General features: G+C 35.5%; 9 protein-coding genes, 1 non-coding gene and 1 pseudogene across 12 annotated transcripts; 7 read left to right on the top strand and 4 right to left on the bottom strand.

Annotated features, from left to right (window-relative positions):
• The first annotated feature begins 27,456 nt into the window (after positions 1-27,456).
• LOC109191187 (transcription factor MYB1R1-like) lies at positions 27,457-29,513 on the top strand. 2 transcript variants are annotated; one of them, XM_019341775.1, is made up of 4 exons: positions 27,457-27,915; positions 28,166-28,374; positions 28,890-28,947; positions 28,981-29,513. In XM_019341775.1, the coding sequence occupies exons 1-4, from the start codon at positions 27,606-27,608 to the stop codon at positions 29,325-29,327; spliced, it is 924 nt and encodes a 307-aa protein (XP_019197320.1). In that variant the 5' UTR covers positions 27,457-27,605; the 3' UTR covers positions 29,328-29,513. The 2 variants fall into 2 exon arrangements, with proteins under 2 accessions (XP_019197320.1, XP_019197319.1); XM_019341774.1 differs by having other exon boundaries at positions 27,459-27,915; positions 28,890-29,513.
• An 11,412-nt stretch (positions 29,514-40,925) lies between these two features.
• Positions 40,926-56,353, bottom strand: LOC109191176 (transportin MOS14). 2 transcript variants are annotated; one of them, XM_019341760.1, is made up of 27 exons: positions 56,014-56,353; positions 54,830-54,907; positions 54,615-54,677; positions 52,812-52,859; positions 52,582-52,728; positions 51,901-52,032; positions 51,139-51,179; positions 50,473-50,564; positions 49,820-49,947; positions 48,612-48,687; positions 48,336-48,456; positions 48,152-48,251; positions 46,698-46,779; positions 46,231-46,313; positions 45,408-45,515; positions 45,228-45,279; positions 44,875-45,030; positions 44,397-44,520; positions 44,227-44,308; positions 44,059-44,147; positions 43,908-43,982; positions 43,699-43,753; positions 42,796-42,915; positions 42,612-42,704; positions 42,382-42,527; positions 41,718-41,895; positions 40,926-41,626 (listed from the first exon to the last, which is right to left on the bottom strand). In XM_019341760.1, exons 1-27 carry the CDS (start codon positions 56,134-56,136, stop codon positions 41,348-41,350), a joined length of 2,871 nt encoding a protein of 956 aa, XP_019197305.1. In that variant the 5' UTR covers positions 56,137-56,353; the 3' UTR covers positions 40,926-41,347. The 2 variants fall into 2 exon arrangements, with proteins under 2 accessions (XP_019197305.1, XP_019197306.1); XM_019341761.1 differs by having other exon boundaries at positions 52,582-52,723; positions 56,014-56,352.
• A 13,424-nt stretch (positions 56,354-69,777) lies between these two features.
• Positions 69,778-70,986, bottom strand: LOC109191107. The gene has a single exon (XM_019341675.1). The coding sequence runs from the start codon at positions 70,984-70,986 to the stop codon at positions 69,778-69,780; it is 1,209 nt and encodes a 402-aa protein (XP_019197220.1).
• Positions 70,987-80,303: 9,317 nt separating this feature from the next.
• LOC109191157 (polynucleotide 5'-hydroxyl-kinase NOL9) lies at positions 80,304-85,665 on the top strand. Its single transcript, XM_019341739.1, has 10 exons — positions 80,304-80,570; positions 81,145-81,389; positions 82,034-82,131; positions 82,264-82,297; positions 82,946-83,115; positions 83,219-83,402; positions 83,674-83,854; positions 84,074-84,164; positions 84,386-84,513; positions 85,430-85,665. The coding sequence occupies exons 2-10, from the start codon at positions 81,202-81,204 to the stop codon at positions 85,481-85,483; spliced, it is 1,128 nt and encodes a 375-aa protein (XP_019197284.1). The 5' UTR covers positions 80,304-80,570; positions 81,145-81,201; the 3' UTR covers positions 85,484-85,665.
• Positions 85,666-88,125: 2,460 nt separating this feature from the next.
• Positions 88,126-91,152, top strand: LOC109191156 (probable myosin-binding protein 6). The gene is made up of 4 exons (XM_019341738.1): positions 88,126-89,193; positions 90,001-90,093; positions 90,139-90,705; positions 90,813-91,152. The coding sequence occupies exons 1-4, from the start codon at positions 88,449-88,451 to the stop codon at positions 90,992-90,994; spliced, it is 1,587 nt and encodes a 528-aa protein (XP_019197283.1). The 5' UTR covers positions 88,126-88,448; the 3' UTR covers positions 90,995-91,152.
• A 4,551-nt stretch (positions 91,153-95,703) lies between these two features.
• On the top strand, positions 95,704-96,598 carry LOC109191159 (germin-like protein subfamily T member 1). Its single transcript, XM_019341741.1, has one exon. The coding sequence runs from the start codon at positions 95,765-95,767 to the stop codon at positions 96,452-96,454; it is 690 nt and encodes a 229-aa protein (XP_019197286.1). The 5' UTR covers positions 95,704-95,764; the 3' UTR covers positions 96,455-96,598.
• A 1,944-nt stretch (positions 96,599-98,542) lies between these two features.
• Positions 98,543-98,624, bottom strand: TRNAS-GCU. The gene has a single exon. It is a non-coding gene; the product is annotated as a tRNA-Ser (tRNA).
• Positions 98,625-99,254: 630 nt separating this feature from the next.
• LOC109191158 lies at positions 99,255-104,742 on the bottom strand. Its single transcript, XM_019341740.1, has 4 exons — positions 104,149-104,742; positions 100,735-100,848; positions 100,328-100,603; positions 99,255-99,832 (listed from the first exon to the last, which is right to left on the bottom strand). The coding sequence occupies exons 1-4, from the start codon at positions 104,620-104,622 to the stop codon at positions 99,629-99,631; spliced, it is 1,068 nt and encodes a 355-aa protein (XP_019197285.1). The 5' UTR covers positions 104,623-104,742; the 3' UTR covers positions 99,255-99,628.
• A 3,667-nt stretch (positions 104,743-108,409) lies between these two features.
• LOC109191106 lies at positions 108,410-111,890 on the top strand. Its single transcript, XM_019341674.1, has 4 exons — positions 108,410-108,465; positions 110,430-110,713; positions 111,394-111,425; positions 111,515-111,890. Exons 1-4 carry the CDS (start codon positions 108,410-108,412, stop codon positions 111,785-111,787), a joined length of 645 nt encoding a protein of 214 aa, XP_019197219.1. The 3' UTR covers positions 111,788-111,890.
• A 9,806-nt stretch (positions 111,891-121,696) lies between these two features.
• LOC109191105 lies at positions 121,697-123,272 on the top strand (annotated as a pseudogene).
• A 3,160-nt stretch (positions 123,273-126,432) lies between these two features.
• On the top strand, positions 126,433-130,707 carry LOC109191175 (hydroxyproline O-galactosyltransferase GALT6-like). The gene is made up of 7 exons (XM_019341759.1): positions 126,433-127,682; positions 128,548-128,780; positions 128,862-129,152; positions 129,243-129,371; positions 129,452-129,625; positions 129,805-129,912; positions 130,290-130,707. The coding sequence occupies exons 1-7, from the start codon at positions 126,821-126,823 to the stop codon at positions 130,497-130,499; spliced, it is 2,007 nt and encodes a 668-aa protein (XP_019197304.1). The 5' UTR covers positions 126,433-126,820; the 3' UTR covers positions 130,500-130,707.
• The last annotated feature ends 3,918 nt before the right edge of the window (positions 130,708-134,625 follow it).

Below are 134,625 nucleotides of genomic sequence, written 5' to 3'. Positions count from 1 at the left end.
GGGTGCTTAGAACCGGTAGTGCGGTAGTGGTGTCCGTATGTTTGTATTAATATTATTATTATTAATCTGAATATTATTATTATTATTATTATAATTAATATTAATATTAATTAGGCAGTATAGTTAACACTGCCCAGAAATTGTGGATTTTCTAATTGTTATTATTAATATTATAAATTATAAATATTATTAGGTTTTTTAATATTAGTGCAATTTTTATAATAGTATGTTATTATATTAATTTGTTATTATTGCGATTTGTGTCCATCAAATGTTTATAAACTCTAGACATTTAAAGTAAATCCATCCTTTACAAACTATCATTTAAGGAGTAAATTCGGAATCTGTATGAATCAAAAAAATTGTGATACCAAATATACAATATATATATAATTATATCATTGTTTTTTTTTTTTTTACAGAGAATGATAATCGAGGGGTCAGTGATGAATCGTACATGTCGTCCGTTGAATTCGGCAACAATACACACAATCGTACACCCCTACGTGGTGTTTTCCAAAGTTCGTTAAGTACGCTTTTAAGTATTGTGACAAATGGTAAGAGTGTTCTATACGATTGTGCAAGATTATAATTAATTGTTGCTAACATGTTTTTAATGTGAAATTGACAGCTTCAAGCGCAATTCGGACAACAATTCGTAATTCCCCTTTGCAAGATTCGGGTAGCAGAACACCATTAAGCAACATATCCAATAGTACGAACCTAAACACACATTTTTATTGTACCATATTTTAAAAAATGTGATAATTAACATTCTAACAAGTGTTATGTACGACTCTTATATAATTAAAGGAAATTCCGCAAGGTTTGACCATGAGCGTGAAAGAGCACCTATTACCCGGCGCCACAATCATTCATTCGACTTAAATAAAACCCCAGACTCAGAACTAGGTATAAAAATAGTATCCAATGATACCTTTTTTTGGAATTTAGGACCCTGGTGTCATTTACATGTTCTAATGATTAATAATAATCGCATCAACCACTAATGTTGTATATCATGAAGTTTTCAATAATTTGTAATTTTGTAATATATTGTTTTTATATTGACAACATCTTTGAACTATTAGTAAGACACAATTTGATTACGTGTCGAAATTGTATTTCCCAATATATAACACAAATCTTAACATAAAACACGCACAACTAAAAATACTTAAATAACATCCCGTGCATCGCACGGGTCAAATACTAGTTAGAATTGTATTGTATTGTATGTAGATGTAGATGTAGATATAGTAGAAGTGAAATAGGTTACTAATTATGCCAACTTTAATTGGGATGATGTTCGAACCTAAGACCTTTCTTATTGAAATCAACGAGTGAGTTAACGGTGAACTAACAGAAATTAACGGAAAAGATAATATTTAACGGGAAAGTTAACGGATAATCATATAATTAAGGATAAATTAGGAAATGTCAAGGAAAAATTAAAATCTGATCAATCTGGGCCATTCATTTGATTAAAAAATGTGATTGTCATTTTTCTACCCATTAGATAGGTCTAACTCTCTTTGGCTCTTATTAGTATACTAGTTTTTTACGCGCATTGCGCGATTGGGATAATGCCCAATGTTTTTTTTTTTTAAATAAGTACTTTAAAGTATATTAAGGCAAGATTATATTGAAATTGTTCATGCATAGATAATTGAAGGTTGAATTTGCGTATTTAAATATGTAATTCTTCTCCCAAAGGTTGAGTCCCCAACCCCAAGGGCCCCCCACACTCCGACCCGACAGAGCATTGTGGAAAGTTGTAAATCACGGTGACTCAATGGTTCAGCAGACATGACCAAATGCCGGTGCGAACAAGGAATCTGCCCAATTTGGACATAATTCCCGCACTGCCGCCACCGAGGTTCAAACCTTGGTCTCTTCTCCCAAATACTGCCCACTAAACCATTGAGCTAAGCCCGTGCGGGTTAAATAGGTAATTCTACGTTTACAAATGCAAGATAATATAGTCAAGATTGATTATAATTGTCAATAAAATAATTGTATAGGTATGGTTGAAACCAAATACGGGACATAAGGGAGAACAAATAAAAATTAGGGTATAAAATATTAAATATATACTAATATTGTTTGAGGAGATTTCGACATTAGGATTTGTGGTTAAGTTCTATTAAGACTTTAATATTAGAATTAGATTAATGGTGTAGTTATAATTCTATATTAGACTTTAATATTAGAATTAGACTAACGGTGAATTAACGGTATTTAACGGAAAAGTTAAATGGATAATCATATAATTAAGGATAAATTAGAAAAACTTTAAAAAAAAAATTAAAACCTGAACAATCTGTATTCATTTGATTTAATAATTTGGCGGCCAATTTTTCTACCCAATGTTAATAATTAAATAAATTCGTTGGTCAAATTCGCTAATATAATCCGCTAACTGCTGATTGTCAAACAAGGACATTGCAAAGTAGTTCTCACTTCAATTTGTTGTGTGATTTGAATACTCTCTTTGTCACAAAATCTCTCAAGTAGTTATATAGCATTATTTTGTATTATAACTTTGATATTTAATTAGAAAAATAGTGCACAAAAAAAATAATAGACAATGCAGTGAATATAATCAATTGATGAATTTGAATGTAAAAATTTTTACATTTGAAAAATATAAAGACAATATAACTAATGAAAATATTTCTCTTAATTAATTTATTGATAATAAATAATTTTTTTCACTGAATTAAGACATTGTAAGGACAATGTAGCGAATATAATCAATTAATAAATTTGAATATAAAGAATTTTTATATTGTAGAAAAATAAAGACAATATAACTAATACAATTATTTCTCTTATTTAATTTATTGATAATGAATAATTTTTTTTTGAATAAAGACATTGTGGACACATAATTCTAAATTAAAGAAATGCATATCTATAATTTTTTGTTGTAGCTACTAAATTATTATTTATATAATTTAATAAGAGTAAAATAGAGTACTAATTATGCCAACTTTGATTGGGATGAGGTTCGAACCTAAGACCTTTTTTTGTTTTTATTGAAATCAATGAGTAAGTTAACGGTGAACTAACGGCAATTCTTAAAATTTTAACGGAATTAGTAACGGTGTGTGGGTATTTTAGGAAATTTTAGTGTAAAATTTAAATCTTATCAATCTTTTAATCAATCTAAGCCATTCATTTGATTAAAATCTATGACCGCCATTTTTTCTACCCATTATAGGCCTAACTCTCTTGGGCTCTTATTAGTATAGTAGATAGTAGATAGTAGATATACTAGTTCTTTTATGCGCTTTGCGCGAATGGAATAATGCCCAATAATTATTTTTAAATAAGTATTTTAAAGTATATCAATGCAATATTATTGAAGATGTTCATGCATAGGTAAATAAATATTGAATTTGTTTATTTAAATCGGTAATTTAAAGTATATAAATGCAAGATAATATATAAGAGATTGATTATATTGTCACTAAAATAAATATTTGCAACTTTGTAATATTTATTATATTTGTATAAAATACTTTGTAAATAAATATATATAACATATTTTGTATTATAACTTTGATATTTAATTACAAGATAATGTGTAAAAAAGAAGACAATGGACAATGTAGTGAATATAATTAATTAATAAATTTGAAGGTAATGAATCTTTGAATTGTAGAAAATAAAGATAACATAACTAATGAAATTATATCTCTTTTAAATTTTTTATAATGAATATTTTTTAAAAAAATAAAGGCATTATAGACATCTAATTCTAAATTAATTAAATGCATATGTATTATTTTTTGTTGTAGCTACTAATTTATTAATTTAATAAGAGTAATAAAGTGGCGTACACACTTTTCATCAACAATAATGAAATCATTGATTTTTTAAAAAAATTTACATTCGTTGTTGAGACAAATTGATTTTAGAGTTTGTCAATGACAATTGTTACAATTCTTGTCAATAGAGGATGATAATAAATAAATAATTCAAAATATATAGTTACAATAGATATTGTTATAATGATATAGTAAAAATTAACTTACAAATTTCTTTAGAAGTTTTCATGCATTGATAAAATTCTGATGTGTAAACTTGTTCAATTGGAGCTAGTGGAATGTCAACATTGTCAATTCTTTAGAAAATGGTCCTACCATTTTAGAGTCCAGATATAATTGTATTTATGATCAACAACTTTGTATTAGGTCGCGAAGGTCTGACAATGATGTAAGAACACTTTTGTCTGATAAAAAAAATAATAGTATAATATTTGTAAAGTAATGTACAATTGTGCCTTATAAAAATACATACAAAAAATATTAATACCATAACGACCTAAAACATACCAATAATGCAAAAGTATAATTGAAATATTAAGTTTTGTTATGATCTAAATAATCAAAAGAAGATTAATTAAACGAAAAAAAAAACTAAACCTTTTTTTTTAAAATGCATAAAAATCAAATGATTTTTAAAGTTCTTGATTTATAATATTTGATGTTTAACTTTGAATGTGATGTATTTAGTCGGACTAATTATTTGACCAAAGTTTATGTTAAAATTTATATTATATATTTTTTTAATACATTTTAACATATTCGTAGTATATGTTTAAAAATTATGCCAACTCTAATTGGGATAGAGTTCGAACCTAAGACCTTTCTCATAGAAATTAATGAGTAAGTTAAAAATAATAAATAGTTAACGGAATATTCCGTTACTAAAGTTTATACTAACGGAATTTAGGTTATTTAAGATAAAAAAAAAATAATATAATAGAGGGTAAATAAGAAAAATCATTAAAAAAAATACTAAAATTAAAATAATATGAACCATTCATTTTAAGAAATAATATAACTGACATTTTTTTGTTCCAGAGGCCTAACATTATTGACTCTTATTAGAATTGTATATTGTAGATGTAGATAGATAGATGTAGAGATTGTAGATGTAGATATATAGTAGATTTTTGATGATGCGTTTGAAACGTGCTATTAAATTAATTCTGCTTTAATTTTTTATGTTTATTTTTTTTTCAGATATTAACAGCTAGTTTGATTATGAAAAAACAAAAATAAAAATGCATCGAATTTAAAATTTATGAAAAAGAAATTAATTGAAATATTGATTTGATTGTTTAGTTGGTTAGAAATAAATTGCTGAGAATAATTAGAATAAAAATCAAATACCCCTATCTACATAATAAAGATATAAGAATTCAGGCCGCACAAACTAGCTCAGTAGATAATATTTGTGAAAAAAGATTAAAGTTCGAATCTCGATAGTGGCTAGGGATCAAAATACAATTCTACACCCACCTTATGGGTTCCCCCACAATTTAGGTAATGGGTGCGAGGAAGAGGAGAATTCCGTATACGCGCGCGGGTAATGCCCAAAACGACGTCGTTTCTATAAGTTTGGGGAGTTGACGCGACGGACACTGTTCGGTGTTAAGAGTTTATGTGTATTATGTGTAAGAGTTTATGTGTATAATGTTAAGAATTTATGTGTATTATGTTAAGAGTTTATGTGTATTATGTATTATGTATTATGTTAGATTATGTGTATTATGTTAGGAGTTTATGTGTATTCTACTATACAATTATGTACATACGAAACATGAAATATTTTAGGGCGCACAATATATTGTGTGCACGATATAATGATTGGTTATATGGTATCATCCTCCAAAAAATAATGAACATTTTTAAAATATGATATCATGAGTAAGACTATTTTAAAATTTTAAAATTTCTTTTCTTAAAAAAAAAAAAAAGTGGGGGTAGGGGGTTAGTTTTTATTTTTATTTTTATTTTTATTTTTATTTTTATTTTATTTTAAGAATAATAATTAAATGAGTTTTAAGACTTTTTTTGAAAATGAAAAAATGGACCTTTGAACAAAGGAATAAAAGATTTCTAAATATACACTTGGACTTATAGACGTTGGTGCTTGTAAACATTAAGTACTGTCATTAGGTGCTCTAAACTTTGAGCAGTAGTTATGAAGTGGAAACGTGTTCATCATGCGCATAGTGAATACATGGGTAAATTCATAATTTTTATACTGTAGATTCATATTTTTTTTTTTTTTTGAAAATGTAGATTCATAATTTTGTTTTTCATTTGTTGTTAATGAGATAGATTCATAATTTCTAAGCTGTAGATTCATAATTTCTATACTGTAGATTCATAACATTTATACTGTAGATTTATAATTTCTATACTGTAAATTCATAATTTCTGTACTGTAGATTCATAATTTCTATACTGTAGATTCATAATTTCTATACTGTAGATTCATAATTTCTGTAACAACAAATGAAAAATAAAATTATGAATCTACGTTTTCAAAAAGTAAAAATAAAAAAAAAAATTATAAATCTACAATATAAAAATTATGGATCTACTCATGTGTTCACCATGCGTATGGTGAACACGTTTCCGCGGCATAATTTGCCAAACTCGAGAGTCTTAGTCAAAACCCTAACTATATGGATTCTTGATGAAATTATGAGATTTTACTTTATAGTTAAATTAAATTTTGATTATATAATCAATTAATTAATTAATTACGACAAATGCATAATACGAGGGTCAATGAGTTGTTCGGAAATGCATATATAAACAGCTGGGGTTGAATTAATTACTGAAGTAATTAAACTTTTTTCATAAAGCGGAGGAGGGGAATTCAAACCTCGTATTCATGAAACCGAGGATAGTGAAGTAATTCGCACTCGTTAATGAAACCCAGAAATATTGCACCAATGTTGCGTTACTTTAGGAGATAGCAAAAGATCACCTGTCTTAATCAAGTCAATGATATCGATCTTTTCTTAATTCTTTTTTTTTTTTTCTTGGATGAACCTTTTGAAACTTCCTATTATTTTGTTAATCAGACATTTAAAAAGAAAAAAATTTGTATGAGACCGTCTCACCGATTCTTGTTCATGAAACAGGTCGGGTGCTAGACAATAGCCCAATAGAGTGTGTAAGTATCATGATTTTAGTTATAAGTATTACAATATTTATCATTAATAATAACAATCAATTTTAATTAATTTACCCTAAATAGTATCAAAATTTCACATATAATAAGTATTACAATATATATCATAAGTAACGAATTATTTTTAATTTAAATTGGTACTAACTTTTCTATAATAAGCATTACAATTTCTTTCATAAGTAACATTTCACATATAAGTATTAGAATTACACTTTGTGAGTATCACAATTTCAGTTATAAGTATTACAATATTTATCTATCATTAGTAACAATTATTTTACGCTAAATAGTATCACAAATTCATATATAAATATTTACAATATCTATTATAAGTAACAATTTATTTATTTCATATTAAAATTTTCCTAATGAGTATTATAAATTCTACCATAAGTAACAAACAAATATCTTATATTCGACCTGTCTCATGAATTAAGATCCGTGAGACGTTCTCACACAAGTGTGACTCATTTAAAAAATTTCAATTTTATAGTGATATATGGTGCCATCTTTATATTAATATATATGCAAATATAATACTTATACATACTAGCAAATGTAATTTTAAATCAGTAATAAAATGTTTGTTACTTATAAAGGAAAACATAATACTATACTTTTGAGGACAAATGTAATACTTTTATATTTTGATGTAAAAGTATTACTTTTTTCATCAAAAATATTATATTTTTCCTTATCCTTATAAGTAATGTTGCACTTATAAAGAAAAATGTAATACTTTTACATCAAATATTACATTTTTCCATATAAGTAATAAACATTTTATTCATGATTTAATATTACGTTTGTTAGTATAAGTATTACATTTCATCTTGGTCCGACCCGACTCAGGGACAAGGATATGTGAGACGGTCTCACACAAGTTTTTGACTATCTATTATAAGTAACAATTTATTTATTTGAAATTGGTATTAAATTTTTGTAATAAGTCTTATAATTTCTATCATAAGTAACAAACAACTATTCTAGATTCGACCCATCTCACAAATTAAGATCCGTAAGACTTTCAAACACAAGCGTGACTCATTTAAAAAAAAAAATTTTAATTTTATAGTGATATATGGTGCCATCTTTATATTAAAAAAAAAAAAAAAAATCTCTTGTGAGATTGTCTCATGGGTCTCAATCTATGAGATGACCCGAATCTACTAAAAATAAGTCATATATAACAGAATTACTAATATAATCAATACTTTAAATCTTATATATAATACTTTATATCATAAATGTAGTACATTATAGCAAATTTATAATAGACAATTTGCAAAAAATGAAATAAGAACATAACATACTTCCATATATAATCAACACTTTAGGCCTTATATATAATACTTATACCATAAATATGGTACTTTATAGTAAAACACTAATAGATAATTTGCAGGAAATAAAGTAAGCTATCAAAATTGCGGATATAATCAATACTTAAACCTGATATATAATACTTTACAGAATAAATATAATACTTTACATTAAATTGTAATAGATAATTTGCATGAAATAAAGTAATAACATAACGGAATTGCACATATTATGAATATTTTAGGCCTTATATATAATACTTTAATTTATAGTATAAATACAATACCTTATATCATATATGTAATACATATTTTACTGGGAATAAAGTAATAACATAACCAATGGACTTATTAGAGCACCGTTTCATCAAAGAGTATGAGTTATTGAGGAGAGCGCATAACAATTACTAAGGAATCACGATACTTATTGAGATGAATCATTGCATATTAAGAGGTCGTTGTGCCCATTATTATAATCAATCGTTACCATTGTACAGTATAAAATGCTAAAATATTTATGTAATAACCATGAAATACTCGCTATGTTGCATCTTGTACTGGGACTTTTAACAATACAATTACAACTCTTTGCTTACCATTTATACGTAAGTATTTCCGGTACATTATTACCATCAAGAAGAACAAATGGTAAATAGTGAAACACAATCTAGTTATATATATTTAGACAAAAGAAAGGTTCTAGTCTAAGTAATAGGAAAAAAAAAAAAGAATGAATGAATAGGGAGGTGACAGATAACCCTTTCGTCAGAAGTGGATCAAGCATGCCATCTGATAAAATATTGGTAGGTGGTGGGGATTGAAAAGTACCGTTAAAATGGTTAAAGAAGCAAATAACACGTGCAAGGTATCATAAAAATATATATGAGCGCTTACGTGAGAACCACTCCATTTAAAAGTGTAAGGAACCAATCATAATCGTTCATCAAGAAAGATATAATAGATCAGAAGTAATTATAATATAAAAAAAAAGTATAATGATATTTTTGTAAATAATTCAAATATTAAAGTACAATTTAGAACAAGAAAAGCATTCATTAACTTAAATCAGAAACCAACACACTACAAATGATAGCGGAGGGTTATAGAACCATTCAAGAAATGTTGTTCTTTTCTATACTTTCTCCAACTATTATTAGCTCAAAGAGTTAATACCCCACGAGTTTAATCCTATGACATTTCCTCAAGGGAAGCCACAAAAGTGTCATCTGAGCATAAAGTGCTTGACATTCAAGAGGTGTTTAATAGAATGTATATATGTTGATAATTCCAGAAAACTAAAGTCAAAGCTAATCCATAAATTCTAAACTCCTAAATAGTAAAAAGTGAACCACTAAACATTATTCAAAAAAAAAAAATCTAAACCATAAATTTCATAATGTGAACCCTAAATGCAATTAACTTTAAGCCTTATATGTAATATTTGTAGCATAAATGTAGTACTTTATAGCAAAACTGTAATAGACAGTTTGCAAGAAAAAAATAATAATATAACAAATTTAGACCAAGACTATGTGGTCTAATGGTATCCGGGTTGGACTTCCATTTGGAAGATTGTGAGTTCTAGCCTCAGTGGAGGCGTTATTGATTCTTTGTGTTTCAGCAGGTTGAGAAAGTATATGAACACATACTACAATGTATAATGTAATAGAGCCAGTAGCATACAAATTATAGATTATATAATACTCACATTAATGTAATACACATTTGCAGGGAATAAAGTAATAATCAATACTTCAAGTCTTGTATATAATACTTTATTGCATAAATATAACACGAGTAAAAGACATTTTTGGTCCTAGACTTATAGTGGCTTGGACAATTTTAGTCCTTTATAAAAAAAATTTGCCATTTTATGGACAGAGTTATTGTGGCGAGGACATTTTTGATCCTCCGTCTATATTTCTGTTAGATAACCGTATGAGGGAGGGGCAATTACGTCAATTTAGGCTATCTCATTATTGTGAGATGGACGATTTTGGTCCCACAACCATGCCTTTACTCTGACCCTCATTTATTTGTAGTTTTGCACTACGAAATGCTTTGCCCACAACCATGCCTTTACTGCAACTTGGACTCTCCGACTCCTTCGAATTATGACCGAGAAGAAAACAAAACACACATAGATATAATAGATAGAAGGAGATAGCCTAAATTGACGTAATTACCCCTCTCTCAGACGGTTATCTAACAAAAATATAGACGGAGGACAAAAAATGTCCTTGCCACAATAACTCTGTCCATAAAATGGCAAATTTTTTTATAAAGGACTAAAATTGTCCAAGCCACTATAAGTCTAGGACCAAAAATGTCTTTTACTCATATAACACGGAGTAATAGATAGTTTGCAAGAAATAATAGTATATTACTAAATCATATATAATAAGACCCAAGTTCTCTTGACTTAATTGACCCGTCTCATGGATTGAGACCCGTGAAACGGTCTCATAGGAGAATTTGTCTAACTACTAAACGTTAAAGTGAACTTCTAAACCAAAGTTAAAAAGTTAAACCATAACACACAACACCCCCCCCCCCACCCTCCAAATAATATATATATATATATATATATATATATATATATATATATATATATATATATATATATAATAAAGTTCAAATGCGGCGGGGTCTTCCCGTGCGGCGGAATTCCATAATACACCAACAGTGTTAACAATATGCACCAACAGTGTAATAAAAACACACCACAATGAAATGCAATAAAACATCACAAAATACACAACAGACTCAAAAAAATACACCATATAACTCACCACCCCCAATGGTGTATTTCCGAACAGTGTATGGTATTTTTACTCACACTTAATGGTGTGTGTTTGGTGATGCGGGGCTCTGTTTACTCTGTTTTGTGTGGTGTATTCTCTTTACGTTGATGGTGCATATTTGTTGAACTATTGGTGTTGCCGCACCGTAAGAAATTGTCGCACCATAAGACACTGCCGCACCTGAACTCGCCTATATATATATATATATATATATATATATATATATATATATGTGTGTGTGTGTGTGTGTGTGTGTGTGTGTGTGTGTGTGTGTGTGTGTGGGGGGGGGGGGGGGAGGGGGGGGGGGAGGGGGGGGGAGGGGATGTGGAGAATGATCAAATGAGGGGGTCCTCTAACTTATAAAAAGTGATGATTGATCTCAAACGCCCATCAATGTTCATCCATGGTTTGAAGTTTTAGTAAAAAAAAACATAGAAACAATTTTATTTTTTTATTTTGAATGCTACTGACTCTATTACATTGCAGTATCTTTTCAAACATACTTTCTCAACCTATTGAAACACAAAGAGCAAAGAGTCAACAATGCCTCCACTGAGGTTCGATCTCATAACCTCCCATATGGGAGAGGTCACTACATGCTATCTGAGCGCAAAGTGCTTCGCACAGAAACAATTTTGTAATTATTGATAATTTTCCCATTATTTTTTAGCATCTCTCAATTGTTGATCTACCTACATGGAGATAATAATTTATTTTTCTAACTTTTTACTATGAAGTCATGTCGATGATGACAATAATTCTGGGCAGAATTTTATTATTTATCAATTCAATATACAAAGTACGAGAGTTGTATTTATAAGAATACAAAGGGTCATAGTCAAGTCAAGAATGATAAAAGGTAGATTTACAATAATACTCAGAGAGAGAGAGAGAGAGAGAGAGAGAGAGAGAGAGAGAGAGAGAGAGAGAGAGAGAGAGAAGAAGAAGAAGAAATTCTAGTGTAATTAGAATACAAAGTCCTAATACCCCCCATCAAGCTGAAGGTCCTCTAGAGAGAACATTGAGCTTGTCCCTTAGATCATTGAACCTTGTTGTGGTTAGTGGTTTAGTGAAGAAGTTTGCTAGTTGGTTTGACCACCGACTGAAAGGGTCAAAATAATCATCTCCTTCAACTTGATTGAATCTTTTTGGAGGAAATTTCAATTTTGGTTATATGGCTATAGATGTCTTGTTAATTTTAGTCCCTGACTTTTAAAAGTGTCAATTTAGTACCTTAACTATGTAATTTTTGTCAATTTTGGTCACTCCGACCAAATTGCCGGTCAAATTTCGCCGAAAAATTTTAATAATTAAAATAGTGAGGATATTTTGGTCGTTTCACGCCTCTTTTCTTCTTCTCCAACGAGTCCATCTCTTTCTCTCCCGTTTCCGACATTCTTTCTCCCTGTAAACCCTATCTTTAATATCATCAAGCCTCCTTTCCCCATCATCTTAGTTCATTGCATTCGCCGTAAACGGGAGAGGAAGGAATGAACTCGCTTTGGAAGAAGAAAAGAGACGTGAAATGATCAAAATACCCTCATTATTTTAACAATTAAAATTTTCCCACGGAATTTCGCCGGATTGACCAAAATTGACAAAAATTGCATAGTTAAGGTACTAAATTGACACTTTTAAAACTCAGACACTGAAATTAACAAGACCCCTATAGTCATAGGACCAAAATTGAAATTTTCTCAATCTTTTTGCAACAAGTTTGGCTTTGAATTCGAAAAGCCAACTTCCAAGTATTGTTGTGTAGGAGATCATTGAATTCTTCGTCAATTGCAGTTCACCATTCGGGACTTCGGAGTCATCTATACATGCAATTAGAGCTTTGCTACCCATGGAGTCATGAATCATGTGTCAAAGGACCATAGGAGAGAACTAAGTGCGAGATAGAAATCCTAAAGTGTCAAAGGACAATTAGAGCTTTGCTACCCATGGAGTCATGAGTCATTTGTCATGTTTCCTTGACTAGAATAAGTCTTTTTTATTCGCTTCAATTTTCACTGGTAATCAAATGCTGAAAAATCCGGACAATGACTTACGGAAGTCATTTTCGGTTTCTAAACGAAGTCTACAAGTCTTATAGACTACTTTTTGTAGGTATTTGGTCTTCAATTCAAAATTACAGAGTAATAGTTATTGCTTCAAAAGTACTTTGTATTACTTTTTAGTTGAAAAATGATGAATTTTAAGAGACATGTTTCTGAGATCAAGCTCAAACCTATTTCTGAGATGAGTAAATTTTAATTTTACTCATCGACTATTGTAGCATTAACATGTTTAATCTTATTCGTCACATTACATCTTTGACTTTCATTTGCTTACCACATTTAGTCATCCTTTAAAAATTTTGTCCTTTCACCGTTTAATAAAAATGACTTATATATAATTTTATCATTCAAGTCTATTGTCCCAACATGTAATTTTTTTTCTCTAATTTCTTGTAAAATCTTTTAATTGAATGGTGAAATTTCATGTTATCTATATTTATTATTAAATGGTGAAATAACAAAAAAAAATTAAAAAAGACTAAATGTGGCAACCAAATAAAAGCCAATGATATAATATGACCAATTTTATTTTTTTTTTTTAAAAACATAATTAAATGTGATAATGTCACAATAATCGAGAACTAAAAGTGAAATTTGCTTTTTAGGACCAATTTTACGATTTAAGATTCATAAAATGGTCTTACTCAAAATCAACTAAAACAATATGTGTATTTTAAAATAGTTTTGTATTTCGTATTCTAAAAAATAAATGAATAAATAAAAGAAGATATATGGTGGTGGGGGCACGCAGTACTGGACAAGAACCTTATCCCTACTTATCTTGTTATCCATCACCATACTAAATGCCAGCAACCACTGCGTACATAAAAGTGTGAAAAATGCCACTCCATCACTCCATCCCAAATTATGTCATGTTGGTGGATAAATTTTAATTATTTATAATTTAGTTTTTATAATATTTAAGTTAGTATTGATAAATAAAGTTTATGTAAATAGATTTTAGATTATATAAAAAGTTTATAGCAAATACCAATTTTTAGTCTCACGAGTATTAACAAAGTGACCAGTTTTGGTACACATGTTTAATTCCTACCAATTTTTATCCACGACTATTATTTTAGTATCAATTTTCATCCACGACTATTGTTCATCACACCGGTCACCCCTCACTTAAGACATGCCAGAATATGAAATTATGAAGGTTATTTTCGTCCTTTTCAACTTAAGATCTCAATTTGAAATAAATCGAACTAAGCACATCGACATCAAATAATATATATTATATATTATACATTAGGGCCTTAATTAAGTGGTGCAGGTTGACTAGGCTTATTAAGTGGTCTGGTTGGACTAAATAACTAGAAGTTGTTATTCAACCAGACTCTGTGTCTAATATAAACTTGGATCAATGGGCTTCAGGATATTCATTATATAGCACATTCAGTTACGGTACTCATACTGCTCAGTAGACACCAATACGCCGCAAATTATGCTGTGTAACCGTGTGTACCATGTATGGTGCACACGGTTGCAAAAACGACGTCGTTTTGACTAAAAACTCGCGTCCCACTTAAAAAAAAAATTCAGGTTCGATTCCCGACAATAGCATTTTTTGTGTGCATAATTTGAATTATATATCCACAATTCATAACTATATATCCACAAGTTCATAACCATATATCCACAAATTCATAACTATATATCCACAGTGAATGAATAACACAAAATCCACAATGAATGAACTAAATATCCACAATGAATGAACCAAATATCCACAATTAATGAACTAAATATCCACAAATTCATAACTATATATCCACAAATTCATAACTATATATCCACAATAATTCATAACTATCCACAATAATGCTGTTGAGGGGAATCGAAACTGAATTTTTTTTTTTAAATGAGACGCACGTTTTTAGTCAAAACGACGTCGTTTTGCAACCGTGTGCACCATGCATGGTGCACACGGTTACACAGCATAACTATTGCCAATACGTCATCTAGGGTTCTGAGTCAAGTATGGGATAAATATGGCTGACGGTCTACCGTTCAAGAGGCAACACATCAAGAACATCAACTGTGGCTGGAGATCAACACAACTATCGCTTCCGCTTATACGAGGTCAGGTATCTCGTATTATTATTCAGTATAGTTAGATTTTATATATATATATATATATATATATATATATATATATATATATATATATATATATATATATATAGAGGCGGGTTCAGGTGCGGCAGTGTCTTACGGTGCGGTTATTTCTTACGGTGCGGCAACACCAATAGTTCATCAAATATGCACCATCAACGTTAGGAAATACACCACACAAAACAGAGTAAACAGAGCCCTGCATCACCAAACACACACCATTAGGTGTGAGTAAAAACACCATACACTGTTCGGAAATACACCATTGGGGGTGGTGAGTTATATGGTGTGTTTTTTTGAGTCTGTGGTGTATTTTGTGATGTTTTATTACATTTCATTGGGGTGTGTTTTTATTACACTGTTGGTGTATTCTGGAATTTGACCGCACCGCCGCACCGTAAGACCCCGCCGCATATGAGCGCTCTTCTATATATATATATATATATATATATATATATATATATATATATATATATATATATATAAAAGGTCCGATCCATGTATTTTTTAAAGTTGGAGAATATTTCAGTGGTGCAGAATACTGCAGATAGCTCTTAAAATGACTCAATTCTATATTATGATTACTTTTCTTAAACCATTAATTAATTAGCTTTTGAGTTACATTGAAAATTTGTGATTAAAGAGTATGAGAATTAAATGGAATTCTCAATCTTGCAGAAAATTCCGACTATTGAAAAAGTAATTTTCAAAATAAGTATAGTAATACTTTATAATGTTTCTAATATACTTATAATTTAACTTTTGGAATTCACCAAAAAAAAAAATAATTTAACTTTTGGAGGCAATTAGAGGAGTATAATACAATCGTATTCAATTCTATACAACATATATTCATAGAGAGTTTAATTTCTGTGTTCACTTGATGACAACTAATTTGATCATTTATTACTTGAGTCTAATCCTTTTGAAGACTTGTCTATTGCGTTGGCATTCAGTTTTTTGTTTTTGTTTTTTTTAAAGAAAAATGATCAAATAGGCACTTCAATTTTAGCTAAAAAATTAATTAGACCCTTAAACTATACTTTCAAAAGTTGCAATTAAATCTATAAACATATTATTTTGGATCATTGTAGCGTAGAAACCAATTGGTGACTTGTAATTGCAAGTCACTAGGGTTTCGGCGACCCTCCGACCAACTCCGGTGAGTCTCAGATCAAATTCTGACTGGTTGCGTTTGGAGAAGGCTAGACTAAGGTTTGCCTTCTCCAAACGCGATCGGAGACCATTTGACGATCGCTAGTTGCCAGTGTTTATCGTCAGAAATCAATCAGAGGCTCATCGAAATTGGTCGAAGAATCGACGGAACCCTAGTAATGACTTGCAATTACAGGACACCAACTAGTTTCTGATATTCAATGCTTCAAAATAACACGTTTATGAATTTAATTGTAACTTTGGAAAGTTTAAAGACTTAATTGACTTTTTAAGTAAAATTTAGGGACTTATTTGACATTTTTTCCTTCTTGTTTGTTTTTGTTGACATCGTTAGAGTTTTGTGGCTTAAATTTATATAGGCCCTGTTTGGTAAAATAATCAACCTATAGACCAATTTTGGCTTATTTGACCACTATATATTAGTTGTTTGACTTGGTTAAAAATTTAATATAAGTGTTTGGTTAATTAGCTTTTTGTAACTCCAAAATGCTAAAATTCAAAAAGTTGTTCAAAGCAACTTTTTCAATTAGTTTTTTTAAAAAAAAATTATACCAAACAGTTATCAGCTAACAGCTAATTTACTAAATATCTTTCTACAATCAGTTAATGTTATCAACTAGTTATACCCTCTAAGAGCAGTTTATCATATAGGGCCATAATGTGTTTCTTTTGTATATAAAAAGTTATTAAAATGAAAACGAGAGAAAGGGATAATAATTAAATAGGTGAGCGATTAGGTAGTCCCTAGCTAGAAATTAAGTAAAATATCGAATCATATAGTGATAGATCGAAAAGGAAGCAGCCCTGTTAGGAGTCCACAATAACAAGGCATCTTGCTAGCATTTGAATATTTATATATGTGTAGTTAGACAAGATTGTCAGTTAATCAATCTACTAAGCATTTCTTTTTTCACGTGATCCTCATTTCTTTACCTATCCACTTGCACCCTTAATCTAATCCTATAGTACAACCTTCAACCTAGCTTGATTGTTGTGCATACCAACCAAATCATGTTCTACTCTAATTTACTATACTTACTACCATATTATCATGTCTTATTAATCTTTAAACCTCCTATTTTAAACTACAAATGAAGAAAAGATAAATTACTCTACAAAATAATACATAAAAAATGTTATTTACATTAAAACTTGTACTATAATATTATACTTAGTAATTTATCAATGAGATGCACGCCAAAAAAATATAAATTAAAACAATTTTAAATAAAACAAAACTTTAGTATATTTTATTCTTTATATTTCAAAACACACACACGCATATATATAGTAAGGAGTAAACGATTGTGTTGTCGGCAGTTATAAGTACAACGTTTTAATGTGCCCCCTACCTGCTACATGAACTAAGTATTTGCACTAGCTAATGGGTAATTAATCCGATCTAATAAGTACAACGACTCCATATTTAATGCCCCTAATAACTACAAGGTTCTCCTAATAACTGCAGTAACTAACTTTGTGTTAAGTGCGACAATTCTCCCTACTCCCTACTCAACTGCTCTTGACGTTATTGTTTGATTATCTTAATTGTTTTGACTACTTTGAGTTAGATCAAGAGTGTTCCTGGTTAGATATGAGACCATACAATTACCCAACTATCATGTCACCGACCCCTTACTCCTGAGCTGCAAGTATATTGGAGTCAGCTTTGAAGTAATAATAGTCAAAGCCACCCCTTCCATAGTTTAATTTTGGTCTATATGCAACAACACGAAAACCTACCACAACTTGGAGCCGAGGGGGTCATGATCATGTAGCCAACTTAGACGTACGTAATCGAAGTAGCAAGGACAAACTCAATCTCGTGTTTCGCGGGGAAACCTTAGGATCCCATGGTTGATGATGGCCCCTGGACATGCGCTGCCGAATATGAACCTCGACATAGCCTCTCATGGCCGAGGATCGTCCTTAGCCATGCATGGTCGAGGGTGCTCATTGGCCATGATGGCCAAGGATGGTCCTCAGCCTTGTGTTAGTGGCTAAGGACGGACCTTAGCCATCTCATGATCAAGGATAGCCCTCGGTCATTCGTGATCGAGGATGGTCATCGACTATGTGTAGCTGAGCACGGTATTTGGTAGCCATGGTTAAGGATAGTCCTTGGCTATCCATAGCCGAGGATGGTCATATTCCTTGTGCCATGCGGAGTTGAGAATGGACATCGGCCCCAATGCTAGTTGAGGATGGTCCTCGACCACTGCCTCTACCTTCTACGTATGTTTTTTTTTTTCTCAACCCCTTTATGGTTTACGCCAATGCCAATAACAGAATTATAACTCGAATTTCCATGATTTTGAACTTGGGTACATGTGCGCCACTAATCCAACCGAGCAAACCTCTAAGTGTTTCTCAATGAAGGATCCACTACTCGTTGGACACCGGTAAAGGTCAGACCCCTCGACTCCGTTATAGTTGAGCGCAATAGTGAGCCCTTTGCCAAAACTTTAAGTATTTTTTTAGCTAAGGGACCATGCCACTACTTTCCTTTGATGGGCAATGTTTGACCTTTGACACCCTTAGGGCATGGTAGTTTTATTTTTTCAAACTTAGTCGAGGCATGACATCAACCATTTTTATTAAAACTTGAAACTTGCACTATTGGAAATTATGGAATTTCCGACCACCTGAAAGTGATCTTAAATCAAGTCGAAAGCAAAAAAGTGGTCGGAAATAGCAACAAAGATTTTTCCGGATACCAAAAGTGGTTGGAACAAGGCTTTCGACTTGATTTAAGATCACTTTCAGGTGGTCGGAAATTCCATAATTTCCAGCAGTGTTGGTTGAGGCTGGGCCTCACCTTTTTTTAGGTGAAATTTCATCCCCTCATACTTAGCCAATGCAATGATTAAAATAGAAATGTTTTATACTGGTTTTGGAAGACAAAATTAATCTGGGTAAACCATGATCAATAGTTGTGGTAATCCTATTATGGAATCTTCCCTTACTTAATGGCTAGTTGGTTTCTCACTTCCCACCATATTAGTGGATGATTTGCTTATTGCATTGTGTGGTCTCCCCCTCAAACCCCTTTTCCCCTTCCTCTATGATCTAGTCGTACTCCCTCTTTTTCATGCCAAATGTGGATGGCTCGGAGCCATCACCCTTTTGTAACACATTTTTGGGTTGGCATTGTTGTGGATGTTGTTGTTTTTGCCTTGGCAACTTCACAAATTGACTAAAATATCCCCTTTGAATGAGCTCCTTTATATGTCTCTTCAAAATGTTACACTCGTCCATATCATGGCCAACCTTTCTGTATTTAGTTTGTTCTACCTTCAGAGATACTTTCATGCATTCCTCCAAAAATTGCACTATCTCCATTTCTCCAGCTTGATCCAAGATTATGCTAACCAGAGGGGTGAGTGGGGTTAAATGGTGTAAGGGGACCAAGCGGGGATTTTATGAAAACTGGTCTCTACCTCTTCTTTGCTTGGGTCGAGTCCGACACTTGGTTGAACCAATTTTCGTCGATTTTCTTCATCCCTTGCCTTCCCTTTCTTCTTTCTTATTCTTACCGGCCTTCTTCGCTTCTACAAAATGGTTAGCCATCCTCATAAACTCATAATAAGACCAAAGGTGGCTAGTGTCCAAATGTTCGAAGTCGTACATGTTCTTTCTACTCTCGATCTTAGTGCCTGGGTGAAAATTAAAATAGTTTCCTCCACATCGAAGTCGTACATGTTGTTTACTTCTTTTTTCCATTTCCCCATGAAATCCTTTCGACTTTCACCTTTGCTCTGTCTAACCGCGCAGAAGTGAGAAAAGTATTTCTTGCACCGAATGTTGTTAGAGAAGTATGTAATAAGTTCTTTGACAATTCAACAAAATTTTGTATTAACCTATCTAGGATTGTGTTGAAATAGTATCGGGTCACCCCTCTAGCGTGGACATGAACGCCACACACATGATTGCATCATTTGTCCCGATCATCACCATAGTCGCCTTATACCTCATCATGTGCACATGCGGGTCAGATGTCCCGATGTAGGCCTTAATAGCTAAAAGCCTAAAGTATTTGGGGATGAGTGCATCTATATACTTAGAATAAATTGTGCCGCCATTTGTACTTCAGGTTTGGGTGATTGCTCCTTAGTCTCCACTATCTTCTCTAATTCTTCATCTTCTTTTGTAGCGGCTCAATCCCATTATCTTGCCTGCTCGGGGTCAGTCTCTACATGGTGGGTTTGCACAGAGCTGGCCTACCAGAGTCACCTACCATTTCTGAGTGTTGGGAATGTTCCCCTTATCTACCGCCGCTCTAGATTGGTTCTTATCCAATCCCTTGGCTTACGATCCCTTAGCCCTTAGTTGTTTCCCCAACTTCTCCTGGGCAGGCACCCATGCACCCAACCGCTCTAGGACGGATCTAGATACGGCCGGTCATCCAATCGACCAACCCTCTTGAACATCTTCCTTCCTCACCTTTGTATGGAGGCCTTAGCACCCAGTCCCTCTTACCATTGAGCGGGGTCAAGTTTCAAAGCGGTATCGCGCAGTTGGGTTTCTCCAATTGTGGCGACATCACCTCATCTTCATCTTGAGATGGTAGCGGGGAAACTAGATTTTGCACCAGTGCCCCCAAGTGGGTCTATGACAATGTTGCTTGTTGTATGACCTACAAACTTGCCTGGAGGTCAGTAGGCAGAGCTAGCATTTCGGGCCCTTGCTGCCCTCTGGCACGATTGTTATTGAGTTGGTCATGGAGATCACGTGAGTTTGTCAACTGGTTGTGTCTGCTATCGTTGTAATTGGAGTTTACATTGCGGGAACTATAGGAGTTGCTTGATCCAAATAAAGTCATTGTTCAAGCTCGTTGATGAAAAAGATGGACCTATGAGATACCCTACTTGAGAGTTAATCTCAGGCTCTCTATGAAAGCACCAATGACAGTAAGAATGTTACTGAAATGTAGTTACGAATATAGTAAGCAATGAGTACACAATATGAGACAAAATTTCTCTCTATTTTAAGAATTTAAATGCAAAAATTTCATTATCTAATCAATTTTATAGGAAAAATAATAATATTTCAAAATATCAATGAGAGTTTACAAGATGAATAATTGACATGTAACAACAATTGAGGTCTCAATCATATATACACAAGAAAACTTATGAATTAATATATTATAACTTAATTGCATAACTCTTTAATTACTATTCGACAACAACATCAGTAAGCCTATTATAATCATGTCACTTAAAAAAAAAAAAAAAAAAAAAAGTTAAGTTTTACTAACTCAGCAATATCGAATTAAGAAACTTAATTTATTTTAATATGAAAATTGTTAGGACATTATTTTTATTTTTCGATTATATATAACTATATATACATCAATATTCAATACTCATCTTTGCTACTATTTTTATTACAAGTTAAAAATACTCATTTTGATTATATTAAAAATAATTATTTTTATTTTATATTAATTATTTAATGTTCAAAATTTGTAGTAAGTATTTACTTATTTTAATTTTAGTGTTGAGTATTAATTTAATTGCGCAATGCACACAGTATAACTAGTTTATCTATATTTAACAAAAATGATACTACCATTTAAAATCCCGCCCAAATTATTTTGCCATTCACATTCACAAGGTTGTTTAGATACAAATATTTATTAATGTATTATATATTTATTGCTCAAAAAATATAATATATATGATTGTATGTATCATTATTATCATAAATTTTATATATTTAATTATAATTTTACTTAAGAAAAATGACATTTTTCATCTTAAATTATTAGAAAATAACACTTTTTCGCTTCTCAATTATACATGTTACTTTTTGTTTCTCCGTTGTATGAGAAGGTATATTTTAAACCTCATACTAACAATCTTTAGGGACAAAAGTGGTTATATATGCTGCTTTAATAGCTTCTTTCAATTTTTTTTTTTTTAACTTTCATGTATTTATGATGTATGAGTATGAGTTTATTGTCTGGTTGGTGTGATAATTTTCTTAGCATTTATGTATCAATATACATACTAATTGTTAATTTTAATTGTAACAAAAAAAAATTATAAAAATGTTTTATGCTAACATTTATTATAAAATATTATTTGAATATTACTCGAGATTAAACTAATTAAGAATTAAATATAAGTTGGGACAACTTCAACCTAGTTGGTTGGACATTTACTTTAGTAATTAAAAGGTTCTAAGTTCAAATTCATGTGAGTTTTCGTGGTTTGAACTAGCCAGATCAGCTATATGCAAACTAAGTTGATTTACCTCTCTATGGTTATTTGCTAGCTAGGATTACAAGGCATACTTCACCCTGAGTGCACCATCGAATAGTGGCTACAAATTTTCAGTACATCAAAGAATTAAACCCACGTCACTTAAAGAATAAATTTGAATTGTTCTATTTATCCTATTGGGCTAGCAGGATAGGGGGTGTTGCGCCAACGAGAGATTTCAATTCGCCTTTTGTGACAATAATTGTTTCATTTTATCAGAATACCTATTTATTATTCTTCTATTATTTTATTTAAAATTAACATTTATTGGGACAAAACTCTTTAAGCATAAAATAGGGCGTTTGGTTGGAGGGGGGAATTATGTGGGAAATGAATTGTAATTTCATGGGAGTTGAATTACTGGGAATAAAGTGGGAATTTAAATTCTAGTGTTTGGTTGACAGGAATAGAATTACTGGGAATTTCAATTCCAATGTTTGGTATACATGGGAATTGAAAGGGAATAAGTAGTATAAAGTAAAAGTTTTTGCAAAATTAAATTTTCAGTTAACAATAAATTTTTTTAATTTGAGTTAAATCCATTTTTGGTCCTACATTTATTGTGCGTTGGACACATTTAGTCCGTTATTAATTTTACCACATTTTGTCCAGACTTAATAAAAGTTGGACAATTTTAGTCTGCCGTCACAATTAACGTTAAATCCCCGTGAAATAGAAGGGCAGTTTTGTCCTTTCAAATGCTATTCTTCATCAGCTCCTATTTTCCCTTTTCCGTGCTCCCAGCCATGGCAGAGTAACAGAGTCTACATAGCCCTAGATTTTCGCCTTGCCCTATTTCCGAACTCAACTCTGGAACGATGAATTTGCTAATAAAGTCACTCCCTACCCAAATCTCACAACATCTCGGTCATCCTCATAGCCAATTTTATTGATACAAGCTCTAGCAGTCCTCCAACAAGCTTCTTTTGGTTCCTCCAGGACTGCGAGAACTGGAACCACAAAACCCAAAGAATCCTTACCCCCCACTGCATCATATGTGTTTAGCCTTGTAAAACTTACAAGAGAATCAGGTCCCGCTCCTTCTTGGCGCAGGCCTAGTGAAATTCCGTTCCAAGGTAAGACCGCAAATTTTATAAAAGTGATTGGATTTGTGCAACGCCCAGTTTAGATCTAGAACTTACCTGATGGAAAGTGTATGGCCGCCGCTGTTATTGTTCAAAATAACAGTGAATTTACTGATTCCACGTCTTATGTGTCTAGACAATTGTGGTTTTGCGGCCCAGCGCATCGGTATCGGGCGAGGATATCAAGTTTTACATCACTGATTTGTTGTCAAGGCTGAAAATCGGGCGTGCCCAGATGAAGAAAGAAGCTCTGGTGGCCTTCAATGAAGCGATTCAAGAAGATGAAAGGTATGTGGAAGCCGCCATTGAAATCAATAACTTCATAGTTGTGCTAGTGAGCCTTCTTGATTTTTAAGAAGTCGGCATTCACCAAGAGGCTGCAAAGGCGGCATCTGTAATTGCAGGTTTTCAGCCCTTCAGACTTGTTAAGTTTCTTGTGAATCTGCTGGTATTTTATACCGCCTAAGAATGAACAACTATAATATCTTGCTTGCCAGCCCAGAAAATGCATTTGCTGCACTCTTTAGTGCTGCTAGTATCATGTGGGACATGTGGCAATGGAATGCTTTACTCAGAGGGGATGACCTTACGGGAAAGAATTTTAATCATCCCCAGATGGCCATTACAAATTTACAAGGCACCTCTTGAAGACCCTTTTGCTTCTATTATGGACCACATAGCCTTTGACTGTTCTCTGGCTGCGACGAGGGAGAGGAAGAGTGTAGGACAACAGAGAGGCGAATGAGCATGATGAATTGAAGCTGCAGTCTGCAACGACAGAGCTTGGCTGATGAAGAACAACACTTGAAAGGACAAAAATGTCCTTCTATTTCACAGAGCCTTAACGTCAATTGTGACGGTGGACTAATATTGTCCAACTTTAGTTAAGTTTGGACAAAATGTGACAAAATTAATAAATGCGGACAAATTGTGTGCAACGCGCAATAAATGTAGGACCAAAAATGGATTTAACTCTTTTAATTTTCTTATAATCTTTCTACCTAAATACATAAGTATTTCCATTGCAAGAATGATGAAGGATCTTAAAAGACATTTCATTTTGAAAAAAATTATTTTTTTTGAAATACTCATATGATTATAAGGTAGTATTTGTTATATATTTTCTCAAATATTTTCAGCCCAAAGAATTTAAGCTTCACCACCGGATTTCGAACCTATGACCACCCATTTGGAATGGTAACCGGGATGTCATCGCACTACATGGTAGTTGGCTTAAAAAGATTTATATATTTTAGATCTTTTCTAAATTTCTTGTAGTTATTTCTAAAATATATTTAGAAAAAATATATTTAGAAATACTTATATGTAATTTAGTTAAGAAATATTTTAGGGATAGTTATATAAGATCGAGATATTCCATTAATTAAGAGTTTTAGGTTTATAAGAATTTTATTTTGGGGAAGGATTTTATACTTTTTGTAGTTTCTTTCTAATTAATGGCAATATTAGATAAAATAATAAAAAATAAAAAATTGATATTGTAGTAAAATTAACAAAACTCTTATTTATTATTTAAGTGACCTAGGTTTGTAAGTGTATGATATGTTGATAATGGTTTGACAAAATGCATGACCGATAATGATGTAGAAATACTATGCGATAAAAAAAAAATAATAATAATAATATGCAAATATACCTACTTTAAAATTAAAATAAGTTAAAAAGAATCATATTTTTATAAATAAAGTTTTAAAATACCTTATTTTGAAAAGTACTCACCCGATATGACACTATGTTGCACAACTACAAAAGAAAATATGACACTAAAGGTCCATAATTTCGTGAAAACCGACTTTAACCTGCGAACTGCAAACTTGTGAAGAATTGTACCGCACTTACTACATGATTGCACCGTAAGGTCCTCCAAGAATGCCTGGGAGCCGTAGCAGTGCAATCATGTAGTAGTTGCGGTGCAATCCTTCACAAATTCGCAATTCGCAAATAAAGGTTGGTTCTCACTTGATTATAAATCTGATACTAAAAGTGACCTAGAGGATTAAACATAAGTGTCTTAGTTACTTTGATTAAATTGGTGACCTAAGAAAGTTTGGACACAACATACTATATTGTAAAAAATTTCTGCTGATATATTGAACATACATTTTGATTTTAAATAAATTAGTGTTCAACTTTTTATTTTTTATTATACAAATGTTCATATTGAAATGAGTAGGAACACACTAAGAAATCCAGAAATTGACAAATCAAACAAACAAATATACCTTTTCTTTAGTAGCATCTAAAAAGTATACTTGTTTAGTTATTTCTGGATTACTCAAAAGTTTAGAAGATTAATTAGATTTTCACCTTATTGACTTGTAAAAGGTTAAATATGGAAAATTTTAAAAATAATTAGGTAAGTTTACTTTAATAGCACGTGACTAGTGGTAATAAATTAGGATAAAGCTATAAGGACAATTCTCTTTTTTTTTTTTTTTTTTTAAATACCAAGATAAAATTGGCAATAAAATTATTTTTATTTATCAGTTATTATATTATGAATTGACCAACATAATCCCGTGTTAAATAAAGAATATATATATATATATATATATATATATATATATATATATATATATATATAAAAGTGATCTTTGTTCCACGCGTGTTAGAATAATAAATATTTTGTGGTAGAATAATATACTTTCTATGTTTAGATTAATGAAATTTCTGAAATAAGATAATGTATTTTATGAGTTAGAATAATGTATAATACACTTTGGGTTAGATTAATGAAATTTCTTGGGTAAGATAAATGTATTTTATGAGTTAAAATAATATACTTTATATGTTAGAATAATATATTTTATGTGTTTTTAATTGTGATTCACACAACTATGTGAATTATGGTCCACGCGATAATGATCGAAAAACCTAACTTATTAAAAAACCAAAAAATAAAAATAAAAAATCAAATAAATGAGGTATCCTTATAACGGCCGGGTATGACCCGAAACGGCCCAAAATATGAGGTGAGATTTTCAATAAAACAGGGAAAGCTAAGGAGCAAGAAACGGATAAACCGTTGATTGAGCGCCACGTGGCATAACTGTGATGATGGTATTTTTTTTTCCTTTTTACATAGATCTCAACTTTATCGAATTAATCTTTAACCTACAAAATTCCATTTAAAATCACTACCTAGGTAAATCATTGGCTCCATTTAAAATCATTATCTAGGTAAATCATGAGTCACACTATCCTAATATTTATGTATGTATAAGAGATTCTAATCTTGCATAAGGAATCCCCTACCCAAAAAAGAATTTGTATAAGGAATCAAATCTAGACCTTCCAAAATCTTTAAGCCCGGAGGATCGTACAAGATAATATCTATTTTATACATTCTTTAATTACTACAGTTTAAAAGATTTGATCCTGATTTATACTTTCTTTAATTACTGCAGTCTAAAAGATTTGATCCTGTTTTATACTTTCTTTAATTTATACCGTCTAAAAGATTTGATCTTGTGACCTTCCTTCGAGGGAGCTGTTTCCTTGTGCTTGGCACGTGGTTCTTTTAGCCACATGGTTTCCCTGTCGCCATCATACCTGGTTCCTTCCCCCTTCTATATATATACCCCAAAACCCACGCCTCGTATGTTCGTCGACCGTCGTATCCCTACTTCGGAAAAGCGTACGTAAACGTAGTTTCAGACGATCTTATGATAATTTCAATCAATCGATTGATTGATTGATTGATCAATAAAGTGGTTGTTGATTTATCAGAGGGGAACCGCGGATGGCTGCGCTCTGCCGCTCGCAGTATGTCAGCTTGCGCACGTGCGGCGATTCGGCGGCGAATGACTCGGCCGTCGACGGCGCCGGAGGTGCCGCCGAGATCATGCTGTTCGGAGTTAGAGTGAAGGTGGACCCCATGAGGAAGAGCGTCAGTCTCAATAACTTGTCCCAGTATGAACAGCCGAACAATACCAACAAGAATAACGAGTCCGCCAAAAACTCGCCGCCGCCGCCGCCGGCTGATGAGGGATATGCCTCGGCTGACGACGCCGTCCTCCACCAGCCTAGCAGCGGCCGCGAGCGTAAGCGAGGTCGGATTTCTCTTCACTTATTTTTAACATGTGATTCATATAATTTATTTTTTCATTCATTAGTTCATTGATGATTGTTAATTTGTTATCAATATCTTCGGTTCATTTGTCTAAAATTGTTAGATTTAGCAGTTTTCTGCAACTAATTTACTGGTGAGCCAGACACAGAATCAATTTCAATGTTTGAATTAAAAAATATACATAAATCAATTGCGATTTTGATGAAGCTGTTATTTGGTGATTATTTTAGGAGTTCCATGGACGGAGGAAGAGCACAAATTGTTCCTATTAGGGTTGCAGAAGGTGGGGAAGGGAGACTGGAGGGGAATCTCCAGAAACTTTGTGAAGACTCGAACCCCTACACAAGTGGCAAGTCATGCTCAGAAATACTTCCTCCGCCGGAGCAACCTCAACCGCCGCCGCCGCCGATCTAGCCTCTTTGACATTACCACAGACTCGGTAATAAATAGTAATTCAATCACATCTGTCCTGTCCTTGATCATTCGCATTAATTGAATCCTCTTCCTTTGGTAGCATTACTAAATTCTAGGAGTAATTGCTAAGATCTTTAGTATGCATTCTTATCTTTCTTCTTAGAGCAATGGATAGAACAATATTATAGTAATTATATGCCCCATGAAACTATAATATCATTATGAGTTTAATTGAAATGGGAAAACAAGATAAAATCCAAGAATGGCATTTCTTACATACCATGTTTTGGAATCTAATAAATGAACACTACATGTTCCGGGCTTAACTCACTGGTTCAGTATTTCGGGAAGAGTCGAAAGCTCTGTTACCATGATTTACATCTTTCCAAATGCCCTGCAATGTCGGACGAGGGTGTGGGGGGCTTTGGGTTGGGATTCAACCTCTGCCAAGTGATTCTTAGAACCTGTTTCAGGGGAAATAAGCCCACAAAGTAATCATGAGAATGAGTTTCTTTAACTGTGTGTTGTTATGATAAACAGGTGACTCCAATGTCAACAGCAGCAGATGTAAAAGCTCCTCAAGAAAATTCGACTCTGGCAGCTATCTCACCACCGACGCCATTGCCTACTTCAGAACCATCCCGGATCAATCCATTTTCAGTTTCTCGTATACCGGTGACAGTTGCTCCTGTTTTGCAACCAGTCCAAGTTGAGGAGAAGAAGCCAATAGAAAATCTAGCCATTGCCCGAACAGACGAGGTCAATAATCCAATTTCCAGGTTTATCTGCCCAGTGACTACTAATCCATCAGCACGAATTGAGCTTAACTTGAATCAAGGCATGGACACCGAGCCTTCGTTTTTGTCATTGAGTCTGTCTTTGTCTGTGAATCAGAGTCCATCATCTTCTTCTAGGCACCCAATATATCCAGGGATGTCAAGCTTCAACAATGGAGATACCACCATCATAGTGTCATAAATAAGAGACTCTATATAAGTAAGAATAATATTAGAGTGGGTTGGGTTAAGGAGTTTGAGTAGATCTTAATTGTTGTTTTGTTTTGTACACACAAAATATTTGTTTGCCTGCCTACTTCTTTTATGCTTCTTAATTTCTAGTTCTGGGGAAAACTGAATCTTGAATAACAGTGGTGTGTTTGTTCAAGGTGGACCATCCACTGTTTAATGTTTGTGTGCAAGTGTGTCCGCTGGCGTCTCTGGTGGGGTCCTTTTTATAAATACTGATTTTTAGTAATTATAAAATTAATTTTTCTTTTTAAAACTAAAACTCTCAAAATGAATTGGACGGTCTACTGCAAACTTAGAAGATTAACTCATAACCAATATCCTCGATCGATAAAATTAATCAAATTCGCACTAAATTTAAAATACTACTTAATATTAACAACTCTGCAATACCAAATACTCCGTATTATTTAAACTTTTGATAGTCATGAAATGCAAAATAAATCATTTACTATATAAATTTTCAAGCACATCAGTATGTCGAGACAGAGAAAGTAAACTGAGGCAAAAAAAACGAGAGGATGAAGGAGCGACTAAAAGATCCTAAACATGAGAACCCTCAAGAGCAAATTAAGACAAATTTGAACAAACTCAATGGCTAAATTGGAGTGCCCGTGGGGCCAAGCCCATTTATCCAGGTAGCCCCTTATTAATCCCACAAATATCAATCGTTATACCGTGCACCCGGCGCACATAGGCACTATGCGCTCCGCGCCTCCCAAAACGACGCAATTTTGTTAAGTTCTTTAAAAAAAAAAAAAATTATCTGTTTCGAATCACATAAACTCATAATAGAATATACATAAACTCATAACAGAATACACATAATCTAACATTAACATAATACATAATACACATAAACTTTTAACTAAATACACATAATGTGGTTTGGTTAACATAATACACATAAACTCTTAACTGAATACACATAAACTTATAACACAATACACATAAATTTTTAACTGAATACACATAATGGGGTTTGGTTAACATAATACACATAAACTCTTAACTGAATACATATAAACTCATAACACAATACATATAAAATTTTAACTGAATACACATAATGAGGTTTGGTCTGTTCGGACGGACGGAGTGACGTCAACAAGAAACGCGCGCGTTTTGTGCCTGGGCGCACACTGCTATGTGCGCCATGGTGCACGATATAAATTGCCTACAAATACTATTAATGCCTTTGACAACACAACCAAGTGAGGTCTAGCAATGTAGTGAGATTACATCCCCAACAGTTGGAGAACCCCAGCTATTAACAATTCAAAGTATTTTCAATTTCACCGGGTGTGATACAAACACGATACTGATGAGGTTCGAAGGTTGAAAATGGAAATCGATTTCAAGATTTTTATAAATTAGGACAATGTGCTATAGAGGAACATTTCGAGGTGAGAAAGGAAAAGACATTCACCCAATCCCCTATAGCGAGGGAATTGAGAATGACGAATGGGCCTAGGGTTTGATTGACAAAAAACAAAAAGTAGTGATCAATGTAATTTTTGGTGGTCCAACAAAGAATATGGATACAAATGGGGTCTATGGGAGACCCGACCAATATGAAGAAATAGCAAATAGAGCTCATTGTGTTTACTAATAAAAAGTTACCCCCAAAAGGGATTGCCCACTAAGATGCCTTAGTTATCTCAATGGATATCAATAGTATTGTTTCCCGAAGGGTGCTGGTGTACACGGGCAGCAACGTGAATGTGATGTATCATGACATGTTTTTAAAGTTGAGGCTTTCAAAGAACCAGTCGCAACCAATTGGGACTGCATTAGTAGGGTTCACAAGCGATATCACTAAAGCAAAATGTATGATCTCTCTACCAGTTGAGTTAGGTGTGGGCCAAATGAGGACTGTGGAGTTTGTATTAAGTTAGCTAGTACACATAGCATCATCTTGGAGTGACCGGGGTTTGGCGAATCTAGGGTCTCTCATATCTATGGAAAACCTATGCATGAAATTTTGAACGGATAGGAGTAATTTGTACTTCTTCTGTCTCATTTTATGTGTATGGTTTGATTGCAGAAGGAGTAATAGATTTTGATGATACCAAATGTATTAGGAAATTAAGACCCCCCGACTTTTAATGTTTAGAACTTAGGATTTTTCGTTTGTATTCACATCCTAGAACGTCTTCTATAAAGGGTCAAACTATAGTACTCGAGGAAAGTCAATATCTGAACAGTAACATAGTACTCTAAACATTACTACCTAGAGAATATACAACCAGATAGTAAAGGACCATAAGAGTTCAAGGCTAGAAGATCTTGAAGAGTTGATTTGGCTAAATAGTAGTGGTTGTCTAAGAAGTGCAATGAGACTGAAAAGTGGATAAGGTCACAAGAAGCTCAAATCCGAGCAGTGACTTTTCACCATTTGGATTATCAAGCGACATTCCGCATAATATTAGTAAGGGACGTTGTTTGTCCTGAGGAGTTGGGTTACAAGTCTAGAGGGGAGGGGGTGAATAGACTTGTAGAAATTTAAAACTTTTTTTGAAAACTTTAAGTCCAAGAAAACTTAAAGTTATGATAGAAGTTTTGAAACAAAGTACGCAGCAAAAAATGTTAAGCCCTTTTTAATTTCTTGCACGTATTGACCATTGTACAATGGTCGCGTAATGTCTTTTACAATGGTCGCATATGTATAGTTCTGTACTAGTGAGACTTCACTTGAAATCTTCTTAATGTTTATCAAAGCCTTGAGCTTGATCTAGAAGTTTTAGCTCTTGAGTTTCTCTTTCACTAGTTAAGGGTTTGATTGGTTGTATGCTTGTGAGTTCTCTTTTAACACTTGTAAATTAACCAATACCTCATTTAGTTTTGAATGGAGGTATTTATAGACTCATTTGAATATGTTTGTTGGAAAGAACAAATTCAAATGTCTATTATCCTTCATGTATTGACCAGTGAGTAATGCGTATGTTGCTTTTGCTCAGATTTCTAGCTGTTGCCTCTACTTTTGGTGTCTGCTTTTTGTTTTCTAAACTGCACCTTTTGTATTGACTTTTCAAGAAATTTTTCTTGAAAAATGCACCTAGGGCTGTTTTTCCTTTAGTAACATTCCTTTTGCAATGTTTGACGGAAGTTTATTGTTCATTCAGAGAATGTCCAAACAGATGATTCGTAAAGTTACCATGACTTCTCGTTGGTAACTTTTTGCATCATTCCTCAGTAACCTTTTGAATTTGAATTTTTTTAGTCAATCCTTTACTTTTCGTAAGTGTTAACTATTCGCTAAGTTAACTTTCCATTTCCCAAATTTCCAGTCAAAGTTGGTCCTTCCATTATTTGACCATTTAACCTTCCGGTCTTCAATTTTCAACTTCTCAAATCTTCAGCTTTTCTGAACTTGACTTCTCGAAAATGACCTTTCGAGAGTTACTATTCTGACTTTCTGAGACTTAACTATCCTTAGGTTACTTTTCGAACTTAGTTTACTTTCCGGTTAGTAAAATTCATCCTCTAAGTGAACATTTCATATTTACATTGAAAAATTTCCTAAGTGTAGAAAATAAAAAATAATTGGGGACCTAACTTTTTAACATGTCTGGTATCATCAAAATCTATCTAACACTTGTTCCTAACAGACATAAAACATTCCCAATCGTACAATGCTAAAAAAAATGTTACCAAGGTTTCAACAATTTCTATGTGCATTTATCGAGGTGAGTTATCCATTTTTAGCTAAATCAAAAAGTAACTCAGAAAGTCGTGATTTTCACGAGCCTATGTACAGTTGAACGGGTCGAAAATCTGACGAATGACAGCCTAACATGCAAAAATCACTGATCACTACATATTGGTCAAGGCTGCTGTTTGAATTTTGTTTCCCTCCAACAAAAAAAAAAAAAAAAAATCAAAGAGTCAATAAATATTCCAATTCACAATTAATAGAAGTGTTGGTATTCTAATTCACGAAGCAAGAGATTTCAAGTGTCATCTAGTTAGCTAATTCAAGAGAGAAAATTGCAAAGACTTCAAGGCCAAGATTAAGAACATTTGACTCAAGTTGTGATCAAAGTCAACCATCTAGAAGCTAAGTTAACAGTTAGAGAACATCAACACAACATGTGTTAACCAACTAATATCTCTACTTGGAGAAATAGAAAGAAGAAGAGTAGCAAGCGTAGACTTGTAAAAACTTATTAAGACTTGTTGTTGGTTTTGTGATCAAAGCACAGACACTCACCACTTTGTATTAGGGTGAAAAACTTATTAGAACATCCTAAGTATTCTAAGAGAAGAGTGGAGTATGCAGTTATTAAACCACTAGAAAAATTCTCCCTCTCATTTTACTTTACGTACTTTTATTTCTTTCACCTACAAACCACCTTATCATTTCTAACAAGATAAAACATGTGTTTAATTCATTAAAAAGGGTAATATATTTATTACGTTGTGTACTTGTCACTTTTCGATTTTGACTAAGCTAATAATTAAGATTTCAACTTCACTTTATGGAGTAGTGTAAAGATCTTTAATTTCAGAAGGCATAAGAGAGAAATTAGGATGTCATGCATCCCATGGGAAGAATGTGGTAATGAGCATTCGAAATATCACTCAATTGCTACCTAACGTGCGCTAAAAGGGTACAAGCTACCAACACCTAAGAAAATAAAAAGGATTAAAAAAAGTGAAGGAATAAGGAAGAAAGCTAGGACACCCCACATCATGAGGAAGTGTGGGTTTAAAAATCACCCAAGTTTCTGTATGTAAGGTCTACAACCAAAGGAATATGGTAAAAAGAATACCCACTACCCGTCGCCCTAAAAATGTTTTTTTTTTTTTTAAGTGAAGACATTAGGAGGATAGCCGGCAAGGTTGGTTTTTAGATTTTTGTGGTCCCGTTCTGATAAATAAATGAGGTCTTACCAAAATCACAATCTTTAAAATCAATACAGTAATTTTTTCTAATAATAATAATAATAATAATAATAATAATAATAATAATAATAATAATAATAATGTAGTAAAATGTTGTGGTGCGCAAAGAAAAAAAATAAAAGACATATTATGAAATAAATTACAATTATAACGATAATAATAATGGTGTGAGCGCAATGCAAAGTTTCGAACCACTGACCTACAAATTAAAACACAATAAACACACATTTTTACCATTTCTTCACAAAGCCTTTTAAATATAATTGAAAACTTTTATTATTTATTTCTAAACTAGTTAGGTAAAAATTAAATATTGGATCTTTTAAAATTTGGGGGCCCTGTGCGGTAGCCCAACTTGTACAGTCCAAAATCCGACCCTGATAGTCGGGATGCCATGTGTCCTAGAGGATAGGGTGGCAACCAGGGTTCCATCGAGTGGCTACATAACAATGGGTCAAAAGGGTCCCAACTACCTGATACTTGAGCAACCAATAAAAAAAATCCACACGTCATCTCAGAGATTGAAAGAAAGAGAAAATGCTCAAAGGCTAGAGGTGTAGTTAGAAGCAAGTGACAAAATCTCAAGCTTGGAAACTAGACGATTCGCAATAGTTAGGATAGGCTTGTTTTCTCTCCAATTAAGGAGAACCCAAAGGTGAGAAAGTCTAAGGCAAAATCAATAATGCGGGTTGAGACTATGGAAGATAAAACAATAACGTCGTGAGCATATCTCAGTGCTAAGAACACAAGGTGTTCCGCCCTAGCATCCGCGCACAATGCAAACCATTTGAACCCAGCCCCTACAGCTAATGAGGTGATTAAGGACACAGGAAAGGGTGTGGTATATGTTTGATAAGGGAGGTTATGCCTCCAAGGATCTAGAAAGTGGTGTTTAAGGACAAAGCTTGAAGATGGTTGTAGAACATTAGAGAAAGTTTAGGCAGGGCCGGTTTTTAGATTTTTGTAGCTCTGTTCCAGTAAATAAATATGGCCCTACCAAAATTAAAATCTTTAAAATTAATACCGTAATTTTATTATCAAAATATATAACACAAAAAAAAAAAAAAAAATTATATGTGCATCGCACGCACATTGCACGCACACTGCACGGATAATTGGACAATTATTTGCTTGAATTCATGCAAGGATAACATTAAAAAAAAAAAAAAAAAAAAAACATAATCGATACAACCCATTTCATTAATTGCCCAATTATCCGTGCAGTGTGCGTGCAATGTGTCTTTATGATAAGGGAGCAATTAGTGACAGTGATTGAGTGGGTGTAAACATTCTTCCAAAAGGCTGAACCCCAACCCTAAGGGTGGGTGTAAACATGAGAAAGTATGTAGGAACATATATATATATATATATATATATATATATATATATATATATATATGCCCTACAAGTCCATGTCTGGGGCTTTGGTATTTATATATAATTTCATAGGAATGTGATTATTATATCATTTCCATTCCATTTGATTTCCCAATTCAATGTTTAAGTTGTAAAAGTAAAAATAGCCAGCCCTATCTCATAAGAATATTTTTGATGCATGCATTACATAGTTATATGTTGTTTACTTTTTGATAAAAAAAAAAAAAAACAAAATAGTTAACAATAATAATTATTCTTCATAACAAAAATATTCTTACAAATTTGTTCTATCCTAATCTATTACAAAACGCCAAATAAATAACATATATCCTAATACCGAAATACTAAAAAATAAAAATACTCATTCATTCAGTGCACATATTATTTTAGGAACCATGGGCACCAGCCTGAGTAACAAATAAACTACCAATATATTCAATACTACCTCCTAATCTTGCCAACTCCAATGGGTATGTGCGAGAAGTCCATCCATAAGGACCTCCTACTATGGCAAGGCACGCAATGCTAAGTGCAAGAAGAACAAGAACGACTATATTGAATGGATGCTTCAATATGTCGTTCTCAGCATTACCGACTCGTTTCAAAATTATTATCAGACCCAGCTGCAATGCACAAAATTAAATATATATATATATATATATATATATATATATATATTAATTATAGCGACACATTCTAAAATTAATTCAATATAAAGTAATATCAAATAATATTTAAAATAGTGAAATACCTGACAAAGTGACAAAGTCAGGCAAGATAGCATGATCATTCTTCTTCTTCCAAAACAGGGGATAAAATAAAAAACAGAAATTAAAGTAAAAAAGAGTGCAAGTGCCGTAATATGCCGTAAAAATAGTGGATGGCCAGAACTGAAGTAAATCTGTAAATGAGTGCAGGGCCGGTTTTTAGATTTTTATGGTCCTGTTCGAGTAAATAAATATGGTCCTACCAAAATTAAAATCTTTAAAATTAATACCGTAATTTTATTATCAAAATATATAACACAAAAAAATTTATCCGTGCATCGCACGCACACTGCACGGATAATTGGGCAATTATTTGCTCGAATTCATGCAAGGATAACATTAAAAAAAAAAAAAAAAAAAAACAAAAACAAAAACAAAATCGATACAACCCATTTCATTATTTGCCCAATTATCCGTGCAGTGTGCGTGCAATGTGTCTTTATGATAAGAGAGCAATTAGTGGCAGTGATTGGGTGGGTGTAAACATTCTTCCAAAAGGCTGAACCCCAACCCTAAGGGTGGGTGTAAACATGAGAAAGTATGTAGGAACATATATATATGCCCTACAAGTCCATGTCTGGGGCTTTGGTATTTATATATAATTTCATAGGAATGTGATTATTATATCATTTCCATTCCATTTGATTTCCCAATTCAATGTTTAAGTTGTAAAAGTAAAAATAGCCAGCCCTATCTCATAAGAATATTTTTGATGCATGCATTACATAGTTATATGTAGTTATACATATATAGTTATATGTTGTTTACTTACCAGGACTATGTTGTCTAATGGTATCCGGGTTGGACTTTCATTTGGAAGATTGTGAGTTCGAGCCTCAGTGGAGGCATTATTGGTTCTTTATGTTTCAGTAGGTTGAGAAAGTATATGAACAGATACTACAATGTAATAGAGCCAATGATACTAAAAAAAAAATGTTGTTTACTTTTTGATAAAAATAAAACAAAATAGTTAACAATAATAATTATTCTTCATAACAAAAATATTCTTACAAATTTGTTCTATCCTAATCTATTACAAAACGCCAAATAAATAACATATATCCTAATACCGAAATACTAAAAAATAAAAATACTCGTTCATTCAGTGCACATATTATTTTAGGAACCATGGGCACCAGCCTGAGTAACAAATAAACTACCAATATATTCAATACTACCTCCTAATCTTGCCAACTCCAAAGGGTATGTGCGAGAAGTCCATCCATAAGGACCTCCTACTATGGCAAGGGACGCAATGCTAAGTGCAAGAAGAACAAGAACGACTATATTGAATGGATGCTTCAATATGCCGTTCTCAGCATTACCGACTCGTTTCAAAATTATTATCAGACCCAGCTGCAATGCACAAAATTAAATATATATATTAATTATAGCGACACATTCTAAAATTAATTCAATATAAAATAATATCAAATAATATTTAAAATAGTGAAATACCTGACAAAGTGACAAAGTCAGGCAAGATAGCATGATCATTCTTCTTCTTCCAAAATGGGGGATGAAATGAAAAACAGAAATTAAAGTAAAAAAGAGTGCAAGTGCCGTAATATGCCGTAAAAATAGTGGATGGCCAGAACTGAAGTAAATCTGTAAATGAGTGCAGGGCCGATTTTTAGATTTTTGTGGTCCTGTTCGAGTAAATAAATATGGCCCTACCAAAATTAAAATCTTTAAAATTAATACCGTAATTTTATTATCAAAATATATAACACAAAAAACAAATTATCTGTGCATCGCACGCACACTGCACTGATAATTGGGCAATTATTTGCTCGAATTCATGCAAGGATAACATAAAAAAATATAATCGATACAACTCATTTCATTAATTGCACTATATAATATCCGTTGTTATAATTTAAAGATTATAACAAATCTTTTCTGTGCAATGCACAAGTAAAAATAGACATATTATGGAATAATAATAATAGTGTGCACAAGTTTTGAACCTTAACCTTAAAGTTAAAATACAATAAATACATGTTCCTACCATTTCTTTATAAAGCCTTTTAGGTTTAATTAAAAACTTTTAATTTTTATTTCTAAACTAACTAGGTAAAAATAAAATATTGAGCTTCTAAAATTTGGGGCCCCTCTAAAATGTGGGGCCCTGTGCAGTAGCTCAGCTTGCACGGTCCAAAATCCGGGCCTGAGTTTAGGCATGGATAAGTGAGTGCAAAAAACATGATGTGAGGTGGTAGGGTTTAGTCTTTACTACTTCCATTAGTTATCCAAACAACTAGAAAAATTAGGGGACTCGTAATAGAGGCATTGGCTCTAGGTCCAAAGCCGATTGGGCCTGAGGAATTGAGGCCAAAGGGTTAATGACGTTCGAAAAATGATCTTATTAGAACCCATGTGTAAGATTTTGAGAACTTATATACAAAAGAAAGAGAGTTAGGATGTGCAAATTGGACTAATGATCAAAGTTTAGGGAGTACGAGTGCAAATATCGAAGGGATAAGTATAAAGTGAATAAGGGAGGAACGTTTGGAAGTCAAATGCAACAAGACATAATGATACTGATCTTTGGGGATGAACTCGACAGTCAATTCACCAAAGAGTCCTCCGGTGGCTCGATCTTTTCCTCACCAAAACAGCAGGAACAGGAACTACGGTTTATTGGTGTTAGAGATGGAATTGGTTGATGTAGGGGCTGGATTTGAAATTGTTTTTTGTGTTTTTTTGTAAAGATATTTCCGTCACATCTTGGTCTTAGGTGATAAGGAATGGATGGCACTACAAGATTGGTATTATCTTGATAAGCCTAAAAGAACATCTCCCAAATCACATGAGAGAAAACAAAACGCCTTAGCATTTCTTTCATTCAACTTTATTCATCTATATCTCCTAAAATCTGATTGTGTTTATTAGCCTTTAAATTGGCTAATACATAACTTTCAAAGGGAAAACAAAGAGTTAAGAGTCTCCTAGCATTAAATTTAACATAAATTCATTTTAATTAACTAATATAACTACATGACTTCATTTCAATGATGACTAGGTTCAATGAGCTTTCTAGAACCTTCTTCTTCATAATTTTTGAACTGATCTTTTAAATTGTTGTAGTCATGTCTTCATCACATAAAGTATAACGTCCTAAAATGCAAGGGTAAAGTATACGGTCAAAAATGATAAGAGACATAAAACTCGAAATCATATAGTGCAAGAGTAAGAATAAGCTTGGGGATTGCTTTGCAAGAAATTGAAAAATTGGGTCAAGAACATAAAGAGATGGGGGTGGGGGGCATCATTTGACCACCCACTCGGCTAGCGCCCCCATCCCCGGACACAAGTAGCTGCGTATCAGCCTTTTTACCAAGGTGCTTTGGGGGCTAGGGGAGTATCTGACGATAAGTGGTCTAAAATTATTAGGCATCATCATTCAATCATTCTCCATTTTTTCCAAAAAAAAAACTACGAAACTTCCCTGACCCATAATTTGCAATCGTTATACCGTGCATCAGGGTGCACATAGCAATATGTGCCCGCACTTCTCAAAACGACATCATTTTGTTAAATTGTTAAAAAAAATTCTCTGTTTCGAATACACATAAATTCATAACAGAATACACATAATCTAACATAATACATAATACACATAAACTCATAACACAATACACATAAACTTTTAACTGAATACACATAATGAGTTTGGTTAACATAATACACATAAACTTTTAACTGAATATACATAAACTCATAACACAATACACATAAAATTTTAACTGAATACACAAAATGAGATTTGGTCTGTTTGGATGGACGGAGTGACATCAGCACGACATCAACATGAAACGTGCGCGCTTTGTACCTGAGCGCACATTGCTATATGCGCCGTGGGTGCACAATTCCAAAATTATTGATTAAGAAACAAAAGACCCACCAACGGCCCAACATCTAACTTTTTAATATTTACTTTTGTGATTAATTTTACACTTGACATTTGACAATCTAATTCCTGGCAAATTATTGTGTGAATCATAATCCACCTAGTGTTATGTGAGCAATAACAAATAATACATTATTAATATACTAAAAAGTATGTTATTCATGTACTGAATACACATTGTATAAAATAATATACTTTCAGTATTCAAATAATATATTTTTCTTGAATAAAATATATATTTTTTAATTTTTAATTTTTAATATATTAAAAATACATTATTTATGTATTAAATATATATTATTTAATGGTATAATTCAGATCCACACAATAATGGTTGCCTGATCTGATCCAATAAAACCATCATATAAAATCTAACATGGCATGATTTCAATCTGATAAATGAATGTCATGGATAATTAATAAACATGAAAAATATATCATTTAGTACGATATTTTATACAAAAACTCAGACAAAAATAACATTTTTGTAAGCAAAGAGTGTTATAGTCGAACTGCTGTCAACAAAAGTCACAAGTCACCCCTATTGCATAAACTTTCATATTATAAAACTAACAATCGAGGAGAAAGGGTGTCTCATCTTGAGAAGCATGTTTTTCATTCAACTGCACAAGTTTTAACATGGTTTGGACGCATATGTTCTATACACCAACCCACACAGCCCTCTCCAAACACAAACTCAATCCCACTTCAAAGTTACACCCCCCAAAACTGGAAATTCCCTCCCTCCCTCAAGACTCAAAAGTTGAAAATTGATGTGCCGATCAAATGTAAATTACTCAACTCCTGAACACTTTTCACAACCAAAAAAATAAAAATAAAAATAAAAATACAACAATGCATCCCTCAGCTCGCATCAACCTGCATTTAAATATGCAAACTATACCAATCCCCGGACAATGAAAATAAGCCCGAAAACAAACAATGGGACAACTACTTCTGGCTGCAGACGAGGGCTAGGAAAAAACAGCCCTTCTACATTGCTGTCTACTATGATACATTCACTATCTTGATTTCAAGTGGCCTCAAAGCTCCTTGAACAATCTCCTGAACTGTTCGATTACGACGGCAAACCTCTGAAATTTCTTCAATGGGAAGTATCAAACCATTCATATTTGCCCCAGATACTGCCTCCGATAAAGCTTGTAGGAATTTAGCCTTTTCCAACTCCGTAACGGCTGTTGATGGGATTAAGGAAACACACTCCTTTGTCCATTCAAGAGCTTTTATCCCATATGCTCGACTCAGGGAAAATAGTGCATAAGATACCTACAACACAAAAAGCTCAAAGCAATGATGCATATGTATGTATTTATGTATGTTTACACACATAAACAAGATGCAAGTACTTGTGTTATACCGTTTCTAACCGCGAAATAGGAAGTGCTCCAGTTAGGCAAGCAACCAAAATTCTGGTCATGCTAGCCCCTCGGGGAATAATTACATTGTCTCTAATGGATATAAAGTTCTCCCCATGATAAGAGTTTGAAAGATCGAATATATCAGATAAGAAATGCAATATTGAATTGGAAGCCTCCCTGCAAGGTAAAGTAGAAACTTGATATTCATATCGAGCCAACTAAAATAGTTATCATAAGCAAGTTGGAGATGAAAATCCCAAGCTTAAAGATTAGATTCTATGTTTGTTTTCAATGATTTGACCACTCATAATATCATTACCAGCCACAGAGCCAAATGGAACCATTACAATAGCCATCATAGTAAACTGACATGCTTGCAGAGAATGTAACATTACAGACACAGGTTTACAAAGTTTCAAATAAGACATTCCTAATTTATTCTTATCCTTTCTATAGGGTTCTGAAACTCAAACAGCTGCAGCCAGGCAGAATGCATATGATCGAACTATAGGCTATGCTGGTATTGTACTTTCAGTTCCCAATTACCAGTTTGAACAAAAGAGTATGTGCTTTCTACCAAAATTCTATTAAACAATTGACTCTAAATACCAATGACAACTTAGTTCTCTAATCATGACAGATGTGTGTGCCAGAGGGAGTTACCTGTGTTGCACTGTGACACCGACCATAGCACAGTCCACTAACGACGGAAATACAGGAGATGGGAACAATAGGTGAGGACAATAGCGTATACACCTTGATGCCAACAGAAAACAATCATCTGCTATGTCTGGTCGGGAAGTGAACTCCTAGAAGAGGGATCATACAATCAGCAAAATTTTGCATACTTTGTGAAGAAGAGGAAGCAAGACTATGCACAGCAGAAACCATACCTCGAATTTGGTAAGCAGGCATGTCGTATGACTAAAAAGAGACTCTATCAGAATCTTCAAGTAGCCAGCACATGATGGATCTGAACCAAATATCTGCAGCAAATTTTGCAAGGATTACTCAAATAATTAATTAATTATGGATACTTGGATCTCATAATGTCATCAGAGAGAATAGCAGGCATACCTTAATAACCTCACTAGAGAGATAAAGGAAACAAGGTTGATGGTGTTGTCTGTACAACACTTGTATTTCCTCCAGCATTGCTCCAATAGTAACTACCATGAACTGTTTAGACGTCCGCACCTAAGAAGACAAACCAGTGACATTTTCAAAAGTGTAACCAAAACACTGCTTCTCTGTTAAGAGCAAGAACACAACTAGTGAAGAATTTAAAATACTGAAATAGAAAACCACTGAATTCTAAATGAGTCAAACAGTTCCCAAGGTAGATCCAAGTTATCATTTTAGAATGAAACACCAATATGAAGCACATTTTCACATATGTGGGAACTTCCTAACAATCCATCAAATTGCATTAGAAAACTCACGCATGCGTGCAATCATGTTTAGATACATAATTTACTCATATGGGCACTTAACAAGAATCCACCATATTCCCTAAAACACGCTAAAAACTTAAGCATGCACCATTTCCCACCAACACGCATGCTTGATTATAAGACACTGGGGTTAGCCAGCATTTCTCTTCTTTTTTATTAATGTCAAACTTTTAAAAGGAAGGGGGTGGGGTGGGGGTGGGGGGTGGGGTGGGGGGGATCTACTTCCCAAACTGAATTTCCTCCCTTTTTGACAAATTTCAAATTATGTAATTTCTTTTAACAGATAACAGAAAATACAATTCATAAAGTTTCGCATGCCCAAAGAATAGTTAGTGCAATCATTTCACAATTCACATGCCACAGATGCCAGATAGCAGATATTTGGATAGTGCACAATTTAGCAAGGTCAATACACAAAATACAAAGAACATGTTTGCAGAGTATTTCCAGAAATATGAAAACAATCTGAATAGGCATAACTTTATTCAATCCTTGAGAGGGAGGAGAAAAATATAAGCAAACTCACAGCATTCTTGCATGCCCTACAAAGAGACTCCATTGTCCGCATATCCCATGCACGACTGTGACAACACTTTTTGAGTAAGAAGAAAAGGAAATACATGTAATATTGTAATAGGAAAGAAAAACACAATTATGGACAGGAAAAAAACAAAAACAAAAAAAAAACAAAAACAAAAAACAAAACAAAAACAAAATTATCAGCTGCTTTCGTACATGTCAAAGATGGCTTTAAAAATTGGCCAGAGTTTTTGAATTGCATCTGCAACAGCTTCTGGGTGGTTTACGTGTCTGCAAAAGACTAGAGTTAACAGAGGACAAATATAGTGGTAAAGGAAATGAAAGGCAAAACAGACCACAGGCATACCTAAAAATATTTGCAAGTCGATCAATATGAACAGTTAGCTCACGAGCAGTTTTTTGCCCCAATACAACAGGACCTTGATTGATTATCTCCTGCTAAGTAACCACATAAATAATAAATTAATTTTGTCATTTTGAATAGAGTAAATAAAACATTAGAAATTTGAGCAACCTGTAATGGAGAAACTGCAGGCAAGCATATTGCCTCAAGTGCCTTCTTAGCATTTTCAGAATTTAGTTCTGTTATAACCATACTGCAATAAAAAGAATTACAAAGACAATGAAGGTATTAATTTACATTACTCTTTAATAGGAAGATGAGCTTCAAAAAATCAAAAATACCTAAGGGCTTCAACCAGATGCAATGAGTCTTCATCAGAAACCTTGAAGGTGCCTTCCCCACTTACTGCCCTTTCATATATTTGAAAGAGGCCATCTATGTACCGACGAAGTTCTTTCTTGCAGTCTACGGACAATGTGAAGTGTCAATACTTAAATAAAATCCTGAAATAAATAATCAGACTGCCACGATTTGACAACAATGCTGTATGATCTAGCCAACATCTAAACCACCAAATTATCAAACAAAGGACTGCATGACCAACAGACTTTTCATGATTGAACACAAGAAAGTTCTTTCTGATCGGTAAGATGATTTATCTTTAGATTTTTGACTGACGTCACATCCATAATGGACTCTTTGTACAGAAAAAATACAGCATCTTACAGCATTTAAAAATAGAAATGAAGTTTGACTCTTTGTACTTGTGATCCATAAAATGACCTACATAGTAATGGACTCAACTGACAGAACATTTACCGCTGCATAAATTTCTGAATGCCAACGCGGCTGCTGCGGCAGAATCTTCACACATATTCATGCCGCTCACCAGGATATCTAATAGTGAGGGCAAGAATGAGGATCCATTTGAGGCAGCATCAAGCCATTTTGAATAAGCTCCGACTGTTAAGCAAACTAATAAATTGAAGTGACAGATGAAAGGAAGTTAGATGGACCAATAATGTTAATCAATAGTTAAACAATACAGATTTTTAACTACCAGATATGAGATGGCATTTAAAAAAAAAAAAAAAAAAAACCAACAACAACAATGCAAAGAGGTGAGAATAGGGAAGTAGACTTGGAGTAGTGAAGGCAAAGAAGTATATTACCAGTCTGAAGAAGTTGGGATTGATGAGGGAGTTTAGGAAGCAAAGACATGATCTGCACAAAAAACCAACAACAGTTATGCTAATTAAGGAAATAAAGTACAGGTCCTTTGTTTTTGTGTGTGTGCTTTTGGAGAGGCTTCTTTCTTTCTTTTGGCTGTGGGGGGTGAAACATATTCATACCTGGGGCATTACTTCAGCATCAACAACAGAAACAAAATCTGATATAGCTCGTATACAGTACAAGGCAGCCTCTGCTGGACGCCAGTCAGTTGCACAGCAACTTACAGCCTGCAAAAATCATCAAAAGAAACTTCAAGAGTGACAATATATTGGAAGATACTACAAAAGCCAGGAATGAAATTTCATACATTCTATCCACCTCAGTCAGAAAAGGGGGTGAAACTTCTAAATTAATCACCAAACATGTCATGTTCCACTGTTTAATGTCTCAAAGGCTCAAACCATTTATCTATCCTTCTCTCTCATTCTGGGTAATCACCTCCCTTTATAGCTTATTTGGCACCACTTAGTAGAACGTCTAAGAATACATCACCAGGACTAATTCAAACTACTACAAATACCATAAACTATCGCGGAAAGAAGCAAAATGAGTCGCCAACAAAACTGATGAGTGTCCTTGACACAGCAATCGTTGATATCTAAATCAGTTTTGATTTAAAAAAATATTTATATGAAACCATAAAGATAGAGAAGAAACAAAATAAAACAGGAAAAGAAATCAATTCTGCTAAACAACTAGACCAATCCAGTTGTCAATGCACCCACATAGAATCTCAAGATCTGTAACTCTTCAACTCATTGGACTCACATGTTACGTCACATTCTACATTTTCAAACTCTAAAAATATAGCAGTTCCAATAAGATATGATATCTAAATTTTAACTCCGTTGAGACATGATTTTATAAGTTTGGCAGACAATTGAAACAATCTTTTGGGAAAATCAACAGAAGTTTAACATTATCAAAGAGAACAATATTTACCTCAACCAGCTTCATGTATAGGATTTTCAACGTGGCCTCCCCTCCTAGAACCAATGCTGCATCAATTAAGGCATCTGCAACAGCTGGAAACATCACATTGTCCATCAGCATAATACACAAATGTTTATTAATTATAGCTCTTGATATAGAAAATGAATGTGGGGTACACTAAACATATTGCTCCTAGTGAGGTATTTTAGCCCCTCCTTAAAAGAGGTATTTAATCCCAGTGCTTTTAGAGATGTTATAACTTATAAATTATTGTAATTGAGAGTAGTCATCATCATTTACCATGTAACTGGATATTCATTGGTATTAGTTAGTTCTTAGTTGAGTTTTATTCATCACATGAACAAAAAAGGTTGGCAGATCAAGCAATGTCTTGCACTCACATATATATCACAAACTAGATATCCATCAAACTGGTGGAATTTGAAAGGATATAGAACTATAGAAGAAATGAATACCATATCTAGTCTGCTTGAAATCCTTCTGGTCCTCCCTAGAAAGATCTGAATAATCTTGAGGATATTGAACCCTGAAGGTGACCTGTGAATTGAATACAGTTAATCAACAATCTTATGCAAGTCCTGAAATTAGAAGTATTTTACAAATTTCAACTCCTCAAAAAAGAGATATACTTAACAATCCCAAAAATACGAAAGGATGATTCAAAGTCCAACTCTATGCCAGAAAAATATCATGTACAAACTAGAAATATGATTATGAATAAACATAAATGAAGAACCAACGGCACCAGCACAACCTCTGAACAAAGAAACATTAGAAACATTATATGGCAGATTTAGTTCATCTTTCTATTTTCTTTTTCCACAATTTGCTCAGCTTTTATTTTCCATTAGAAAAACAGAAAACATGCTCATCAGTGTCTATTTTCCATGTCATTTTCAAAGTCAGAAAATACAAAGTTATTTAAAATCCAATTATTTTCTTCATATTAACATGCAAATAGTAGTGATAATAATGAGTGATGCAAACATGTGGGTCAGGTCAGGTCAATGATATTTGAATTTTACTTTGGATATATATATATATATATATATATATATATATATATATATATATATTAAATCAAGTTATATTTTTTAGACTCAATATCTTAAACGTTTTTGGATATGTTCAGTTTGGGTGAAAAATATTTCAATTAATTATTCATTTTATATATGTGTGTATTTATATCCAGACATACCACAATTAAGAATACTGAACCAATAACATACCAAATTCACCCAAAATCAAAAGTCCAATTTGGATTTCGAGTTTTAATTCGGTGGATATGAATGTCTAACCGTAAGTGCAAGTAGGTTATGTTAGGAAAAATAGATGGGGAATGAAATAAATAAATTATGATGTGCAAAGTAAGAGCAGAAGGTAATGATATAGTTTTAGTTGTGAAAATAGATAGGAAGACATGTAAGTAGATAGAGGTGATGGTGGGGTAAATAGGTGGTGGTAGAGGCAGATAGACAGGTAGGTGATAAGAGTACATATATAGACAAAGTGGAAGTTCGTAGATAATGATAATGATGATTATAGATGAAGTTATGTGTGTTGTATCTAGAAAACAAGAAAAAAAAAAAAAAAAAGGTTCTCCGAATTACTTTGTTAAGCTGGAACAATGGAAAACTGTTTTCCAGACGAAAAAACAGTGCAAAAAGCCAAAAAACACATTTTCTGTTTTCCATTTTCTATTTTTCCAGAAAAATGGGAATTTTTCCAGTTAATAAATACACCCCATAACTTTTCCAGCTAACAAAATAAATTGCTAAACTATTTTACTCACAAATGAGAATAAGAGCCACAAGCTATAGATCAAACTGAAACTTTCCAAATAAAAATATAGCAATAAGTGATGCACATAGCAATCATTTCATAGCAAATTCCTATGTAGTGGACTCACCAATGAAACAAGTGACTCATATGATGAACGGAAGACCTGCAACCTGCGATTTCTCTCAACTTCTCTTGCTGCATCATTACCAAACTCTTGATAGGAATCCCTATAATATTAAAATTGTAGAGTTAAAATTCATTTTATAGCAGATAGTCTAAGAAAGGAACTCAATTAGCAGTCATTGATTCACCTTTCAACCAACACCAATTGAAGATTATGCCAGAAGTTGAATGTCATGGAAGCAATATCAAACTCTGGATGTGAAGCAACTTCAAGTAGTGCATGCACAATCAGCATGGATTCATCAGAGCCTGAAAACAGTACTCATTCTCTGTCATATGCTTAGATAATCATATACTCAATTCATGAACATATGCAATTATAGTATTCATTCTCTGTCGCATGCATTTTTTCCTGAACACAACATCCCAGGCAAAAGACATTTATAGCAAAAGAAAATATCTACCAGTCGCAATTAATTCAACATATGCATCACCCATATCAGCAAATAAACGAGCAATGGCTTTTATATCCTCCTCATCCTGAAAGTTGAAACAAATATGGAGTTTATAAATTTTATCCCAAAAAAAGAAACTTCATGGTCTTAAATAGAGATTCTTTCAAGTGATGCATCAGTGTCATGTCAATACAAATTTCTTTCAAGCAATCAATCTATAGCAGATAGATGATGATGATGATGAATAAGAAAAAGAAAAGAATATCTAAGACTAGAACTTCTACATCCAATAACAATAGAAGTTTTCATGCATCAGAGAAGTGATGGCATCCCTTCCATATTTACTGAATTATCAAACAAGAAACAAAATAATAATAATAATAATAATAATAATAATAATAATAATAATAATAATAACAATAATAATTAATAAATAAATAAATAATAAATTTGCAACCCTTCCAATTAGTGAACATTAAAAATAAATATAAAAAGAGCCCCCAGCAAAATGCACATGACAGTAGCTAACAATATAGGTATTGTGTGGAACTTCCACAATAAAAAGTAGAACACAAACTGTTTTATTGATTTCCAAAGTTCTTATTAGACAACTTTAAGAAGCGCTTAAAAGAATGTTACATTAATCTAGGAAAACCTTGTGAAAAAGTAACTACCAATATTGAAGAAATAGGGGGTGGACTTCAAATTTGGGTCAGGTCAATGGAAGGAACTAACTGAGAAGGTGTCCATCACAATATCACATCCCCTCAACCTATCTTATTCCCAGTAGGGTAGTTTAGCCAACCCTCTTCAATCACAGAGATCAGAAGAAAGCATATGTTGTTTAATAACAGTATTATTTGGGGAAACATTCTTTTTTCACATCTACTTAACCTAATAGACCATCCATGATCCATGAAATAATTCGCACTTTTAACACCCCACCCCCCTCCAAAAAAAAAAAAAAAAAAATAGGAATGCATAAAAGCAGAAACACCATCGCACCAGTAAACAAACTGTTGTTTTATAACACTATTACTAGGGGAAATTTGTTCTTCACAATTACTTGACCTAAAAGACCACACCCCCCCCCCCCCCGCCCAATGAAAAATATTCCGAACACATTTAATATGAAAAAAATCAACTAGCAGTTAAAAAGGCAGAACAACTCCATCTAACCAGTAAATAAACTGCAAATCCTACTAAATCATCAATACCTTGGAAGGATCTCTAAGTTGAGGTTTTAGACTCATAACTTGAGGAACAATTACTTGAATCAAAGGCATCTGCGAGGAAGCTCCACCTGAATTTCTTGCGGCAGTGTAGTGTATTAATTCAGAAACGACTGCAAAAAATACAATAAATATTGAAGGCATCTAAACTTGAATGAAATGAGCATACATATTCTGATGAAATTACAAAAGGCAAGCCTTTAAGAAACCAGAGAGAGAAAGCGCATCCATAATATTCTATTTTAAATCTAAAGAACTGTCCTAAACAGATGTAAGACACTAAGACCTGAAGCCCATGTAATAAAGGAGCCCCAAGTAATAAACTCACAAAGACTAACTCAAACTGTATCAGAATTTTAGATTCGATCTTCTTACTAAAAAAATAAAAAATAAAATCGGTTAGCTAATGTTTATCTAAAAAGTTGAGAATGAAGTCAAGAATGTAGGACATGTTCAGTGTCCCTGAACACATATCTGAAGTGGACTTGAAAACTGACACTGCGTAGCATTACATAATCTCTTAACCTTAATAGAGAACATCAATTAAAATTCAATATAAAGATTCACAGGATCAACAGAAGTTTCCTGAGATGTTTAGAAATGAAAAACTGAAAACCATCTCAAGTTATTGATATTACCATTTACGGATGCCTCTAACAGCATATCTGAATGCAAGCTAGAGAGAGCTGCAAGAACTAAAGGGTGTGAAGCAAGAGTAACTGCAGGAATCCTGAAACCAATAAAAAGTTTAAACACTTAATCAAGTTTCCGCCCAAGAGAATTTTAATTATCCAAATGCAGTCCTCCCAAGGTCCCAACTACACCAGCCCAGACCCCAAACAAGCAAATAAAAAAACATAAAGCTGCCATTGTCTTATGGTATTCTGACACAGCTTCATTACAAAGTTGTGCAAACTAACCAACAACTGTTGAACATTAAATATATAGCAACAAAATAGCATTAGCATAAGATGCACCTTGAGATAATTTCTCAGTTCCAAATACATATATAATACAACATCTCTAACATGCACCCCCAACACTTAAAACCTAAATTCATATATAAATTTGTGACTGAGAGATAGGAAACAACCACTAAAATAAAATTAACCTTGGAATCTCTTCAGCTAGAAATTCTCAATTTATTTCCAAGGGCAACAATCATAGACACAAGTCACACCACAGATTAACAAAATAAAACAGCAAAACTAGTATAAGATAATAATTCAATAGTAAATAGATAAAATTCAAGCATGGCCTAAGTTTAACACTACTGCTAGGAGATATAGAGAAGACAAGTATACCTATGCCTTAGACGCAGCCAAGAAGCAAATGCCTCAAGGACCTGTGATGAAAATAAAAATCATGATAATCAGAAGACTTCATTACCTGAAAATGTGTGGTTTTTATTTTTAATAGATTATCTGAAGAAAAATGTCAACCAAGGATCAAGAACTTATTATAAAAATGAAGTCCAATAAAGATTCTATCAATGCCTTCACATGAGTGAGGCCCCACTTTATTTAGGGTAAATCATAGTTCATTTTACTCATCAAGCTCCAGAAGATTCAAACTGCAAAGATTATTATGATAGCAGGGGGTGCAAGTCTAAATATAGGACCTAAAGGTTAAAGAACAAGTTACAAAGAAATAGAAGATATTAAACATCAGCAATCTATTATAATATAATTTATTTCACACTACCAAGCTTAAAAAGATGACAAACATCATGCATTGGTACTCTTGCAAGTTTTATTGAAATAGTCCAACTTCAAAACAATTTAGCAATTAGAAAGAATAAAGTAGGCAAGTAGCAAAGAGATGGAGGACATAAGATGATTAAAAAATAGTCATGCTTTAGGCATGACCAAAGATACTATATACTCATCGACTCATCGTAACTCAACTAAGCATAAATCCCAACCTCGCTGTGTATGCTATTTAATATACTATATACAAAACAAAGAAATCCTTTTGCTAGTCACATTCATTGAAGTTTATTGACTCAGGATTTTTCCCTCATTAAGAAAATGGTATGTAGGGTGAAGAAGAGAAGCAAAGAATACCTGCTCCTTAAGTTCATTGATATTCAAACATGCAGACAAAACAGTAAGGGCAGTATCCATTGTAGAAGCAAGTTCTTGTTCAAACTGGCGACGTCTATCAGGGCGAGCAGCTATCTTGTAGTTGAATGCTTCCTGGTCACGAAAACAAGAAGCATAGCAAATATTAAAAGGAAAAATCTAGCAGGTTAGGCAGTATTGAGCTTTAACAGTTCAGGAAGGAAAATAGGGAACTCACAGTCTAAGAAATGCTCACAGAGTTAAAGAAGATGATAACAGTACCAAGTCAAATGAAATGAGACTCTAGATATGTTCTGCTGTTACTTTATAGTTAACAAATTTTTGAAAAAGCAAAAAAGACATAATTAACCTGACTTGTAAACTAATAAACTAATTACAAATTAAAGCATTAGATTATTCCGCCAACATGTTATCATCAATTCATGTTTTATTTCATCCTTCAATTCATAGCTGCAGTTTTCACGCAACAATATTATACACTAAGATCAACATATGACAAAGGTCACATTTTCTCAACGTTACAGGACAACTTCATCTAGAATAAACAGTCTGTTCTCAACAAATAATAATAATAATAACAACAACAACAACAAGAATAATAATAATAATAATAATAATAATAATAATAATAATCTTGTTTAACTCTAGATAATTTTCAAATACCTCTGGCAAGACTCTTAGAACTTCAAGAAAACTAGGTATAAACTCAGGATGAGAATTCATCCCATCTTTCAGCCAATTTACTATGCCACCATCTCCCCAATCTTCAGCAGGTACATGAACAGCCAATGCAGCTACAGCAAGACTGATCTATATTATCAAGAAACTTTAGTATTGAACCTTAGTGATTAAAATTTTCAAATCAAGTGTTCAAAAAAAAATGTAAATGTTACCTGAGTTCTAACTTTTGGAGGGCCTTTATGAAATGTTTTTAACAAGGTCTGCATCCAATATTTCAATAAAAAAAGATATGCAAGTCAGAGAACAATTCAGTAATCCACCATATCCCTTTTTTTATATTAGTATTAATCTGTGATATCTAGTATGGCTATAATATGAAACTAAAAAGCATCGCATGGTAATATTTGACACACAAACTTTTGGACGAAATTTGTATTGATCCAGGTCTCTGAGTCAATGCAGTCCTGAGGTTTAAACAATATTCTTATTTCTAATCACCTCAGTTCTTCAATTCTTCTGCATGTGTCAGTGTGTAATATCATCCCAAACATCATACATTTGACTATTGCTATTAGAGACGGTTTAATATGGATTATATGAAATTAAAAAGGAATAGAAGCCCATACTTTCAACTTAAGAGTGTAAAAACATCGATGTGCTATCTTCATGCTTATTTTCCTTCTTTAAATGCAAATAATTAAAAATAGGGATAATGGCCAAATAAGCCCTCCAACTATTGTCAAAACAGCAAATAAGCCCTTAAACTTTAAAAAGCTCCATTTGCACCCTTGAACATAAAGAAAAGGTGCAATTGAGCCATTTTTACCACTAAACAACGATTACTGGTAAAAAAAAATAATGACATGGCAACATTTTACTTACTTGGGTAGTATTTTAGCTAAAATGTCATCCACATTCCATGGACTACATTTTCAATTTTCAATGTAATAATAATAATAATAATAATAGTAATATCATCTTCATCACCCTGCGGCCTCTACCACAACCGCTGCTGCTAATGGCAGCGCCTTCTTCTTCTAGGAAAGAGGCCTCACGCTCGTTGCCTCCTCCAAATCTGGAAGGAGGCAATGAGCTCGTCACCTCTTCCAGGTCTAGAAGGAGGCAACAGCATCGTCTCCTTTCTCTTGGAAGAGGCAACAACAAAGCTTTTCGCCTCTTCCAGATTTAGAAGGAGGCGACAGCATCTCCTCCCTCTTTCTTCTGGAAGAAGGTGACAGTTACACTAATCGCCTCCTCTAGATCTGGAAGGAGGCGATGGTGACACCTGTTGCCTCCCCCAGGAGGGCAGCGGCAATGTCAAGGTGGTGGCAAGTTAAGTTAATATCTACAATTTTGTTTTTTTCTGCATACAAAATTAAAAAAATTAAAGAAAAAAGATCAAACAAAATTTTTAAAAATATTATTAATAATTTTCATGCCAAGTAAGCCATATAAGAATTACGTGGCATTCAACCAGAAGTTAACAAGCAAAAATCAGAAAAAGTGGGCGGATTGCTTAATTTTATTGAGTTCAATGGTTTAATTGAAACTTTTGAAGTTTGAGTGTTTAATTGTTGTTTTGGCTATAGTTGGAGTGCTTATTTGACCCTTAGATCGGGAATAGAGTTAATATTTGATGCACTAGTAATGTATTGCAGAACTATTCTACACACTGTCAATGAACCACATGCTGCCACCTCATTAAAAAGTTAAGTCAAATAAGGGTTTCGCCGACTTTCTAATGATGTGGCGGCATGTAATTCACTGACCATTTATAGGATTATACAATTTTTAATGCATCAAAATTAATAACTTGAGTTATTTACAAATTTGTAACTAAAACACTCCTGAATCATAAGACAGAGTCCTAAATCCAGTCCATGGATGTAAGTCGGCATCATACAATTTTTAATTATGCAGCATCCAATTCCCCAAGAACGGTAAAAAGTTTCCTCTCTGTACTCTGTAGAGAAAGGTGATACAGATGATATCCAGCAAACAACAAAATCACTCACATTTAAAGAATCGCGAAGTGGACGAAAAGCTTCAGATGGTAGTTCTTCAAAATCCCGTTGAACCTAAATAGAATTATTATACCAAATGTTGACAAAAACTGAATACCATAACTAAACTCATTTTCAAAAGTACTATGAATTTATGTTAAAATACCCAATAATAATAATAATAATAATAATAATAATAATAATAATAATAATAATAATAAGATCACCTTGCTTCTGAGAGTTTGTGAACAGAAAATTAAAGTCTCTTGATTGCTAGAAGAATCATGAAGCAAATTATCAGCCACCTAACCAAAAAAAAAAAAAAAAAAAAAAAAAACAATAACAAAATCATTAACTAGAAGTACAATTGATATCAACACTCATGTTGCTGGTTAGTTCACCAAAAGACAGATTTTTGTCCTCTGAATATTGGGTTTTAATCTGAATATCTGGTAACTTTCTTTATTTATCTGAATGATAACTTCAGCAATAACCCTTAAGAGAAGGGTTAGGTTTGAAACAAGAAGGATCATATTGGCATCCTAGAGACCTAGCCAAAGACCATATGGTCAAAGAATGGCATAAACCTATCTCTCCAGGTTGAATATCACAGCTCGACCCCCTACTCCCTCAGATGTACCAAAAAGATATTGTCATCCTAAATTGAAAAAATGTAGATACAAAAGCAGTGAGCATTTGCCCACTGCACTAAGGCCAACCTTTTAAATGCAACTGTATAATAAAATGATAGAAAAGGAAAGGAAAATAATACATTATGCCAACAGTAAGCCAGTCACTTACTGTTTGCCCCTCATGTCGTTATCTAATTCTAATCTTACATACAGTTTAGACCCAAACTCAATCAGAATGAAAATTGACCTGCTAGACTAGCCACCAACAACTCCTCTCCACTCTCCCGCCCTCCCCCTTTTTTTCAAAAAACAGGCACAGATATAGACTCAGAAATCAAATGATTCTGTTATATTGCACTTACCCAAAAAAAAAAAAAAAAAAAAAAAAAACTTTAGCAAATTTAAGCTATAAGTTACATAAAAAATCCAATTTCAGCCAGCTTAAAATTCAATTTCCAAATTCTGTACTACTCAATACTTTCTCTAAAACAAAATTAACACTTCAAATTTATTCCTTTATACTACATTTACAGCTAAGGGAAGCTACTTTAGAAAATCTCAGCTTCAAATATGAAATAACTAAAAAAAATACGTTTATAGAGCAGATTAAGCAATAAATTTTAAATTTTCAAATTCTATACTACTCAATATTTTATCAAGTCCAAAAAAATCCTTATTTTAAAACCAATCATTTAACAGACGACACGAACAACTAAATTTTACCAAGGAAGTCCAAATGGAGAGATATTGATCCAGTAGGGGAAGTTTCGGTATCAAACCTGCCAAGCGTCGATTGTGCGTTGAAAGTCCTGAAGCCATCGATCGGCCTGCATGCGAACGGTGTCTTCCGGGTGATGGTACAGTGCATTTAGGGCTTCCTTCACAGTGTTCTGAAGCTCCATCGCGAATCGCCTCCACTCCAATTCCAAATCCTTCTACTACTTCAAATATACAGACAAATATGTATATATATACAAAATCTGAGCATATATGAATATAGTTGCTGTTTTTTGTCTATATCGAAATTTCGAAGGTAAATTCACTGAGGTTAGAATAGAATAAGCCTGTATTGGAGTTTTGGAGGGTTTTGGCGCTTCCGTTGAGGGGTTACGATCTGATCTAATTTGGGCGTCACCTATAAATAGGCAAACTAGCTAATGCACAGCCGTTGGATGGTTTTTTTTTTTCCCTTAATTTGACCACATGTTGGTTTCGAAATTGGAATAGGATTTGAATTTCACGTCTTTTTCTTTTGTTGGAAAATAATTTAATACGGAGTATTAATTTATTATTTGAAAATTTTCTGATTTAAAATTTTTACTATATTTTGAAAGAAAATATAAGAAACGATAGAACTCTCCGGAACTAAGTCGTCTAAGGGGTGTGTATGTTCATTGGAATATCAAGATCTTTTAGAAAGAAGTACCAAGAAATCTAAGCATACGGGAGAACCACCGGACAACAACATCCCTACCCCAAGGGTGGATGTGGTGCAGGAAACGCCCTTAGCAGTGATGTCAGGACCATTGCCAATTACTATTCCCTCGTTGTCGGCTACGTACAAGTAATCTTTACGTGGGGAAAGGCAGGCCAGGGCACATACATGATAAGGGACTGGATGAAGAAATTGTCTCTAATGATGAAGATATTGATGAGGAGAAAGTCGATGTTGATTGTCCATTAATCAAGATTTCAAAGGCAGAGAAAGCAAGAATTAGGCGACCTTGGCGTCGTTCCCTCATCATCAGAGTGCTATGACACTTTGTGGGCTACAACCGCTACACATACCTTCTACGTCGATTGCAAAGCTTATGGAAACCTGATGACCATTTGGAACTAATCGCGTTAGAACATGAATATTTTCTGGTCAAGTTTGAATCGCAGCTGGATTACGATTTTGCCAAGTTCAAAGGCCCTGAATGATCTTGGATCACTATCTTGTTGTTCAAAAATGGTCCTCAGACTTTGACCCTATGACTGCACGGACTAAAAAACTTCTAGTTTAGGTACGACTCTCATCTCTTCCAATGAGTACTTTGATGAGGAGTTGATCGAAACCACTGACCAGCAAAAACTAACAACACCCTCTCGATTTGCTCCTCTACAGAGTTTGAAAGACAACGCATATGGGTAGGAGGCTAACCATCACGCTGATAATTTAGTTGGGGGGCACAAATTACTACAAGACCACAAGAGCATCGAAGGCAATCGGCCATGCAAGTAAAGGCAATGCAACCCTTTGAGAAGGAAACAATTGGAATGATGATCACAGTGATTACCCCAGGAGAGGTCGAGGTTCATTCCGGGGAAGCTATAGAGGACGAGGAGGCAAAGAAGACATGCCAAGAAGAGTAGCAACCAAAGCGGACCATGTTGTGGTCCGCGGAACAGCAAAGGGAAAGCTGATAACCAGAATGGTGGTTCAACACCATGAGGATGATTCGGTGACACCACCCGCGACTAGAACCTCTAGACGATGACAATGGCTTCCTAGACATGGCTGACCCTCCTAATGATATTATGGGAGAGGATAGCAGAGATTGTGGCCTTGATTAGGGATGACAATTCTACCCGCACCTAATGGGTTCCTCGCATCCCCGCTCTTACTATACGGGTTTTAAAATACCCACACAATTTGGGTAATGCGTGTGAGTATGGGCGGAATTTTGTATACCCGCCGCACCCGCACTTATATATATTGTTATTAGTATTAACTAGTATTTTCACCCGTGCGATGCACGGAATGGATTTGTTGTAATATATTAAGAATATCTGAATAGATATATAATTATTTAGTATAGAACATCAAATATTATAGTGCAATTAAAGATATGGTTTGGATCGTTTATGTATTTTTATGTTATCATTGCTTGAATTTGTACAAATAATTGCTCAATAAATAAGTCTTTTGGTTTCTCAATACTTGTCGACATTGATGGGCAAGCAATTATGTTTGGAAGAGTAGCATCGCTCAAAGCTCCTCTTTCCAAACATTTTCGATATGGGATCAAAATGATCCCACATCATTTACAAAGGGGGGCTTGTGGTTCCGCCTTGTCTTTTAAAAAAAAAAATATTTTGATTATTATTATATTATTAATTAATATTGATATTATTATTATTATAATTTTATTTTATTATTACATTATTACATAATAATAACAATAATAATATAAATTTTGCTGTGCAACCAAAAATTAAAAAGAAAAATATTTTCTGAAAAATAACTCATTTTTCAGAAATTATTTTTTTACTTTTCAAACGAACTTTTATATTTATACAATTAATTTGTTAAATTGCATAATAATTATTAGATAATGGCATTGTTTGATTATTGACAAATTTGTCAATATTTTAACACATTCGTCATTTTAATATTTTGTCTTTAATCAAAACACAAAAAATATTATTTAATAACTCAGCAATTTTACTCCAACTAAAAACAAAAACAACACATAGACATTTTGGGTTAATCTTTCCCAAATCCCTCTAATAATAAATAATAAATAATAAAATTAAAAAAAAAAAAACTTCAATAAAAAGTCATTAAGCTAAGACTTCTTAAATAAGAATTTTTTGACTTCTTAATATTTGCTCACATTAATGGGCAAACAATTATGTTTGTAAGAGGAACATTGCTCCCCTTATAGGACCTCAAGAGCTCTTCTTTCATAACATTTTTGATGTGGGATAAAAATGATTGCACATCATTTACAAAGGGGACCCTTTGTCTTCTTTCTCCTTTTTTTTTTTTTTTTTTTTGCATGTAGTGTTGTTTGGATCATCATCACATAATTATATATAATTTTATTATACCCGAACAATATATATATATATATATATATATATATATATATATATATATATATATATTAACTTTTAAGTTTTATTCTATGTTATAATTCTTACGTTAATATTCTTATTATTATTATTATTATTGACACTTTATTACTTTTAGATATTATTATTACCCATTAATAATAATAATAATAATAATAATAATAATATTATTATTATTATTATTATTATTATTATTATTATTACTAGTAATTCACCGATGCACGGGGAAAAATTTATGTTATTATAAATATAAATAAAAATAGAAAAAATAAAAATATTTTAAATTTTTTAATATAATAATATTTTTGAGCTTCTATTGGTCAAGTATTTATTATTTTTATAGAATACAAAATTATAATTAAAATTTTGTATGATTAATATAATCTATAATTATGTACATATTCAAATAAACTTATAGAGAGAATTTACATAATTACATTGATTTATTCTTAATTGTATTTCATCTATATTATAATTTTCACAATACGAATAATAACTAAGATAATTACATTTAGAAAGCAAATTTCAAATTTTGTATGAGTAAATTTAAACTCTAATTGAACACATTTTTTTTATATGATTATATAATATATTCTTTATGCACATGGCATTCCATAAACTCAAATGTCATTTTATAAGTCCAAGACCACTTTTTGTGGAGATAATTTAAATGTATTTTTTTTCTTTTAAAAATTCTAAGTTTAGACATCCAGAAAAACATTAAAGACTCATACGATATATACATTTATATATATTTAAATTTTTATTTATGGCTTAAATGATTTTTGTTTTTTTAATTATGAAGTCCAATAATTGATCCACGGCCCGCAACATTTGCTTTCGTCATCCCTTCTCACTTCTGCCATTTCTTTGAAGCATTTGAGATGGAGAAAAATTATATGTAGAGACTTGCATTAATTGCACTGTTTCAGATATTGAACAGGCTTTCATCGAAAATTTAATTAATATTGTAATCACAAGAACCACCATAAATAACAAAAGCATATCAAATAGACTTTCATTGTAAAGCCAGAGATTTAACTAATATTGAATCATTTCATATTTTCTATTAATCGGGAATCGGAATCCTTAATCCTAATATCATAACATTTAATAACTTCATTAATTCAATAAATGTAATCCTTTGTTATGGGCGAGAAAAAAAAATAACTATTTTATTTTTCAAATGTTGTGTTTTTTTTTTTAATAGTAAAAGATGTTGTGGCTATTTTATATTTATAGCTAGTAATAATAATAATGTTGGTAATTAATTATAACATTAATTATTTCCCAACCATATAGCTTTATTATATGTAAGATTATTATTATTAAATATAATATTCTTGTATTCTATATATTCTTCAAGGATTTCTATTACCATCATTAATTATTCCCTAGTTTACCATACTAAAATAATTTGACCAGTACAATAAGTTTGGGCCGAAAAATGCTAGAGGGAGGATTTTACTTATATATATATATATTGTCCTATTGTATTACAAATAGGAATTTTAATGTAGAATTATAGTACGAATACGAAAGTAGGAAATAATATATTCTATTAGGAAATGTATTACACTATTTTATGATATTAGAATAGGAATTTTAACCTAGAATTATAGTAGGAATAGGAAAGTAGAAAACAATATTTTTTTATTAGAAAGAGAGATTTTTTTAGGAATTTGGCGGGAAGTTAAAGTTCAGGATTTTGTTTTTATATATAGTATAGAAGTATAGATTAGAATAGTAATTGTATTACACTATTTTATAATATTAGAATATGAATTTTTCTCACCAGCGGCAGTGTGGGAGCTCAAAGTGAGGGGGTTCCTTGTGCGCAGTGAGCAAAGGTCTAGCCTCTGTGGTTCATGTTTAGTTGAGTTTCCATGATTTACATCCTCCCAAATGCTATGTCGGGTCGGGGTGTGTGGGGCCCTTAGGGTTTGGGTTCAACCTTTTGGAAGAATATGAATTTTAACCTAGAATTATAGTGGATATGGCGTCCAGGAAGAAGCCCGATTTTATTTTTCTAATGAAAACGAAGGTTGGTAGGGAACATGCTGAGCGGGTGCGTGTGAGTCTGGGTTTTCAAGGCTTATTCTATGTGGATAATAGGGGATTGAGTGGTGGTTTGGCCCTATTATGGAGAACGAATAATACAGTTAATCTGCTAAGTTACTCCAGGAATCACGTTGATGTAGTAATACGAATTGATGGTTTTGCGCCTTGGAGGATGACGGGTTTTTATGGTTTCCCAGATCGTAGTAGTAGGGAGGAGTCGTGGAATCTGTTAAGATATTTGAGGTCTCGCTCTACGCTGCCTTGGATGGTCTTGGGGGATTTCAATGACTTGCTCTTTCAGTATGAGAAGAGGGGCCGATTTCGACATCCAGAACCTTTATTGAGGGGTTTTGGGGAAGCACTGGAGGATTGTGGTTTGGTGCAGATCCCTATAATTGGCTATCAGTTTACCAGGGAGAAGGGGGACCGTACGGAGGCTTGGGTGGAGGAAAAACTAGACAGGGTTGTGGCAAGTGATGAGTGGCGGGCTGTGGTGGAGGGTGCAAGGGTCTATAATATTCTCACGAGAAGATCGGACCATTCGGCTCTATTCCTGGACATTCGGGCAGGGATGGGGAACCGAGTTGGGCCTCGACGTTTTCGGTTTGAGATGGCCTGGTTGCTGGATGGGGGTTGTAGGGAGGTGGTCGAGGAGGCGTGAGGGCGTGGTGTGGAGGATTTGCAGACCCGTTTGCAGATGTGTGGTATGAAGCTCCAGAGTTGGGGTGGTGATCGTTTCCATAAGTTTGGGGAACGGATCGCTAGTCTCAAGAAACAGCAGATGAATTGCCGGGGTCGCATGAACCCACAAGCGTTAGCTGACTTCCACCGTCTGGAAGCTGAACTGGTAAGGCTTGAGAAGTAAGAGGATGTTTTCTGGAGGCAGAGAGCCAAGCAGCACTGGCTCCGTAGAGCGGATGCGAATACACGATTTTATCACAGGTATGCTTCTGCCCGTAAACATAAGAATACTATTTTACGCCTTAAAGATGATTTGGGTGGGTGGGTAGATGGTGATGCTATGAAGCCAGTTGTGATGAGTTATTTTAATGAAATTTTCACTGCTAACCCGGTTGTGAATGATGGGGCGGATTTCTTTGCCTCTGTTCCCACTCGTGTCACTCAAACTCATAATGGTTGGTTGAATCGGCCTTATGATCCAGGGGAGGTAAGGGATGCTTTGTTTTCCAGGTTTCCGAATAAGGACCCGGGGCCGGATGGAATGAATCTAGACTTTTATCAGAAATTCTGGGATATTGTTGGGGCAGATGTCACTGATTTTGTGCTGGATTGTTTGAATACGGGGTCCTTGCCAGTTGGCCTTAATGAGTCGAATGTTGTGCTTATTCCAAAGACGCAGTCCCTGAGGTGGTAACTGATCTGCGCCCGATTGCCCTGAGTAATGTTGTGTACAAGGTAATTGCAAAAGTTATTGCTAATCGTATGAAGCCTTTGTTGAGTGATGTTATTTCTGTTGCAAAGTGTTTTTATCCCTGGCAGGTTGATAATAGATAATATATTGGTTGCTGCTGAAGTGGGCCATTTTTTGAACAGAAAGCAGTTAGGCAGGGTGGGTTGGGGGCCCTGAAGTTGGATATGACGAAGGCTTATGATAGGATGGAGTGGTCATTTTTGAGAAAGATGATGTTGGCCTTGGGTTTTCAGGTGAGGTGGGTGAACCTGATTATGGAATGTGTCACTACTGTATCGTATAATATTATGATTAATGGTGTGTCTGGAGGTCAGATAATCCCGTCACGTGGGCTTCGCCAGGGGGATCCTTTATCCCCATATTTGTTCATTATTTGTGCAGAGGGGTTATCATTGTTATTGCAGCAGGCTCATGATAAGGGTGTTGTTCATGGTTTAAGGGTGGCGAGAGGGGCTCCTGCACTCTCACATCTCTTTTTTGCGGATGATAGTCTTCTATTTTTTAAGGCAAATGTTAATGAGGCGCATGCGATCAGACGGTGTCTTACATCTTATGAGGAGCTCTCTGGTCAGACCATTAACTATCATAAATCTAGCATTTGTTTTAGCAGGAACACTCAGCTGGCAGATAGAGATTCGGTGGCTGCGGCATTTGGGGTCCAGCAAGTAGTGAATTTTGGAAAGTACCTGGGCTTGCTGGCTTTTGTGGGGAGGAATAAACGTGCAGTGTTTGCGTATGTGGAGGATAAGGTCAGGCAGAGGATAGGCTCCTGGAATAAGAAGCTTTTGTCACGGGCAGGGAAGGAGATTTTACTAAAATCTGTGGCTCAGGCAATGCCAACATTTACTATGAGTGTGTTCCTGTTACCTGACTCGTTGTGTAAGAATCTGGAGCGTGTTATGAATAGGTTCTGGTGGCGCAATGGGAGGGATGGGGGAGGAATTCATTGGCTTGCTTGGGATAGGCTGAGTATACCAAAGAAATATGGTGGGATGGGTTTTAAGGACTTGAGGGCTTTTAATGTGGCAATGCTAGGCAAACAGGGGTGGAGGCTTCTGACTAGTCCCCAATCTTTGGTTGCAAGGGTATACAAAGCCAGGTATTACCCAAATTCTGATTTTTTGAGTGCCTCAGTTGGAAATAATCCAAGTTTTTGTTGGAGGAGTATTATGGCTGCTCATGGCCTGATCACTAGCAACATAAGGCGTAGGATTGGGAATGGCGAATCCACGTTGGTATGGGGTGATCCGTGGTTAATAGGGGACTCTAATCCTAAAATTGCGTCAAATAAGCCCCCTCATTTGGGGGAGGTTAAAGTTTCTAGATTAATAGATCCAACATCCTCTACCTGGGACGTCCCTTTGCTTAATGAGCTATTTTCGCCTCGGGATGTTGATCGGATTACTACAATACCAATAAGTCCTGCCTATGATGATATGTGGTATTGGCATGGAGACCTGAAGGGAGTTTATACAGTTAAAGTGCTTACCGTTATTTAATGGGGACCATTAATATACCCCCCAATGGCTTCACATCTTGGAATAAGATTTGGAATCTAAAGGCCCCCCTTAAGTGGAAGGTTTTCTTGTGGAGAGCAGTGAGGGAAATGCTTCCCACCACTACAAATTTATATAATAGGAGGGTAGAAGTTCCCTTAGCATGCCCTTTGTGTGGTCTATGTTCTGAAAATATTTTACATTTGATGTGGATAAAATCGATGTGTATTGATACGTGTAGGTTACAATAGAGTTACAGACAGACCGATCGTATATGATGACCGGGATCCTCTCTAATCTAGTAAGTCACCTAATCCAAAAGTCCTTCTCTCTAGCATTTAATGCAGTATTTATAAGGGTCCTAGGGAGCTGCGCCCGGTCCCCCGGCATGTCGGACACGTGGCGCGCATACACCGGGTGGAGGGGAGGCAGGCATGCGACCGTACACGTGGTGCGAGGCTTCTGCTGCTGTCAGGCTCATATCCCGGACGGCTATACATCCCGGTTTCCGGTCGAGAGCTCGGGGGCCTTCCGGAGGCGCCCCTGCTAAGGGACTGATCGGGCAAACGGGCAAGTGCCCGTTTGCGTACACGACCGGGCAGGACGGCCGGGTCAGAAGGTCGACCCGTATGGCCGGTGTATATTTCCCATCATATAGTCCCCCCAGCCCGGAGCCCGACGACGCCTGAAGGAGGGGTGCGGGCTGCCTTCTCCTCTTCTGGGGGCACTGGATGGACGGGTCCCACGGAGTAGGCTGAGGTGGAGACGCGCGTGGGGTGCAGCCTGCCACGTGTCGGCCATCTGATGGTCTTGGGATCTGGGTCTGGCGTGCTGCAGAAGCTTCTCTTTTCCCGCCTTTTCTTGCTTCTATAAAAAGGGGCTTAGGGGCCCATTGTGAGCTTTTTCGCTTCCTCGACGAACTCCAAAGCCTCCCGGTCGTCTCTGCTTCTGTATTCGGAACTGCAAGCGGTCACTACCCACAAGCCTTCTGATCGGTAAGCCTCTCCCTCTCTGCAGCTATACTCGTAGTTCAATAACTCCGGCCTAGGCGTAGGTTAGGACCTGAACCGGGATCCCACATTGAAACACCCCCCCTCATTTTCTCTTTAAAGGAGAAGATGTCTAGCTCGGATATTCAGAACATGTCCGGTCGGGACTACGCGGCCGGGGACGAATCTGACACAGCGACCGGCTCTTCACGAGGGACCACCAGCACGGGCGAATTCATCGATCGCTATACCGCGCCCCGTTCTCCGAGCGCCCCAACTGGTCAAGACCTCCCGAGCGGGTCCGAAGGGCGGAGCGGCTTCTTATCCGGAGGCCCCGGCGAGGATGGCGACGGGAGCGGATCCAGCGAGGTCCAAGTGTTAAGCCCTCCCGCGGCCGGGTCGTCACGCCCGGGGAAGTCGCCGCGGGTGATCTTTAGCACCGCAACCGGCTCGGGGAAGTCCCCCTGAGCAATCGTCGGAGCGCTATGCCCCGACCTATCTCCTTCTTCACGCGATCGCCTTGCCGAAAATCTCCGAGAACCGGCCCCAGCGCCAATCTCTGCCCCCGCTGCGTCCACCTCCGGTCGAAAGTTGGTTTTTCTGAACAGCGAATCCGTCCGGCGGCAAATGAGCAACCTCAGCCGGGCCGACGCGAAGGAGATCAACGCCTTAACGGGCGGGAAGGTCGTCATCAACGTCGATCGGGCGCTTGGTAACATCGCCGATCGGACCACAGGGAGGTGGCTCGGGCTCCACTTCGACTCTCTGAGGGCCCCGTTGACCTTCCCGTTCAGCCCGTTCCTGCTTATGTTCCTCAAGCACTACGGGGTCCTCCCCGGGCAGATCACCCCAAACGCCCATCGCATCATTGCGTGCTTCCCGCAGGTCTGCGCTCGGCACGGTCTCGACTGCACGATGGAGCTGTTCGACTACATCTACTCGGGACGGCCGCTGGCTCCTCGGTACGGGTCCGGGTTCCTCCAAACTCAATCGCACGGGCACCGGTGCAAGATACTCGATCTACCGGACAACAACCGCGGGTGGAAGAAAAGGTTGTTCTCTGTCAAGTACGTCTGGGACCTGCCGGTCCCGCGGGAATGGCCTAGCCATTACCTGGAGCAGGTTACTCCGAACGAGACCCCCGAGCTTGCCGGTGCCGCTGTAAAAATTTCGTCTGAGTTCTACGACTACCACACCTACAAGACTCCCGAGGCGTTTAACGCGGCCCGCCTCGAGCCCCCCCGGTACGATCTTCCGGGAAAGTACGAGCCTAGGCGGATTCAGATCACTATTGCCCGGCCGCCTCCTCATCCTTCGGCCATGCCCGGAGGTTTCGCATCTTATTTGCGCACGTTTCTTTTGCCCGGTCTCAATCGGCCGATCATCTAACCTTTTGCCTTTCTTTTTCAGATATGGGTTTCGACAAGGCTTTCATCGCCGCACCAGCACCTGCGACCGGTCCCCGGCCTAAGATTGTGCTTGGGGGCAAAAAGAATGTTGCGGTCGGTCCCTCTTCGGCGGATTCGGCGGTTCCTACCGGTCTTCCCCTCGGCGTCACCTCGACCCACCCTGTCGACTCCGAGCCGGACTTGCAAGTCATCCGGACCAGCACCCGGAAGGGAAAGGAGAGGGAGATGGACGACGATGCGGAGGACGTTCATCTTCTGAAGCGCAGCAGGCGGGCTAGCTCTTCCGCCGAGACCCCTGTCATTAATGTCCTGCTGAGCGGGGAGCATCCCGCGGCCAAGCTCAACCGACTGATCGACATTATCCCGGCTGGGGATGACGGGAAGGTGCAGACGTTAAATGAGATCGGGGAGCAGGGAGCGGCCGACGTCGTGCAGGTATGGGCCTCGATTCCCCCTTCATTTTCTCCCGCCGGCCGTTCACCAAAACTTACTAGCCTTTCCATTGCAGATGACTCGCACCCTGGTGACTCTGTTCCGTCGGGCAAAAGCGACGGAAGATGCCGAAGCCATCCAGAAGGCCGCCGAATGCCACGAGAAGGAGGCCAAGGAGGCGCGCCGGAAATTACGATCTGCCAACGATCGGCTGGCCAAGGCGGAGAACCGGGCGACGGAAGCCCAGAAACTGCTGGACAACCCGGAGGAGCTTGCTGCCAGGGTATGTCGCGACCGGGCCGAAGGCGAGGCTTTTTTCCGCCACTTTCTGAAGAACCCGGTCGGCGAAGAGCTGGCTTGGACCCTGGCCAAGTGGGCCTTTAGCTCTGGCCAGCGCCGGCTCAAAAGGAGGACCGGGACGCTCTGGCCCAGTCGCTCGAGGACGACGACCTGGCCCTGGTCTTAGGAGTTCTGCCCGCCGAGGTGCCCGATCCCGGCCCTGAGCCGTTTGACAGTCCCCCAATCGCCGGTCAGCCTTCTTCCAACGAGCCGTACTCGCAGGCTCCTCCCGAAGCCTAGACTACTAGAGCGGGAGCCCGGCCCCGCATTTGTGCCGGGCCAACTTCCAGGGAGCCCGACCCCTTTGTGTCGGGTCAACAACAACTTTTTAAACTGTTTTTCTGTTGTCTCTAGTATCCCCTTTATCCCTAGTGCTTACCACCAACTTGACGAGGCCGGGACGGACCCGGGCTCGCATTCGGGTGTAACACCGCCTTGACGAGGTCGAGACGGATCCGGGCTCGCAGCCAAACGTCGATGGCCACTTTCGAGTGTACCACCAACTCGACGAGACCGGGACGGATCCGGTCTCACTGCCAAGCGTCAATGGCCACTTTCGAGTGTACCACCAACTCGACGAGACCGGAACGGATCCGGGCTCGCGGCCAAGCGTCGACGGCCACTTTCGAGTGTACCGCCAACTCCACGAGACCGGGATGGATCCGGTCTCGCTGTCAAACGTCGACGGCCACTTTCGAGTGTACCGCCAACTCCACGAGACAGGAACGGATCCGGGCTCGCGGCCAAACGTCGACGGCCACTTTCGAGTGTACTGCCAACTCCACGAGACCGAAACGGATCCGGGCTCGCAGCCAAGCGTCAATGGCCACTTTCGAGTGTACCACCAACTCCACGAGACCGGGACGGATCCGGTCTCGCTGTCAAACGTCGACGGCCACTTTCGAGTGTACCGCCAACTCCACGAGACCGGGACGGATCCGGTCTCGCTGTCAAACGTCGACGGCCACTTTCGAGTGTACCGCCAACTCCACGAGACCGGAACGGATCCGGGCTCGCGGTCAAACGTCGACGGCCACTTTCGAGTGTACCGCCAACTCCACGAGACCGGAACGGATCCGGGCTCGCGGCCAAATGTCGACGGCCACTTTCGAGTGTACCACCAACTCGACGAGACCGGAACGGATCCGGGCTCGCGGCCAAGCGTCGATGGCCACTTTCGAGTGTACCACCAACTCGACGAGACCGGAACGAATCCGGTCGGGACGGACCCGGGCTTCGCCTACCCTCATAGGGCTTGATGGCCTAACGACCTTGCCGGGACGGACCCGGGCTTCGCCTACCCTCGTAGGGCTTGATGGCCTAACGACCTTGCCGGGACGGACCCGGGCTTCGCCTACCCTCGTAGGGCTTGATGGCCTAACGGCCTTGCCGGGACGGACCCGGGCTTTATGGACACTTTCGTTGGGCATCGTTCGACACGTACTTCTCAAAATATAAGTAAAAACGCTTCATTTCATGGAAAGGTTATCCTTCCGGTACAACGTTATCCGGCTAGGACGAGATTACATGATCTAAGGGAAAACATTACATGGCTTAGGGAAAAACATGGGAGGGTCGGGGAACTTGGCTAATGATGAAAGAGCGTGAGGTTCTCTGAATTCCACACTCTGTCCACGGTTTTCCCGGTCGTCGTCTGCAGCTTGTAGGTTCCCGGGCGAATGACCGCCGACACCACGTAAGGGCCTTCCCAGCTCTGGGACAGCTTCCCCCCCTCCATCGGGCGACTGGCTTCTCTCTTCCTTAGGACGAAGTCGCCCACTTGGAAGTATCTCGGACGGACTCGGGCATCGTGGTACGCCTTCGCCTTCTTCTGGTATTCGATTATCCTTTTTGCGACCTGTTCCCGCCTCTCGTCGACGGTGTCTAGCTCTACTGCCATCATCTCATCATTGTTATCCGGGTCGAACTCTTTCTCTCGAGCGATCGGTACCCAGGCTTCGACCGGTAACCTGGCCTCCGCGCCGTAGACCAGGGCGAAGGGGGTCTCTTTCGTTGCTTCACGGGGGGTCGTCCTGTAAGCCCAGAGTATGTATGGCAGCTCGTCCGCCCAACTTCGACCCGCTGAGTACAACTTCTTCTTAAGGCCTTCTAGGATAGTCCGGTTAGCGTTCTCGACTTGACCGTTACCTTGAGGGTAGGCGACAGATGACTTTACTGCCTTTGTTCCAATCATTGCGAGGAAGTTTGCGAAGTAACTTCCCTCGAATTGCTTTCCGTTGTCCGTGACCAGCTGCACGGGAACCCCGAAACGGGAGATCACATTGCGCCACAGGAACCTGGCGCACTGCTACGACGTGATGGTCGCCAGGGATTCTGCCTCAACCCATTTCGAGAAGTAGTCGATCGCTACAATGATGAACCTTTTCCTACCGGCCACCCGGGTGAACGGGCCGACTATGTCGACGCCCCACCTGGCGAACGGGATGGCCGTGCTGACGGGCTGGTAAAAGGTGGCCGGTCGACCTGGAACTTTGGCGAAGACTTGGCACGCCTCGCACTCCCGGGCCACCCTCTTGCAGTCGAGTTATATTGATGGCCAGTAGTACCCTATGAGCATAATCCTTCTTGCCAAAGCCTTGCCGCCCTGGTGCGCCGAGCAAATCCCCGAGTGGAGCTCGGTCATTACTAGATCGGCCTCGAATCCGTTGAGGCACCTCATCAGCGGGCCGCCGTATGATCGCCGGTAAAGGCGGCCGTCCACCACCTGGAAGCGGGGCGCTCTCAGCTTAACCTTTCTGGCTCTTTCTGTGTCGTCGGGGAGTCGGTTGTCGGTTAAGTATCGCATCAGGTCTGCGATCCAATCTTCTTCCGTCGGGGCTACCGGGGCGACTTCCAGGGCGTCAATGGCGGCATGGGTCATTTCTTCAATACGGGCTATTCTGGAAATGTGTTCGGGGGCTTCTTGAGCGAGTTTGGATAGGACGTCCGCGTCCACATTATCCGCCCGGGCGACGTGCTCGACCGTGTGGCCTTTGAACTCCGCAAGGATCGCCAACACCTGGTTCCTATACTGCACCAGCCGGTCTCCGTTTGCTTCGAAGTTTCCTAGAACTTGCCCGACCACCAAAGCGGAGTCCGTTCTAGCCCGGACGTACTGTGCCCCGAGCTTCTTGACATATCGGAGGCCGGCGATGAACGCTTCGTATTCAGCCTCGTTGTTGGTGGGGGAGAAAGAAAATATCAGGGCGTGGTACAACTTGAACCCCTCTGGGCTAGTGATGACTACACCTCCGCCCGCTCCTCTTTTGTTGCTTGAGCCGTCGATTGCCAGTTCCCACCATGCGTCGTCCGGGCTCGGCTGTATCATCGTGCTAGCTTCCCTGGCCGTACATTCCACTACGAAGTCTGCTAGCGCCTGGCCTTTGATCGCCGGTCGGGGTTTGTATTCTAGGGCGAACTGCGTTAGCATTAAGGCCCACTTGACTAGTCGGCCGGATGAGCTGGAGCTCCGGAGGACAGACCCAATGGGTTGGTCGGTGAGTACTCGGACTGTTCGGCCTTGAAAGTACGGGGTGAGCTTTTTGGCGGCCATGTACAGGGCAAACACGACCTTTTCCAACCTGGAGTACCTCGTTTCCGCCCCGTTTAGGGCGTGGCTGACATAATACACTGGTCTCTGGATGTTGTTCTCGTCAGTTCGGCAAAGGACCGCGCTGACTGCTCGGTCGGACGCCCCCAAGTAGACGTCCAGGTCTTCACCGGGCTCTGGTTTCGATAGCACGACCGGGGACATGAGATACTCCTTCAGTTGCTCGAACGCGTCCTGGCATTCTTGATCCCACTTGAAGGCGCTTATCTTCCTCAACGTTTTGAAGAAGGGCAACGCCCGCTCGGCGAGTTTAGAGAGGAAACGGCTGAGTGCGGCTAGTCTCCCGGTCAGCTGCTGTACCTCCCGGACTGTAGCGGGAGGTTGCATGTCCAGGCTCGGGTAGCTGGATCAGATTGCAACCTTGGGCATAATCGAGGACCTCCGTTACCGGGCGGGTGAGCCTGGTCAGGTCCCGGGGGGCTTGTTGACGGTCTCCGCGCTTCTGGTCGGGGCGAGTGTCTCGCCGGGTGGATCCCGTCTCTTGGCGTCGCTTTGCGGAATTTGCCTCCATTGCGTTCGCGTAGTCGGTGACTCTTCGAATGGCTTCGTCGTACGATTGTGGCGGGTGGACTATGAAGTCCTGATACAGGGTCCCCGCTCGTAGGGAGTAGTGTAGGACGTTGATGGTTGTCCTGTCGTCCATTGGCTCGACTTCGCCGATGACATTCTTCCATTTGACCAGGAAGTCGGTTAACGATTCTCCTTCTAGCTGCTTGGCGGCTTCAAGGTGCGTGAAGTGCTTCCGAACGGTCCGAGACGTTGCGAAGCGTCGGATAAATTTGGTTGATAAGTCGGCAAAGCACGTTATGGAGCCCGGTTCAAGGGACTTGAACCACTCGGCCGCTCTTCCCGAGAGCGTTGAAAAGAACGCACGGCAGATGACAGCGTCGAACACGCCCAGCATTATCATGTTTCCGTAGAAGGAGTTGACGTGCTCTTCTGGGTCCGTTTTTCCCGAATATTCCCTTACCCCCGGGACTCGGAGGTCGATCGGGTACTGCTGCTGCATGATTTCACTGGAGAACGGCGTTCGCAATAGCGCGGTGTCGAGACTCGGGACTTGTGCCGTTTGTTCCTGCTTCCAGCGGTTGAACTCCTGTCGGACCTGTTCCATGACCTCGCGCGGGACGCCGGCCGTCGTATTCAGCCGGGTGTCGCGACGGTGGTGACTCCGGGAAGAGCTCACTTCGTCCGAGTCCGCGCCGCGGCTGGATGCCGACCTGTCGAGGGACGCCCTTCTACCGCCCGGACGATTCCGCCGGGGGGAACTCGTCGGCTGCAGCCTGTCGAAGGCACTTGTTCGGGGAGCATGTTCTGCTGAACGGTCGATCAAACCGAGGCGTGAGCGGGCCGGGCGGCGCTGGGTCTGCGGGGCCTCGGGAGGGGCGTTCGGCGGTCCTTGGTGTGACTGTGCCCCGTCATGCTCGCTCGCCCCCGGGCCGAAGGCAAGGGGAACGATCCGGTAGTTGTGGACTGGGCTGTACATTTGCAGAGGGTATACCCCGGGCATCTGCGGCTGCGGGTATGCCGGGGGGTAAAAACGCGGAGCGTTGGCCCACCACTGGTACGCCGGGTCCATATTCCCCGGGAAGAATCCCGGAGCTTGATACGTAGCTTGCATCGGGATATCCCTGTAAGCGGCTTCGTTGGTCCCATGTTGACCGGCTCCGGAGGCTGGAATGCTCCTTCTGGCGGCTGGTTCAGGTCCATCCGGGCATTCAGATGGGCCCGTAGGTCAGGCTGGGTGTCGTCGGCGTCCCCGCCGGCGTTGAGGAAGTCCATGAAGGGATACATGTGAGGAGGATCGGTAGTAACGCACGGATTTTGTACCGGTCCCCACAGACGGCGCCAAATGATGTGGATAAAATCGCTGTGTATTGATACGTGTAGGTTACAATAGAGTTACAGACAGACCGATCGTATATGATGACCGGGATCCTCTTTAATCTAGTAAGTCACCTAATCCAAAAGTCCTTCTCTCTAGCATTTAATGCAGTATTTATAAGGGTCCTAGGGAGCTGTGCCCGGTCCCCCGGCATGTCGGACACTTGGCGCGCATGCACCGGGTGGAGGGGAGGCAGGCATGCGACCGTACACGTGGTGCGAGGCTTCTGCTGTTGTCAGGCTCATATCCCGGGCGGCTATACATCCCGGTTTCCGGTCGAGAGCTCGGGGGCCTTCCGGAGGCGCCCCTGCTAAGGGACTGATCGGGCAAACGGGCAAGTGCCCGTTTGCGTACACGACCGGGCAGGACGGCCGGGTCAGAAGGTCGACCCGTATGGCCGGTGTATATTCCCCATCAACATTCTTTGGTACAATGTGATTATTCTAAATGTGTATGTAGAGCTGTCAAAACGGGCCCAACCCGTCGGGTTGGGCCCGTTTACCCGTAAATTTGGACGGGTTGGGTTGGAGAAATCCCAACCCGTCCCGTTTAACCCGTGTTGGACACGGGTTAAACGGGTTGAACCCGTGGGTTACACGGGTAACCCGGCCCGTGCCCTTTAAAAAAAAAAAATTATATGTTGTCTAAGTGGAACACTGGAACCCTAAATGCCTAAACTGCTGAACATCGCGACTCATTCACTGCTAAACATCGCGACTCATTCACTGCTAAACATCGCGACTCATTCACTCATTCCCTTCAATTCTTCAATCCTTCATTCAGTTAGATAGAGAGACAGTGAGACCTCAGACCTCCGCCTCAATCCCGCTCGCCCTCCGCCAGTCCGCCTCCGCCCTCCGCCTCGACCGACGGAAGACGCCGGACGACGCGACCGCGAGCCGCGACCTTCGGACGACTGACGACAACTCCTCGGCTCCTCGCGTCGACGACTGACGACAGCTCCTCCGGTCCTTGCCGACGGCCGACCACCGGTGACCGGACCACGGACTGCTCAGTACTCAGTGCTCACAGAGTCACTGCCGAGTGCCTTCACTGCCTTGTGCCTTCACTGCTTCAAGGTATGTTTTTATTAATTAATTAATTAATATTTTATTTAATTGTTAATTTGTTATAATGTTATTGTTCATTTGTTGAATAGTTTAAAAGTTTAAAGGGGCCGTTTGGTTCACGGAATGTCAGATTACCTTAGGGAATGTTAGATTGCTGGGAATGTTAGATTACTGGGAATGTTAGATTCCTGTGTTTGGTTAAAATTAGGGTATGTAATATAGTCATGTTTGGTTTAGGGTTATCTTTTATACACACTATAATATCCTTAACATATTTTCATATATTTTAATAAATTTAAAAATTAAAATAAATAAATAAGATAACGGTATCATATATAATTACATGATTTTAAAATATTAACTCTAAAATTTTGAACTTGAGAAACAAAATTATTTTATATGCTAACATAACATAATAAAAATTAAAAAATATATAATTACAAAAATAATTATATATATATATATATATATATATATATATAATAAACTAACATAACCAAAGTTATCTTACATTACCTAAGATTTTGAAGGGAATCACATTCCCTTCAAAATCCTATGTGGAGGGAATGTGACATTCCTTGGGAATGTTACATTCCCTAAGATAATATGAACCAAACACTGTTATGTGAACTTTGGAATGTCACATTCCCTTGGTTATATTATATAACCTGAACCAAACGCCCCCTAAATGTATTGTTATTCTTGAATGTTGAATCTTGATGTAATGATGTTATTGTTCAATAGTTTAATTGTTTGATGTATTTGTTGTTGTATGTTGAGTAATTGAGTTGTTGATTTGTTAAAACTACATGTGAGTATAAAATATAAATATATAATTAATTAATAATGTTTGTAAATTGTAATTAAAATGTGAATCTTTTGCAATTTGCAGCAAAATGACTTCTCCTAGTGTGAATTATACAGCTAGTACGATTGGTAATAATGATGAATTTGATTTAGACCCCGAGATGCCTAGTTCTCAAGAGCCTACATCTCCTATCCAAGAAATTGAACAACCTAATCCTGAAGAGCCTAAGCGTAAAAAAGCTAAAGCTAAATCCACTACTTCTGATGTTTGGAAGTCATTTACTAAAAATCCTGTACTAGTTGATGGTAAAGAAAAGGCTAATTGTAATGATTGTGGAAAGGAATATACTATTGGTGGCATTAAGTATGGAACATCTTCTATGTTAAGTCATATTTCAAAATGTGTTGCTCTTCCTAAGTATCATAATATTGGGACAATGATGTTAGATGCACAAGGAAAATTGAGATCTAGGCAGCTTGATCACAAACTTTTACGGGAGACTATGGCAATGGCTATTATTGAACATAACCTTCCATATTCTTTTGTGGAATATAGAAGAGTTAGAGAGATGCTTCAAATTTGTAATCCGGATGTGAATGAGTATACAAGAAATACCGCAGTGAATGATGTATGGAATGTTTATCTTGATAAGAAAATGGAGTTAAAACAACAATTGAGTAAGTCTCCTAGAAGAATTTGTTTAACTTCTGATTGTTGGACTGCGTATACAGTTGAAGGTTATATTTGTATTACTGCTCACTTTGTGGATAGGAATTGGAAGTTAAATAGCAAGATTCTTGCTTTTTGCAAAATGGAGCCTCCACACACTGGTATACAGTTAGCCGGGGCAGTTTTGATTCTTTGAAAGAGTGGGGAATTGATAAGAAAATATTCTCTTTGACTTTGGACAATGCTTCTGCAAATGATAGCATGCAAAATATTTTAAAACAACGTTTGTGTTTGCAGAATAGTTTGTTGTGTGATGGTGAGTTCTTTCATATTCTGTGTTCTGCACATATCTTGAATTTAATTGTTCAAGAAGGGTTGAAAGCTGCAAGTACTAGTATTCAAAAAATTAGGGAAAGTATCAAATATGTAAAACAATCTGAAGCAAGAAGAATATTGTTTGCTAAGTGTGTGGAGCAAGTAGGAGGAATTGATGATAGTGTGGGCTTGAAGTTAGATGTCCCCACTAGATGGAATTCAATTTATGTCATGCTAGACAGTGTGATGAAGTATCAATGAATGTAGAATAATGAAGTATCAATGAAAATGGAATCAAGCTGCAAGTACTAGTATTCAATTTATGTTTGTTGAAGATACATGAAGATTGTGATGATTTGATACTTAAAGATATGGCATTAAGAATGAAAGTGAAGTTTGAAAAATATTGGAGTGATTACAGTGTTATTCTTTCTATTGCTGCTGTTCTTGATCCTAGGTTGAAGTTTGATTTGATCAATTTTTGTTATGAAAAGTCTGATTCCCTTGGTTGAGAAAACAAGGTGAATGTTGTTAAGAGAAAGATGTATCAGTTATTTAAGGAATATGATAATGGGATAAGTTTGGTTTCAACTTCAACTTCTTGTTCACAAGTTCAAGCATATTCTTCTCATGCACTAGAAATCAATTACTTTGGAGTAAGTGTTTAAACTTAATAAATTTATTTCAAATTCTATTTAATATGTTTTCAAGTTTTAATTAATTAATTAATTGTGATTTGTGCAATTGTGTTATTTGTGTAGGAGTTTACAGATTTTTCTAGTGAAAATAGTGTTGTTATCAAAAAATCTGAGCTAGATACATATCTCGAAGAGGGGAAGCTAGATCCTAAGTCTAACATGAAAATGGATGTTCTACAATATTGGAAAGAGCATCAAGCTAGATTTTCATGTCTATCCAAAATGGCTTGTGATATATTGAGCATTCCAATCACTACAGTTGCTAGTGAAAGTGCTTTTAGCATTGGCTCAAGAGTCTTGACAAAGTATAGATGTTCCCTTGACTCAGAAAATGTTCAAGCGCTCATTTGTACTCGCAATTGGTTGCTAGGATTTAATTCTGAAGGTATTAATGCATTATTATTATTATTATTTAATCGCTATTTAATAGTTAATACTTATTATATATACTTATAATTTCTAATGATTTATTGATTGATTTTATAAATTTATGTAGATGGTGGAGATCCTAGTATGGGTGAACTAATTATCAATTGAGAAGGGCAAAAGGCTTCTAATGTTCTTGGTGGATAAAGGTACTTTAGGAGTTTAGACTTTAGAGTTTAATTTTTTAAGATTTGTATATTTATTTATTGATTTATTATAATACTATTTTTTTTATTATTATTTTTTTTACAGTTATGAACTTATGAGTAAATGAGTTATGATGATTGATGATGCTATTGGGAAGGCTTGTAATGGATTTATCATTTATGGACTTTTGAATTTAAATTATGTTTGAATGCTTGAATATTTTGGACTTTTGATCATGTGTGTCTTGCGATAGTGCGAAACTTGAACACTTTAAATGTTTCATTGAAATTGTGTTGAAAACTTGTAAGATTTGAATGTGGAATAATGGACAATTGGACATGAATGTTGTCATTGTTGTGTTGAAATTAGGAAGTATGTCATTCTAGATTTCTAGAGTTAAATTGTAATTTATTTATTATAAGGTATATCAAATTAACAATAAAATAAATAGATTGAATAATTTGAAATAAGTGCAAATATTAAAAAAAAAAAAATCGTACGGGCTGACGGGCTGGCCCGTTTAGCCCGTCAGCCCGTAACCAACGGGCTGGGTTGGGATTTTCCCAGCCCGTATGAAAACGGGCTGGCCCGTCCCGTCCAGTATGTTCTCAACCCGTGACGGGCCAGCCCGTATGGGACGGGCTGACCCGTTTTGACAGCTCTATGTGTATGGAATGTTTCGGGTTTAATGGTGCAGTGTACGGTCGGAGATGGGTTTGGTGCATGGCTTGAGTATTTGTTGCGGAAAGTTGATGAGAATCATTTTACTACTATGGTGGCCATTATGTACCATATTTGGTTGCAACGGGACTCGGCGGTATGGGAATTTAAGGTGGGAAGGCCCCGACAAGTGCATGTGATGGCTATGGCTTCCCTCGACGCATGGCGTGCGGCTGTGGTTGCGCCGGTTCTGCAGCAGGCTTCGGAGGCAGCAACTGCCGCTGCTGGGCAGTCCGATGATGCGCTGCGGTGTTCCTCCGATGCAGCCTACGCGGCTGCGACTGGGAATAGGGCGTATAGCCTGGTTTTACAAGATGCAGGAGGCGGTTTCATTGCAGCCAAAAACGGTCCTCTACCGTTATGTCAGGGACCCTTTATGGCGGAGGCTTATGCGTGTAAGGAGGCTTTATCCTGGCTTAGGGATCGTGGGATTACGGAAGTCGTGCTTCGGTCAGACTGTTCGAACCTGTGTCACGCTCTTAATGATTCAGCGACAGAGATTCGCTCTTATGATGGTGTAGCTGTTTCAGCATGTCAAGACTTGATGAGTTTATTAGTTTCTTGTTCTGTTGTTTACATTCCCCATAATTTAAATGTTATAGCTCATTCCTTAGCTCAGATAGCCTCTTGGCAGGCAAACTCTATGGTGTGGGAGGACATTCCTCCTGCTTTTGTTTCGGCTTTGGTTGATTAATATATGCAGCAGTTTACTTTCAAAAAAAAAAAACCTAGAATTATAGTACGAATAGGAAAGTAGAAAACAATATATTTTATTAGAAATAGAGATTTTATAGGAATTGTGCGGGAAGTTAAAGTTCAAGATTTTGTTTTTATATATACTATAGACTATAGATATAGATTAAAATAGTAATTGTATTACACTATTTTATAATATTAGAATATGAATTTTAACCTAGAATTATAGTACGCATATGAAAGTATAAAACAATATATTTTATTAGAAAGAGATATTTGTTAGGAATTAGGCTGGAAGTTAAAGTTCAGGATTTTGTTTTTATAAATATAGTATAGATATAGTATAGAATATTATAGATTAGAATATGAATTGTATTGGACTTTTTTTATAATACTAGAATATGAATTTAAACCTAGAATTATAGTACAAATAGGAATGTAGAAAACGATATATTTTTATTAGAAATAGATATTTTTTAGGATTTTGTTTTTATATATGGTATATATTAGAACATGAATTGTTTTACACTATTTTATAATATTAGAATATAATTTTAACCTAGAATTATAGTACGAATAGGAAAATACAAAATAATATATTTTTATTAGAAAGAGAGAATTTTTAGGAATTGGGCAGAAAGTTAAAGTTAGGATTTTGTTTTTATATATAGAATATATTATAATACGAATTGTATTACACTATTTTATAATATTAGAATATAAATTTTAACCTAGAATTATAGTACGAATATGAAAATAGAAAACAATGTATTTTTATTAGACAGAGAGATTTTCTAGGAATTGGGCGGGAATTTAAAGTTCAGGATTTTGTTATTATATATAGTATAGTATATATAGAGTATAGATTTATAATATTAGAATATAAATTTTAACCTAGAATTATAGTACGAATAAGAAAATAGAAAACAATTTATTTTTATTAGACAGAGAGATTTTATAGGAATTGGGCGGGAATTTAAAGTTCAGGATTTTGTTATTATATATAGTATATAGAACAGAATAGGAATTATATTACACTATTTTATAATATTAGAATATAAATTTTAACATAGAAATTATAACTATAAATCCAGAATCGCATAACTATACATCCATAAATTTATAACTATACATTCAGAAATTATGCACAACATAATGTTGTTGACGGGAATCAAAACTGATTTTTTTTTTTTTTTAAGTTGGACGTGCATTTTTAGACAAAACGACATCGTTTTTGCATCCGAGTGCACCATGCATAGTGTACATGGATGCACAACATAATTTTCCTTTTTTTTTTTCAATTTCATAAATAAATTTAAAAAAGAATATGGAAATTAAGTCTAATGCATTTTTTTATTTAATCAATCCATCAAATGCATTTGTCAATTTATTGAGCAAATACCAATTTTGGTTCTACGAGTATTAGCAAAAAATTTTAGTCCACATGTTTAATTCCTACCAATTTTAATACACAATTATTGTTTTAGTACCAATTTTGGTCTACAACTACTGTTTTAGTGTCAAAATTTATCACGCTGATCACCCCTTTCGTTGAGACATGTTGAAATATGAAATTATGAAGGGTATTTTCGCATTTTTCAAATTAAGAGCCCAATTTAAGCATAAATAAAGGAATTTAAACTCTAAATTGATCATAATTCGCAGTGTTCCTCCTCAAATTAAGGTATGATGAGGAGGAGAATTGCGAATTGAGATCAATCTTAGGGCTTAAATCTCTTTATTTATGCTCAAATTTGGATCTTAAGTTAAAACTGACGAAAATACCCTTTAAAATTTTAGATTTCGGTATGTCTTAAAAGGAAGAGTGACCGTGGTGATGAATTTTGATACCAAAACAATAATTGTGGATGAAAATTGGTATTAAAATAATAGTCAAAGATGAAAATTGGTACAAATTAAATATGTGGACCAAAACTGTCATTTTGCTAATACTCGTGGGACTAAAATTGGTATTTGCTCATTTATTTTTTAAAAAATTACTCAATCTTTTAAATGTATAGAACAGTGGAGCCGAGCTCGAGCCACTTGAGCCCGTCCGCTCAGCTCGTTCGCAACCCTACTCCCAAGTATCACACTATCAATGTGCCCTCTGTTCAGTAAACACTCATGCATGTCGCGTTGTTCTGACTTCTTAGTGCAAATGCATTGAGGGGAGAGATAGTAGAACTCGCTGAAACCCTCTCACACCCAGTAACCCGTCCCCTCCAGCGACATCTCTCTACATATCAGCACCTTTCTAAAGTCTCTATAGATTAGCGTCTGAGCAAACCAAGGTATGGGTTGATTTTTCACAAAAAACGCGGTAGTAGGAAATTATGTGCTTCAAATTGGTTTAGGGTTTAATAATGATTCTCTAGCTTCTTCTATGCCCTTCAAATTTCTGCATTCTGTGTGACTCTTGATAAATTGTTTGTTACTTTTTTCCTTTAAATTTTGAGCAGGCTTTGTATTTATCAGACATTATTTAGGCCACCATTAGAGGTAGGATGAGAAAACATTTAAAACTTGAAAGTGGCATTTGAATATTTAAAAACCTTTTCTGGAGATACTAAATACTCGTGTTAAATTAACACTCAAAAATTGCTACTGCTAAATTTCAAATGCAGTTTTGGAAATAAATTTTTAAAAGTATAGATTATTTGATTTCAAATTTGCTTTTATAAAGTATTCTTCTCTTCACATGATATCAAACCATGTTGCTTGCAGTCTATCACAACTTGTTGATGTTTAGTTTGATTAGTTTTGTATACTTTCTCCAAACCTCATTGCAGTACTAGAATGTAGTTAGCGATACTTCCTTTCGTCTGTAAAGTTTGATTTGTAGTGATTGCTGAGTTATTTTTGTAGATTTTGATTTTGTCTCTGAGGGCACATGCATTGAGGAGAGAGATAATAGAGAGAGGGATGGCTTCAGCTTTGGAAAATGAGATTCCATCACCGGATATTATCATACCCAACGAATGGTCCGATACTGCCGACACCATAGCCTATGATTCTGTTACTTCACCCCCACCGGTTTCCTTGATCTGCGGCCCCAAAAATTGTGGCAAGACTACGTTTTCCCGCCACCTCCTTCATGTTCTTCTCAAAAGGTCCCCCCCCTTTTTTTTTTATTTTTTTTTATTTTTTTATTTTTTACTCCACTAGTCATTACATTAAAATATGAATCGTGTTTTACCTTCTAATGCATTGTGTATAAGTGAAGTAAAATAGATTGAAATTTACTCCGTATATACTTATTGCCACTATTGTATGAATTGGACATTTAATTTAAGCATAAACATTTTATTAAGCTTTATTGAATATTTGATGTAATCAATTCAGTGAAAGGATACTAATGGCCTATGCTATACATAATCAGGAAATTGTTAAGCTTGCATGTGAAACATCAAATATGAATACAAATATCTATAAATAGGGTGCTCTTCCATTTGATTAACACAGTTGCTATTTGGCATTGAACTGAGTTCCTTGCATATATTTTAAACAGTTAAGTTGTCTAACCAAAAGGATTTTACTTTTTGGAAGCAGAGGCTGGGATTGAAATAGGCAAAATTTTTGCTAAAAAATATTTGGAATTTTATTTCTTCCCATTTTCCTTTGAAAGAACTCTTCACAATTTATTTTTTACTCTGTAATTTTTACGGGTAATAATTGTCAAATTGTGATAGGTTTGGTAGGATTTTAGCTTTTATTCTATAAACATTGATATTGATTTATTTTTTTGGAGTTTCAGGTATAGAAAAGTGGCTTATTTGGATACCGATGTTGGGCAGACAGAGTTTACTCCACCTGGTTTCCTATCACTCACAATAATTGACAAAATACCTGCTGGTATGCAAATAAATGGCCTTTGGCAATTGGCATCTGAACTGAAGCTTCTTTATTTGCTTTCTCTGAATAAAATCTGTTTGTCATTTTATGACATGATGTGTTAATAAATTTTTTTTTTTCTTTCTTTATCAGATTTGACAATTCCATGCCTTAAAACACCAGAGAGGTATGCACCCTCAGCTTTGTTATCAAGTAAATCTTACACTACCTTGTTAACCTGTGATAGTATTCTTTGTTGCAAATTACAAAAGATTGTTAAATCCAAAAGGGGAAGGGGAATAAGGTAAAAAATGACACTTTAATGAAGTATTTGCAGATAAAGCATCCTTGCAAGTTGTGAAATCAAGTTGATTTAATGGCTACATTAGAGTTCATGTTTGCCTGATGTCTTCCCAGTCTAGCTGTAGAAACTTGCACCAAATTCTGTGGTCTGCTATAATAACATATACTCAATGTCTAAGGAGGAAAAGTAATTTACTTTTTTTTTTTTTTTTTTTTTTTTTTTTTTTTTTGCTTTCTTTTCATTTGAGGTGGCATTTCCAAATATCACACAGTGTCATACATAATTTTTGTAACTAGATGCCAATGCTCTTCATGCAGTTTGAATATCTGATTTTAATGGTGTGTGAAGAAAACATTATTTTCATCTGAATTTTGTATTCATATGGCATAAAGTTGAATGATGCATGTGGTTTATGTCTTGCACATCAAGTTGTGTTTCCAACTGTTAGTGCAAATTGAAACAAATGATCTTCTATTCTTCTAGTATATTTGTAAAATTCCCTACTAATTTTTCCTTAAAATTTTCTTTCAGATGCTTTTTCTTTGGCGATATTTCATCAAAAAGGGACCCAAAACTCTACTTAACATATGCATGTGCCTTGTATGATCATTATAAGAAAAAGTACTACATGCTTAATAATAGTGAAAAGCCTGCTAATGCAGAAATGCCCATTGTGATTAATACCCCTGGCTGGGTAAAAGGTTTGTTTGTTTGTTTTAAAGAAAATTTTATTTTCAGTTCATTATTTTTGCTTGATATACAATTGAAATATTCAAGTATCATTTTGTTTTCCTTGCATGTTAGGCATTGGCTATGAAATACTTGTGGATATCTTGAAATATATTTCTCCTAGTCATGTTGTCAAGATTCGCATATCTGCTGAGAGCAAGAATCTACCACCGGGGGCATTTTGGCTAGATGAAGGGGAAGCTCCAGTGACAAACCTAATTGAAATCAATTCAGCCCGTCAGGACTCTTCACGAAGATCGTATGTGCTACTTTTAGTCTCAAATTAATACGTTAGTACCACTTTGACTTGCAAACTGTAATGTTCTGTTTAGAAAGCTGCCTCTCTACTTTAACCAGAAAATGCATATTCTCTAAATTTTAGGGAACTTTTTGTTGCTGATTGTTTTAGTATTTTTATGCTCTTTCACATTAATATGCTATTATTTCTACAAACAACCCAAACTTAGTTTGCAGGAGAGCTATAGCTTCATCAAGTATCTGCTTTCCTCATGTTTTTACGCTACTTTTAGGATTCTGGTGCAGAAGGATGCACGACTTCTGAGGGACCTTCGTATCATAGCTTATTTTAGACAATGTTTTCCAAATGATGCTAATATCACTACATCCAAGGAACTAGCTCATGCATTAGCTGCACATCCTCCATATGAGATATCTATATCAAGTGTCAAAATTAAGCACCTTCACTGCCAGGTTGGTTCTGCTACTAATAAACATGTTATTTTGCTATGACTGATCAAGAAACTGACCTGGAAGTATGCTGAACTCTCTTTCAGTTCAATGGATTTTTCGTATCTTTTTCGCATTATCTTTGATCATTTGATGAACAAGTTTGCATAATTCATAAGAGAGTTATTAAGAGAGATAAGTGAGGATAAAAACTTCTCTGATGACACAAAATATTGTTGCTAGGTACCCAAGGATGAGGTTTTCTACAGCTTGAATGCAACAATTGTTGGCTTGGCCGTTAGCCCTGAAGATATGCCTCACTGTGTTGGTTTAGGTGTGTTACTGCAAAACTTATCTTGCTTTAGGGAGTTAGCCAATTTTCTTATATGCAGTGGAAAGAGTAAATTACTGATATTGATCCTTGACCCATTTAAATTCTGGGATCAACTGTTTACTATATCTACTTCTAAGTGACTGTTGCATTTCAATCTTAATTCTTGGTCCTGATAAATTTAATATGAAATTGGTTTTTCCTCTTTGTTAATAATGAATTAGGAATTGTGAGAGGCATTGACACCACCAGGCAGGTCATCTATTTAATTACTCCTGTGCCATTGGACAGTCTGGAAAAGGTTGATCTTTTGCTGCAGGGTTTTATTGAAATTCCTACTTCTTTATTGCAAGTGAGTTTTCCTTCCTATTATGAATATCGGTTTCTAGCTGGTCTTGTAGATCTTTTGATTTCATTTCTAGCCTTTTGCACTTTGCCTGAGAAAATATGACTAGAGTTCCTACCCAAAAATTGAAAATAAAGAGGAGATATAAGACGACATTGGGTAATTGTTAGGCACACAAAATATGGAAAGACCTTTTGGTGGAATTGGAATTTTCAATCCACCGAGTTTGTGTTGGATGGAAATTTCTTTAATGCCTCCGTCTACATGGATGTTTGTGATGCACAACAACCTAACCTAGCATGGCTTTTTAACAGGGCGTTTAGTTGAAAGGAAGGAATTAGGGGGGAAAGGAATTGTAATTCGGTGGGAAAAGAATAAGGTGGGAATAAAGTAGGAATTCTAATTACATTGTTTGGTAGGGGGGCATAGAATTATTGGGAATGAGAAAGGAAGTAGTATAAAGACTAAAAAATGTCCTTGTGTAATAATAATACTACTAATAATAAAGGGTAAAAAAGGCTTTTTCTTCCTTTTTCCCTTTCCTTTCCCCATTGAATTGCAATTCATATTGGGGAGGATATGAATTGCAATTCAACAAAATGAGGGAATTGCAATTCGGTGGAATTGTTATTCCCTCCAACCAAACACTGTAATTCGGATGGCCAAAGAATTATGCTGTAATGACAAAACTATTAACTAGAAAAGAGATGGTCTAGTTGCTTTAGTTTTATATATTAGGTCAAAGATAAATAGATAACTTGAACTCTTCTCTCTGCCTTCTCCATCCAGAAAGGTTCATTATATTCATAGAAGTAAACCCCTTCTTGATGCTCTAAAAAATTATACAAGTTTCTAGTTTCCATGCTAAGCATTTATATTTTCAACTTTTTAGACTCTAATTCAATTATTGGGTTTTCTTCAGGTTCAAGGCTGCATTTCACCTTACATGTCTGCCAATGTATTGCCTGCATATTAGGAGACCAATAGTGGTGCTTGTTAGAATTAGATTATTAGTTAAGTAGTAGTTTGCAAAATTAAATTACTGAGGTTAGATATCCTCTTAATAGGAATTCTAATATATCGAACAACAAATGTACTGTCAGACGATTGAAGTTGTTTGGATTGAACATCTCATGTTTCATCTTTCTTTAGTCTGTTTTTTAATGCTTTCCGCTCTGCAGCAATTTTTTCTTATAGAATCGGGAGTTGTTATTCTAGGGACCAAGGTTTATATTGCAAGGTGGACCATGGTGGTCCTAAACGATATCTAAAGGAATCAAATATGTTATCCAACCGCATACAATAATGCAATTAGGTCACTGACTTAAAAAAATAACAATTGAGTCTCTAAACTAATCAATTTTATGCAATTAGTCTAATTTATAGGTTTTGTAGGTTAGTAATAAGTAATCCTAAATTTAAAATATTTTTTTAAAAAATTATATTTAAAAATAATTATTTAAAAAAAAAAACACATCTCTGTCAGAGACGAAGAAACTTTCTTCGTGACGAAGATCGGCCGTGGAGACGAAGAGACTCTTCGTCTATGATCATGGAGACGAAGCTTCTTGCCAGAGATGTCTCCGGGGCCAGAGCTGGAGATGTGTGTGTGTGTGTGTTTTTTTTTTTTTTTTTTTTTTTTTTTTTTTTTTTTTTTTTTTTAAATTTTAAATTTGGGGTCCTTGTTACTAACTTGCAAAACTTGTAAATTGGATTAATGACGTGAGATTGGTTAGTTTAGGGACCCAATTTTGGGTTCAGTAGCATGAAATTGGTTAGTTTAGGGACCTAATTGTTGTTTTTTGTAGGTTCAGTGGCCTAATTGGATTATTGTGTGCAGTTCGATGACCTATTTGACTTTTATTGTGTATTTTTATTATTGAAATTGTGAACTTCTAGAATATAAATTATGTTTATAAGTCAAAACACATCACAACGGTAGAAGAGAATTTTTGAATACAATGCATGGTCATTAAATCCTAATATGTTAATATTGTGTGATTGCAGTATTTAAAAAGAATCTGTGAATACAAAACAAAGTAATCAATTACATATATGTTAACATTGTGTGTTCGTAGTGTACAAATTGTGAACATTAAGGTGGACTTGAATCGGTGTTTTTTTTTTTTTTTTTTTTTTGTTTTGTTTTGTTTTTGTTTTTTGTTTTTTTGTTTTTTTATTTTTTTTTGCTTTTGTTTTTGTTTTTTTTTTTCTTTTCTGTTTTGTTTTGTTTTGTTTTAATAGTACTGTATTACAATTTTTAGTTTTTATTTAAGGCAAAAACTTGTGTGAGACCATTTCACGGGTCTCAATCTGTAAGACCGGTTGGATATTTGATTAATGATGTCAAAGATCCGACCAATTAATCAAAGATTTGTCCCATTAATCAAATATTCGACCCTTTCACGGATTGAGACTCGTGAGACGGGGTCACACAAGTGTTACCCTTTTTTTTTGCTGTATTATCTATTAATCCATCCACCCAAGTGCATAAAGAGCAATCGTTATGCTGTGGAACCGTGTCCACCTTGTAAGGTGGACACGATTCTATGTTCATAATTACTGAACTATATATTTATAATTATAAAACTATATATTCATAATTATTGAAGTCTATATTCACAATCACAGAACTCTATGTTCATAATTACTGAACTATATGTTCACAATTATTGAATCTCTATATTCATAATTACAAAATTATATATATTCATAATTATGTTCACAACTCTATGTTCATAAATTTTAAAAAATATATTTATAATTAGAGAAAATGACACTTTTTCCCTATGAGTTATATACTTATAGCACTTTTCCCCCTGAATTATTCAAGTGGCTGTTTTCCCCCCTGAAATGTTAAATGGACATATTTACCCTTAAAATAAATATTTCATTTATTTTTCTTCTCCAACAAATTATGACCACAATTTGGTTCAAACCAAACAGGCACTATAGCAACCAAACCGAAATATTCTAATTACATTTTAGAATCGAAACCCGATATTTAGAGTTTATTAAAATCGCAAACTGGGACAGTCGATTCATGTTTCGAACTGAAAAAAATAAAATAAAATACATTTATTGTTGAATTTAGATTATTTTAAAATAAAAAATAAAATAAAATTTTAAAATAATGACAGTTCAAAATTGCGAACCGGATCCGAAACCCCTGGTTCACGGTTCAAGATCCAATTTTTTCGATTCATAATTTTAATAAACTAAAATCCAAATATTGGGTTCTGTATCTGAATCATAACCGGAAACTTTTAATTCGATTGCTATAGTGTCCGGTTCAATTCGAATCGAACCGTGGTCATCCCTACGTATACGCAATAATTTGTTGGAGAAAAAAAAATATAAAATGTTTACTTTAAGGGTAAAAATGTCAATTTAATATATCAGGGGAAAAATCGTCACTTTTAAAATAATTGAGGGGGCTAATGTGCTTACATGAATAATTCAGGAAAAAAAAATGCTATATTTATATAACTCAGGGAAAAAAAATATCATTTTTCCTTATAATTATGAACAAATTTTGAAACCGTGTCCACCTGGATTCCACGGCCTAATTTGCCATATATAATGTCCGCCATGCAATTGTGAAACTTTCATATATGCTGGAGATATCTCCATTTCACACGTACCTGTTCCTTTTGGCTTGAATTGGCATCCCCTAAGCTTTAATTTGGATTGGAACATCTATCTTAATTATTACTATTATTATTAAGATGGATCAGATCACACTGAACTCATCATCTTCACAGCGCGAACCCTAAACACACGATCGACACGACGATGATCTGGGATTCTGGGCTTCATTATTACTCTCCAACCGCCAACATCATCACCATCATGATCTGGGCTCATCTCGGTTTCGATCTGTTGTGTATTGATGTTTTCTCCCAGTCCCCGACGACGACCACACAATATTCATTATCAGAATGAAAACGCTGCCGTTCAAGTGCTTCGTGGAGCAGAATCTGGGGAGACAAGGGCTCGCATTCATTTACGCCATTCTGGAATTTGTGATGGTGTTGTTGCTTCTCGTTGATGGGATACTAGGGTTCTTCTCTGCGGAATTCGCCAGGTTTTTCGAATTGGAAGCCCCCTGCTTTGTGTGCACCAGGATAATGGATCCCGCATTCGCATTCTCTTCCTCGAATTGCTGCCATGGTTGTGTGTGCGAAGCCCACAAGAAGGACATCTCCTCCCTCGCGTATTGCCATGCCCACCGGATTCTCTCCGATATCAGAAGCATGTGCGAGGAGTGTATTCTCTCCTTTGCGGCCCACACAGACGGGGATTGTGAAAGGTACAAGTCTCTGCTGGGGGTTATGCATAATAATAGTAAGGATAAGGATATCGTGATCGACTACAAGGATCCCGAAACCGCTGCGGCGAGATTCTGGAGTAGAGATTTTGAGGAGCCGGGAGGCTCTGTGATTCCCAGGTGTTCTTGTTGTGGGGAGCTTCTAAGCACACCCAAATGCATTGCCACTGCTACTAGTATGAAAGCAGGAGTGGCTCCGCCTCCCTCCCCTTCCCACACCCCTCCACCCCAACTGCACAATCCTCATGGTGATGAGTTACCTCACAGTATTCCTTACACTCAACTCATGGTTTCCAACAACGATTCTCATCAGCTTCCAGATAATGAGGAGGAAGATGATAATGTTTCAAATGAAGGTAACATCTTGTTAGGATCCCTTGGCCAGTCTTAACTGCATAGTTTTTACTTTACGTGCCTTTGATACCACTTGTTAGAATCAAACACTTACCACTACTAGTAACCAGCTTGGTTGGCGTTGGCGTGAGTGCATCCGTGCACTCTTGTCTCTCGAATCCCCTCTAGTTTAGAAAAATCAACCTGGCCCGCACTTTGTCCGGCTCGATGCAAACGGGGTTAGTCTGAATATGGTACAGACTTAAAGGTGCCCCTACAATTAGGGCATGCTCAGGACACATTGTGGTCCACAAAAAAAAGATATATAACTAGTTGCAAAGATATATAACTTATCTAGTAGCAAAGATATATAGCTTATCTAGTAGTGAAGACGCAATTTTATTTCCTTATAGACCGCTATTACATTTTCGATAGGTAGGTATTGGACTTGGCATTTCATTGGCTTCTGCCCAATAATCCACTAGCCACCAATGGACTTGGTCCTTTCTTAAGTACCCCACCAGCAGCTGGTTTCTAGTTTTTGGCATATGAAGGCTCTAGCTGCTATTACCACTAGAATATTTCAATTTTTATTACTTCTTGTACTGCAATTCACTTAATTTGTGCATAGCTGCTATGGTAGCTGCTGATTTTCTGTAAAAACTGCGGGCATTTGACAAGAATGGAAGCTTAGAAGTTTAGTTCTGTGATTATTGGCATAATAATTTATTTAATTTAATTTGTTGTCCGGCCTGCATATATAAATACATACATACCAGGTGGAGAGAGTAGGTATAGCAATAAATCTGCAACAATGCTATTGGTTCCAGAATCTGGGGGGGACCAGCTGCCTGAAGATGCTGCTTCCAAAACCCCAAGCTTTATTAAAGGTGGGAACAAGTTCTTGGGGATACCTTTGTCAGATTCTTCTTCAACTCAACCTAGTCCTGGATGGTTTAACCACAACAATAACAGGTCAATAAAGATGTCAATGGATATCCTCCCAGATGTTGCAGCTGACACGAATGAAGGAGATGGTGAGAAGAAGCAGGTTCTCATGGCTCTGTGCATGGAATTGGACGAAGAGAGGAATGCTTCCGCCATTGCAGCCAACAATGCAATGGCAATGATCACTCGGTTGCAGGCCGAGAAGGCAGCCGTTAAGATGGAAGCATTGCAGCACAAGAGAATGATGGAAGAACACGCAGAATACTACCGAGAAGAGCTGCAAGTGATGAAGGACATGCTCCTAAAGAGAGAGGAGGAGCTGAAGGATCTAGAACTCGAGCTCGGGATGTACAGAGAGAAATTTGGATCAGTAACGGTTGTCGGGAGTGAAATGTTCCATTCTGGGGAGTATATTAATGAGAACATGTTGGATTTGGATTGTTCTATGGAGATAGAGAACGAGAGATCTCGCCTTTTCAGCATGTTCTCAAGTTTCCAAAACAAGTTCAATCCGGCATCAAACAATGAAGAATACCTTCTAGTAAAATTAGAAGATCAGGAAGATCAACAACACTTGGGGGGTATAGGTATATATAAACATACATATATATAGTCTATTCTATTCTTAACTTGTTTTATTATTGTTGAATCTTTACAGCCAGTAAACATGGGGTCTTTCATTCTGTTGTTGTAGGAAATGAAAAAAAAGTTACCTTTACAAGAGAAAGGTCAGATATCGGAGAAAGATTGAGAGCCATTGAAGCAGAAAGTGGGTGCTGCATAAAGCACACCACTGTGACTTTACAAAGGGGAGACGTAGGGATCAATTTCTTGACAGAAATAGCTGACAATCTAAAAAAGCTTAGGGAGCTGTGAAGAAGACATCATAATATAATATTATCAGTGTTAGTTACTGGTTTTTGTGTCTTAGGATTTCAACATTGTATGGAAAAGATCGAAATGTGGTGCATCAAATGCTTTATACAACTTTACTCACTTATTCCTAATACAAAATACTACATATGCTACAGAAATAAACAAAGAAAGAAAGATTATCTATTTTCTCTCCTCAAACTATACTAAGGTTTGTTTTTGAAGTTCAGGTTATGACATTCATGAAGTTCAGAGTCTTGCATTACCATTTTTTAGCAAAAAATGTCTATATATATATATATATATATATATATATATATATATATATATATATATATATATATATATATCTTGATTTCATGCATAACAGTACATTTTGAATCAAATTATGCTGAAATATGGTAGTTCATGTTTTGTTCTTACTTTCTGTTTCCGGCAGCCAAACTGCAATATATCAAATGCATATATATATATATATATATATATATATATATATATATACTAGTTTTTTATGCGCATTGCGCGTTTGAGATAATGCCCAATGTTTTTTTTTTTTTTTTTTTTTTTTAATAAGTACTTTAAAGTATATCAAGAAAAGATTATATTGGAATTGATCATGCATAGATAATTGAATGTTAAATTTGCCTATTTAAATAGGCAATTCTAAGTTTATAAATGCAAGATAACATAGGCCAGATTGATTATAATTGCCAATAAAATAATTGTATAAGAGAGCAAATAAAAATTAGGGTATAAAATATTAAATATACACTAATATTGAAGAGCTAATTGCTTATTGCCTATGGCGAGATAGTTTCTACTTCAATTTGTTGTGTGATTTAAATACTCTTTTTGTCAATAAATCTCCAGTAGTTAATATGATTGTCAATAAATCTCCAGTAGTTAATATGATTGTCAATTATTATTATTATTATTATTATTATTATTATTATTATTATTATTATTATTATTATTATTATTATTATTATTATTATTATTATTATCATCATCGTCATCATTATTATCATTATTATCATCCTTAGGTCATTTTACATGTTAATCTAAACAGCTAATTTTTTCAAATATATTTTTCCCAACCGTTGATATAACTGTTGATTGTCAAATAAGGACATTGAGAGGTAATTCTCACTTCAATTTGTTGTGTGATTTGAATACTCTCCTTGTCAACAAATCCCTCAAGTAGTTAATATGATTGGCTTTATTAATTATATTTTTTAATTTTTTCATGGTATTAATAAAATACTTGGTAAATAACTAAATAACATTATTTTATATTATAACTTTGATATTTAATTAAATTGGTTAACCGTTTTTTAACCGAACTTTTTCGGTTCGGTTAATGGTTAGAGGAATTTCAAAACTTCGATTAACGGTTAATTCGGTTCGAAAGGTCGGTTAACCGAAGTTTTTAATACTTTGGATTTTTTATTGAAGATTTAAAGTTAGGGCATGAATTTATTATGATATGTATTTTATTATAATCGAATTTATTATTTTAGGTGATTTTTAGGATTTTAAATTTTAGCTTTAAAAAGTTCGGTTAATCGGTTAACCGAAAAAAATTTCGGTTCGGTTAATTCGATAACACAAACTTCGGTTCGGTTAACAGTTAAAGGTTTAAAAAGTTCGGTTAATTCGGTTCGGCTAACCGATTGAACACCTCTAGTTGCAGTAGGCGCTAGTCGGGCGCCTGGGCAGCGCCTAGGTGGCCTAGACAGAATCTAGGGGGCGCTAAAAAAATAGTGGCAGACTTGCAGTTTGACAATTTTAATGAGGCTGTTTTCAACATTCAATCAAATAACACATCCAAATAAATGAAATAATGATAATTCATAAGTCATAACATCAAAACAATATTAAAAAATAAAAATACTCAAATATGAAATACTCAAATACTTTAATCATCCAAAGTTTCAAAGTATTAAACAAGTCTACGGACAGCTGGACCAGATGACACCGGACAAAATCGACCAACTCGGCCACTAAGTCGATTTTGACCGATTTCGCCGCCTAGGCGGCCAGCCGATTTTTGGGCGCCTAACAGTGAAAGTGGAATGGCCTTGGGGCGCCTAGGCCGATTTTTGCAACACTGGATATTATAGTGGTGCTCTAATGAAACTACATCGTGTATAAAATAAAATCGAATAACATGTCTCACATATTGAGTGTCGATTGTCAAATGAAAATTGTAGTTGAAAGATACTTTAATTTAGTGGTGTCGTAATGAAGTTACAATGTGTATATATAGAATGAAACTGAGTAGCGGGTCTCACATATTAAGTGTGTATTGTCAAATGAAACTATAATTGATGAAAATTTGATCAATTACAAACTTAAGTATTGTAATATTACTTTCAAATATTACAAGTTTGTCTAAAAATTTATTATAACAATTGTTATATTGTGGATCGACAAATTTTACTATGGATCATGGTTCATGTAGCATCGTGGACTAGATAGAAAAATGATGTCGTTTGAAGTTTTTTTTCCGTTAATAATTGTAGACGAAAAATTCCGTTATGGTCCATATATGTAGCATCCTCTTTTCAGTTTCATTTTATACATACCGTAATTAATTTCATTACAACACCACATAAGATATCATTCTAATTAAACTATAGTTTCATTTAACAATATACGTTCAATATGAGAAGCCTGCTATTCAGTTTTATTTTATACATACTGTAATTTCATTGCAGCACCACTAAAGTATCATTCTAATTCAACTACAATTTCATTTAACAATATACACTCAATATGTGCGACTTGTTGTCCAGTTTCATTTTATTCACAATATAATGTAGTTTCATTACGACACCACTAAAGTATCATTCCCATTTAAATATAGTTTCATTTAACAATACTCAATATGTGAGACCTGTAATTTAGTTTCATTTCATAGACACTGTAATTTTATTATAACACCATTAAAGTATTAGTCTGCTAGCTAATTCAATTGCAATTTCATTTAACAATATACACTCAATTTATTAGAGCACCATTAGAGTATCACTCTTATTCAACCATTGCTGCCTTATGGTTAAAAAAAACATGTGTTGTTAGTGATCAACCAGATGTTCTTTATATGTGCATGCATGCGCCTTAGCTAGCTTGTTGCATTGTATTCAAAGTATGTACATACTTCCAGATGATTTATGTAAAACAGAAAAAGGTAGATAATTTTTTTAAAAAGAAATTAAAAAAAAAAAATCACATGTATGGGTTGACAAGGTATTAAAGAGAAATGATCAACATCCATTATCTGTGCTTTCTTTTCTAAATGCTGTTGGGGTACGATATTTGATAAATAGTTGTTAGTTGATAACTGTTAGCTGATTGTATTAATATGTTTGATTAATTAATAACATTAGGTGATTGTAGAAAGATGTTTGGTAAATTAGTTGTTAACTATAACTGATTATATGCAAAATAATTTTTTCAAAAAGCTGCTTTGAGTATTATTTTAAATGTTAACATTTTAAAACAATAAACTGTTACGAACAATTAATTAATCAAACACTTATATTGATTTTTTAACCAAGTTAAATAATTAATAGTGGTCAAATAAATTAAAATTAACTGATAAATTAACTATGTTACAAAATATAGCCTATATATAAATGGACTAATAATCTCATAAAGGCCAGTTCTTATATTAGGAACTAATATCCACGCTGCAAGAGTTGGTACAAGTCTATGTAATAAATGTCCCCTTAATTGTTTAGCCTTGACTTGACTTGGTCTATATATGCTCTCAGATAACCAATTCATTAAGCTACTGACTTGACAATTGCCATTTTTTTTTTTTTTTGATTTGAAAAATAATAAATAAGTAGAAAGGTCACAATCTCTACCCTTGATCTTCTTAAAAGTTCATCTAGAAATTCATTAACAACTTGGCAGCCTCCAATGGCAGATAATATCTGTAACCCAAGGTCAAAAGCCAACTAATCTTTCACCCAATTTTCATAGTTCCATTATTATCTTTCCCACTAATGACTTGTTCTCCAAATGAGAAAATAATTTTTTTTTTGGAGAACATAATTTTTTTTTTTTAACGTAGGTGATTCTCCTAGCTCGCCAAATTAATTCTATGTCTGCGGGATCTCATCCCTAGAATCATTGTTGTGGTAAATTACAAGTTGCTCAATCAGCCTACCAGATAGATCCTAGTCTTCATGAGATTTGAACCTAAAAATAATATGGCCCTGTTTGGTAAAATAGTTAGCTTATCAATTAATTTTGATTTATTTGACCACTATTAACTATTTAACTTGGTTAAACAATCAATATGAGTGTTTGATTAATTAGCTTTTTGTAACAACTTATTAAACAATCAATATGAGTATTTGATTAATTAGCTTTTTGTAACAACTTATTGCTCCAAAATACTAAAATTCATTGAGAAAGTCATTTTGTATGTAATCAGTTTATAGTCATTTACCAAACACCCTATGTACTCTCATTTTCTACTCACAATTTTTACACCAGGTACAACATTTGTATTTGGACCATATGAAAAAAATAACTTATCAGTGTCCGGCACATCACAGAGTAAAACTTAGGGGAAACTCTTTGAACCCTAACAATGTTACCTCCCGTCATGACCTTTAAGCCAGTCAGATGACGAACCAACCAGGCTAACTCTCAAAACTACAAAACATTTCTCTATATATACATCATTGTCATTAAGGGTTAGTATAATCACTGTAAGTTCTCCTCATTTCTGTATTGTTATCGCAGGACACAATAATGGCGGCATCCCTAATCAATCACTTGGGGTTTTGTGCGTTGTGGTTGACAGTTTTGTTCATGCTACCATTAATGTCCCACTGCGCAGATCCCGATCCATTGCAGGACTTCTGCGTTGCAGTTCTGGATAATAGCTCATCCTCCATCCCCGGCGTTAATGGCTTCCCCTGCAAACCAGCGTCGGAGGTCACCTCAGACGACTTCTTCTTCGACGGGTTCACCCAAGAGGGAGACACGAACAACGTGTTCGGATCCGCGCTAACTCCGGGGAACGTTCTCACGTTCCCGGCGTTGAACACGCAGGGGATAGCGATGAACCGGGTGGATATCGGGCCGGGAGGGATGAACCCGCCGCACTCCCACCCGCGGGCGAGCGAGACGGGGGTGGTGATCCAGGGGAAAGTGCTGGTGGGGTTCGTGACGGCGGCGGGGAATGTTTTCTACTCCAAAGTGTTGAGGAAAGGGGAGATGTTTGTGATCCCCAGAGGATTGGTGCATTTTCAGATGAATGTGGGGAAGAATAAGGCTCTGCTTTTCACGGCGTTCAATAGCCAGCTTCCCGGCGCCGTTGTCCTGCCGTTAACCCTATTCGCCTCCAAACCTCCTATTCCTGTTGAGGTCTTGACTAAGGCTTTCCAAGTAGATGCTGATGTTGTTCATGGCATTAAGGCTAAGTTTGGTGCTAATTAATTGATGATCTTTCTTTTGTTTGTTTGTTTGTTTGTTTGTTAAACTCAATTATATTGTCATTCGTTCAACCTCTACTTTTACATAAACTTACTTTCTTGTATACAAGTAAATAATAAGTGAATACCTAGCTATTTGGTTTTCATATGATAAAGATGATTTATTTGTGAAATAATAATTTTAATATAATATTCAATAAATTTTACTTTTGGTTCATAACTATTATACATGAATCACATTTGGTCCTTGAATTGACTATTAAAATTCTTTAATTAGGTTAGGTTCATGACTATATAATTTGTTATTTGTACACACATTTGATCATGTCGTCTAATTTCGTGGCCAACTATTGTCAGAAGTGTTCATTTCAGAAAAAAAAATGCAGTGGTCCTTTCGAAAGCCGGGAATTTGGATGGCAGGATCAATTATACAATTCAAATTACATAGTCATGCATCTAATTAGAAAATTATAACAATCAAAGACCAAATGTGATTCATGTATAATAATCCGGGGACCAAAAGTGAAATTTCTTCTTTAATATTTGTGTTTTATAATATCAATCTATATATAGATTTTTTTTTTTTAATTTCCAGAATTAGGCATGCCATGAAATTAGGTATGCGAAGTAAATAAGGAATAAACACAAGAATATATATATATATATATATATATATATATATATATATATATATATATATATACACTAAGACGCTGGATTGCAAGTGTCCTTTCAGCCTCTTAAAAAGAACATTAGTTGTTTAACCAAGTCAAATAGTTAAGGGTCACACTTGTGTGAGATCTTCTCACGGATCCTTATTCATGAAACAGGTCGGGTCGGATCAAACCAACATGCAAATGTCATACTTATATGCACAAATTTTATACTAATATGTGCAAATGTAATACTAATTAGGAATAAATTTTTTGTTACTTATAAGGGAAAATGTAATACTTTTGAAAATATGAACAGATACTACAATGTAATAGGGTCAGTAACATTCAAAAAAAAAAAAGTAATACTTATGAAAAAAAATGTAATACTTTTGTGTTTTGATGTAAAAGTATTACATTTTCCATAATAAGTAATGTTGACAAGTGCACATTACTTATAAGGGAAAATATAATAATTTTAAATCGAAATGTAAAATCATTACATTTTCCCTTTAGAGTATTACATTTACCCTTATAAGTAACAAAAATTTTATTCATGATTAGTATTACATTTGAACATATAAGTATGACATTTGTGCGTATAAGTATTACATTTTCATTTTGACCCATCCTGACCCGACGATTCTCACACAAATTTTTGCCAATAGCTAATAGTAATCAAACAAGTTAAAATTAACGGATAGACTAACTATTTTATCAGCGCCATTGATGGTCTAAAAGTATGTACATGTAAGGCATTTTGCAGTTTAGTGGAAGGAAATAAGTGCACAGATCATTTAGCTAATTTAGGATAGAGAAGTATTTGTATAGAATTGTGCTTATTTTGGAAGCAACTGGGGTAGAGGCTCTAAAATTGAGCAATATTGCCGTCCAATTTTCCGAGCCAACTATAGCTAAAATTTCAATGAGAAAAAAAATAATTTTTCGGTAATAATTGACCTAAAATACTCTTTTAATTAGAATACTTTTTTTTTTTTTTTTTTTTTTGAAATTCCAACAATAGTTGGTCGAAAATTTTAAACAAAAAATGAATAGTAAAATCAAATGTGATTCAAATTTCATAGTCATACCACTAATTTGAAAATATTAATAATCAATGACGTAATGTGATACAAATTATATAGTTATGCATGTTGTAAATTCTGGTGTATACTTGTGTTAATCTTACGTTCAGAATTATACAGAGAAGAGGAAGGGAAGAGAGAAGTCAGAAAATGCAAAAAATCTGCTCAGTCAGATTTCATTCATAACTGCAATGTATATATACATACAACATTAGGAAACTGTATATAATAGTGGATACAAGAAAATAGGATAATGTTCATAAATAATAAATATTTATAACAATACACCTAATATAAAACCCCACAACGTATACATAAATCATAATACTCCGTTTTGCACTGGAAAAAAGACATCGTCGCCTGAGAGATTCGAACTCTCGCGGGGAAACCCCATGTACTTAGCAGGCACACGCCTTAACCACTCGGCCAAAGCGACTTGTTTGATTGCTGAAGGTAGTTTATTAATACATTGATATTTCGCTGTTTTAGCCTTTTAGAACAGTCATTAAACTTTAGTAGCTGTTGGGTATTGGATAATATGCTGAGAATAACCCTTTTCTTTTGAATCACATTTCAAATGACCTGAGCATCATATATGTGATGACTGCTGCAATTTATTTGAAACTTGTTGAATTTCATACTAACAAGCAATTATAGAGCAACCTCATTAGTCTAGAATTTTTGTTAGTTTTTAAGGTTTAAGTAGGAGAAAAGAGGAACGCGAGGAACAAAGACACCACTAGATAGTAATATTTCTTTTTCTTTTGCAATGGACCCCACAAAAATGTGTTATTTTGGAGTAACAAAAATTGCCCAAAAACCACCTCCCCATTTGTTAAAAAAACCCAACTCAAATTCTTTCTTCTGCAAAAACCTCCCGAAATCCACAAATGTAGTTGCTCTAACATAAATTTAATCTATCTGTATTTTTAAAGTACTTTTACCTAAGCCTTACTATTCTATCATCACAATTGCAATTCACCACTATTTTCTTTGTATTCTATAATTCCAATTCACTTTCAAAATATAACATAATAATAATACGGAGTAACTTACTCCAAGAAAATAATGGAACCAAATCAATGATTTAATGAACGAAATAATAAGCTATGAAATTAAAGCAACATACAGATACAAAGCAAACTCACTGCTACAACTTACAACATATGACTAATAGTGAGATATAATGATTTTGCATTTCCTTCTATATTGATTTAAAACACTATTTTATGCTACAGCTTACTTACAACAAGTCTGTCCCGTTGGGAATGGGATCAACTAATTCAGGTTACAGACATCCCAACTAATTCAGGTTACAGCTTAGTTACAACATGTCTGTCTGGCGCATTGGGATCTTAAAGCACTCGGTTTTGTAATGATGGCCAAGTGAAATAGATACCTTCAAAACAAGCAGCAGCTTAGAGGCATCCCTCCTACGTCCTAATTCCACGGACTGGGGAGCTGGGCATCTCTAAATGCTGGTGTACCGCCGCCTGATGCAGCTGGAGAGGGAGTGGAGGCAACATAATTTGTCCCTGATGTGGAAACTGCGGGTGGATTTGAAGGGAGTCCTTGTTGCACAGTGCATGCAAAACGTGATGGGCTACCTGTTACCCCCAAAGTAGTTCGTGAAGAGAATGGGACCTGTTCCAAAAGACCATTGAATGGAGATAAATAACTGATGTCTATCAGACCCGTCAAGTGCATCACAGTAATTAACTAACATTAAGAAAAGAAAAATGTTGAGCAACTGACTCTGAGAATGTAATAAGAAAAATAAAATGCCTCCAAAAATGAAAGAGTTAACTGTGGAACCTAGCAACAATATCAGGAAAGTCTTTAAAGCAAGAATTCATAATGCCTCCATGTTGAAGATGAGTAAATTTGAATATCCTCCAACCCCCCCCCCCCCCCCCCCCCCCCTTTTTTTTTTTCTGTCTCTTTGATGCAAAAACTTGGATCTTAATATGTAAAAAAAAAAAAAAAAATCATATATGCATTGTCCTTTTGCACTTTCAACCATGAATATTTTGAAATAATCCTAACAGATTGTAGTGACCAATTAATCCCCCTATTTCATGCTTAGTGCTTGAAGACAAGAAAAGGGAAGAGTTAGTCCTCTATTAAAAGTGGACTTACTGTATTATGCACAGGTTTCCTATGTTGAGAGTCTGGAGTTGGTGATGTGCTGTTCATACGAAGCAAGTTGCGGGAATGCACATTCTGGTTGGAAACATCATCACCTTCGCCTCCTTCAACTTCAGTGCTGAGTCCATCTGACCCAATTCTAGGTGTGTTAAGTCTAGTCATTGATCCAGTGTCATTTGAAATATCAACTTGAAGAGGGATTGGTGGCCGACCATTCACCCCTTGCATACTATTCCTGCCCTTCAGTTCCTCTTCAGCACTGAGGATCTGTAAAGCAACAAACAAATGCATCATATTGCCATGTATATATGTAGGAATTCATAAAAAGTGTGCAAGGCAATTTAGCATCAGCTCTGACGCTTTTTTGCATTTAGCATCAGTGGAGAACATAAAAATACCTGCTTCAGCAACTGCACCAAATTGTGCTTCTTTGCATTTAGAACTTCCAATTTCTCCTCAACTTCCTTTTTCCGTTTTTCTTTCTCACTCGGTGCATCCTCTTTGTTGCTTGTCTGCCAAAAGAGTAATGGAAAGCTTATGAAAAAGAAAAGTGAAATTCAAAAAGTAGATAATTAATGTAACTAAGGCCATATTTATCCCGCAATTTCTCACTTTCAAAAGCATACCCTATTGCTATACCAGCATAACTGCAATTCATGACTATTTCTTCTCTACATCCTTACAAATCCAATTCACTCTCATAATATAATGGTAAAATTATAATAATTATTATTAGAATAGAAAAAGAAAAAAAATATTTGAAAATTAAAAAATAAAAATAAAAAGCTACCAAGAATAGTATTTGAAAGCCTTTCAACATTTGAAACCTTGCAAACATTTGAATTTAAAAATTTAAGTTTAAAAAAAAGCTGGAGTGGCACAGCTTCATTGCAGGGTTGAAGGATGCCTAAGAAAGAAAATTCATGGCGGCAGTTACTACTTACTGGACAGAGTATAAATTTTTTTAAAAAATAATTAAAAAATCAGCTAACCTCAAAGGTCAATTAGGCAGTCAAAAACTCATTTGAATTCATCCCTAGGGGGAACAAATTGCGAGGAAAAAAACAAAAACAAAACAGAACTCATTTTACATTATTTCACATTTTCACGACAAGCTCATTCTTATTTGAGCCCAAAATGCCAATGGTAAATGGATCTTGGTACAAAATCTTTCTTGATTGACAATGAATTTCCAAATAAAAATTTAACCTTTGAATAAACAATCCCCTTCACTCTAGATACATAAGCTCCTTTTGAATTTTGATTAATGAAGATAACATACATGACTGGAATGGCTACAGTGGCTAACCTCCTTTAGTACATTGACAAGAGATCAGGGAACACAAAGCCAAACCTAAAGAAAACCAGGACAAGAAACTTAAAAATTTAAAGAGGAACTTCAAATTTAAAGTTGACGCCTTACCATGTAAAAGATCTTCATTTCTCTTCAAGAAAAAATGTTTTGATCCCTATTATTTAATTTTGCAATTCTTATTCACTGAAAACTTATAGAAACTGAGCTACCAAAACTTATAGTATATAAAGAAAAGCATGGTGAATTTGTTCTTGTCATGTAAATGGTTATCTTGCTGTGTGTGGAACAAAATATTTCAATCAACCACGAGATTTCATTTTATTTATAAATAAATAAATAAATAAAAATAAAAAGTTGGGGGATAAAGGAGACTTTAACTACAGCTTTTTGGAGAGATAAGAGGATGCAATTATGCAAAAAGGAAAACAAACTTGTTCTTTGGGAGCTTTATGGTTGTCGTTTTCCTTGCAAAGCACAATCCAAGAAACTAACCAGCTTCACAATTGAATACACGTTTCTGCACAGTAGGGAGCTATTTTAACCCTTATTTTTTATTCCTTTGTTGAGAGAAAAAAAGATGTTAAGAGTGAAATGAGTAAAATTCTTTTGAAGCTTGATGATTATCTTATTCTTTGTAAGATCATGGATTCATGGTATTTGCATCAATGGAAAAGGAAAGTTTAACTGAAGATATCAATCCAAAATAGGGGATCTGTTACTGTTTCTGCAACTCCTGCAAGCCTATGAAAACAGCATCTTAGTCTTAAGAACTCTATTGCCACATTTTGCAAGAGCGTACTTTGTTCATGCATATTAATTATTTGGGAAAATTGCAATTTAGTCCCCAAATTATAGCAGAATAGCAGACTCCATCTGTGTTATAAGTGTCACCACTTTTAGTTCCCGTGTTGTTAGTTATGTCGCACTTTCAGTTCCTCAGTCAATGGGTTGTCAAAATTTACCCTTAGTCTTTATAAAACCTTATTGATTAGGGCTACTAATGAAATTTCACCTCCTATTGCTCTTTTTACCCCCAAATCACACTCAAACATCATGATAACTTCTGTTAAACTGATTTTTTATTTTTCTTTAGTATAATGGAGGTATGTGGTTTACAGTTTTACATATCTAGCCACTAAGTTGTGGAGTTGGAACACAAATTGGGGGGAAAAGAGAAACAGGATGTGAAATCCCATTATTAACCATGGTCAGCTAGAATTTCTAAAGAATAATGATAATTTTTAGCATAATCATTAAATTTAAACAGAATCACTAATGACAGGTTGATAGCGCCACTTTCCTGACAACTTAGGGATTAAAAGTTGTGATGCATATAATACAAGGATTGAGTCAATTAGTACTCTGTAACTTGAGGGCCAAAAGGGCAATTTTCCCTAAGCATTCAATTTATGCACACACAAAAAAAGGTGCATTCTCTTATCTTCACAGTAGTTTCTAACTAATGTTCACTCAACTTGTCTGTGAAGCAAATATACTGAATTATATTACATGAATCATATCCAAGGGACCAAGTCTGACAACTTATCTGAAATAACAATTGTTGGACACCTTCCTTATTTGATTCTTTTGATTTTTTTTTCCTTTTAGTAGAAAAATATGGACACATCTTCTAAATAGTGCAAAGCACCAGGACTCCAAATAAATTTTATTTCTTCATTCGTTGTCTTTAAGTTTGATAAGTAATTAAAGGATGCCAAACAATATATATATATATATATATATATATATATATATATATATATATATATACACTTGATGGAACCAGACTCTTCTCTCTCTTTTAAGCTTGCAGTCACACAAGTTGTTGAATTTCTTGTCACAACCATTATATTTCCTAAGATCACTAATCATAAACATAATATATAAAACCTCAATAGTACAGGATGGACATCTCATAATAGGATAATGGGATGCACAATGAAGAGAGAAGTAAAGATCAAAGAAGGTAAAGTCATTTAGCAATTCTCTCTAGATGTAATTAAAGTAGATTACAAAATACTAGCCATTAGCTCATTCCAACACCAACATCTTGTCCCTGACTCACTGTGAGGTGAGGAAGCATAGCTGGACATAAATTTAATAGTGTTTGGGTCTACGTTCTTAAAGAGAGGGTTTAATTTAAACTTGGAAAATTGGGTGAGATCTAAAACCACACTTCTAGTTCTTTTTTTTTTTCCTTGAACAAGGCAGTATCCCTAGACATCATGTCAGCATCCATTCATTTCTAAGAGGAGCCATTTTGAAATCAAAATTATGCATCATCCTACTCCATTAACCAAAAAAGGTCTAAGTGTACTAGATTAATCTCAGTCACATTATTATACTTATTGAGAACAACAATTCATAACTCCTAGAATACCTGCACTTAAAATCATATCTACCATTGCACCCACATTACTAAACACAACGATATTTATTCACAAGTAGAACATTGATCATTATAGAAATTATTAAACATAGAAGAAAGGAATCATACTTGGACACTGGGATTTACCGGAGTGTCTGATTTCTCCACCCGTAAAACATCAACCTTCGTTTCAAGAACCACATCAGATCCCTCAACTAATTTCTCCGAAACCTCCACACCATCAGTTGCTTTGGCTACCGTCGCTTTGTCACCTTCAACCTCAGCCTCCTCCTCCTGCTGCTCCTCCTCCTTTACCTTCTCATCCTTCGGAGGCTCCTCCACTGGAAGAGGAACAATCTGAGGCTCGACTTCGGAAAAGGGGTTATCCGCGGCGATAGGGTTAGGGTTAGGGTTGGAGGTGAAAGGAACAGCAGTGGTGTCGACTTCAGAGGTGGATTGGAGGCGCGAGAGAGCTTTGGCCCGGCGGCGGAGGAGTTGCCGGAAGTCCTTGAGGGAGATCTTGGGGGTGGGAATGAGCCATCGACGGGGAACGTCAGTGGCGACTTTGTGCAGGTTACCTTTGTATAAGGAAATTGCAACCATTTCTCACTCCCCTTCCCCTCTCTGGGTTTCTGAATTTCTGAGGAATTAAGCCATGGCTTCCGGTTAAATCACACCCACGAAGCTGCAGATCATATCACTTTCTGTCTCCTAAACCTTTTTCTTTTATCTTTCTCTATTTTCTTTTCATTTTGTGAGTTCTACAGTTTACCCATCATCCATTATTTTATTTACTGAATATTTTTTTATAATTATAAATTTAAATAACAAAATAAAATATTTTTTTAATAACAAAATATAATTTTATAAATTAATCAAATAATTAACACCACGTCAAAATTCGCATTCTAAATTATTTACGAAAATAATTACAGAAGCAAATTCAAAATATTAAATAGTAAATATACCCACAATTAATACAATTAAAATAGAATAACAATTAAAAAAATAAAATTGTTTTGCATGTTTCTTCAGTTAAAAATAAAAAAGTTTTGTGAGCCCAATACTGAAAGTGATCATTTTTTTATGCTTTTTCTCTTTTGGGTTGCCTACTTAGTTTCTAAGTCCAATTATAATATTTTGGAATAAGGTTCAAATAAGTTATTGAAATACACACGAAAATATAATCAGACCATTAAACTTAAAAAGAGTACAATTAGGTCCCTGAATAATGTAAAATGTTGTAATTAAACCACAAATAACTTGTTTACCTGATGTGTAAGTTATCATATTAAAATAACAAATTTTTATTTTCTTTTAGTAATTTAAAATAGCTAAACTAAATTTAAAAAAAAAAAAAAAAAAAAAAAACAGTTTTCAGCTTCGTCTCCGCTGCCGGAGACGAGCGGAAACGAAGAACCAGTCTCCGCTGCTGGAGACGAAGAACCAGTCTTCGTCTCCGGCAGCCTGGAGAAGAAGAAGGTTCTTCGTCTCTGACTGGGGATGAAGAGCTCTTCGTCCCTGGCCGGAGACGAAGAAGGTTCTTCGTCTCCCTACCGGAGACGAAGGGGCCTGTAGATGAAGAACCTTCTTCGTCTCCGGCCAGGGACGAAGCCCCCGGTCGGAGACGGTTCTTCGTCTCCACGCTGCCAGAGAGGTTCTTCGTCTCCGGCAGACAGAAAACGAAGCGGCGGCGAACTTTTTTTTTTTTTTTAATTTTTTAATTTTTTGTTATTTTAAATTATTATAATAAAATAAAAAATTATTATTTTAACAGTATAACCTCCACATCAGCAAGCTACCAACTAAACAAGTCATTTTTGGCTTAATTGCAACATTTGTGTTGTTCAGGGGTCCAATTGCATTTTTTTTGAGTTCAATGGCCTAATTGCATTTTCTTGTGTAGTTCATTGGCCTATTTGACCCTTATTCCTAATATTTTTTTTTCTTTGGTTGCCTACCCGGAACGTTATGCTGTGAGCCCACCTTGCAAGGTGAGCACGATTTCATATCCATAATTTTTATAGTGTAGATTCATAATCTTTATACTGTAGATTCATAATTTTTATATTGTAGATCCATAATTTCTATACTTTAGATCATAATTTCTAAATCGTAGATTCATAATTTAAATACTGTATAATCATAATTTTTATATTGCAGATTCATAATATCTGTAATGTAGATTCATAATCTCTGTACTGTATATTATCAATTATGAACATATAGTTCTTTGATTTGTGAAAACAGAGTTCAACAATTGGAATCTAAAGTATAAATTTTATGAATCTACAGTATAAAAATTATGGATCTACAATATAAAAATTATGAATCTAGAGTATAGAAATTATGGATATGGAACCGTACTTATCTTGCAAGGTGGGCACGTGCTCAGAGCATAATTTGCATGCCTACCCTGCTACGAACCAATCGTTATTTCGTGAACTATGGTCCACACATTTGTATTAACCACAAATAAAAAAATACATTTTTAATATATTAAATGTACATTATTCGTATACATAATTTGGAAATACATACTTTTTTTATATTATCAAATAATGTATATTTAATATACAAATAATGTCTTTTAATATATTAAAAATATATATTGCATTCATGATCCACCCAGTTATGTGGACCATGGTCCACACAATAATTTACGGTTACGAACCTGTCATTGGAAGTGATATCATTTTTTTCTTTTTGTCATTTAGACTGCCTACACAGCCTGCAAGTCTAATTTGTGTAGTTTTTTTTTTTTTTTTTTTTTTTTTTTTTTTTGTCTTTTTAAAGATTAGCACCTTTTGGACGGTTCCAAGATTCAATTGTGTTAAAGCACACTTCAAGAGTAAGATTGTTCAACCCTTAATTAATTTAAAATCAATAAAAAGTGTTTGATGTTTCCATTGTGTGTTTGAATGATTATTTTCCAACAAAAATGCTAGTATTGCTAAATTTGCAAGAGTTTGATCTTGCCATCTTCCTAGTTCCTATGAGTGAGTCAGGATAGAATGTGTTGTGGAATAAGGAGCACACTTAAGCTAGTACGTTGAGCTCTCAATAAGAGCGTCAATTATGGAGAAAATTAACCTGAGATTCGAATTAATTAATCCAATAAAAAATTAAAGATAAATATAATATGAAAACAAATACAATGTTCGAAAGAGACAAATGAATTTCATATATAGTTCATGAATGCTTGAGTATTACAATAAGAAGTGTTAGAATGAGACAAAGTGTATCCTAAGCTAGACAAAGACTTGATTATTTATACTAGCCGTTTTACAACTTCCATGTAATTTTTGCGCCTTTCAAATGACTTGGACATTATTCAACAGCCATGCCAGCCATGGCCAACCCTGGAGGTCGATCCCGGGGTCCCATGGCTAACTTCAACCCTTGTCAACCTCGTCCACTTTTGACCTCGGTAACCTTTTCACTTTGGGCTTCGCTTGTTTTAGTCAAGCTAATATGTCCATTAGTAGTGTTAATTTGTACATTGTGATTTCTCTCTTTTACACTCACAATTTTTTTCCAATTTTACCATTCTTTTTTCATTTCCTTCTTAAATTATAAACACCGTTCAATATAACAGTGTGTACATTGTGATTACTTTTTTTACTCTTACAAATTATTTCCAAGTTTATGTTTTTTTTAAATATATATATATATATATATATATATATAATGTATTAATTATTTAGTATCTTTTATATTTTTTGTCATAATAGTTATAATTTTTTTTACAGGTTTCTCAGTTTCCCTGATGACATGGCGTCGTTATTTAGCTTATATGGAGTTTTTTTTTTTTTTTTTTATCAATTCCCCCGGTAAGTATTAATAACTAAATCTCTAAGCCCTTTTCGGCGAAGCTCTCCTGTTCGACGAAGCCCTCTTGTTCGATTAAGCCCTCCTGATCGATGAAGTCATTCTTGTTCGACGAAGTCGGATCGAAGCTTACCAATCCTACTTTGAATTCATCAATGTACAAAAGTGTTAAAGATGTCATCTTCCTCGAATTCATCACAAGTGGAGCAAATATGAAGTACGAGCCTAGTATTATTGTAATTGTGGGTTGAAAGCTCCTATTTGCACAACTATAGACTCAACCAAACAATTTTTCGAGTGTCAACGATATAATGTATGGATTTTCAAATTTTCGATTAAATTTTTGAGTATTTAATTGTTTAAATTTTCCTCATTTTTTTCAGGTTTGTTTCGTTTTATTCGTAAGGTTTGATTCAGTTGTTTTTTTTTCCTTTCAATTGTTCGAAAACAATGATTTCGGGATGTTTTATCCCGGTAAACTTTGATTTTTTTGTTGTTTATTTTTTCATTTAATTGGCTTTATTCAATTGTTTGATTATTTCAATTTTATTTGTCCATGATGGAAATGGTTGTGGGTTTTTCTTTGGAAATATCAAAGTTCAAGAAGGGCGGAATGTGAGCAGGAAGACATAAAGAAGCTAGTATATAATATTGTCTTTGAGATGTGAAATAGAATGTGCGAGAAGCCTAATTGTAAATGAGTATAGTGATATGAAAAAGAAAAACAAAGTGTTGATGAAAAAATGTGTTGTTCTCATGGCTGTAATTGTGGTGCTTGTAGCAAAAATGTTTCCTTTGAAATTGTAATGCATTGGTTTTGGTTAGATTGTAATGCATTGATTTGGTCTTTTGTGTTAATATGTAGCAAAAATGTTTCATTTTGACTACTCATTCAAGAGACACACAGTCAAGATAAACAATTCATCTATAGAAGTTAACATTGAGCCACATTGACCATACACTGGTTCCCTAACCTATCCAAATATGCAACAACCGCACAATCAAAATAAACATATCATCCATAGCAGTTAACATTAAGCATAGAACAATAGCCAAAATTCATCAATATAAAGTTAACATGAAAATTAAGTTAACCAAACCATCCATATTGATGAGTAAAGATATTCAATACATTAATCATTCACAACATTCATCAGTAGGCAAAAATCAATAATTATAGTAGACAAGATTCACTAATCAACAACTAATCAGTAGTCAAAATGCGCTAATCATCCACTAGCTAGTAAACATACATAAATCATAAACACAAAAATAAATCCCTCCATCATACTATGTAGTGGCCTTCAGGGTTCCAATTCCTTCACTTTGTACAATCTACAAAGATAAAGAAATCATTATCAAGTAATCCAACACTCCTAACAACAATATACATGAACATAAATTATAAACACAAAAATAAGTTCCTCTCATCAAACTATGTAGTAGCCTTCATGGTTCCAACTCCTTCACTTTGTGCAATCCACAAAGATAAAGAAAGCATTATCAAGTAATCCAACACTCCTAGCAACAATATACATGAAGTGTTGTGTTAATCTATTTACCTGACATTCTAACAGTGCTTTCCTAAGACAATATTGTCTATCTTCCCCTTCCTCTTGCACTTCATCTTCTCCTCACAGCAATAGATGGCATTCCTCTTCCTCTAATAGCAAAAGAACTATCAGATTCTGCTTGTTGGCTTGACAAACTAGGATAAAATCTTTTGTTATGACCATTTCCCTTGCATAGTTGACACGTCAGTATTCTTCCTTTCCTTGACAACTTACTCACCTATATACTCAATTTTTTTGTTCTTTTCATTATCTTCAAGCTTTTTTTTTTTAATTTGCTCTGTCAATCATCTTCCTTGGAACTGGAGCATGTATCTCATCTCCTTCAGTTCTTGGCCAAAACATTTCTCCATTCAATAGCTGGATTACATGCTCACAAGTCTTCAAGTACAACTCCTTACTATATTATTCATGGATGTACTCTTCAGGTTGATGTCCTTTGTGAAATATAGCACAAATGCCATGAGGACGTGGGATACCAGTCAATTGTCAAAGTCTACAAGAACATGTTCTCAACTATAAATTGACATTGAATTGAAATCGATCTACCCTTTTTAATCTCATTGCACTCAGCTTCATTGAAGACCACTTCCCAACATGCATTCCCAAGTATGCTTTCATTCACCTTCTTCATCACAAATGAGCCATAATTCCCACACCATTTTTCAGCACATGATTTCTTATGTGCATTCCTCTTCATCACAAATACTCGTATATCCTCAAGCATTGAAATTAGGGTAAAAGACATTTTTTGTCCTAGACTTATAGTGGCACAGACAATTTTAGTCATTCATAAAAAAATCAGACAATTTATGGACACTTTCACTGTGACGAGGACAATTTTGATCCTCCGTCACTCTTCCCGTTAAATGCTCCGTTTGAGAGGAGTATTTATGTCTTTTCATCATACCTCCTTCTTACCGCCCTTTTAGTCTCGTTCTCAGACCTTAGTTGCAATTCCTTTTCCTTTCTCATCATTTTTCTGCAATTCCTCTATTTTTCTCTTAGCCACAAAACATCGTCCAAACTTTCTATCCCTTCGCTCTGCCTCCGCTACGGCCGCCACCGATTCCAACTACCCCGGTTCAACTGTCATCGCTTCCGCCGTTACTATCGTCGTCGCCTCCTCCACCGCCATTGTTGTCTCTACAGCCATTGTCGACGAAGAAGGCGGTCGGAACTACGTTCGGAGCTATCGCGGCAGGTCTCCATTTTCCGAGCTCCGACACTCCGACTGCTGCGAACCATCGACCAACTTGCTATTGCGAATAGGCTGTTGTGGTTCATCAAAGGTAATCATATTGCCAGCATCCATTGTCATTGCTCCCTTCGTAATGCATAGGGTTTGCTTCAAATTCTGTTTCAATTGAATGAGTTTCACTTTCTTCTCTGCTAATTGAATTAGGTCTGCTTGGATTTGCTTTGCATTTGGTCTTGACTTGTACGATTGGAGTCCAATTTAGATTATTTGTTTTTGTCACCCCTTTGTAGGAATTGGGTTGCTGTCAAAATTGAGCTTTGGGTTGAATTTATGCTTGTCGGTTTCTTTGTAATCAAATTGCAGTCTTATATATATATATATATATATATATATATATATATATATATATATATATATATATATATATATATATATAATTAATTCATGGTGTCATTTTGCTTTGGGAGAGATGGTCTTTCAACTTGTAGTGTGTCTTCACAGTTGGATTTGTTGTTTCTGTGAATTTTGTTGAGGAAAAAAACAGCAGTTGATCGATTAGGCCATGATCGCTTGAATGTCCATATTTACTTCATTTGCAGGTAAAGACTTGATAATGATTAATGGACACTTATGTTAAGGAGATGTAATTACATTGTTTTTCATTCAACTGCACAATGTTTAATGCTTATAGCACAATAACTGCTAAAACCAGAAAGTGTAGTATATGTTGAATTATTGTCTTTATTGATGTATTTGTTATACTTGTTGCAGATAATCACAAAGACTCTTGGTTGGCTGCACAGGTAATATATAATTCTGAGGTGTTTAAACTTTGTTGATTTGATTTGATAGATAGTTGTTCAATGAATAGTGATATGTGCTAATTTTGCAGAGAGAGGACCTGCAGAGATTAATGGACTTGTTATCAATTAAGGTATATCATGCACGAACCTTACTTATTCATTACCGTTGGGATTCTGATAAGGTCTTTACAGCATTTGTGGAGAAAGGGAAGGAAAGGTTATATGTTGATGCTGGTTTAACAATAGAACGCAACGATGATCATTCGTTATCTGAGTCCACTGCTAACATGGAATGTGAAATCTGTTTTGATAATATTTCTGTTGCAAAGACAACTATAATGGATTGTCGCCATTCATTATAAGGATCTATTCTAACTCTTCATGCATGAATCTGATTCCTTTTTTTTGTTCTTCTAGAATTTGTTCTAATTTCAACTATTGGATTTCGATGAACTTTTGCAGTTAGGAAGGAAGGCTTTATTCTTTAAGTTGTGCTAAGTCTGTGAAAGTTGATATGATTTTGAATTGTTTGGTGTAGGCTGGACAGAGCATTTCATAATGCAAATAAATGAGGGTCAGAGTAAACGCATGGATGAGGACCAAAATTGTCCATCTCACAATAAAGAAATAACCTGAATTGACGCAATTACCCCCCTCTTAGACGGGCATCTAACATAAATATAGATAGAGGACTAAAATTGTCCTCATCATAATAAGAGTGGGCAAAAAGTGGCAAAATATTTTATAAAAGACTAAAATTGTTCGTGCCACCATAAATCTAGGACCAAAAATGTCTTTTACTCTTGAAATTATATTCTTTGACATTGAATTCAACAAAGTCTTGTGCATCTTCCAGAGGAATATCTAATGGTGGCACATATTGGGGTATAATTTCATCATCTACTCATCTTCTTCTTTTTCTCTTATCCATATCTTCATTTCTATTTGTATTATGCTCATTGCCACTACTTAACTCAGTCTCGCGGTCACTGTCACTACTTAACTCAATATCGTGCTCACTATGATGGTCACACTCACTTTCGAATTCACTCACAAGTTCAAAATGCGCCTCAACTTCACTCCTATTTGTTCACCCCCTAATCCCGCCTCAACTTCAGTCCCCTCATACTCACCCCCTAATTCTGCCTCAACCCCATCATCAACTTGAACTTCACCCCCTTCATGCCCAAGTAAACATAAACCAAACATTTCAGCCTCATCTACACAATGTTCAACATAAATCTCACACTTTTTATTTTGATGAGCAACCTGAGCTAAGTGTAGACTACTAGCATCATTATGTAATAATTTTAAAGCTTGAAAGGTTCCAGTGGTCAACTTATAAGTAAATGAGACTATTTTCCCATATCTTTGGTATGCTATATACTTGACTAAATGGGGATAACATATTAAGTCTGGGTCAATACGCACTACCTCAAACTCACCATTCAAATATGGGCCCTAGACTTTTGCACAAAAGTATCACTATGATGAATTATTAATTCCACACATTCATTCATCCTGACAAAAAACAAAAATTCAATGCACATTTTAAACATAAAAGCAAAGACCACACTTTATCACTTTATACACAACAAATTGACAAAAATCAGCCTAACAATAGTGTAAGGCCACACTTTGTACACACATTTAAATAAATAATAATAATAAAAATATAGCAGGACCCCACTACATCAAAATCATAAACATATATCAATTCGCAACAGAATCACACTACATAAGCATATATTATTCACAGCAGGACCACATCGCAGTACCACACCATATTCGCAGCAGAACCCTACCACGACGCCATTACTATATCCATTACACAATATCTCCAAACACCATAGTATAAAAACATTAAGTGTAGCAAAATCCCACCAAAAATCAAACTTTGTTCTACATACCTTATTCGTTTTCTTCCTCATTTTCTGGTTGTGTTGCGTCAATTTTCCCTCGGTCTTCCAGTCGATTTTTCTTTCGTTCAGTGTTGTCGTCTGTTAGATTAGGGAGTTAGAGTTTTGGTTTGGGGTGTTGAGATGTTGTCGAATGGTAAAATTTCACATTAGGGATTTAGAGTTTCTTAGTTCTAATTTTGTTGTTTTAAGGAAAATGATTAAATGGTTGTCATGCATGTCATACATTTAATAAGTATTTTACATACGTCAATAAAAAAAAAAAATTCACATCAGTATATTATCACCTGTAACTTGTAGGTAATTAACCTGTGAAAAATGCTGGGTGAAAAAAATTAATGATAAGTGGAACGAAAAATATGTTAGGAAAATTCATGGTGCAACATGAATAATCTGATATAGTTGATGTTGCGGAAGGACACTTTAGCCTATAGTTTAACATTTGGTTTGATTATATAATTTCACCATTATTTTTGTTTATTCGGAATTTTTTTATTGCATATATTTGTAATTAGCAATAACAATAAATGATGACATCGATTGAGCATCTACACTAGTGAATTTTTGTTTTGTTTTTTTTTTCTTTTTTTGGAGCCCATGGTGAGGTGGATGTGAGATAAGAAGAAGAGAGAAGCAAATTTTAACTCGCAAGATATGATTTTTTGTAGGCCCCAAGAAGAGAGAAGAAAGTGAGGAATGGCCCAGAGCATTGCGTCCGCGCACATAGCGATGGGCGCATGTGTGCCTATAAATTTCATTAGTTTATCGTCTGACAATGTTGTTTCACTTTTTTTCCTTCCATTTACTCTTTTCCTCCTTTCTCCTGTTTGACTTCTAAAAAATTGTGCAAAAAAAAATAAAACACCAAATTTTGCACCAAATTTTACACCAAAAAGAACATTCCCAGCATAATTTTACACCAAATTTTATTCATCTCCAACCCATTACACCAAATTCTATTTCTACATTAAAATAATTTGTTTTCTAATAAATTAAAACTTTAATTTTTTTAATATAAAATTTAATTGTAATGCAAATAATATTTTTATTCCACAATAATATAACAAATAACAACTATTACATTTAATTTTCAAAATTAACATATCGTTTCCACAAATGCTCAATCACATTACGAAGCGCATAATAATGCGCTTATTTATATTTTACGAAGTGAAAATTATGTTTTATGTACTTTAGTGTTTAATTAATCTATATATAATATTAGTCTTGTTTTCATCATCTTGATGAAATCTTTCAAATGGTATAATTTATTTTTAATTATTCAATTTTTGTGTTAAAGTATTTAACAACATATGTAAACACATTATAATAAAATAGAGATACAAAAGGAATTAACAAACAAAACTAAGAGCCCAAAAAGAATTAAGTCTTCTATACCAAAATGGCGTTCATCTACGGTGCAGCGCCATATATAACGATGCACTGTAGACAAACGCCAAAATGACGTAAAATTTGGCGTCTCGTTGGAGAAGATTTTACGCCAAATCTTTAGCCATTTTGGCGTTTGGCGTCTTCGTTGGAGAGTGGAGACGGCCTTAGGACGGTATACTCGTGTATAAACCAGCAAAGATGACGCAATAGCTAGCCGGCTTGTTCAGCCAACTCAATAATCATTTGCATTTTGAATCCATCCAACAACCATTATTTTAGTTTGACCAGAACATTCCATTACAGGTCATACACTATATTATGCCATATGCAAATCCTGAGATTATAAAATCAAAATAAAGTTCCTTTTATAATTTGTATCATTCTCACATCATTAAACAAATAAAAAAGTATAGACCAACTAACATCCGACTAAAAATTTAGAAAGAAATTGTTTGTCAAATTGAGCATTTTTTTTACGTTGAATTGAATGAATATATATATATATATATATATATATATATATATATATATATATATATATATATATATATATATATATATATATATTGAATACCTAAGCAAAAAAAAAAATAAAAATGACTTTTTGAAGTCATTTATTAAATTTCCACGGACCCTATAAATAAAGCATTGTGTAAGCCCTAACTAAAATATTCCATATTCATTGATTTTTTTAATGGTTTGATTTTGTTGTTTTTAGTATTTGTTATTAAAAAATTATTTTGGTTGAATAAAAAGGAAAGAAAATAATTCCTTTTTTTTTTTAAAAAAATATCCTTGAACTCCTATAGTCGAGGACGAAATTAGGTATTAATAGAGATAAAATTACAAAGCTATCTTAATACGGAGTATAAGACTCAATTGGATAAACCAGTAAAGTCGATGACCTAATTAAGCACAAACAGTCATTTAAGACTAAATTGAAAAAAAAATCAAAATAGTCGAGAACTAAATTGAATTTTGAGGTCTTTAGGGGGGTGTATTCAATCAAGACTTTTAAAGAGTTTCAAAGACTTTTAAAGTGACGGATTTTAAATGACTTTTGTAGAGATTTTGTAGACTTTCATAGAATCTTTTAAACTTTCATCTACTTTGTAAGAGTCTTTAAAAATCCATAGGACAAACATTTATAGACTTTTAAAAACTTTTTCATATTAAAAAGTATACAAAAGTCATTAAAACTCTATATTGAATACGCCCTTAGAGCATCCACATTAGTTGGAGAGATTTGGGAGATAATGTAAGAGTGATTAGGAAAGATAATGTGGGAGGGGAGAGAAAAGAAAAGAAAAAAAAATAACAAAACAAAAATTGAAAAAAAAATAATAATAAAAACCTGTCGCGTCAGTCGCGTTGTCAGCGCCTGACGCGCTACACGGGCGCGTGTCGTGTAGTTCGCGCACAGCCAGTGTTGTTTTTTATTTTTTTTTTCTTTTTTTCTGACATTATCCTTGAATTTGCAGAGCAAATATTTTCACAAATAACCCCACCCCACATTTGGTATTATCCCCACCCAAGATAATTCATCTGACAATATCTCCATAATATCCACTGATGTGGATGCTCTTACAAACATTTCATAACTTTTATTAATACATTATTTATAATTTTCACGCCACTACTATCACGCCATTCATTTTTTATCGCATCAACCATAAGTTGTAACAACTCATTACTCTCCTCAGGTGCCCACAATGCATAATTTTCATTAACTTTATTCTTACCTTTACTCTTTTCTTGATCTCCCATTACTATAAAATAAATATGAATCTCTCAAAAAATTCAACTTAACACAAATGCATACATTAATAATTAATGAACATACAACAACATAAAATTATGTTAATTATATAAAACGAATTTGTAAAAATTTGAGTATATTAATTCTATTGGTTGCAACAAAAATTTATAGAAGATTTCTGATGGAAACAACAGCAAGATTTAAGCATATTAAAATTTTGATGCAAATTCGCAGCAGATTTAAGCAGATTAAAATCTGCTGCGAACAGCAGCAGCCAGCAGATTTTTGCTGCGAACAGCAAGCTTGTTGTTCACAGCATGTTCGTTGCTGCGAACAGCAAGCTTGCTGTTCACAGCAGCAAGCCAGCAAATTAAAACAAAATTACATAAATAAAAAAAATAATTATAAAGTATAGTTTTATGAAAAGTTTGAAACGTAGCGTAAATTTTGGTAGAAATTGATGAAAAATTTATCTGGTTGAGATAGAGATAAAAGTCTATAGAGAAAATTGAAAAGTTTGGGGTTGGAGAGTCAGATTTCATCTATTTATATTAATGAAGAAAAAGTCCACAGAAATCTTATTCTGATAGAGTCTATGAAAGTTGATAAATATTTGAATACCAGTAGACTTTTACAGACTCTATAAAGTCTGAAACGAATACCAGTATACTTTTAAAGACTTTTGAAAAGTCTGAATCGAATACCGATAGACTTTTTGAGTCTTTAAAAGTCTAAATTGAATACCCCCAAACTTTGAAAGTCATTAAAAGTCTTTAAAACTCTTTAAAAGTCAGGATTGAATACACCCCCTTAAGTTTTAATTAGCCTTGGAAAAGACTGTTAGAAAATTTTGATAATAAGACAGTTTTTCTTTCTTTCTTTCTTATAACTAAATTGTGGATGAAAATGAGAGCTAAAGCGAGATTAACAATGCATTATTAGTTGATCGAAAAAAACAATGCGTTATTAGGTGTCATAACTGTTTGATAAATAGGGTGGTTGTCTAGTCATCTTGCAAAATTCTGCTGTCATAACTCATAAACCCCATGAAAAGATGCCAAATGAACATCATTTAATTAACATATCCAACACTTTGAAAGTTTCTTTCTCAATAATTTAGATAAATAACCTCTTTTTTTCTTTTTAACAACATGTTTTCTTAGTCAAAATATGATACATTAAGTCCTCACGGACTTAACTCAATAGTTCAATAGGTAATATTCGAAAGAAGAGATCAATATTCGAATCTCGACAACAATGTGAAAATCATGTTCAAATTAAAATAGACAGATCCCTTGTGCACATCTACATTTGGATTAGTGAATTTACATCCTCTCAAATGTTACGTTGAACCGGAGCGTAGGGTCCTTGGAGTTGGGGATTTAACCTTTTGGATAATAGAAGGTAATTACATTCCAATAATGTGTATTTAAAAAATGTAGTCCGAGTGAAAGTGAATATTAGTATAGTACTATGTTCCTATGCTATGAATAACACTGGCTTTGACCAGGGCTATGGAGTCTTCTTTATAGTCTTCTATGATAATGGACCACGCAAAAATAATGATTCAAAGAATGTCAATATCAAATTGTCCTGGGCAAATTATGCTGTGCATCCGTATGCACCAAGCATGGTGCATACGGATGCAAAACGACGTCGTTTTTATAAAACGCGCGTCTCCCCTTAAAAAAAAAATTAGGTTCGAAACTATAATTCCATAATCGATGAACTATAATTCCATAATCGATGAACTATAATTCCATAATCTAATCTATGAACTAAAATTTTCAGAATGAATGAACTAAAATTCCAGAATCTATGAACTAAAATTTCAGAATCGATGAACTATAATTCCAGAATCGATGAACTATAGTTCCATAATCGATGAACTATAATTCCATAATCCATGAACTAAAATTCCATAATGAATGAACAAAATAATGTTGTTACTAGGAATCGAACCTGAATTTTTTTTTTAAAGGTAGACGCGCGTTTTTAATAAAACGTCGTCGTTTTTGCATCTGTATGCACCATGCATGGTGCATACAGATGCACAGCATAACTATTCGACCAAGTCTTAACACGGACTAGGCCTGGGAAATATTACTGGGCAAATTATGCTATGCATCCGTATGCACCATGCATGGTGCATATGGATACAAAAACGATGTCGTTTTGTATCAAAATGCACGTTCTACTTTAAAAAAAAAATCAATTTTGATTCCCAACAACAACATTATGTTATTTATTTTTTAGTTCATTCATTCTGGATTTTTAGTTATGAAATTTTTGATGTATAGTTATGAAATTATGGATGTATAGTTATGCAATTCTGGATGTGTAGTTATGAAGTTATGGATGTGTACTTATGCAATTTTGAATTTATAGTTATGAAGTTATGGATGTGTAGTTATGCAATTCTAGATGTATAGTTATGAAGTTATGAATGTGTAGTTATGCAATTCTAGATTTATAGTTATGAAATTATGGACGTGTAGTTACTAGTTATGTAATTCTTGATGTATAGTTATGAAATTATGGATGTGTAGTTATGCAATTCTGATTTTTTTTTCCTAAGTTAGACGTCAAAACGACGTCGTTTTTGCATCTGGATGCACCATGCATAGTGCATACGGATGCACAACATAACGATCCATATTACTGCATGGACATTATTTATATGTGTATTATGTATATTTTTAAAATTACAAAATGTCTTTTAAGTAAGCTTTAATTATAAGAAATATATTTAAATTCGTACCATATTTAAATTAATTCCCGTTCGGATCAGTCTGGTCTAATTAAAAGCAAAGTGATAGTCATATTAAGTACCCTAATATATTATGTATTTTTTATAATTATTAATTTTATAATTAACTCAGTTAACTTACATATTATATATATATATATATATATATATATATATATATATATATCCAATATCTAATGACAATGATGCTTAATATGATAACATGTGAACCTTCATGAATAAACACAGTTTATTACACATTTACACGAATGCATACAATTTACTTCATGAGTAGATTTTGTGCATTGTGCATTTGCATTATTAGATTATTGTATGTATTCATATAATAGTTCGCAGGTTCTCAATTAAGGAATGATTCTCATTTAAACACAAACCTATAATATTAATTTATATATATATATATATATATATATATATATATATATATATATATATATATAAACTAATTGTTTAATCAGAAAAAATAATAGCATTTTAATCATCAATTTATGATAAATGGAAAAAACTTATTGATTGGGAGACTATTTGGACGATTTCGATTTATCTTCTCTCATAAAATTTAGGTAGGATTATGAGAGTTCAAAATTAGTTTAGTGTAAATTTGAAACCTATTGAAAAAAAAAAAAAAAAAAAAAAAAAAAAAAAAAAAAACCAAAATACATACGTAGGCAGCAGGTGTCATTGTTCAAGAGACAACAGCACGTCCTCATCTCCATCTCGATCTCAAGGAAAACGGCGGAATTTCCTATATAAATTCCTTCGGCAATAATTTGCAACTAAGGACTTCCACTTTGGGTTACTTGTGTTTTTGCCCACATGTATTATAAAGATTAACAACACTACTTTTAGGGTGTGTTTGGAAACCTGGAAAATGAGTTCTGGAAATCATTTTCCAAGTTTCCAGTGTTTGGATGTGCCTGGAAAATCAAGTCAACGGAAATTATTTTCCGTTGATTTTGGAAAATAGGCTTGTTTTGGAGGAAAATGACTTCCCCTTTTTTTGGGGGGAAGTCATTTACCAACTTTTACACCAACATCACACCACCACCAACATCATCAACACCATACCACCATCACCACCACTATTGCCGCCGCCACCACCACTATACCCCCGCCACCATCACACCACCACCACAACCACCACCAACACCGCAACCACTACCACCACCACCACCACCACCATACCACCGCCACCACCACCACATACCACCGCCACCACACCACCACCTTCACACCACCGCCGCCTCCACCACCACCACCATACCACCGCAACCACCGTCGCCGCCACCATTACCACCATACCACCGCAACCACCGTCGCCGCCACCACCACCATACCACTACAACCACTGTCGCCGCTACCACCGCCACCACCACCATACCACCACAACCACCATCGCCGCCACCACTACCACCATACCACCGCCACCGCCATCACTACCATACCACCGCTACCACCACCACCACCACACCACCGCCATCACACCGCCACCGCCACCACCACCACCATACCACCGCCGCCACCACCACCACCATACCACCGCAACCACCGTCGCCGCCAGCACCACCGCAACCACACGACCACTGCCACCACCGTCATACTACCACCACCATCACACAAACACCACTACCGCCGTCGCCGCCACCACCAGCATACTACCGCAACCACCGTCGCCGCTGCCACCACCATACCACCGCAACCACCGCCACCACCATCACACCGCCGCCGCCGCCACCTCCACGACCATACCACCGTCGCTACCACCACCATACCACCGCCACCACACCACCACCGTCATACCACCACCAATTATTATTATTATTATTATTATTATTATTATTATTATTATTATTATTATTATTATATAACGAATAACACCACTACCACTACACCACCACCACCACCACCATAATATTTTTGATATATTATTAGTTTTTTTTTTTGAAAAACTTAGCTATTTTTTATTATATTTAAAATTAATATTATATTATTATATATTATTATACATGTTGTAATATTCTAAATAAAATAATTAAAATGTTTAATTATACAATTCTACTCATTTTCCAGAAAATGAACCAAGCACAGAAAAACAGTTTTCCATAATGCAACCAAACACTGGAAAGGAAAATGTTTTCCGGAAAATGACTCATTTTCCAGAAAACATTTTCCAGAAGTCATTTTCATGCTTTCCAAACGGACCCTTAAGTTTTAATGGTAAGTGACGAAAAGAGTTAATTACCATTTTGGTCCCTTGACTATGTCAGAAGTATTAAAATGGTCATAGACTATCATTTTGGTCAATTAAATCCTCAATTATTAATTTTGTATCGAATTTGGTTATTAGTCAGTTTGGATGTGAACTGCCGTCTCTTTTGAGGACAAAATGGGGTTTTCACTATTAACTAATGTTGACTCCTAAATCCTAATTCATGTCGCCGTCATTTGCGCTAAAGAAGTTGGCGTTCAGCTCAGAGTCCGCAGCGCCGGCCATGACTATGAAGGGATTTTCGACACCTCGGAAATTAAATCTCTGACGCTATTTATCATGTTTGATTTGGCGAAGCTCTGGGAAATTAAGATTGACGTTGAAGATAACAGTGCTTGGGTCCAGGCTGGCGCCACCAATAGAGAAGTTTATTAGAGAATTGCAACAAAAAAAAAAAAAAAAAAAAAAAAAAAGAGACTCTTGGTTTTCCAGCAGGGTTTTGCACCAGCTTGGGAATCGAAGGCCACATAACCGGCGACACATATGGTCCGTTGGTGAGAAAATATTGTCTCGGAGCGGACACCGTTGTGGATGCACGTATTGTTGACGCCACGGGGAGGCTTCTAGAAAGAACCACAATGGGAGAAGACCTGTTCTAAGCAATCAGGGGCGGCGGCGGAAGCTTCACAATTCTACTCGCTTGGAAAACGCAACTAAAATACTCTACAAATGGCATAAAATCGCTGATAAGATCAATGAGGATCTCCCCATCAAAGTCACCCTCACAGCTCGGTGAATTCAACCACCGCCAATGGCAAAAGAACCGTACAAACGACATATAATTCAACCTCCGCCAATGGCAAAAGAACCGTACAAACAGCATACATAGCCCTATTTATGGGGCAAACCGACATGCTACTCCAAATCATGAATCACAGCTTCCCTAAACTAAGATTGACCCGAAATGACTGCTCCAAAAGGAGCTGGATAGAATCGGTGATTTACCTAACTAGAAACCAAAGAACCACGTCGCCGGAGTTTCTCATCCAAGGGAAACTACTATTCCATAAGACAAATTTCAAGGCAAAATCAGATTTCTTGAGAAAGCCCATTCCAGATAGCGGTCTTTGGGAGCTCTGGAAGATGTTCCTGGAGGAAGACTCGCCGTTGATGATCCTGAATCCTTACGGAGGAATGATGGCGAAGATACCAGGAAAAGAGTGAAAGTCCCATTTTGCCCTCAAAAGAGACGGCCAGTTCACAACAAAACTTACGGGGGACCAAATCGGATACAAAATAATAGTTGAGGACTTAATTGGCCAAAATTGATAGTCAATGATCAATTTGGTACTTTTTCCATAATCGATGGACCAAAACGATAATTAACTCCGACGAAAATGTTCAACTCCTAATTAAGATCTAGTGCATTGTGTAATATACCTCATAATTGTATGATATCTTATTACATCATAATTAATTAGTTGGGAAGTTCTATTGCCTCAAGGGGCAAAAAATAACTTCTTCCATATGGATTTTGATAAGTGGCTAACATTCAACGTGGCAGGTAAAATTGCGGGATATAGAGATGGAGAATGGAGTGATATTTTTGCGTTAACAACCTGGTGGATCTAGAGATGGCGCTGCAACTTCGCCTTTAGCCGGGAGCGACTGGGATTGCAGAATGAAGATTTGGTGGATTATGGAACAGAATAAGGAAAGAGCAAAAGCTTTTGCTAAAGTTATGATGAAACCTCCTGGAGCAATTCTGAAGGATACTTGGAAGATGACTAAAGACTAGGAAGAATGGACTATGGTGCATACGGATGCTTCATTCACCTCCCCTCATGAGATTACGGGCTGTGGTGGAGTCATGCGCTCTAATGATGGGGCTTGGATAGGAGGCTTTAGCTGCACGTTCAAGACGAATAGTGCTACGGAGGGGGGCCTTTGGGCGATCTACATGGGGCTTCAATGGGTGCGGGCTAGGTGCTCGTCTAAAATCTAAGGAGAGTAGGAAACATATTAAGCAATTAAGCTTAAGAATAAGGTTGATGGAAGTTTGGTTATGAGAGAAGTTGACTTCAAGTAAATTGTGATGTACTAAGTAGGAATGATAATAGGGCGGGGGCATAGCGGGGAATGGGATCCCCATCTTTGCTTCTGAATTCATCCCCCGTTTTTCGACGAAAATGAATAATTATCCCATCCTTATTTTTGCAAAAAAAATTTCAAGAACAAGAATTCACCGCCCTGATTTTTTCTATTAAATGTGCACACTTTTGTTATTTTTGCATAACAATATTGATTGAGTTGCCTTTTTCTACCATGTCTGATGTATTTGAAAAAAAAAAAAAAAAAGAGAAAAGCTTAGGGTCATGAATTGAATTAAACAATTTTAGGAGGACCCAAGCAAATAAAGAAATATTTAAGCAATTTCCATGGTAATCCTACTTTTTATGAATATTTTCACTCTTTCCCATTTCTCCATACGCTCTTTCCAACGTAATAAAATATAAGAACAAATTGCACTTTTGGTCCTGTGAGTATTAGGGTACTGACAATTTGAGTACGTGACTTTCAAAACTCCCAATTTAAACCTTTAACTATGCAATTTTTGGCAGATTTGGTCCTCCGGGCCAAATTGCCGGCCAATTTTGGCCGGAAAAACATAAATTGGTTCAAATTGTGAATTGACGAGGGTAAAATTGTCATTTCACTCCCTTCTTCTTCATTCTCCCTTTCTTCTTCGTTCTTCTTCTTCTTCGCCGTTGACGAACAGACAATCCCATACGCCCCTCTACCTATGGGCTTGATCGGAATGTACTTAGTATCCACTTCAAACACTGTTTGCCACATTCTGTAATAATGCTTTCCCGGCGCCCAAATTCCGTTCGGTGGCTCCGCCGCCGTCGCCATTCCGCCTGCAGGTGCCAGTTAATGCTGACTCCGCAGTTATCCCCGCAGGGCAGAGGATTTGGCAGATTACGGCGTTTTAGATCTGCGAACTCTACGGGCTTTTCAGTTCTGTTGTCGAATGGAACGAGAAGAGCATCCGCCGGCAAAAGCAGTGCGGGCGCGGTGGCGCTACACACTTTTCCGGGATTAGACTTGCAGCCGCAAGCGCAAGTGTTGCAGGGGACGACGGATTCGTTGAAGAATGAGGAGAAAGATATGCAACATTTGGGCTTCTGATCATCGCCGGAACGCGTGATATTGCACACCACTTGCCAACTAGCCACCGCCGCGGTTTCTGGGCAGACCAGTGGGATCAGGGAAGAGGGTGGGGCTCACTCTCACCGGCGGCCCGCACACGTAACCTTCGCCGCTAGAACTATCGTTGATTTTCCAGTTCTGCGGAGGAGTAAGCTCGTTTATGTTAAGATAACCCTCCGGTCAACGGCGAAGAAGAAGAATAACGAAGAAGAAAGGGAGAATGAAGAAGAAGGGAGTGAAATGACAATTTTACCCTCGTCAATTCACAATTTGAACCAATTTATGTTTTTCCGGCCAAAATTGGCCGGCAATTTGGCCCGGAGGACCAAATCTGCCAAAAATTGCATAGTTAAAGGTTTAAATTGGGAGTTTTGAAAGTCACGTACTCAAATTGTCAGTACCCTAATACTCACAGGACCAAAAGTGCAATTTGTTCTAAAATATAATTTCACCTGATTTCCAACTTCCTAAGTTATCAAATATGAAATTAAAAAAATTCAAAGTTGGACCTACCAATATTCATATTCATACAAAAGTAAATAAGGCTTTTACGTTTCTCTTATTTATATGTTACATTCTACGGAGTAATTAACTTATAAAAAATTAGACAATAATTTTTACTTATTGTTTTTGGAAGAATAAAATTATAATATGTAATGGAAGGGTTGTAAACTTATCATTTTTAAACGATTAAATTTTATTTATCTGTTATAATTAGTTTTGCATTTAATTGCATCATTTAATAAATAGTGTTAATAGTTCAATTCATTATTCAATTTAAAAAGTTTATTAGAGAGAGAAATATATGTTGACTAAGAGCATTGAATGCTAAAATTATGTTTTTATTTTGCATGCCTAAATGAAATTGAAGTGTTTGATATAATTAATTGTTGAATTAATAGATAAGTGTAAAAATACATATTTAAAATTTTGATTAATGAAGGATAAATAGTGTTATTTTTTGTAAATTAATAAAAATAAAATAAGAAAAAATGTTAAAAAGTTAAGAATTTATTTTGAAACACTACTTAAAAATTTAGAATGTATTTTAAAATAAATTATTATTTTAAACTCATCATATCTTACTTAAACATGGCTTATAATTTATTTGTAGATTAAAACAAGTTATAAACTCTATCAAAAAATAGTCTACGGATGCATTTGGTAAATATCTATTAGCTGATTGTGTTAGTGGGTTGGCCTAGTTGATATCATTACCTGATTGTATAAAGATGTTTGGTAAATTAGCCAACTGGTAGCTGATTATATACAAAATAACTTTAAAAAAAAAATTTATCAAAAAAGTTGCTTTGAGCTGTATTTTAAATTTTAACGTTTTGAAACAATAAGCTATTACAAAAAGTTAATTAATCAAACACATATATTAGATGTTTAACCAAGTCAAACATTTAATTGTCATCAAACAAATAAAATTGATTGATAAACTAACTATGTTACCCGTGGATGTATATATTAATTATTTTATTAAGTTGTGTAATGACAAAAATTTAAACAAATGATTAGCTATGATAAATAAATGAAAGTCAAAGTAATAATATAAACTTAAAAGAATTGATTTAAATGTTTAATTGTAATGATTTGAATAAGATTTGGGTATATAATTTTTTGGTGTTTTTTTTTTTTTTTTTTTTTTTTGTGGTATAAAAACATTAAAAAAAACTAAGTAAAAAGAAAGCAGAAAAAAAATTTCTTTTTTCTTCCTGAGAGGCGACCGACCCCAAAAGCCTCCATCGCCTTCACAACCCCCCCCCCCCCCCCCCACCCCCCACTCTCTCTCTCTGAGGAACATTTCCATACCTATATCTCCTCCTGATTCTCTAATACTTAATGCATGTGTCCGCCTCTCTCTAACCGCGTCCTGATTCTGCGTTGATGACCTAACTCCTTTCTCCGTTTCTTTCTCTCTCTGATCCCAACTCTTGGTTCTGAGTTTGGGGTTCTTTTTTTATTTTTGAATTTTTGAATTTTGACATAAATCAAACTAGTATGGGATTTTGATGAAACCCAGTGTTTGTCGCTCAAAAAGGCTTGAGTTCCATCGATGATCGGAGGCTGCTAACAGAGAACACTTTTTCATTTTTTCTGTAGACTTCTTACTCACAAAAATTGAAGATGAAGAGAGCAAAATTCGACTTGGTCTGGTCTTTCAGCCGGAAGAAGTCGGTGCAGATTTTGATTTTCATGGGGCTTGTGTATGTAATCATGGTGGTTTTAGAGGTGCCTTTTGTGTTCAGAACTGGGTTGAGTTCAGTTTACCCGGAGGGGTTTGGGAATGGGTACTTGAGTTCGAGTTCGAGGCCCGAAGTGCTCGATAGCGAGGAGAGTTTGGAAGAGAAAGAAGCCCCGAATCGGCCACTAGACGTCGCCTTTCGGGTCCCAACCGATTCATGGCCGGAAAGGAGGATCAAGGAGTTGCCTAATCACCCGCTCTCGAGCTTGGTTCTTGACGGCAGCTTCTCGAATGTGAGCAGCAAACATGGGTTTGCTGGGATTCTCAAGTCCGCCACGGAGGCGTTCGAATTGGGGAGAAAGGTCTGGGAGGAGCTCGAATTCCCCAGAGAAGAAACGGTTCCGGTGGAGAGCAGTAACAAGACCGAGGAATGCCCGCAATCGATTTCCATTTCAGCGGAGGAATTTCGGGCTAGAGGGAGAATGATGGTGTTGCCGTGTGGGCTGACTTTGGGGTCGCATATAGCGGTGGTGGGGAGACCGAAACTGGCCCACCCGGAGAGCGACCCCAAAATTTCATTGCTAAAGGAAGGGCAGTACTTGATGGTTTCCCAGTTTATGATGGAGTTACAGGGTCTAAAGACCGTCGACGGCGAAGACCCACCGCGGATTATGCATTTCAACCCCCGGTTGAAGGGAGATTGGAGCGGAAAACCGGTGATCGAGCATAACACTTGTTATAGGATGCAGTGGGGAACCGCTCAACGCTGCGAGGGGTGGCGCTCCAGGGATGATGAGGAGACTGGTATGAATGATAAAGTGACACTTTTTTTATTATTTTTTGATTAATTGGACTTAAAAATGCATTAATTTGTGGATGGGAAAGGGGGCTTTAGATGTTTTCTTGATAGATTCATGTTTAAATCCATTGATTTGGTTTTAATTTGGAAAGTTATTAGCTTGCCCATCTCCATCACAAACTTGGGAGGAATTGTGAGGTGGATAAATATTAGACTGATCAGCTGGCTAGTAAGGTTTCAAATGATTTTGAATTGAACCTCTAAGACTTTATATGTGGTTTTCTGTTCTTGTTGTATAAGTGTTGGGATTGCGGCTTGGAGGGCCGAGTTTAGGGTCCATTGATTTGTGACGCTGTGGCTTACTATGGAGGGACGAGTTTAGGGTCCATTGATTTGTGACGCTGTGGCTTATTATGGAGGGACGAGTTTAGGGTCCATTGATTTGTGACGCTGTGGCTTACTATGGAGGGCCGAGTTTAGGGTCCATTGATTTGTGACGCTGTGGCTTACTATGGAGGGCCGAGTTTAGGGTCCATTGATCTGTGACGCTGTGGCTTACTATGGAGGGATGTGGTAAAGGGTCAATTTCAACCTATTTATCCCCAATTGGTTTTAATAAGGGTATGACAACCAGATAACCAAAGAACTCTGTGGTTAAGCGTGCTGATAGTGGGATGTGGTTAAAGTTTCTTCATTTATGTGATGAAGAGGGAGCTTGTTTTTGTTGCTAGTGCATCTTTCTGGTTAAAACTCTTAAACTGATAGAACTCATGGGACAACCTTTGTGTAGTTCACATTACATTTTTTGTTTGTTAATATTTCTTGCTGAGCTGCAGTTGTTGCTTGAAGTAATATTTTGGCCTTTTACAGTGGATGGCCAGGTCAAGTGTGAAAAGTGGATTCATGATGATGATAATAGTTCTGAACAATCAAAGGCTACTTGGTGGTTAAACCGGCTGATGGGTCGAACAAAGAAGGTTACTGTTGATTGGCCGTTCCCGTTTTCAGAGGACAAGTTGTTTGTGCTAACTCTTAGCGCTGGCTTGGAGGGTTATCATGTTAATGTTGATGGGAGGCATGTGACCTCATTTCCATACCGCATTGTAAGTAACACTCCTCAAATTCGCATTCCCGATGAGCTTTCGAATCAAATTGTTGTGAAGGTGCTTCTTTTATTCCGTTAGGGATTTGCACTTGAGGATGCCACCGGTTTATCATTGAACGGAGACGTTGAAGTTCATTCAGTCTTTGCTGCCTCCTTGCCCACATCACATCCAAGTTTTGCTCCTCAAAAACACCTCGAAATGTCAAACAGATGGAAGGCTCCACCGCTTCTTGATCGACCCGTGGAACTATTCATCGGTATTTTATCTGCGGGCAACCATTTTGCGGAGCGTATGGCTATTAGGAGGTCATGGATGCAGCATAAGCTTCTCAAATCTTCAAATGCCGTGGCTCGATTCTTTGTTGCACTGGTAGGTGAACACACAACACAGGCTTCTTGTCGGTTTTCAATTTCTGTTACCATGAATTTCTAAAATTGGGACTCGATGTTTGAACAACAGCATGCGAGAAAAGAGGTGAATTCGGAGCTAAAGAAAGAAGCTGAATTTTTCGGTGACATTGTCATAGTTCCATACATGGACAACTACGACCTTGTTGTTCTGAAAACCGTTGCTATCTGTGAATATGGGGTGAGTCGATGATTACTAGTCGGGCCTTGTGTTGGAACTTGGAACCAGTCAATCAGTTTTCAATGTCTTTGTTATTGCAGGTTCACGTAGTATCTGCTAAAAACATTATGAAATGTGACGATGACACATTCGTGAGATTAGATGCAGTAGTGAAGGAAGTGAATAAAATACCCAAGGATAAGAGCTTCTATATTGGTAATATCAATTATTACCATAAGCCCCTGCGAAGTGGTAAATGGGCGGTAACATATGAGGTATTGTGTGGACTCTTATTCTCCCATGTCCTTTAAGAACCCAATGCCTTAACTTGCATCTTTTTGAACTACAATTCCTACCTTTAGTCTTTCTTATATATGTGAATTGTTGGAGTGCATTTCAAAACCAATTGAATTCCGATTATTCCACTCACATATCTTCGGTTGATATGATATAGGAATGGCCGGAAGAAGATTACCCGCCTTATGCGAATGGACCAGGATACATAGTTTCATCCGATATTGCACACTTCATAGTGTCCGATTTCGAAGAACACAAGTTGAAGGTAGGCAACATACTTCTCCTCCTCCTCAAATCTCAATACCCTTCACATTCTGTTAGGATCAAACTTTTACTACTACGCCAAAAGCTATAGCCAGTAACAAAGACGCAACTTTATTTCCTTATAGACTGCCATCACATTTTCGAGAGACAGGCAACATACTTCTCCTCCTCAAATCTCAATACCCTTCACATTTTGTTAGGACCAAACACTTACCACTACGCCAAAAGCTATAGCCAGTAGCAAAGACGCAACTTTATTTCCTTATAGACCGCCATCACATTTTCGAGAGGCAGGGTGCTGGACTTGGTCCTTTACCGGTCTCTGGGCCTCACCTCTCTATCTTTAAGCTTCTAAGTAGTTAGTTGGTTGGTTTGCAGTTGTTCAAGATGGAGGATGTGAGCATGGGAATGTGGGTAGAGAAGTTCAATAGCACAAAGCAGGCAGTGAAGTATGTGCACAATTTGAAGTTCTCCCAGTCAGGGTGCATAGATGATTATTACACAGCTCACTACCAGTCTCCTAGACAGATGATTTGCATGTGGAACAAACTGCAACAAGGAAAACCTCAATGCTGCAACATGCGATGACAGTTTAGGATCATCTTTAATTTCCCCATCTTAGAATCTTGTCTTGTAAGAGATAACAAAGGGATAAATAAGGTTTTTGTTTTTTTTTTTTTTGGTTGCAGTTATAGCATTATATATATAATATGTAGCCTGTAAATTTTCCTGAATATTAGCTCAGAAATGATAGGGCTTCTTTAGAATTTAAATATTCAATTTATTGTTATTTTTATATTAAGGCCAGGTTGGAGTTCATGAGTTTGGTAAATTTTATTGTGGACCATGGTTACATAGAGATGGCAATTCTACCCGCACTTTATGGTTTACTGCATCCTCGCCCTTGCGAGTTTTAAAATACCTACACAGTTTAGATAATGAATGCAGAAATAGGGGAAATTTTGTATACTTGTGCAAGTATGGGGCGGGTGTAGGAAGGTATATATATATATATATATATATATAGTTATATATATTTGCATTTAAATACAAATCCCTTTAAAATATAAATCTTCCTTAAAATACAAACTTGAGCTCGTGCACATATTAACATACTTACATGCACACATGGCGCCCTGTCAACAATTTCTGGGATTAGCACGTGCACACATTAACGTACTTACATGCACACAGCGCGTAGGAGGAAAAACCACAATCATCCATCAAAGCTCGTGCACATATTAACATACTTACATGCATACAGCGCGTAGGAGAAAAAATTACAACCATCCATCAAAGCTCGTCACACATTAACATACTTACTTACATGCACACTGAGCACACTATCAAGAATATTTGAGATTAGCTCGTGCACATATTAACATATTTACATGCACACAGTTTGTATTTTAAAGGGAATTGTATTTGAAATATATATATATATATATATATATATATATATATATATATATTATATAAGTTAATGTATCATCTATAATTAAAAATTAAAAATGCATAATAAATTAAACTTCTTTATGAACTAGTGCCTCAAGGTTAAATGTTAGAGTTATGCTCAAATTTATAAAAAGAATCCATGCGATAATTAGATCATAATTGTAGTGGGGCAACTTTCTCAACCTAATGAAGCACACCTCCACTGAGGCTCAATCTCATGACCGCCATTACCTGCCATCTGAGCACAAGGTGCTTGACTAGTTTAGTTTCATTATAATAAAGTCAAAATATCATTTTAATTACACTACATGCATGTTGCTATTATCGAGTTTCATCTTATACGTACAATATATTCATTATATTAACACTAAAGTATCATTTTAATTTCATTATAGCAACGCTAGAATATCATTTTAATTTTACTATAGGTTCATTTGACAATATAACTATATGTGTGAACTTTGTTAAGTTATTCTATTTTATTTATACGTACAATAGGTTCATTATAACAAGGAATAAGGTTCAAATTGGCCACTGAACGTAACCTGAAAAATGCATTTAGGCCACTGAACGAAAAAAAAAAAAGAGGTGCAATTAGACCACTGAACACTCCAAAAATGTGCAATTTCATCTGATAGCAGGTTACCCTAAATTTTAGCAGGTTACCTACTTACGTGGCAGCTGAGTTGGCATTTTTAATAAATTTAAATAATTTTTAATAAATTTTAATAATAAATTTTTATTAAAAAATTAAAAAAATAAAAACGACTTTATTTTATTTTTTATTTAATTTTTTTTTTCAATTTTTTAAAAAATTTATTATTAAAATTAATTATTAAAATTTATTTAAAAATTATTAAAAATGTCAACTCAGCTGCCACATAAGCAGGTAACCTGCTAAAATTGATGGTAACCTGCTATCCGGTGAAATTGCATACGTTTGGAGAGTTCAGTGACCTAATTACACGTTTTTGAAGTGTTCAGTGACCTAATTGCACTTTTTTTTTTTTTTTTTTTTCGTTCAGTGGACTAATTGCATTTTCAGGTTATGTTCAATGGTCAATTTGAACCTTATTCCTTATAACAATACTAAAAGTATCATTTTAATTCTACAACATGTTCATTTGACATATACATATTTATATGAGCTCTATTATTCAGTTTAATTTTATACACATAATAAGTCCTTTATAACAATACTAAAGTATTATTTTAATTTTAGTACAAATTTATTTAACAATATACATATCTATGACACGATACGTTGTTAGTTCACACTAACTATCGTTTCCTTTAATTAAATAAAACAACGTCATATTAGATTATGATTCACATAATTGTATAGACCGTGATACACCATGCATGATTACATGATACATGACTTTAGGATGGACCATAATGAATTGCCCAAAATGTGTGGCTGTGACGACAAAAGTGCCCCACGTTAGTTCTGTTGTGTTACTTGTTTACATGAAAATCCGGGTGGCAATTGACAAATGTGAACAAATTTGAGATCCCCTCCACTTTTCTTCTCATCATCATGCCTTCTTTCAGATGTTCATCTCTCCGACTTTATTTTTCATTTTTTTTTATTAAAAAAAAAATTATACTCCGTAGTTAGGTATGAAACTATGAATTTGGTTAATGGAATGAAAAAATGATACTCCATTCTATACATTTTTAGTTTTTCTCATATGATGTGAGACTATGAGTGAGTAAAATGTAATATTAAAAGTATATATAGTATAACTTGGGAGGATTTTTGTACAATAACTAATTTTGAGGTTGTTTACTACTCGTTCAGAGAATGTCTGAACAGTTGATTTGTAAGGTAACCATTCTTCTCGGGGTTAACCTTTCGTATCATGCCTTAACAACCTTCCGGATTTGACTTACCTTAGTCAATCCTTTACTTTCTGTAAGTTAACTATTCACTTTAGTTAACTTTATGTTCCCCAACTTTCCGATCAAGGTTGGTCCTTCCATTCTTTGACGTACCATTGAACCTTTCGGTCTTCAACTTTCTAGTTTTCAATCTTCAATTTCTCGTATCTCCAGCTTTCCGGAACTTGACTTCCTAAAAACGACTTTTTGGTCAATTTCTGTCAAAGACCTTGTGGTCAAGCGACATAAAGTGACTCTCCAAAATTGGAGGTTATGAGTTCGAGTCTCAGTGGATGCGATATTGATTCATTGGGCTTCAGTAGGTTGATAAACATATTACATGTAACATTTTCAATAATACTTAAAAAATGACATTTTAGAAATTACTGTTCTAAAATTTCAAAACTTAAATATCTTGATGTTACTTTTCGAACTTAATTTACTTTCCAGTTAGTAAAGTTCATCCTCTAAGCGAACATTTTGAATTTACATTGAATTTTTTTAATTCTAAAAATAAAAATAAGTGGGGACCTAAATTTATAAAATATGTTTGGTATTATTAATTAAAATCTATCTAGTACTTGTTACTAACAAAAATAAATATTTTTAAATTTTTCAGACCGGGGCGGCTAACATTTCGATGTTTTGTAGTTTTGTGGTACATAATGGACCATAAATTTGACATTAAGGAAAAGGAACGTTGAAAGGGTTACGTAAAGGTATTTATTTAGGAAAAATAGTTAAAAAATATAGATTTGGTTAGAGGGGAAGGGGGTTAACTACTTGTACGTAAAGACTAAATACCAGTGGAGTCTGTCCTATGAGTATAGTGGTACTATCATGTTTACTCATAAATTTTTTATTTATTAATTTTCTTTGATCCTTTAATTCTTAATTTTAACCAGTCGTGGTCTTTCTGTAATTTAAGTAATGACAAAATTTAAGATCATGACTGATTAAAAAATTAAAAGTTGAAGAATTACCATTGATTAATTTAAAAGTTAAATGACTAAATATAGTTAAATTTAAAATTTATAATAAAACGTGACAATGTATGTTACTATACTCGGAAGACCCAAGTTGCATTATCTCTATAAATAAATAAGGCCAGGGGTGGTGTTTTGGAGAGGGGCAAAGCTGGTGCTTTAGTTTACTTGTAAACTTTTAAAAAAATCATAATGGAAAAAATTACCCCTTTTGAAAAATGTACATCAAAATATTTTTTAAAAGAAAATGAATGAAAATACTTTTGATTCTTTATAAAGTAGTATTTGTTTTTGTTGGAAAAAATAGCTTAAAATGACATAAAATGACATGTTAAGTGGCTATTTTGTGGTACAATTATCAGTGGGGTCAACTTCCGATTTGGGTCGGG

The sequence above is a fragment of the Ipomoea nil genome, unplaced genomic scaffold (assembly GCF_001879475.1).
Source record: "Ipomoea nil cultivar Tokyo-kokei standard unplaced genomic scaffold, Asagao_1.1 scaffold1617, whole genome shotgun sequence".
Taxonomy (NCBI): Eukaryota; Viridiplantae; Streptophyta; class Magnoliopsida; order Solanales; family Convolvulaceae; genus Ipomoea; species Ipomoea nil.
Note: the sequence above shows the minus strand (reverse complement) of the source record. Positions and strands in the feature narration are given on the sequence as shown.

Coding starts and splice junctions, on each gene's coding strand:
- LOC109191187 (XM_019341774.1), top strand. CDS start 27,606: ATGGCTGCGCTCTGCCGCTCGCAGTATGTCAGCTTGCGCACGTGCGGC. Junction 27,916..28,165: donor CGGCCGCGAGCGTAAGCGAG/GTCGGATTTCTC, acceptor TGATTATTTTAG/GAGTTCCATGGACGGAGGAA. Junction 28,375..28,889: donor TTGACATTACCACAGACTCG/GTAATAAATAGT, acceptor TATGATAAACAG/GTGACTCCAATGTCAACAGC.
- LOC109191176 (XM_019341760.1), bottom strand. CDS start 56,136: ATGGAGCTTCAGAACACTGTGAAGGAAGCCCTAAATGCACTGTACCAT. Junction 50,565..51,138: donor TGGCTGCGTCTAAGGCATAG/GTATACTTGTCT, acceptor TATTGGTTTCAG/GATTCCTGCAGTTACTCTTG. Junction 46,780..48,151: donor ATGAGTCACTTGTTTCATTG/GTGAGTCCACTA, acceptor TTCAATTCACAG/GTCACCTTCAGGGTTCAATA.
- LOC109191107 (XM_019341675.1), bottom strand. CDS start 70,986: ATGTCCCCGGTCGTGCTATCGAAACCAGAGCCCGGTGAAGACCTGGAC.
- LOC109191157 (XM_019341739.1), top strand. CDS start 81,202: ATGGCTTCAGCTTTGGAAAATGAGATTCCATCACCGGATATTATCATA. Junction 82,298..82,945: donor TGCCTTAAAACACCAGAGAG/GTATGCACCCTC, acceptor ATTTTCTTTCAG/ATGCTTTTTCTTTGGCGATA. Junction 84,514..85,429: donor TTCCTACTTCTTTATTGCAA/GTGAGTTTTCCT, acceptor GGTTTTCTTCAG/GTTCAAGGCTGCATTTCACC.
- LOC109191156 (XM_019341738.1), top strand. CDS start 88,449: ATGAAAACGCTGCCGTTCAAGTGCTTCGTGGAGCAGAATCTGGGGAGA. Junction 89,194..90,000: donor TGATAATGTTTCAAATGAAG/GTAACATCTTGT, acceptor TATTGGTTCCAG/AATCTGGGGGGGACCAGCTG. Junction 90,706..90,812: donor ACAACACTTGGGGGGTATAG/GTATATATAAAC, acceptor CTGTTGTTGTAG/GAAATGAAAAAAAAGTTACC.
- LOC109191159 (XM_019341741.1), top strand. CDS start 95,765: ATGGCGGCATCCCTAATCAATCACTTGGGGTTTTGTGCGTTGTGGTTG.
- LOC109191158 (XM_019341740.1), bottom strand. CDS start 104,622: ATGGTTGCAATTTCCTTATACAAAGGTAACCTGCACAAAGTCGCCACT. Junction 100,604..100,734: donor TGGTGCAGTTGCTGAAGCAG/GTATTTTTATGT, acceptor GTTGCTTTACAG/ATCCTCAGTGCTGAAGAGGA. Junction 99,833..100,327: donor GGAAACCTGTGCATAATACA/GTAAGTCCACTT, acceptor CTTTTGGAACAG/GTCCCATTCTCTTCACGAAC.
- LOC109191106 (XM_019341674.1), top strand. CDS start 108,410: ATGGAAATGGTTGTGGGTTTTTCTTTGGAAATATCAAAGTTCAAGAAG. Junction 108,466..110,429: donor AAGTTCAAGAAGGGCGGAAT/GTGAGCAGGAAG, acceptor TTTTTCTCTTAG/CCACAAAACATCGTCCAAAC. Junction 111,426..111,514: donor ACTCTTGGTTGGCTGCACAG/GTAATATATAAT, acceptor CTAATTTTGCAG/AGAGAGGACCTGCAGAGATT.
- LOC109191175 (XM_019341759.1), top strand. CDS start 126,821: ATGAAGAGAGCAAAATTCGACTTGGTCTGGTCTTTCAGCCGGAAGAAG. Junction 127,683..128,547: donor CAGGGATGATGAGGAGACTG/GTATGAATGATA, acceptor GGCCTTTTACAG/TGGATGGCCAGGTCAAGTGT. Junction 129,153..129,242: donor CTCGATTCTTTGTTGCACTG/GTAGGTGAACAC, acceptor TTTGAACAACAG/CATGCGAGAAAAGAGGTGAA.